The 144,179-nt window shown below is 40.7% G+C and overlaps 3 protein-coding genes across 3 annotated transcripts; 2 read left to right on the top strand and 1 right to left on the bottom strand.

Annotated features, from left to right (window-relative positions):
- Positions 1 to 31,072: 31,072 nt before the first annotated feature.
- On the bottom strand, positions 31,073 to 117,186 carry OXCT1 (3-oxoacid CoA-transferase 1). The gene is made up of 17 exons (XM_056324654.1): positions 116,766 to 117,186; positions 113,809 to 113,917; positions 112,330 to 112,420; positions 100,070 to 100,205; positions 97,411 to 97,560; positions 95,384 to 95,490; positions 90,971 to 91,031; positions 71,498 to 71,605; positions 68,734 to 68,845; positions 68,158 to 68,252; positions 67,433 to 67,481; positions 65,816 to 65,888; positions 64,968 to 65,043; positions 47,583 to 47,672; positions 43,564 to 43,644; positions 41,534 to 41,635; positions 31,073 to 34,773 (listed from the first exon to the last, which is right to left on the bottom strand). The coding sequence occupies exons 1-17, from the start codon at positions 116,847 to 116,849 to the stop codon at positions 34,738 to 34,740; spliced, it is 1,560 nt and encodes a 519-aa protein (XP_056180629.1). The 5' UTR covers positions 116,850 to 117,186; the 3' UTR covers positions 31,073 to 34,737.
- Positions 117,187 to 130,529: 13,343 nt separating this feature from the next.
- RIMOC1 (RAB7A interacting MON1-CCZ1 complex subunit 1) lies at positions 130,530 to 134,441 on the top strand. The gene is made up of 6 exons (XM_056325408.1): positions 130,530 to 130,707; positions 131,238 to 131,338; positions 131,740 to 131,886; positions 132,272 to 132,403; positions 132,598 to 132,712; positions 134,012 to 134,441. The coding sequence occupies exons 1-6, from the start codon at positions 130,569 to 130,571 to the stop codon at positions 134,299 to 134,301; spliced, it is 924 nt and encodes a 307-aa protein (XP_056181383.1). The 5' UTR covers positions 130,530 to 130,568; the 3' UTR covers positions 134,302 to 134,441.
- Positions 134,442 to 134,555: 114 nt separating this feature from the next.
- Positions 134,556 to 142,524, top strand: FBXO4 (F-box protein 4). Its single transcript, XM_056325407.1, has 7 exons — positions 134,556 to 134,744; positions 134,869 to 135,104; positions 136,767 to 136,987; positions 137,934 to 138,006; positions 138,509 to 138,687; positions 139,588 to 139,763; positions 140,822 to 142,524. Exons 1-7 carry the CDS (start codon positions 134,568 to 134,570, stop codon positions 140,909 to 140,911), a joined length of 1,152 nt encoding a protein of 383 aa, XP_056181382.1. The 5' UTR covers positions 134,556 to 134,567; the 3' UTR covers positions 140,912 to 142,524.
- Positions 142,525 to 144,179: the final 1,655 nt, after the last annotated feature.

The raw sequence follows: 144,179 nt of genomic DNA, 5'->3' as shown, positions 1-144,179 counted from the left end.
GCATCAAACATGCTTTCTCAAGAAAGCAAGGCTGAGTGAAAAAAATGGGAAAGCTGCTACTCTTTAGTCCAGTGTAGAAATACTATAATGAACAATTTTATGGTGACTTTCATCCAAGCTGATCCAAGGGCTTTAATTAAACATATCTCAAATTCTTTATTTGTCCATCATTTGTAATTTTAGAAAACAGTCTTTGATATTTTTCTATTAAGATTTCATCCAAGCAGGACCTTAGATTTAAAAGCAAATGGTATTTTTCCCATCATCATGTTATCCCAGTCCCTTGCAATCATTCATTAACATAGTCTCATTTTATCTGGATAAAAGACAAAAGCAGTATTTCAAATGACCATTTAACAGATGAGAGAGCAAGGTCCAGAAAGGTTTAAAACCTGGGCAAGAGGTAAAGCCTGGGTGTAACACCTTAATCACAGGTCATGCCATCTTCCTACTTGCCTGGCCCATTCCCTTGCCCTACTGCAGGGTGTGAGTATATAGATACACGCATATATTGGAGTAGGTCAGAAGTCTTGTTGGTTTTTTTTTAGCATGCATTAGAATCACAGAATGATTTGGGTTGGAAGGAACCTCAAAGATCATCTAGCTCCAGCCCCCGTGCCATGGTTTTGGCTTTAGTACCAATCCCTGGTCTTAAAGAAGAATGTGTTATACACCTCACCATCAGACTCATGCTTAGCCCACTCTCCCCTCTTTCTGCAGGGATACTCAACTGAAGATGCTCTATGTTTCTCAAGCAACCAAGAACCTATAACAGAATTATTAACTTCCCTGAGGCATGGAGCTTTCCAGAAGATGGAGAAGTCCCTAAAGCACAGGGTTCATCATTATTCTAGCAATGACTTTGTAGATGATGATGATGATTCCGAAATTGAGGAGGATGAAACACGTGTAGCAAAGCACAGATGTGAATTGCTGGCATTGGCCATCATTGTTTATGAGGCATGTGGCTGCGTGCTGCATAATCTCAGGCTTCCTGTAGCATTCATATCAAGACAGAGGAAAAAAGGAGTTGTGTGAATCTATACTAGACGTGACAGGAATGTGGATCAGTAGAGGTATTTCCTTGCTGGGAAAAAAAGAGAAAGTTACTGGACTACCTGAAAGCTTCCCGACCAAAACACAAAACATGAGCACAATGTAGTGCTCTACTTTAGTAGCCTGCTTTGAGATTCTCAAAATAGTGGTGAGACTAAAAGATAAAATTTCCTAATACTAGTACAAAACTATTACTGCTCATGTACGTCTTGGCTGGGTAAAACTTCATCAGCTGCTCTTTCCTCATCAGTTTAAATTTTCCAAGCTCTGCAATTCCTGCAAAAAGAAGGAAAGGAAGGAAAACTACTGCTGTCTCTACAGAAGTGTGGCATAAATGTCTTGTCTCACAAGCTTCCTGAGGATTAACAGTGGAAGGGAGGGATCAAAGGAAAGGAAATAAAGCCTGGGAGACTTGCTAATATGCAGACCTACACAGCAAAGAAGTACCAACCTAACCAGTATCACAAAAGTTATACCTCTGTGCATGGAGGTTCACAAGTCCTCATATAAGGTCCTTAACACTCCTCAATATCAAAGTCCTGCCAGAAGCCTCTCACAGCATCTGCTCATGGTGCCTCCAGCTCAAGGCCAGCAGCAAAGTGCCCATGACACGAGCAAACCCTCATCCAAAGGCAAGGGCTGGGACCCTGAAGATGAGCATTCCTTTGCATCAAGCTGTCACCATGCCAGGGATGACAGCCTGGCTCTGGGCACTGGCAGGAGGTCATCAGCACCAGCTGTCCACAGTGACAATCACAGGTTTGCACATGGCTGGTCAGTCACGGCTTTCCATGGAGGTGCTGGTACTACTGGTCACCCAGGCCATGTGGCCTCCATGTTATGGACAAACTGAGATTTAGTAGACCATGAACAGCCTTCTGGGTTTCCGTTTGAGAGGCCAGGTTGATATTTCAATAAGGCCATTTCTTGGGTTTTGTTACCTCTAAGCAAAAATTTCTAATTTTGCCTTAGAAACAAGAAGAGAATGCTGAAAGAGTAACTGACAGCCAGGACTAACTGCCCATGTATCACACAGAGCTGTTACAGCAGTTAGAATTCATCTGATACAGGTGTGCTGGGTGAGAGATTATTTATGTACCTGTTGTAATGGCAACACAGGAGGACAAAGATCTTTCAACTGTGCTTAGTTTGAGCCTGAATGACTTTTCAGCAGGGATGCTGGTCTCTGATCTCTTTTTCTTTTTCTGTACTTTTAAGATATTACTCAAAAAACAATGAAGAATTGTGGGGCCATTGAAGAAGTGCAGCTGGGTTTGATCTGACATGATCAGAATTTGTAGTGTTTCATCAGTGTATCCATGTGCTAATCTCTGTGGTAGTGGGTTTGCTTCTGTGTTGTTTGGAAATGCTCAGATGATGTTTTTCTAGCAAGCTACTGTCTCAAGGCTTTCAAAGACAAGGTCAGTTATCTGAACTATCCTTTGTTAGATGATAGTTCTCCTGTTTCTGAGGTTAATCCTCAGCCAAAGGTAAGGGACAAACTTCTGATTGTGGCTAGATAGTCTTAGCAGAATATATTATAATTACATAACTTAAAAATTACTATATATTTTTTGGTTGGATAAAAAAATGTAAAGCTTCCTAGAACTGTGGATCTCACAAGGTAAATAAAGGCTCCTTTTGCCTCGTGCTGAAATACAACCATCAGTAGAGACAAGCCATCTCTGTCACAGATTAAGGATAACAAGAATGGTTGGTAGACGTCTCCACCTTAGAGAGACACGGACACAAAATCTGGCAGGCGAGGATGCTGGCAGCTGGAACAAAGCACCAAAAGACATCAGCGTTCAGCTGTTACTTGGTCTCTCCAAATCAAGACTGGGTATCTTTCTGGAAAATAAATCATGGATCAGTGGGCCAGGGTGAATCTTTATAGCCTACGGCATATTGGTCAGACTAAATAACTAGAGCTATCTTCCAGCCTTAATATCCATTAGTCAGCCGTCAGAGCAAGGAATAAAGATTGTGCATTCAGTAAGAACCGCAGGCAGGAACAGAGATAGGCAGGGAATATAATCTGACCTTCCAGTGGGCAAATCACTGTTCCTTAAGTAAGCAAAGCCACAATTTGTATTCTATAGGAAGGTGCACAGGGTCTGCAAAGCACCTGCACCTGCAAAGCACCCCTACATGGTGGGGCTTTTTTCCCTAGGAAACTTTCTGGGTTCTTCCATGCCTCTTTTGTTTCTTTGTTTTATTATGAGGCAAAGGATAGGAACAGTACACAACTTTCTTTTGTAGCTCATGATTTTATATCCTGCATCTAAAAATGAAATGTAGCATGAAATTTACTTTTTGTCCTAATGTGAAATTGGATCAAGTAAAAGCAATTTCTGTACTCTTAGATAGGAGAGTTCCTCAAAAATGGCTGGAAAGGCCTCCATTCAGTTTTAAAAAAACCAAACAATAGATTTGTACCTCAGCTCACAATGATTTTATTACCATTTAATATGAGTGATGATATTGAATTATAGATGGATCACCATATCAAGCAGCAAAATTATGAGATTTTCCTTTTGCACTAATGTATTGTTCAAATCCTGGCTCTCTTTGACTCAGTAAAAAGGACCAAGCTCTATGCAACTGCAGCTAAAAGAACTTCTGCTGTAAAACATTGGTCCTGTAGCAACTAGGACAATAGTTTTTATTTTAATAACAGTGGTCAGTGACTCATGATAATAAAAAATCCTCTAAGAAATACAGGCATGGAATGCTTGGAATTTTAATATTTTTTTAATTAATTATTCTCCCATTTAAATGTAAAAAAACCCCTAAATACTACAGTTCAGAAATTTCTGGGAAAAATCATTACTGTTAGTATTATTCATTTTCAGGCTAGCATGACAGATCAGCTGCCTGGGAGTTTGCTGCAAAGTAGGGAGGAAGCACGAGGGCTCATAGCCTCATCCCCAGTGGCTTCCCTATGTGCTTGGTCCTGCTGTGGGAGCTGGGTGACAGACACAGGAGCTGCCGCAGCATTGCCCAGCTCACCTCACACAGCCACCCTGCAGTACCACACAGCAGCATATGCTCTGCCACAGCCCCTGAGGTACAAAAGAGCACTAGGGTGGCAGAGCACAGCCCCTTCAGTGCGATAAGAGGTGCTCTTGTGAGAGCTCCTGAGAAGATGCTCTTTTGCAAACTGCATCAAACAAAAAAGACCTCATCAAATAAAACAGCCCTGAGACCAAACTGGTTCTTAGAAGTCCTCCAAAGTACTCTCCTCACAATCAATATTCAATAGCATTAACACACATAAGTTGTCAGAATAAGAAAAATGTGGGTGTCTCCATGCATCTGTAACGCTGCCAGCCCTGTGTATGGGGAAAACAATCTCCCTCAGAGAGCAACTTTCTTCTCTGCATTTTGCATTGCCTTGCAAAGTACCTAGAAATACTGTTGAACAACTGTGGTTTGAGTAAATAAACGAACAGCCCGTTTGTAATTAGTATAAAGCAGAATGATAAAATATAATGAAAAATTAAACCTTCCCCAGACCATAAATATTTTTTTCTGACACAGAGTTGAAGAGTGATTTGTCCATGTACAAGAACAATGCAGGATGAACAGCAAACTGCAAGAACATTTCTACAGCAATAAATTAAAATGATCTATGTGGAAAGCATACACAGAGACGAACACTCAAATGCACACACAGAGATTTTAGTGAGAAAATTACTGTCGGGCTTTTTCTCTGAAGCCACAATGGTCAAACGAGCAAACTCTCAACTAGTCAGGTGCTTGGCTCCACCTGCTCAGGAAACCCTAGCACAGGAAAGGGATTAGCCACAAGCTTAAGCAGGTGTAGGATGAGCTCCCAGATGGCAAAACTGCTATTATTTTGAGGAGGACTGTTACCATGGTTTCTTCAAGAATATTCCAGGTAACACCAAACCATTTGCTAATCATATTTCAGCAATATTTCCCCTGCTGATGGCGACGGTACAAAAAAAACCCTTGCCCTGGCAATGCATGTCTTTCAACTGGAGAGTTTCCAGCCTGTGGCAGCAGCCATGGGTTGAGGTCCCCACATTCCACCACTTTGCAGAAGAGAAGAAGGTGCTTAGGTCACCATGGCTGGACTGGTGCCTGTGAGCCATGGGAATGCTCACAGTACAGCACGTCACTGGAGCCCCAAAATTACTGACTTGCCACTCCAGGATGCAGTGTCACTGGTTTAAATCCCGTGACTCCCTCTTCACCTGCCACATTGGTTTATCAACACCCTGTGTCTCTGCTGTCACTTGGAAAGACCCTGTGGACCCCAAGAGCCTGCCCAGATCCCTGTAGCAAGGGTTTCCACAAGGAAACTTCACTGGGGAGGATGTGAGTTCACAGCATCTGCCCAAGTGCCCAAACCACCAGCTATGGGCTCTCCTGGAGCAGAATTCTGTAAGTACCAATTTGCAAGGGATAACAAAATACTCCTGAGGATGGAAAGGGGGTGAATGTGACCACACACAGAAGTATAGTCAGACTTCCCATCTACCAGGCTGCGGGCTTACCTCATCCAGTGACTAACATTAAATGATACTGTTACAAAAGAAAGAAAATTAATTGCTAACATAATCTGATTTGTAAATGCAATGTCATACAATGAAAGCCATTTGCCTGCAGTATGAATGAATGCAGACTAAAGCAGGCACACACAGAGATGGGTGAAAGCAGCTGGCCAGTGCCTGCAAGGGCATGAAACATCCTGGAGCAGTTAGGTGTGGAAACCATTGTCAAGGACTGGTGGCATTTTTCTCTTGAAATACAGAATGGCTAAACTAAACAGCAGAAAAGATTTATTAAGGCCAAGAGGTGTGTTTGTCACTACAGCAAAAGGTACAAATTGCCACTAATAGTATCAGGCTGGAAGCCAGAGGAAAGTTCCCAGCCAGCAGGCTCTGGAGCAGCCTCTCAGCCTGGACAACAGGCAAGATGACATGCTGAAGTGGGGCTTGGCAGACATGTGAATAGAAAAACATGACACGCTGGACCAGAATAGTGGGAGACTAGACTTGATGACTCAGGAAGGCTTGGCTCCTATTTGCATATTGGCAGGCAGAAAAAGTTCAGTCTGAAATTCTCCATTTTTCATGGTGCTGATGCCAGGTAGCACTTCTGCAGCCGTATCATTTTGAGATCCCAAAGGGCTCTCACAGCCTGCTTTGGCCCAGCACTGGGTGCTATGTGGTTTTTGCCAAGTGAATATTCACAAAGAATCAAGGTGTTTAGTGGGACCTGCAAAACCTGGGTATTTATGAGCAAGAAAGCTGCTGTTCAGCCACTGTTTCTAGGACTTACAGGCATACGCATCAGAAAACATGTGCCTTCATCCATGACTTGTGTATGCATGAAACTGTGCATGCAGGGACTAAACAGCCATGAACAGTAGGTGATTTTGAGGATAAACAAGTAACATAGGGTTGCACAAACTGCCTGGGTACCTAGAGACACTTTCATTTTCCACTAGTGACTCCAAAGGCTTTGAGTGATGGCATTGCTGTTCTTCACAGTGTGACTGCTGCATGTTCTGAGCAGAAAGGGAATTACATTTTTACATTTTAAGGGTTACAAGCTATACATCTTATCTCCTACATAATGAAAGGCTATCCTCAAAGGACAAGACAGTTATTCCTCTTCCAGGGGGTGACTGTGCAGGATTCCTGTAAACTGGGAAGAGTGACAAAATTATTCCTAACAATTCAGACTGATTTGACTTTGTTTATTGACAAAGCTGTCCAAAAAAGCCCTCACCTGGCACAGCAAGTTCTGCTGTTTTAAGACACAAGAGCCACACACACACATGGAAATGACTGCATGCCCCAGCATAGGACACTGATGTTACAGACCCACACACTTCTCATTTAGACAGGTGGCAGACTGTGAAATGGTGGCTTTTAAAAATCCTTGATCATAATTTCTATGCAGACTGTACTTGTAAAGCATCTAAATGATGTTCCAGGTTCCTGTGGGTACCATTAGAGATGGTCCTATGTACATCTATGATTGTAGATAATTATTAGCTATGGTTATGAACAATTTATTGCCCTGTTGGATTTCTTTATTAAGGTAACCAAGATTAATTCATTAGCTTGCCTGTGGTAAAGTGCTTAAAATTAGAAGTGTAATGTGAACTAAGGCTGAGTATTTCCAAGCTGTGTTTTGCAAACGAAAACTTTTTTCTTACTGAATATCAGTAGGAAATGCTGTTCTGAAAAAAGGACAGCTACTGCCATTGACACACCACATCTACCTGCATGCACATACACAGACACATCTATATGGCTCCAGGCTTTGGAATAGTGGAGTTGCCTGAAGATTGTCTTTCTCAGACTTGTCTCCGGGCTGGACCAGTCACTCTCTTTCCCTCTGACACTGCTGGCATTTTCAAAAGAAATCTCCGTGACAGACGAGCTAGTTTGGTCTTTTGTCTTCTGTTCACCAAAACTGTTCACTAGAGTTTAATGCTCCTGCTGTAACCTGCTCCAACAGAGGAGGAAAGAGCTAGACAGTGAGGAACTGAAGAGCTATTGACTGACCAATACTTTTGATCACAGCCAAGCTTTTTCTCATCCTCCTACCATGCACAAGAAAAAAAAAAAAAAAAAAAAAAGATTGATTGGGAGTGTGGAGGGGCTAGGTGGAGTTGCATGCTGGTCGTGCCATGTGGGAAGCTTCACAGCTTTCCTGCATGCAGAGAAGTCTTCCACGCAGAGTGGGCAAAACATATGCTGCAGCAGCACAAGCAGTAGCAAAATGGACATACTGCCTGATTTACATTTCTCTATCCTAGGCTGCATCCTAGGCCAGATTTGGCTCTCTGTCTATGGTGGTTTATATGTGAAATTTTCGGAAGAGAAATTCAAACAGTGAGTGCAGGATACAAAAAGAAAGAACCTGCTTCTTTAGGACTGGCCACCCTCTCAGATAATGTCACATCGCATTCTCACAGAAAACCTAAGTTCTCTGAAAATTCAATATTGTTTCAGTCCGTATACCATACTGTCAGAATGAGAGAATTTTTTTCTCAAAACTGCCGGATTTGTCCATTCAATGGCATTTGCCTCCATTTTAAGAATGTAACAGAAAAAGATAGCCAAAACCTGGCTTTTTCTGTCCTCAAGAACCGAGCTTCAGCAGTTAGTGCTACAAGTGCTGCTCCCAGCACTTCCTATGACTTGCCCTGGGAGAAGGCTCAACTCCACAGTCATGTCTCAGGCAAAGCCAATGCACCGCTAATGGTTAGACCAGAGGTCCTCAAACTACGGCCCGCGGGCTGGATACGGCCCCCCAGGGTCCTCAATCTCGCCCCAGTATTTACAGACCCCCCCTGCCCCCCTCCCGTCGGGGGTTCGGGGGAACCAAGCAGCCGCAGATGGCTGCCTGCCACTGCATCCGCACGCCGGCCCCCTGGTTAAACAGTTTGAGGACCCCTGGGTTAGACATGCTGCACAGTTAAACAGCTCTTTTGCAAACAATTCCCACTCTGTGAATGTTATATTTTGAGCTGCCATAGGCCCAGCTGATATAAGTTAATATTTTTAAAGAGAAAGTTAATTCTATGCAAAAAAAAAATCTTCATTTAAATAGAACTTCACGACTTCATGTATGAACACTGGAAAAAAGTGCACAGCAGATAGATAGATACTGGAGGGTAATTTTAGTCACAAAAATACATGTTTTGTGAACTCACCCTGGACTAAAAACCTTACAAAGCAGCATCTCTTGCTTTTCAGAACTATTTGCAGGGCAGTGGACAGTGCCGCTCATTACATAAAGGAATGCCAAGCTAGGGGGATTGTCATGATCACAAGATGCCAGGCAGTAAGTGTCAAGTGTAGAGAGACCCCAGGACATCCACCCATCTGCCAGGACATGCTGCAGGTCACAGTGCATCCCCCTCTGCAACAACTCCAAATCTACGATAACAAACTGAGATCCACCCAGAGAAAGAGGAGAAATCAGGGATATTACTCACACTCTACTGGCTCTCTAGTAATTGCAAATTGATGTGCTATTCCAAAAAACTTAAACCAAAAAAATCGTAGATGGACCAACAAAGCAAACCAGGATCAAGCTACCAGAGCAGACATGAGAAGCCCTCAGTTGTCCCTTCTGTCTAGACCAAGATTTGGTGATGGTTTTAAGCAGAGGAGGAACAAGCACGTGCACTGAGACTCCTTTAAAGTGAAACTCCAGCAGCAATGGGGTATGTGGCAGGGTGTGTGAACCAGGCTGGTGGCAACATGCATCTGGCTCACCAGTCACCACTACGGGGGGGAGGCCAAGGAGACATGTCCTTCACAGCACGTCAGAGAGCTGAAACACAAGGTGATGACAGTAAAAGCACGGTGTGAACAGAGGAGTCCAGTATCTCTTCAAAAACCTTTTGGATTTAAGTTGTTGCACCCAAGGTCTCACAGCAGAAAACTCATCCCTTTTCTCCAGTAAGTCCTCCTTTCATTTGTTCTGCTCCTCGCATGGGGCCGTGAGGCTCCATCTTAAAAAAAAGCCCATGTCCCCCATTTCCCTGACCAAATGAGCTCTTCAGAACTTGCCTTTTCAGATACCCAGAAATTGTCTTCTAATTTACAGCATAAATTTATTCATGAAAAATATGTAGCTATTTGATCCTGAGCTAATATTATCCTTCAACTCAGAGAGCTCTTTCCTTAGCATTTATCACCCAACATATTTACTAAGAGATATTATATCCCCCCTAACCTTTGTTTGACCTGGCTAAATGAGCTAAGCTCATCAGAAGAAATGTTATAATTATTTTAAAACACCATTACCAGTTCTGCTAACAAAAGACAACAGGGAAACTACAAAGCAAGGGAGACTTCAGTAGTAACAAAACATGAAGGTACCTGCCTTAGAGACTTTAGCTGGAGACAGTCATTGATTTCCCAAAAAAATATTTCTGCATGAGGCACAGCAACACACAAGTTTCCTCCTACAGATCAGGATAACTCACTTTACAATGCCAAACCCACTCAGCAGCCAGCCAGCCTCCAGCTGGAGCAGCTCTTTAAACATCTTCTGGTCTTCACCAGTGCAGGTCTCAGGAGGACCCTCCAGGCACAGCACAGCTGGCAGGTGCATTAGCTGCTGTGGGAGCCAGAAGACTGGCTGTGCTGAGGAGTGGTCATTCCACAGGTTATTTACTGAATTTGTTTTCTACTGACATAGACTGTCAGACCTACTTGGTTCCATTTCCACTCAAGTCTTTTTTCAATCTTTTGTAAAGAAAAAACCCCTTCTCTTCTTTAACCAAGTTGTGAATTTAAGACATTTATGGTTTTACTTTGACATGTCAGAGGGTGAATGCCAGGTAAATTTGGCCCCATGTTGGGGAAGAGCCCTGTCACTAAACCAGAAGTGTTTAAGATGCCAAACACTCAGTCTCCAAGAAGCAATAGCAGAAAAAAAGGTCTCTGATTTCAATGACAGTCTTCTCCCAGGAAGTCAGTGGCTGAACAGACACAAAGCTGTGACTGGGACATGGCACCACTCAGCCATGCCTGGAGAGGCCCTGGGAGGCCCCTTGAGAAGCTTGTCTCCTTGTCTGAATTAGAGTTTGCAGGGGTGAGGGGCACTTCATTAATACAAACCTACTCCAGCAAGAAGAATTAAGCAGCTGTTGAACCCTTTACCCACTCTGGCTCACTGTGCTTAAATCATGATGACTCTTACAGCATCTCTAAATGTCCAGGAATAGACTTGGAGATAGATATATGTTTATATATAAAAGATGATTCCATAAATGCTAGAGGAAACTGCTTCCATTTGTATAGAGGAAGAAAAGTGTTCTTCCCTTGCAGTGTAATAAAACTTCTAAAAGCTGTAGGAGATGATTTATCTTCATCTGAGGTTCATTTTCCCCAAATCATTACATTTTCATCCATGAGCAAAAACTTGCAAATAAGATACTACAGCTGATGGTTGTAAACCATATGGTTTACATCCTGCATGTGGCCTTATAGGTATTTGGTCCAGTCCTGGTGCATCTCAGGGAAGTTAGACAAGAGGACACAACTTGCAGCATCTGGCAGAAGCTGGAGCTGAGCAAATGGCACCAGATGACACCTGGGCTGTTGTGCAGGAGGTGCTGAGACACTTGAAACATGCAAGAGCCTGGGACATCTCTAGAGCTGCCTCATTTATTACCTGCCCCAGTGCCCACCCAAGCTGCATACCAGGAAAGGCAGATGGGGGGCAAGGAAAAAAAGTCTTGTGCACCGATGGATACGGGCTGCACTCATCTGCATGGCAAGTACTTTTCCCCATTGATCAGGCTGATTTAAGCCTGGTCTCTTCTAGCTTTCCAGAAAGTTGGCATTCCAAAATACCATATAAACACAATTCTTCTGGGTTTTAGTAACTGTAAAAGAGATGCAGAGGTGCTTAGGAATAACGCCCCTTCCAATGCTGCTGCAGCTGCTGGACACATCCTTGGTGCCAGCCACAGCTGAGGACACACAGCTGCTCTGAACACACAATGGAGAGCTTTACTGCATGGCATGGCACTGAGCAGTGTTCAAGGCAGGCTGTGGGGATGTGGCACCTGTCATCCTGGCATCAACTGCCTCCTTTGTTACAACTTCAAGGGACTCAGAAATTAAAACCACCTCATAGTTACTTTGTTACATGGCTGAAGCAGGTAGGGACAGCCTTAATGAGGGTAGATAATGCCACAAGAACAAAATCCTGACATAACATAATGTCTTCTGGTGGTACATAAATGTCAAGACACTCATGGAAGACAAGTGTTTCAGCGAAACAAATGCCTGTATTTTCATCATACTAAGTGATAGATGAAGATGCAAATGTCACCATATGGCTGAAGGGTGCTGTGCAGATGAGTGGAGGTGGCTCGCTTGCAGCATGCTGCCCGAGTTGCTGCGCACTGCCACTCCTGGGGAGCGGCCACCCCAGGCCTTTTGTGCTAGAGCTGCCCAGGAAGGCATGCCAGGAGCAGGCTTTGGTCACAGGTGTCATAAATCCTTATAAATAAATGGCAGTTCATTCCTCACTGGATTAATCCTGGCTCCATTTGATGTGGTGTCTGCCTTGCACAGAAAGCATCCTTAAGCAAGAGAATAACACAGCTCCTGGGAGAAAGAGATGGAGAAAAAGAGGCAGAAAGGACCCTTTTTCATAAGCCCTTCTCACACTGAGGATGTGGGCTGCAGGACACATTGACAGTACAAGCAATATGTAATAACAGCGTGTAAGCTGGACATAGGACTTCAGTTTGAAGATAGTATGACTTTAGATAAAATTAGCCTTTATGCTCCATTCAAATCAAATACTCTAATTTTACAGCCATTCTCAGAGGTCTCCAATACTACACACCACAGATGTAATACATTAAAAATGCAAACGGCAGGTGAACAATGTGCTAATACGTGCAGAACATAAATCGCTTTCTAAAATGGAATAACTCCTTTATTCTTTTGCCTAATTTTTACTGTGGGCTTTGATACTTTGCATTTCAGAGTTTTTAAACGCGGACTCAGGTTTCATCAGAATGCAAAGCTCCAACCACCGAACACTGCCAGCCCCCCAGTGCCCAGCATGGCCCCACGCAGCCTCCCAGCACCCTGCCACAAGGAAAGCAGCACAGAGCCCAGGCCTGAGCCCGCAGGACACAGCACATGAATGCCACTGTGTGTGAAGTGGTTCACACACACCATTTACCATCTAGCTGCGGCTCGTTTTGCCTCCCCTTCCCCTCCTGCTAAACAGCAGCCCAACAGGAGTATGAAGGGCCAACCAAGATCTTGCAGTTGGAAGGTGTTGCAATTTTATACAGCTGCTGAATCTCTGAGGAAATATTTCCTACCCAGAGTGGGAAAAAAGGTATCTGCCTTTTCTTCAGCCGCCAAGGGATTTATCTGAGAGGTGCTGCAACAGAGGAATACCTTCCTGATGATGCCAAGAAAAATGTTGAGATAAAACCTGAAAACAGACTACGACCCCACATTATTCAAAAACAGTTCCTATGAAAAGCAGAGTTTTCATGAGCAGCCAGCTTAGGCAATAAATGAATGATTACAAACTTCAGTTGATGGTTTTCATCTAAGAAATGTCAGATTAGACTGGAAAACACAGACTCTAGAAGAAATAAATCAAACCTTTCCTTACACATTAACGACATCCCTTCCTTCAGCAAAGGATTTTTCCCGCAGTGCCTCACACTGTGGAGAAACTGCAATATTTGAGTCTATTTTCAAAGTAGGTGATTTAAAAGCAGTATTACAGCAAGACAGAGCCAAATAGTTACATTTTTCTCCTCTAAAGGACCAGAGGTCAATCTTCCTTACTGTCAGCATTTTAGTCTTTAATGCCTTACTTTCTGAAGATTTTTTTTCTTTTTAAAGCAGACCTTTTAGACAGGATAGTCTGATTTTCCCTGTCTCAGTAGGTCTTCTGCAGCAAGCTCCCTCCTGCAGCACCTGCACATGAGCATGCCTGTGAGACGCAGAGAGAGAAGTGGTTATGAAAAGTTTCAAGCAGTCTGTGTGCAAAGGCACACACCCAGCTGGACAGGAATACCGCTCCAGTTTTGCCCACTTCCAAGAACCTGAGCTTATCTGCAGACAAACCCATCCCATCCGCAGCAGAAATGGGTTTGCCAGGCTGATTGTGTCCCAAAAAGAAGGGCAGGCCACATTCTGGGGATATGGCCATCACTCACTCAAGAGCACAGGAGGTTGTGGGAAACCAGTAAAGTCACTACAGAGTAAGCAAAGCCTGAAAGAACTGACCAACATGCTGGGTACAGAAGGGAGCAAAGGGGTTTGGTGGGGGTTTTGTTGGCTTGTTTTTGGTTGTGTTTTTTTTTTTAACTCTTATTTCTATTCTGTCTCACTTTGAGATTTTCTTCAGTTTTCAGAGTTTTTTACTTGAAATCTGGTGTCCAAAGCCTTTTGGTGCCCTTGGCAGCCGCGGCAAGGGAGAGGTGTTGCAGCTGCCCTCAGAGCTGCTGCTGGCTGGAAGCCCATCACAGCCACTCACCAGAGGGCAAGTGGGACCGGTCCATAGACCATTTCATTTTCACTCAAAGGAATATGAAGGAACTTAAGAAATGGGAAGAGTGCCAAAGCTCATAAAAGCTCATAATTTGTAATATCACCGGCTGGGTGAGGTGGGAAGGCACCTCTGGACAATGTCTTGTCCAGCCTTTCTGCTCTAGCATGCCACCCAGAGCAGGTTGCTCAGAGTCAGGTTTTGAACCTCCCCAGGGATGGAGACTACACACCCTCTCTGAGCTGCCCAAGGCGTCAGGCATGTCATCACTATCACAAGTGTTTCAGTTTCACCTTTTCTAATACGTGGCAACATAAAAAGTAGTTTCTCTTTCTATGCTTATGCTTAGCACCGTATATATGTAATATATAGATTTTGCATACAAAATATAGCATATAAAAGTCAATTTCCACCAACCTTAGATGTGTCAAATCAAATATATTTCCCACTAAAGGAAGGCAACAGTCATAAAAACATTTAGTTTGGAAAAGACCTTTAAGATCTTAGTGTCCAACTGTAAAAGATATGGATGAAAGAATACAGAGAACTGGAAAGTGCCTGCTGCAGTGTGCAATCCATGATTATTCCTCTTGCATGAAAGTACCTCCAGCAGCAGTCAGCCCCTGCGCCAGGCCCTGTGGCAAGCAGGACAGGCTCTGCAGTGCCCAAGCACATCACCGTGACCTGTTGAGATCCTACATGTAGATCTATCAGCACAAGCAGACTACACACAGCACATCTTGTCTTCTTAGGCTTGTCTCTTCCAAATATGAACCCCTCTGTTACTCAGTGAATTAGCTTACAATGAGACCTGAATGCCAGCAGACACTCCACATGGTACCAGCCAGTGAGGATCAGCTATTCCCTGCTGCATAGTGCCCTTCCACGCTGGGGATGAGCAGGACCAACCAAGCACTGTCCCACCCTGTTGCTCTTGCTGGCAGCATGCCTAGCTGCTGCAGCCTTGCTGGCATCCCCAGTAAAACTGCACCTGCAGTGGACCAAAGCCTGTCAGTCTCCCTGCAGCACCCAGCCATCCCTACCACACAGATCACCCGTAGGGAGAGCAACCAGCTGAGATTTCACAAGTTGTTGCAGCAGGGCTCCCCCAAACACTGGGAAAGGCATTTAACACTGCTCCTGGCAGGTGCCTGCTGCTGCGCAGCATCCTCACCAGTTCAGCCCAGTCCTCAGGAGCAGCTGCTCCCACAGAGCCATCTGGGAAGCCTGCAACTTACATGTCAAGTGCGGAGCCTGGGTATGGCCCTCACAGTGGGCTAACACCTGGGAAAGGCAAGGTCCTTGCTCCATGAGTTTAGGACAATCTTTGCTTCTCTTTTCCTTGACTGTTTCACCTGCAGAAGAAGGCGTGCTTGGAGGAAGAACTGCAGGGACCAGCTACTTTCTGCTGCCCTCCCTGGGGCCATTCCAACCCCACAGCCCTGCAGCACCCCATCAGTGTCATCACTACCCTTATATTATCTAATGCAGCTCATCTGCTTAGAATCCCCTTTGGTATTCAATTAACTCACTAATAGCACTGCCTAAACACCTGGAGCCCTCCTGTGAGCACTTTTAGGGTAATATCAGGGGAGAGCACAACCTTCCCAGTGTTTCACTGCTCACCAGCACATCCGTGCCACACCTGAGGTGTGTACAGGAGTGTGTGACTTCTGATGTAGAGAATTGAAGTTGCTGAGTTTTAGGTCTAAGTTAAAAGAAGGCTCTTTCATGTCTGACGTGGAGGACAGATGTCTTCTGCAAGGTCTGTGTATTAATAAATATCAGCTTCCCTGGGGCAGCTCCTGCTGTTTTGGCTTGCAAAACAGCCCCTTCCAGGGACTGAGGTGCAGAAGTTGGTGGGAAGCAGTAACATTTGGAATGGTTTGCTTCCGTCTTCACAGGACACTGAGGCTGGAGAGGCACAGGGCCTCCACACCAGATCCCAGCACACTTCAACCTCCAGGTGATGCCTTAACCCCTGCTGTGGTTTTATTTGCCCCCCCCCCCCCCGATCTTTCAGAGATCTTTTGATTTATTATTTTTACAAGGCAGGGAGGGACACAAAGAAGCAAAGTACATAGAAAGGAGTTATGCCCTGCCTTCAAATTCAGACAAGGCACAACCTAAACCTCAAATTATTCATGTACCTGCCCTGACGCCTGCTTCCCCGAGACACTCTATAGCATTCCTTTGCAGAAGGCTATTTGGATTTATTAAAGTAGCAGGAGCACCGGCCCAGTCTCTCCCACTCTAACACATCCAGCAACTACTGGCTGGCATCCAGAGCAGAGGTTGAGCTCCCCTAGGAACCAAAAATCACAGTTTCAGTTTCCACATTTGTACACTCAGTGCCACAACATTCTCTCTTTGTACAGACCTTGTGGATGAAATAGCCCATATTTCTGTGAAGAAAAACAGTATTTTTGTTCATACTGTATGCAGATACGCAACACACAGCCTTAGCTTGCTTCTCCTAGAAACATTTTTGAGTACACGAAGGGAGTGAAATTACAGGTAACCCTTCTGACTGCTGGCTTTTGTAAGCCAAAAACCGAGTAGCAGGAATCACTGATTACCCCAAAGGGAAACTAAATGGCAGGATGTAAAGAAGAGGGACTATAAATACATTACTTGGCCTTGTTCTTCACTGCATAGTGCACGGCTGGAGTAAATAAAGGGAAACTTTTTCTTGGAGCAAAAGGCAGTGAGAGGCAGCAGGTAAGTGCATCAGGGCTGTGCAGTAGGGGTGAGTCTCCCTTAGCAAATATTCTGCAAGTAGTCAGTTACCTTTACTAGGTGTCTGAGAGGTTGTATCCCTGGGGGCAGGATTAGTGCCTAGCTCATCCTGTGCCTCAGAGCATCCTTACAACATCTCAGAGTCAAGCCTGGCATCTGGCATAATTTTCAGAAGTCCAGGGCTCCCGTAGCTATTAATGTGTTATATTTTAAAACAGTTCTGAGCATTCATTAGTGTTATGTTAACCTTTGTAGGCCAGGCAATAACATATATATGAAAGCTCCACCTATAATTGAGTTTCAGTAAGGTTTTTTATCCTTTTTTATCACACCACTTTTTTTCTTATTATATTGTGGCCACAGTAACACTGTTCAGAGGAGATTTATATTCCATAAAGCCTGTCATTAATTTCTCTACAGATTTGCGTGGTTTCTGGGAAGATTCTTGACACAGCCTTTTTTTTTAAAAAAAAAAAACACAAAAAACCCCCCCAAAAAAAAACCAAATCACAAAACAAAAGGCAAACACTTGGTCAGCCAGGCAAAACCAGCAAATCTTAGTAACCCGGCAAAATTTTTTGTCATGCTGTTTCTCACTGCTATTTCCTATATTCTCTTAAACTACCTAAATCTGGATCACTGTACATTTGGATATCACCAGCTTTGGATACACAGAAAATACACCTTAAAGTCTAACAGAAAACAACTCTCCCAATTACTCAGACTAAATGGATCTCCCTCAGAAAATGAGAAAGAGCTGTTGTGGAGCCAGAAGGAAGAACAGGTGAAATTCAATGGCAAAAACTGGAAAGGAGTGAAGCCGACACAGCAAAATTAGCCCAGTATGTCAGGGGATCACTTTGTAGTAGGAAGGGACTAGTTAAAAAAAGTTATGAATATTACTTAGAAATTCAATTTGCTTCCATCAGTCATTGTTACAGCAGATACCATCCCACACATTACTGGTACCTGAGCTGAGATGGCAATTCTTTTGCTCGGGCTGTAGCATGTACCACTGCAGGACAGTGCCTGCCACTACAAGGTGCTGATAAGTGGTGCTGTACCCTGTTTACCTTCACATGAGAAACCAGGAGAGCAGGCACCCACTGTGTTTTGCAGAGCTTTACCCCAGGCACTACAGCCCTCTCCATGCTGCCCATCAGTGGGCACATCCCTCCCAAATTTCAGGTCTCTGTGAGTCCTAAGTCATGCTAACCTGATCTTCTGAAATTGCACCAAGCTTCCCCAGGCAATCATGGCTCTGCTCAAGGTAGTCACTGGTCCTGTGATAAAAAATTTCACTTTTCTCCAAACATCACCCACAAATGAGGTATTGACAGGCACCAGTGTCTGCTTGGCTGTGGACACGTCTACCCTCCATCCTGGTGAGGGTTTCCAACAAAACAAATCAGTCTGTTGCTGTAAGCAGGGAGGTTGGCTCATGCCAACCTTATCACTGATTAATGCGTGAAGAGATGGACAAACATGAGTTCAGTGATGAAATGGCTTATCTGGTGGATTCCAATAGTTTCCTCATGCCAGCCAGCAAAACGGTTGGCAGCATATCCCCTAGTCCTTTTCCATCAGTGTCAGGTGATGACATTGCTCCCAGGAAGGAAAAACTTAAGAGGGAAAGTCAGGTGTGGAAGAAAAAGGGAAAAAAGCTGCCTGTGGGGTGTTTCCTGGTGAGTGGGGAGCTGATGCTTAGTGCAGTTAAGAAAAGCCCTGAGAAAGAGTTGAACAGGGAAGTGACATTTGCAGTAATGCCTGACAGCCACGTCCGAGGAGGTCATGGGTCCTGAGGCCACCAAGGGGCCAGCGGAGCTCTGCAGGCCATGGGGACACTGAGCCCAGGGCCCAGCCCTGCAGCGGCGGTGGGGGAGGGAGGTGTTCTGGGCTGCCGGGAGGTGCGCTGCAAAACCTTCATGGTGTGCGCAGGAGAGAAAACATCTCCTTAAACAAAGTTTGTGTAGGAACTGTCCTGCTCTAGGGGGTACATCAGGCAGTGACTGCGGGAGGGTTAGGGAGTCTCTGGGCGGGCTATCACACATTTCTAGCCATGGAAGTTCTGTGTGTGTGTGAGCTGGCATTCTTTTAACAAGGATTGGTTTCAAAAAGCCAAACCCCAGCCGAGGTGCTGTGAGAGCACATTAATCCGGGTATATCAAATTAGCTGAAATGGACTCCTCATCAAACTAAGCAAGGGGTGTTGTGGGTTTGGTGCAGAAGTTACAGAAGAAACTGGAGTTTGGGCAATGGGATGATGTTGACTCCTTCAAGTCTCCAAAAACTATCCTTGGTGTTTAAACCTGATTTTAGAGCGCTCAGCCAGGACCTCAACACTCTGAACACATCACTTTTGAAAACATTGTGCTGATTGGGATGCACATTTGTAGGGAGGCCAGGCAAAGCACCGGTACCTCAGGACACGAGGGGCCAGGAACAGCGGGAAGCCTGAGCCGTGTGTCTGTGCCCTGCCTCAGCACACGGTCCAGAAAGCCCCTCTGCCCAAAACTAAGCTGTGCTTTTCAGCTTCAAAGCCTCAGCTAATGAATCATTATTTTAAAAAAGCATTTGTTCCCCTGCCTTTTGGGAGTTGATCAAAATCTCTCCAGCGCTGGGGAGGAAGAACTTCAGCATTTTCTGCTCCAGTGTCTGCAACTCTTTGTTACCCATCTTTACCCTCTGGTTTGCCCATGGAGAAAGCCTGCAAAAAGGTGACAGGAATTTGGCTGGGGAGAGGGCAGCTCAAAAACTGCTACCCAGCAGCACGGATCAAGTCATGGACTTCGTTCACTGGAAAGAAGCAACAACATACTTATTGCTATGAAACAGTGATTTAGCAAAATTCAGTGGTAAATGCAACCGTGCTTTAACAAGATTCAAAGACAGGGTAGACTTGATTATTTACTACACAGAGGACAAGGTCAGACAAAACTCTCAGGGAGACCCTCCTGTTGAGTCACAAGGTTCAAGAAAGGACCCCTTTGCATCCTGAACTCCTCCTCAGAGAGGAGTTTTGATGTGACTGGATCCAGCCGTAACCCCAGACTTGGTCAATGGTTTATGGCTAAAGGTTTATACGTGCACGATCAATCCTTTTTATCACTTAGCTTTCAAAGTTTAGTATCCTATTAATCACTTACTGAGAATCTGTTGTGATGAGGAATCTCTCAACTGTAGGAAGTACCTTGAGAGGCGTCCCTGCTCGAGGGGAGATCTCAGCATACAGCCCAGGACACTGGGGCTGTCCCCTTGGGGGACTAGGGGGCAATGGGCCCTGGGCTGTCCACCATCTATAAAGTAAGGTGTCTTATTTGCATACCAACAAGACATCTGGGTCACCATTCCAGACAGCCCGTGGGCACCATGTTGCCATCCGTCCCTCCCAAAGTCCAGAGCAAGCTGGACACAGCCATCACAGCCCCACTGGTGCTTATGGCTTGGGGGGTGGGGGGGTGGGAGGGGTGGCACCACCACATCCTGTCAGCCTGTGAAAACAAAAATTTCCAGAGAATACCTAGAAACTGCTTATTTTATTTCACAAATACATTGATAATAAATGTTTCGGTTTCAATGAAGAGGAACATTTTGATACTTTTTATTCTTAAGCAGCTTTTCATTTTGAAGTGTTTTAATTTTTATTGCACCTTATCAAAAATAGAAAATCTATTTCATTGAAACAAAAAAAATGTTCTGAATGGTTGATTGGAAATTAATTGCTTTTTATCTCATTTTGTAAAGGAAACTTTGATGCTTTGGGCTTTCTTTTCATTTTACTGTGAAAACAAATAGCAACATATTGGACCTTTCCCAGGAAAAGGAATATTAAATTTTAACCAGATCTCGTTAAAAATCTCAATTGTTATATTCACAAGTAGATGAATTGCAGAGTTTTGTCTGTATCTGTATCTTTACAAACAATGATATTTTTACTCATTTTTTCTGGAGTTAACAAAGATTTGTGAGCCAAGGGAAGAGGCTGGGGAAGAGTCTAATTTGTTGCTTTTTAATGGTACAGATGTAAAACATTATCTACATCCCTATTTACAGCTAATAGCAAGATAACATACCCGAGAGACAAATCATAGGCTCTTTGAAGTGCTTGTTAGCTCAGAAACACAGCACCCCACAGCATTCAGCAAATAACAAAGGCTTGCAAGCTTGCAAAGGCATTGTTAAGTTTATTGCTAAAGAGTAAAGATGATGTGAATGGACACAGGACTATAAATAATATAATCTCATGAAAGGCCAGTGAGAGGAAAAATTGAAACTGGCACCCTTGTGGCACAGCCACAAAAGCAGACTGGGGTGAAGCCCCTGGGGAGGGTGATGGAGGAGGGTCCTGGACCAGCTGCTCTGAAAGGTGGTGGAAAGGTGCTCAGCCGCTCCAGTGACCCTCACGAAAAGGAAAAAAACCCAGCCTGAAATCCCATTTGTTTGCCTTCAGTACCCGTTCTCAGCCTTTTACCAGGGCTGCCGTTTCCCTAGTGAGTATGTCTTTGCGGCTGAAGCATGTGCTGGAGAGGCAGGAGATTCCAGGGTAGAGGAGTTCCAGGCATGGCTGGGGTGGGTCACTGCCCAAAATTAGGTGGTACAGCTTCAGCAGAGCTGAAGGCTTTTGGTTTTGATAAGGGGGGGGGGGGGGCGCAGGGGGGCAGAGGGGAAATCAGGAATTTTTTACATTTCCTGTTGAGAGGTGTCTCGGTCTGCCAGACCAGAGCACTTCCCTCTTGTGTTATCTTGTGGTGGAGGAGGTCCCTTCTCTGCATGAAATCCCCCTTTTCATGCTGGTCTTCCCTCTGGCCCTGCAATGGTCTATTGCAGCATGGTAAGGCCCAAGAATTAGTCACATAATATCCTCATCCTCTTCCAGGGTTACTTGAGGACTTCCATCAGGAGCAGCCTGGGAAATTGTCTTGAACAACACTATCCTCTAAGTCCCTTTTGCCATAAGCATCAGATAAATGAGCCTGTTGTAGGGACATGGGTGAAAGCTGCACCATCCCTCATGGCTGCTCTCTTGGAGCAAGTTTACTCTTACCAAAAGAATGGCTGCATTGGAATAAACTGTTACTATGTCAGATTTACTGTCCCTGGGAGAGTTATTGTATAATTTATTATGAAAAGAGCATTTAATAGGGAGAATATACAGATGGTCAAACCTACTTTACACTCATTAACAGCTGAAGCTGCTCCAGAGAAGGGCAATGAAGCTGGTGAAGGGTCCAGAGCACAAGTCTTCTGAGGGCTGGTGGAGGGAACTGGGGGTGTTTAGCCTGGAGGCTGAAGGGAGACCTTATGTCTTGGTTTCAGCTGGGATAGTCAGTTTTCTTCTTGGTGCAGTGCTGTATTTTGGATTTGGTGGGAGAACGATAACACACTGATGTCTTTAGCTGTTGCTGGGTGATGTTTGCACTAAATCAAGGACTTTTCAGTTCCCTGGGTCCTGCCAGCCAGAGGGCTGGAGGGGCACGGGAAATTGGGAGGGGATGCAGCCAGGACAGGTGACCCGAAGTAGCCAAAGAGGTATTCCATACCATATGACGTCAAGCTTGGTATATTAACCGGGGGAAGGAGGAAGGTGGGAACATCTGGCATTATGGCATTTGTCTTCCCAAGTAACTGTTACATGTGACATAAAACTGTTACGGCTTCTCTGGGGATGGCCAAACACCTGCCTGCCCATGGAAGCTGTGAATGAATTCCTTGTTTTGCTTTGCTTGTGGGCGCAGCTTTTGCTTTACCTATTAAATTGTTCTTATCCCAACCCTCAAATTTTACACTCCTTTCCAATTTTCCTCCCCATCCCTCTGGGTGAGGGGCAGTGAGCGAGCGGCTGCATGGTGCCGGGTTGCCGGCTGGGGTTAAACCATGACACCTAATCACTCTCTATAACTACCTGACAGGAGGTTGTAGCGAGGTGGGGATCGGTCTCTTCTCCCAAGTAACAAGAGACAGGACAAGAAGAAATGGCCTCAAGCTGCACCAGGGGAGGTTTAGACTGGGTATTAGGAAAAATTTCTTCAAAGGGTTGTCAAGCACTGGAACTGGCTGCCCAGGGAAATGGCTGAGTCACCATCCCTGGTGGTATTTTAAAAACATGCAGATGTAGGGCTTAGGGACATGGCTTAGTGGTGGACTTGGTAGCATTAGGTTAACAGTCGGGCTCGATGATCTTAAGTGTCTTTTCCAGCCCAAATGATTTATGATTCTAGGATTGTATGAAGCAAAGGTCAAGTGACAGGATGAACTTTCAATGATGCTGTCAGATGGGAGGTAAAAAAATTAGGTTTTCTGGTAACAGGAGAACTATTACTACCGGCCAAAATTTCCTTTAAAACAAGTTTCACAAGACTTTTTCCAGCCACAAGTCTGGGCAATGAACAAACTGTTCTCCTGGCCTTGCACATATGTGAACCACTCCTCTCCAAAACTTTACCTGAATTTTAAAATGAGCTGGTTCTCCTGGATATTCTCACACATTCATTTGTTTTTTAATGTATCAAGATTCTCTGGGGACAATTCCAGAGTCTGATTAAAAGCCAGAGCCCCGACCAAGTGTATACAGAGCATCTTCAGCACAAGCCTGGGGCCCCAGCAGGTCCCTGCCTGAAGGCTCAGCTACCCTAAGGGCAGCAGTGGCCTCAGGCTCACATCAGTGCCTCTGGCCCTGGCATCACACACATTCCCCATTTTGTAATCAGAAATAACTACTTCCACCTGTCCAAAAATAATCCGTGGGAAGTAATCCGCATCTCCACTACTGAAACCAGATCTTGCCCTGCCAGCACTTCACATGCTCCACTAGTGCTAGAATTGGCCAAAATCCTAATTGGCATTCTTTATACTCTTTGGTTATCTAAAAAGCTCTGAGACTCTGAAAGTTGAGCATTTGCCTGCTGCCTCACTGTTCCATCATTTTAAGTGGCTTCAGCAGCAAACTACAGCATTTTCAGGAACTATGGCTCATAATATGATGTGCAGTCCCTTTTCCAGGACTGGTAACAAGACATTGACCTGGCCAAAGAGATTTAAAATTATCTTTAAACTGCATCATTTCTAGCCCCATGCCACTTAATATCACTGTAACATGTTTGACCATCATCTTCTCCCTCTTTATCTTGCACTTACACAGATGCATGCATGCCAAGGATCCCGAGACTGTCTTGTTAGCATCTGTGAAAGAAAAGGTAAAAATATAATATCTCTCATTCCAACAAAAAAAATTTGAATTTCTCTTTTTTCCCCACACAGGAAAACGGTGAAAAACAAATACTGTGTTTTTACATGACTGAGAGGGAAGGAAAACTGGGGGAGGGGGGGAAATGGCATGGGAGAGCAACTCTGCCTGTGCTTTCTGGAGATGGTTCTCAGCTGCAGGGATTTTTTTTATTTTTTTTTTTTTTATGTACCAGGGTTAGCAAATAACTCTGCAATCTTACTTTGAACCACTCAAATAGAAGTAAAAGCCCTCTGCTTTGAATAATACTTCTGCCACAGCTCCGTTTCATGCTCAAAGACATCCATTATTTTGTGATGCCATAAAAATAGCAATGGCAGCAAAAAGGCTGGTTCCCTGCCACCAAGACCCAGCCAGCGGCAGCGACAAAAACCCTGGGGCCCACACCACCCCAGCAAACCAGGCTTTGGAGAGGAATTAATGCTCATTTTAGACCACCAATTTAATTCATCTAAGAGGACATAGCAGATTTCGTTCTCTGTGGTCCTGGGCTTTTGTGGCAGAAACCAGCTAAGAACTGATTTTTTCTTATGTCATTTCAGCCCATTTGGATATTACCCCTCTGTGGGTGAGGATATGCTGAGTGCACCATTTCCAGCCGTCTTTGCAGCCCCCCCATTGCTCACCGGGGTGATTGCACAGTGCCTGGGCACAGGGCACCAACCTCCTATTGCTGCCATAATACAGGTAACCACATTCCCCAGCAGAGATGATGATGCTGACCTATTCAGCAAACCCAGTTACCTTTTTTCATTTTCAACATTAAAGGTTCAATATAACTAGCGAGACTGAAGCTGTATCCAGTTTTATTGTTGAAAGCTTCACTGCAAATAGGGGTGGTGCAATTAGAGCTTGTTTCCTTCATCTGGCCCCCAGTTATTATGCAGATGAATGGCTGTTGCTGGCTTTGATTTGCCCAAGTCCTCTTAAACTGCAAAGCACTGTGTGAATATGTATGAAGTTTTGAATGCTAAGTGGCAAGAAAGTTATGGGAAAGCCCTTCTTCTGCACTCTTTCTTTACTAGATTTTTACAGAACTTCTCAAATTAAATATAGTTGTTAGATTGCATTATTATTAGATTATTTCTAGCTTTTAGTACAACCTGTCCCAGTACTTGAAAGCCACAGGCTTAAAACATTTACTGTGACTCAATGGTGAGATACAACACCTGGGAGCAGCAGTACTGGGATCCTTAGGCCACAGTCTCACTGAATTGATACATATTTAGTAGTTAATGCTCAACTAGCTAAAACTGCACTGTGTAGTTTGTGGTAGTGGTAGTAAAACCACTGCCGCACATGACTGCCCCAGCTGGAGCATCACGCTGTGCATAGGGTTCTCTTGTACTAAGAACTGGTCTCCCTTTGGGGTACAACTGTCAACTACTGCCAAAACTTGTCATGCTATAAGAACTGTACTGCATATGACAGCTTTCAGATGTGCCCCATCCAAGCCAGGGTTCAGTACTCAGCATCTCATGGAAAAGAGGAAAAATCTCTGCAAAATAGGCTGAAGCACCTTTTCACACAGCTGTGCACAGCACTGATCAGACTTTGAGATGGGTGTTAACAGCATGGGGCAACTGTGACACCAGTAGTGGCATTGCACAGCATGTCCCAGCTCTCCCATCCCACTGTCAATTGCTCCGCCTTAAGGACCACTGTATGTCCTGCACACACTGCAAACAAATGCCCCTGCTGCTGGCAGGTCCTGTCTGGCCACACTCTGCTGGAGCCAAAAAGCCCTCTCAGGTCAGGACATCTGTCGCCTGCCTTCCTCTGGCCTTTGCCTCGACACCCATGCTCCCAGAGGTCCACAAGCATGCACTTAAAACTGATCGGATTTGAAGGTATGCTTGAAGTAAACATGTGCTTGCAGACATCACCCAAAAGAGGATCCCACCCAAACCGACAGCCAGGAGCAGTGACCTGTGGTGGGTGGGTCACTGCCCCAGGGCCAGCAGTGCCGCGGTGCAACATCTGGGCCTGTTTGCCCGCGTGCTCCCCATCTGCTGCACCCAGCTTATGTTTGCTGCTCCCTGGTCTCTCTGCCCCTTTCAGCTCCACCATGAAAATAACCTGCCACACAATTAAAATCCCCATAGAAACCAGCTCTCAGGCTGATGCATTCTCAGCGGGATTGTTTTGCAAAGGGTCAGAGCTGGTTTGGTAGAGACATGCAGCAGCGGTGATTTGGATAATTACCAACTATGGCCTCTCCCACTTCTGAAGTGAAGCTATCAGTGACTGTTACACTTTCTTGGTTTACTCTGTGATGAGATATATATATATATATATAGAGATATATATATATAAAAAATACCTCTAGGTTTTTGTCCTTGCTAACATGCAGAGTTTTTTTTTCACATTGGATGAGTTTTGCAGCTCCACACCCAAACTCATCTGTGATGTTTTCTTTTTAACTATTGCCCCGGACAATGACTTTCCTGCATGACTGAAGGAAAGTACTTTGGAAATTAAAAATGGGACTTTGCGAGGTGCTAGTTTATTTTATATTGGTCTGCAGCCTCTTCTCACTGCAGCAGTTAACGTGTCCTAAAAATGCTGAATTGCTCTTAATGAGAACATAGATATGCTGTTGCAGACTAATTTCACCATCCTTCAGTTTTATAGCTAGCAGATTTATGCCATTGACGTTTTTTTTCTTTTCTTGCCTTTTTTTTCCCCAGACAGTAGGTTGCCTGAAGAAAAGAAGAACCTGAAAATGTCAGTATTAATTGATACAGAGGAGAGAATCAGCAAATACCAGCCTGTAAGCCTGAAGAAGAAAGAATTATCAGCAACAGGATGAGAAGCATATCTTCGTGGAACCAAGAGCTTCAGTAGCGGTTCTGCCACACAGGACAGTGACGTGTTTTTGTGCCGAGCCCTGCCATTTGGTCCGAAGAACTCCCGAGCTATCCTCAGCCAGGGCAGACAGGTGTGTTGGTACAGACCTGCCCCGCACTGCTCTGCAAGCACTGCCCATATGACAAGCATCTAACACCTGAGAAGAGCCACATAGCCACATCCAAGCTTGATGTCTTCCTCCTTGCCCCAGAAGCATGCTCAGGGCTTAGGCTAGCCACCCCCTGGACCTTCAGTAAGGTGTGGCCACTCCACAGGAGGGCATAAATTTCATTTATCAAACACAGGCATCCACATGATCTCCAAGTTGAGATGAAATGAAAAACAAAGAGAAGAACACACCACACCAAGTATCTTTTTTTTTTTTTTTTTTTTTCTGGCGGGAGGTGCACGAGTAGCGGTGCATTAGAAACAGGCCGGCACACCCAATGTGCTGATGCTCAGCGGTAGCTCTCTTAACGCCGCTCCCCAGCACCATCTCTGCCTGTGCCCTCAGTCACAGCCACATTTTGGCTGAGAGCAGCCAGAGCAAGCAATGCCCTCCAGCAGCCATCCAGCCGAGCACAGAACACCAGCTCTGCTCTTCTGGTCTCAGTTCTCCCACTGTCACGGCTTGGCAGACACACGGGGACACACTGCTACACTTCTGCCTGCTTCCCTTCACCCCAGAATGTGCCCAGACAAGCAGGAAAACCGAAATTTGAGCAGTCTTCCTTGGGCAAAGGGAGCTGCTCTTGGGTGCTAGAAGGAGGAAAGCACAAGTGAAGGGTTTTATTGGAGCAAATGCAAGATGGAACTAGACAGAAATGAATGGCAAGCCAGAGTGCCTGATTATAGCTTTAAAGATTGTATTTTTAGGGATATGCATTGGACAAGACAGCTTTGCCTATTTAGCCATACACAGCTCTCTTTATTCTCAAACAGATCTAAGATAAAAATGTTAATTGCTCATAGAGCCAGATTTTCCAAAGGGGAAGCACTGTTTCGCAGGATATAGGCATCAGATCCAGTTTATAGTCTTTACTCACTCACCGCCTAAACAGATGAGACTGAATTTGTCCTAGAATTAATGTATACTTTCTGTAGGTGATACCAATGTGCTTCTTCTGTGGCTTGGCTTTTTTTTTTTTTTTTTTTTTTTTGGTAGGGTGACATGTAAGTTTGCTTTTCACATTGCTTTTGGTCAGTTTATGCAGACTAATTCTTCTCTTGGCTGCAGGTTTTGTGCTTCTTGTAACACGTTTCCCTGCATTTACAAAACATTGCAATTCCCTTTCCTACCTACGTATTACGTACTTTCCAGCTGAGAGAACAAAAAGCTACATTCAGGAACTTACCCAAAAAATAAAAGCAATTCACATAGTGCCGTAAAATCAATGGTTTAGGATAGGTCGCTTTAGAGGTCTCCTGGACCACAGCAGGATGCACTTCCAAGAGAACTTGATTAATTTGGGCAATCTAATCTTAAAAGGGAAAATCCCCCTCTGTACCCTTCTAAGGTGGCAGAGCACCACACTGCTTGACCTACCAGTTCCACAGGTGCCTTCACGTTTTTGTTCTGCACTTGCCCTGAAAAACACTGGGCTTAATGCAGGTAAGTGCCTACATGCAGGGAAAGAGAAAGGAGAGGAAGAGAGTTGCTTACAGTTTAAAGCCTGTATTAATAACATAAAAACCATTCTTCAAAAGAGAATTCAGGCCTTGCCGCTGCTGGGTGAATGGCTCACATGCTAGGTGTTTCCTGCTCCTTCGTCTCTATTCATAGCCTCAAAGCCCTCGCAGTCCTTTCTGCAAAGTAAGCCAGTTTCCCCCCGATCCGTGCTCTTACCCAGCTCACCCTGCAGCGTGGCAGGTTAGGAGCTTTCCTGGGATAAGCAACATGTGCTTTGAATCTTGCTGGACAGAGTCAGGAACGGAACCTTCACTAACACTCGCTGAATTAATACAGGGAAAGAAGTATCACCACCATTTTTTTCAAATGAGCTGGGGCTGTGCCAGTCCTTCGTTGAAAAGTGCACAAACCTACGCACTTGGTGAGACCCCGCAGCAGGTCAGGTGGATGGACACAAGCTTGAGAATCTCACACAGGCACGGGTTTTTGAGACAAATGTGATGATTCCCACAGCACCAAAGGCAGCACTGCCAGTGCCTGAAAGCATCGCAGCAGCTCACTCTAAGCATCTGTCACAGCTTTATACAAACTTAACAGTTTTCTGCTGGATTGCAAGCTCAGGGGACAGCTTTAAGACCGTGGAAATAGACGTTCTAGTTTTAGACTCTACTGGTCCCACAAATAATTAAGTAATGTTCTACTTGTTTTTGCAAGCCATTACATTAAAAAATATGACAAATAAAATCTAAGTACCATAGGAGGCAGATGGAGAACTCATTTTCCATGCTTTTTCTAAACAAATAAGTACATAAATATGTGAACCAGGCACAGCAAGTTTTCACAACACAAACACAATAAGCTACTTCCACCCTTGCTGGAGCCTCAAAATCTGACGTTACATAAATACATTCAGTAAAGGAATTTCCCCCCACCCCCAAGGTGTCCCCTGAAGCTGTTCCATTAAAAACTGCACACGTGCTGCGGTGTCGATACATCCAGAGCTAAGACACCTGGTCTATAGCAGCAGATGGATATGGGCAGAAGAGGGGCTCAGAATACTGCAGTGCATCAAAGAAACAACGGGACATTGTAAAATCAGTGTCGTGGTATAACCCCAGCCAGCAGCTAAGCCCCACACAGCCACTTGTTTGCTCCCCCTGCATTGGGACGGGGGAGAAAATCAGAAGCATAAAAGTGAGAGAACTCGTGGGTTGAAATAAAAAACAGGTTAATGGGTAAAGCAAAAACTGCTCACACGAGCAAAGCAAAACAAGGAATTCATTCACTGCTTCCCATCGGCAGGCCGGTGTTCAGCCGTCCCCGGGAAAGCGGGGCTCTGTCATGCCTAACGGTTACTTGGGAGGACGAGCGCCATTGCTCTGAATGTCCCCCTTTTCCTTCTTCTCCCCCCAGCTTTATATGCTGACCCTGACATCGTGCGGTCTGGAATACCCCCGTGGTCAGCTGGGGGCAGCTGTCCGGGCTGTGCCCCCTCCCAACCCCCTGTGCCCCCCCAGCCCCTCGCTGGTGGGGTGGGGTGAGAGGCAGAACAGGCCTTGGCTCGGGGTGAGCGCTGCGCAGCTGTAATGCAGACAGCCCCGCGTTACCAGCGCTGTTTCCAGCACAAATCCGTAACACAGCCCCACACCAGCTTCTGTGAAGGAAATCAACTCTGTCCCAGCCAAAACCAGCACAATAGCCAACAACAGAAGATATGCAAGATATGACAAAACTGTTGATATGCCTGTAACCAACTTTCTCCTGTTGTCAGAGGGAATCTTTACCTTCTACCATTGTATAAGTAAATTTTAGAGTCGCAAGACTGGTGTGATTTTGGCACTTACCTTGTACTCCCCTTCACAGGGGTGACAGAATGTTGGATTTTGACCAGGCATATAATTTACTGAAGTTTCATTTCAGAGAAAATCATCAAGGTTTTTTTCTGAGCCTAAACATTTTTCTGCACATTTATCAACCTGCTCTCCAAGGACACTGAAGATAAAATGATACTGTGACATATTTACGCATGACCTTATGGCATGGATGGAAGGATGACCCCAGTATCTACAGACAAGCATTTTCATCACTTTGCAATCATCTACTTTATCATTCACCAGGTGGTTAATGCAATTTGTTTTCATGTGTCATCTAGTACTATTTTCAGAATGCAGCCACACACTAACATGAATGATTAACATCTTAAATGCTGTAATTTCAAAAACAGTCTTAATCAAAAGGTAAAAAACAAGTAATTATGAAAATGAATGTGATAATTATGTTTGTGATTGACCCAACAGAGACATCAGTAAGAGAACATGGAGAATCCAGCTGTTAGCTGAGTTTTGAGCTTCATTATTTCCGTTTATCAAACCCCTCCACCTTCAGCCAAGACCTTGAGGGTTTTGCTTGTGCTGAGGTCTGACATGCTGGTGCAGACACAAGCTAATCTTTTACTGCTCCTAATGGCAGGACAGAACACCATGAAAAATGACAACAATAGAGGAAGCTCAAGATTTTTAATCTTTACTTTATTGATTCTTTTGCCAATACATAGAAGAACTTTGATGTTTAGTTTGCAGAGTTTACAGTACAACTACATATTCTATAATATTTCATATTTTTTTTTGCTTTTTTTTCAGGGAAAAAAATCAATAAAATTGAAGTGCAGTAAGTCCAATGTGGTAATATAGTAGAATCATCACCTTCTTCAGGACAAAGGGTATCAACTGTCCTTGTCTTGTGAAGTGCTGTCAGCAGGCGGTGTCTCAATAAACCTTCATGCATACCATCACCCACCACAGAGGAACGAGAAGCTCTCACCCCTGTAACACGATCCTAGCAAATACTGCTTAGAGTAAACTTTATCTATGAAAATACTTACGAGTGCTTTAATTTCTAATCTTACTTTACAAATCAATTAGAAAATGGAGCCACTGCTTTTAGCAATTAGCTTGTGCGGATACATGATGTTTTCATAACAATACCAGTATTCTACTGCAATATATTGTTCTCAAGATAGAAAAATTCAAGTGTGACATACAGATATTTGCACCACTGTTTTTTTATGGAGAGAGCTTGTTCTCCTTTCATCCCCAGTTTTCATCCCCAGTTTTCAGCACCATATTGGCTTTTGCTCTCTTGCATTAACACTGATACAAATAAGAGAAGACACAGAACTCAAATACCCAGCATATATGGCAGTCTTCAAGTACTCTTCCACACTCTTGATCAAGTCTGATCTCCAAGCTGAAGATAAAAGACAACCTGTTGCATGGACCTTAGCTAATTATTCCTCACAACATCCCCATGAGGTACGAAGGAAAACATCCTCATTTTCCAGCAACAGGAGACAAGGCAGAAAGCACAGATGAATTTTTTCAAGGCAGGAAGTGGAGAAATGGAAAAGCTGAAACTCAGGAGTTCGTGGCTCCTAATTCTTTGCTTCAGAAACCAAGGCGCGGAACTCCTAGACATCAGGTCATTAGTCTTTTCATAGCCATACATTAATAACAATGATGGTTTCTGTGCGTATGCCAGCAAAGCATAGTTCTATGGCAGAAGCAGCACACACCTGATCGCATGCACCCTCAGACACTCCTCCAGTACTTTATATATGCCAATAAATGTTTGCTGTAATTAACTAATCAGTCCTACAATTAATGTACTATAGGTAATTGCAACAGGTCAACATTTCATTTATAGATTTCTTTAAGACTTCCACAGCTATTTAAAGATTGTTTTTTTTCTCTGGATAAATTAATAGCAACTCCCTTTCTCTACTAAATAATAGTACTTATACTTCTTTAGAACCAGCATCCATTTTGAGTACTGTTTACAGGAGCTCTGAGTAGTGATGAGCAAGATACCTTCAGGGATCACATCCGTGCTCTCAAACATGCTCCAAAACAAAAAGTTTCATACTGAGTGAAAATAGAGTCAGTTTTTGCTATACAGAGACTTTTAATCTGCAAAACCTCTGTGAGCAGAACTTCAGTCCACCTCTACAGCAGTAGAAATAGCCAAACTTTAAGTAACTTGTTTGGAATGAGTGAATAACATAGGGAATACACCTAAACAGAGACAATAGGTTAAAACTAAAGCTTGATAAAATCTAACTTGTGCTAAACCTGTGCTAATATTCTGGACCACTCTGAGCAATGTTGTTTCAAGCCTTGCATGCAAATTACCTACCAGCCACTCACGTCTATATGTTTAATCAGGAAATTAGCACTGGTCTTTGTACAACACACTTTCTTCCCATGGGCTCAGCTTCAGGTCTTGCCTACACATTCAGGCTATACAACACCTTACCACCCATTAGCACCCATAACTTCAAGTCATAAAACTTAGTATTGTGGCAGTACTTTTGTACCTACATAAAGGTGCTTACAAAGGCATTTTGTTTATTCCTTTGTGGGAATAAGGATAACCTACTTGGTATTGAAAAGAGATTATCAAAGAATTGTTTAGAGTAAGGGCAACTAAACAAAATAATCTCTCTAATAAAAACAGCTTTACTGCTATCAAGTCCATGGGTGGATCAAGACCGATTTTATAACTGTCCCATGAAAGAGAAGCATTTCTTACTTTAGCATGGAAAAATGCAGTACAAAGGCTAGTACAGGAGCTAAATATTGTGGGATTTTCCTATCTGTTTCCCTAGAAATGTGTTACAGTGCTTCCACAACACACACTGACAATGACAGTGAATACCTCATCCACCTAGTACTAGAATGCCCTTCTACACCATATCCCAACACTGCTTATCACACACATGATAGGCATATAATTATAAATTTATTTGTGCGTATACAGTTTACATGTTTTTCAGTCACTTAATCTGCTCCTGTCCTGATATCAAACATTATGTCAGGAACTATTTTAACTGAAGTGTTTTACATGTTACTATTTATATGAATGACAGAAACCATTACACTTTAAATGCAGATTTCCAGTCAGTTCATGCTCTGTATAATAAAGACCTGCTGTGCTGATTTGGTATGTGAGATCCAATGCTGTCATATTACCCCCTTGCAAAAGTAACAGTCATTTTGTAATTAATAACAGGGAAAGGAAGATCTTTCTCAAACAGCAGAACCAGTATGAAAGAATAAATTTTCATTTTGATTGTCTCATGGCATTCATTCTAGTTATCATGAGTTTGGCTTAGTTTTTGCCAATGCCTTGATTGGCAAGTCATGCAAACTTACTGCTTCCAGCTTTAATGAGCTGCATTCCATTCAGAAGAAACTTCAAAGTGCCCACAACATTCTCTTCCCCTGTTTTCCTGTGTAACACTGGAAGGACAGACCTGACTCCAGGAACAATCTTAATTTGCCTTTGAATGAGGGCTGGGGAGAAGGATTCTACCTGGAGAATAAGAGTGGTTCACATGGGACAACGTGTAGCCACCAGTTGTCTGCATGGGGATGGAGACTTTTCGATTTCCCTCCTTCATACTAGTCCCATTCTAGTTTGTAGGATTTAAATATAAGGGGTCAGAGTTGGACATTGGGAGGTGTAGGCTTCTTAATGCCAGCTGACACACACCATGGAAATAGTAGATAGATACATTCAGGGCTAAGGACCCAGTTATTTCCACTGGTATATACAGTTCTGTCACAGACTCATTAAAAAGTTCAGGAAAAGGCAAGTAAGTCCATATTCCTGATGTCTCTCTACAACTCCAGAAAAAAACAACCTCCACACCTTTACAGAAGAATGGACATGATAAGTGCTATAGTTCCAGAGCAATGGAGTGACTGGTAAGTTTAATGACATCACAAAAAGCAGAGGAAATCATAAGTTTTGCATGATCATTTTCTGATTCTCTGTGAAAAATGTAGTATTTGGCAGAGACAATACAAGGCATTTTTTTTACAATATTCATTAACATCTTAGTACAACATTATTCAAAATTTAGGGAATAAATTCACCTTTTCAATTTCAATTGGTAATGTAATGAAGTTAAAATACAACTTAGGCTGATACTTAAACTCAGGCTGTAACTATCTGGAAACTACTTAAAGAGCCCTTACAAAAAAAAAAAAAAAAAAAAAAGAAAAAAAAGAAACAAGTAGTAAAATTGCAAACCAGACATTGATTTCTCTTCACTGAGCTCCCATTTGGAAACAAGCCTTCTGGCAAATTAAGCCCAGTCTGTATTTCACGTTTAAATCTGCCTCATTGGTATTAGTTTTGGCGAAACCTAGCAAAAAGGAGGGAAAAAGCACAACAGTTAGCATAGAGATATGGCAGTACAACCCACCTTTCATTTCCACCTCTACCAGCTATGTGCCACTGAAGACTAGAGACACTGTCTTTATTTAAATTGACATATTTGAAGTATTTCAGAGATAAATTCTCCCGTAACTACATTTTCTGATGCAGGAATACAAAATATCCATGGCGCCAGTATCCAGCCTCTAAACTTCATTTATTTTGAACTGGGTTACTGATTTAGGAATGCAGATTAAACTTGGACAGCCGAACCTGTATTTGCCCCTGCTAACTGCATAGTCTTCTCAGATGGCTTCCAATGCCAGCAGAAACAAGAGCTGAACTCATGTGAAGCAGTTCCTCAATTATACAGCATACAGTAAGGCACATGAACATAGCTCAAAAATTGGCCATGGCTTAGTTAATGCACTGGCCCGTAGATGGTCACAGCTTGTGTACAGCGGGCCTGCACTTGCTGTGAACAGCAACAGGAGAGAGAGCTGCACATGGGCAACAGCCTCAGCCACCACCTTCTAATCCACTTGCATACATGCATCAATACACCGAATGATGCTGAGGCAACAAAACAAGTTTATATTCAATACATGATTGAATGGCCACTGCAGCATCAAAACAACCATGCCAAGGAATCTTAGATTGATTATTCCCCTTATTTGCTCAACAGCCAAGTTCATTCTGCATTTCCTCCCCACCCACCAGGAAATAGGATGCTGTCCGTCAATGCTAGGTCTGTGGAGAAGTAATCAATTGAGTTTTAGAACACACACATTAGTAGAAGATAAACAATCAAATGTATACACATACAATACACACACTGTACCTATAGTATATGTATACATTGGTTTGTTTGATGATGATATAATGCAATACTTCTGATTTTACCTATTTTTTTAGAATTTGCCTTCTTCCATTCACATTCATTTGATTTGTTTCATGATGATAGTTTAATACTTATAATTTTATCTTCTTTAAAAAAACAAACCTACTTTTTTCCATTCACATTCATGTTTGTGTGAGGATAAACTTATATATTCTATTGTTTTAATACCATAGTCATAAAAATCAATTAGTGATATTATAAAATATCCAGCAGACCAAAAGTAAAACACAGTAAGCCTAAATAGGAAACCAGATGAGGGAAGAAGGCATAAATGGGAACAATACAGAGAAGACTTTGAAGAGTAGCAATGGTTAACATTTGATTAAACCCCGGCTGCAGGTCTACACAAATACCTGGAGGAAAAGCTCTCCACAGAAGATCCAAGCCTCTTTAAATGTCTCCTGTTCCTAGCCCTATATAAATAGGTGCCCCAGGATGAAGATCAAAAGTAACTCATGTGATCTCACTTGTTCAGGCAGTTCCACAGATAATCTGGCTCCTAATTAATGTGTCCAACTGAAACCTGACGTACTGCATTGAAACACCACTTACTGCATTCCTTCTGCCTCCTTATCCCTTCTTTTTCACTTAACAGTACTGAACAAGCTAACTTATGAAAAAGTGATAGAAAAGGGTCTTTCCAAGCGTTAAAGCCTCTTTCTCCAGAAATACAGGGCTGTATTTCCTGGACCAGTTAGATTTCCACATTACCCTTCCTCCAGCCACCATATATCACACAACCTTATGAGAACAGCCAACAAGGAAAGCTTAGCTCATGAAGAATGTGTTTACTGTATCAAATGCTAATGAAAGGTTTTCAGTGGATGGAAACTGTTCATTGATTTTTCAAAGTTGTGTGTGAAGTAGGATAATAAATAGATGTAATAGGTACAAGTGTAGAGGAGCTGGAGAAACTCCTTTAGTGCACCAGCATTCCTGGGCTAGCTCCAGAAATGTTTCAACATTTCTGACTCCAACTGCCTGTGTGCCTCACTTAATTTGGGCCCATATCTGCCTCACCCAGAGATGGTTCCATTGAATTAAGGGAAAAAGCTGGAGGATGAAGATAGCACCATTAAAATCTGTATGCTGCTAATGCCAAAGCGATTATTGTTTTTCTGCTGACGCAGATTTTGATGCCATCAAAACTTCATTTTGCATCTGAATGAGCATATTACATTAAATGTAATGTCTGAACATCTGATGCTAACAGCTGTCATTTGTGTGTACCACTATCTGCTTCTGAAAGGGTCTGGCCCCCATGAGTGCTAAGTGCCATAATGCCTACTGAAGATAAAAGAGGTGGTAAGAGCCCAGCACCGCTCAGAACTGGACCCAAGTACAACTCTTTGCTCTAAATAAAATGTGATTAAATAAGCAGAAAAATGCTAATATAACAAAAGGGTTAGTTTGTGCGTGGAAAACAAGGAGTAATCAAGTTTGAAATGCAGAAAGCTCCCTGAGTCCAGTGCTTTAAATCCCAGTAGAGTCAGTCAATTTAGTAACACCCCGTGCTAAAAGCACAGCATTTGGTAAGGGCTGAATGTGATTAATGAGGACTATTCTACACTACACAGCTGCAGAGTTGCTACTTTCTTAAATACTGCCTAAGCAATACATTCTTAATATTGTTACACTTAACAGGAAGAACAGCGTATCTTGGAACCTTCAAAATACTTTGCTAATGTTGAACAGGTAGGTGTACTGGGAGTTTGCCTGGGCAGTCATGTACGCAGCCTCTGAACTGGTAAGAGGACACATGGCCTCAGAGACCTCCTGCAATTCAAGCTTATTGAGCCTTTGATTTCCAACCCCAAACTAGTCTTTTCAGCTACACAAACAGCTCTATGCTTATTTCACTATGTCTTTTTTCATAGCAAGCAGTTCTTTTAAGGCCTGATTCTGAATGATAATGAGTTGTAGTAACTTCTAATGACCTTATCAGGTGTGTAAAAGCAAGTCACTGTTCAGAAATGTAAAAAAAGTCCCTCAAACAAACAATAACAACAACAAAAAGATGGACCAGTGTTAGCATATTTGTTAAAATAATAAAAGTTGCTTATCCCTTGTTAAGTCCTAATTATCTGAAAATGCAGATAAAAGCAAACCACAATTCCAACATCAGCTTTTGTACAAAATTGTTCCTGATGGGCCTTTTGCAGTGGGGTGAATGATCTGGAAAAACACAACATCCATCTAAGAATGGACTCGAACCTGCAAAAGCCTGTTTCCTCAAAGCAAAATGTAGTTCCAGAAAAGAAAACCATATCCTCTGTTATTTTGTACTCACTGGCTTGAACTTGGATAGTAAATTTCTTTTTAAACATACACTAGTCAATTGCTATTCAGCTACCTAACTTTTCCTTGGCAGATGCTTTTCTTAAACTCCAAGTTATCTTTTAAGATCATTTTGTAAGACAGCTTTTACATTAAGAAAAAAAAAACAACCAGGGACGATGGTGAATTTTTACCTAGACAAACTCACCCTGATTATTTTTATAATGGAATACATCTGTAAAAGTATGGTTCTCAGTTTGTTCTCTCATGGTCTCATCAATGGTATATGCCAGTACAAACCCAAGCAGATTACCTTCCAAGGTGATCTATATGCTAGCTACAGCAATCTGATTTCAGCATGCAAGATAAGCCAACACTTTGTCTTCACAGCACAGTAAAATCAAGCATGAATTGTTTATTTCTTATATGATGCCAGTCTATAATGAAGATAGTTGACTCTAAATCATATTTTCTTTAATATTTTGTGGTTGCAAATGTCCTTCAGATGTTTTTCCAAATAATTAAAAATGCTGTGAAAATGGGACTGTACAGCCAGATGTGTCTCAAAGAAAGCTGTATCGGCTATAAAGTTCTCCTCTACAGAAAGGAGTTGCCTGCATGGGCAGAGACAGTTATCTATAAAGGAACAACCATCCTTTAAAATCTCACTTGTAATGAACCTAGAGAGATGTTTTATTTCAGAACATTCCATGCATCCACTGAAAAAAGCTGCTAGAGAAGGGTCAGTTTCTCAATTTCCATCAGTTCTGTTTCAAACTAGCGAAACATGATCCAAAAAACCTGCTTTTACTGTAGCAAAACAATATCGCTAAAGTTCCTGTCACCAATATAAACAGGAACAAGATGTCTCATTCAGTGAACATAAATAATCACAAGCACAACTGTTACATTTTCAAATAAGCCTGAGGCAGAGTCTTCAAATGTAGAAAAAAGGACCAAGGATGCTGCTTTCTGAACAAATGCCTATGGCAAGGCTCAAACCTCTATTTCCCAGACCACAAAACTAAGTGAAGGAGCTGTAGGTGTTTGCTGTATATGAAAATCGGGACATCAGGGGTCTAATATTACACAGCAGTGATCCAGTCTTGCTGTCACAGATGTCAACAGAAGCTTTGGTAAGGATTTCAATGAGGGGAGGACTGGGTCACTGTGGCCTGAAAACATTCTTTAGAAGAGTTAAAAAAAAAAAAGAGAAGGGAATAGCTAGTGCTCTTCCATGCCACAGCTTTAACAAATCATTGTGGTTCATGCTTTCCATCTGCAGAGCCCTAGAGATTTCAGGCACTTTTATAACTACCAATCAGTAGGTCAGACTGACCCTCTCACATACCTTGGCTGAGGTACATGCTTTGCAAGCAACCATTGCTTTGCAAGTATTTGCGCAAGCCACATGCTTTCAAGATAAGTATATGAAAGTGCATAAACAAAGCAGCATCTACATATTTCATGCCCACAGCTCCTTCAGTGCAGCTCATCATTTCATGCGTGGCCAAGCACCCATACAAGGCAGACTGCGTGAGAGTTTGCCTTCAGGAGAACTAGGAAATGGTGCCTGTGAAGTGTCCCTTCCTGATCCCAGTCAGACAGATCCCAAGGACCTAGATGGTGGATTGTTGCAATACCTCTCACCAATTGCTGACTTCAGGCTATCCTAAAGATTCAAAATCTATACCACTGTAACATTGACAGGAACGCACTAAGGGATGGTGGGTGTTGGTAATCCCTCCTTTGGCCCTAACAGACTTCCCCTGTGATATCCACCATGCTGCTGTGAAGTTTAACACCATAGCCCATAATTTTAAGCTTATCACTTCTTTCTCTGCATTCTTTCGTTGCTTCTGCTTTCATTGCCTTGAGCATAGGCTGCTGAATATTACTTTGGGTAACACACTCAGTTAAATACATATATATTAGTCACCTGAAGCAAAAAGAAACTGACTCTTTCCAAACAAGCAGATTTTGAACACCTAAGGACTGGTGTCTTCTCACAGCAAAAGTCCTTTACTGTAGTTTCAGTCTATTTAAATGCTATTTAAATATTGCACCTTCAAATTAATCATTAAGTTAATCCCCCAAATAAATATGCAAGAACAGACCAAAGTGACTGACTGCAATAGATACAAACCAACAATGTCATGTTTATGCTTTAATTTGGGATGCTAGCTGTTTGACAGGCTGATCAGCCAAAGATAAATTAGTCCTAACATTACCAAAGTTTTAAAAAATTGATTTTTTCAAAAATCATGGTCAGAAACTGAATGAATAATTTCTTTTGCACACAGAATTGCTGAAAATGGAAGGTTGCTTTCACTATGAATTAAAAAATAATAATGACTTCCATAAAATGTTACATGGAAAATTAGTAAGAGAGCAAAGTGATTTTGTAGCAGTTTGCTGCACATTGCAGCTGCTGGTCAGGCATCTTTAACCAAACAATTTTTCTCAGATAAAAAAAAAAAGTATTTTTAAAAGTGAACAGCACTTTATTTGAAATATTTAAAATTCCACAAGAAAAAGATATATTATCATATTTAGTTACCAGAAACGCTCTCTGATGGACACAGGAAATTAATGAAATTCCACAGACTTATTGCTCAGAAAGTTTTATTTATTGCCAATAGTATACTCAAAGCCTTAATAACAAACTCTTTCACATAACAACTGCTCTGCAGTCTTTCAGTTATGTGTCCTAGCCCTGCCATGAAACTCTGCAAGGAGAAAGAGTATTGCACCTCATTACCAAATATTCCCCAACTACTTTTACAGCACAACGTGTAAACCGTCATACTCACTGCCCTCACCAAAGGAGAGCTGACCTACCCCAGAAGACTTCACAATACAAAAGAAAAAAATTTGTAATATGCATGTAGGAGAAGGCCATGAAGAAACTATATGTTATTAACCACACAGATCCAATCAGTTACAAGTGTGCTACCGCTTTCTATTAATATGCCAGTTTCATGTTAGCGTTAAGTGAGACTTAAGAATGAATGAATGTGAAGGTCAAAAGGCAGCGTTTTTCTGGATTAATGCACAGCGTAAGTTTCATTTGTACAAGGCAAAGGGAGAGAAAAAGCAAAGATATCTACAGTAGAACATTTAGTTGATTGGCACTACTAACACAGAGTGGACACATACAGTCACCCCTTTTGAGAAGACTTACAACCCCACCTAAAGACAGCATGAAAATTTAGCAACAGAGAGTTAGCTAAACTAACTTATACAGTGGAGAAATACATATTCATCCACCCCTCAGATATGAATCTGCTCCCCTCTTCAACGCATCATAAAAGTTCCCTTTCCACATTGTCCTTTTAGTCATTTCTCCATCTCTTCTGTTTTTCCTAGCTTCAAATATTTCCAATGTAATCATACTGGATTAGCCCTCAATTATCTTCCTATTTTCACTGTAAATGCCATAGGTAATCTACTGAACCCTTACCTACACGGAGGAAACTTACCCTGTTTGCAAGTCTTCGTGTGATGAGTATTTGTGGAGAATATTTGTTCTGACACCAGACTAACTATATTTGTTTGTAAAATGACTTACTGTGAAGTCACAGCCAGTGCTTTTCTTGATATCATCCACTGTTAGTCCTTCCCAGATTTCCACAAGGGTCAAACCCTTCTTCTTGTCCACATCAAACACAGCCTGCCAGGTTCAAAGAGCACACAATTAATTATTTATTATTGAAGCAGAAAACAAGGACCTAAGTAATAATATTGTAGAAAATGCAGTGCTGAGATAGGTAGAATTCCCTCAGTAACAAAAGATGCCATTACCAATTGGTTTCACTTTCCTAACTGACCAGTAAAAATTTCTGCCACATTTATTTGTACCTGAAAGAACCTAAAATATGAGATGTGTTAGTTTTGTAGGGAAAACATGCAACTGTTTTGAAATGCATGAAATGAGGACCATGCCTCCTGCCCCAATCTGGTGAGAACTGCGAGGCCCAAAGGAAAGGGCTCTAGACATTCTTTGCTGCAAGACAATGCACACCAAGATATCATGAAGGAAAATAGGAAAAGACAACATCTCCATCATTCTTCTATTATTTTTTTTTTATGGCAAAGAGCGGTTGATCACTTTCAACAGATTATAAGCTTCTCCAACAGCTATTGCACACCCAGTGTAAATTTTAGTCTTTTCAGGCGCTGAAAACGAAAGACAAGATTTCTTGTACTTTTAATAGAAAGCCTGAGAGGAAGTGGCTGAAGGAGCAAAAGCTGTTCTTTCTGATGTATTCGTAAGATGTGCTTTCCACTTCCAAGGCCCACAAGCTTACCAAATAGAAACGTCTGTAAAACATTGTGCACTTTAATGATGCACAGGTTGCATGCTAGTTGCCAGTGAAACAAAAGGCCTATAGTAATTTTCCTTAAAAAAACCAAATAAGGTCAGCAGCAAAAGACCAGCGAAGGTTGAACTTGAAAGGTAAGTGCAATTTTAAGCTCATTACAGAACCGTACTAAAATTCAGCTGTCCTCTGGGCATGTGAGACTGATTTAAGGGACTGAAAAATGATAGCTCATCTTGCTGGGCATAAGGAACATACACATTAGGAAGCTAGTGTAGAAACAGAATTTGCAACACTATCAAACTACTGTTGTACATTTGTGTCATCTCCTAATAAAGCAACCAGATCTAACAAGTGGTGGCACTTAAGAGAAATTTCTGTTTGTTGTTTATTTTCTATCAGTCCTTGTTGACTCTCATTTTTTTGTTCCTTATGTTTTGTATGTGGTCAGTTAATAAAAACCTGGAAAACCTTCCACGCTTTCATTTATTTTCACTTACTTTGTGGAGAAAAACCCCTTTAGATTCCAGTAGCAACAGATTACCACGAAAAAGCAAATTCTACATCAGCACCTTTGATGCATTCTTGGTACGATAGGTGGCTCAAAGAGGTACTACTCTAAGCTCTTACAAATGTAAACACTGATAACAGAAGGAGTATGGTTACAGCAAAAATCTCAGATCACTTCTCCCTTGTTGAAAAGATCCACTAATGTATTTTGAGCAGCAGTGGTATTAGATATTCACATGGACTTGCACTGGAGAATAAATTGCTTCACAAATGGAATCAAGTAATGACAAAAAAATTAAAGCCCTGCCACAGCTACAGGTTGTGTTTCTCTGAAAGGCTGTGTAGTACACATCAAGGAAGATGCCAATTGTCTGACATACACGTGGCTACACAAGCTGTTGCTCTGCTGGAAAAAACTATCTGTGATTACAGCTGCATTTGAGGATTTGCATTGCACATGGCAAATTTTCAGGAATACTATGGGAAAAATAAGGAGACACACACTTTGCATATTTCTCATGCATGGCACCTTTGTTCTGAATGTTTGAACTGTACGGTCCAGTATGCTAGATGTCAATGGTGAAAGCTTCAAAAGGAAAAATATGAGTGCCTAGACTGCTGGAACAACTCCAGGGGAATCCTTGCCTTCATTAGTAACAGATACTAAATATATTCTTCATTTTTACTAGACTTTTCTACTTTTACTGAGTGTCCCTTCTTAGGGGTAGAAGAGAAAAATACTGACAAGGATTCAAGGAAAGTACTTTACCTTCTCTGTAATGATGCGGTTTACACATTGTTTCCCAGTAAGTGGTAAATTGCACTTTTCCAAGATTTTATGGACATTGCCCTGTGTTTAACAATATACAGAAAAACATTAATTTTAAAAAATGACACAACTTATTCCAAATTCAAATATGTACATGAGAATCACAGCCGCAGCCATTCAGTGTTATTGAAATATTCACTGTACTCAGACCACTCTTTGAAATCACTTCTTTCACAGATTACATCTCTGGCAATTTGGGACTTAACTCCCACATATAAGGAGATGACTAATAAGAATTTCACTGTACCACTGAGTGCGCTCCTGAGTTTAGAAGCTCTGCATACTTCTGCTTAATAGTTTGTCTTTCCTGCTGCAATGTGGGGATAAGAGATACATGGGACCTCAATAATGACACATAAAGGACAAAAATTAGGAAAACACAATGCAGGCATGACATTTCTCTGTCTGATACTTCATCACAAACAGTAATGTGCAGGATCAGCCATACACACGGGCATCTCAAATCCCCAGGGCTTAAGCACATAGTCATGCTCTGAAAATAGTAAATCCAGTTTCTTTACCCACACTGAATTCCCATTCCCTCCACTGCTCCAGGAAAGCCCAAAAGCAGACTAGAGATGAGTGCAATATGCTCATCTTCAAGTGCTACACATCGTGCTCCATGTTTCAGTCATGTCTGAATCAAGTGCTTAAAACTAGTTTCCATTCTATTTTTCTGAATGGTGTAAACAACCTATTTCACAATATGGAACGATTACCAGCCATTAATTTACTATGTTTTGCAAAACATGTCAATGATGGTACGGTGTTAAGAACTTGACATTTATTTCTCTTAGGCAGTATTTAGCAGATTAGGCACGCATACACAGTGACTGTTCAGAGATTACATAACAACCTTACAGGCTATTGGTTTTCTTTATGGTTATAAAGAAAAAAGTAATTTAGCAAAAAATACATTAAGAAATACCATAATGAATTAGACCTAAGGTCAATTCGCCAAGTGTCTTACAGTGGCCCAAGCACATGGAGCAAAAATTGAGCCAATCTTCCACAGCTATGCCCTCCTGGTTCCTGACATGCTGTGATGTATAGATTTTCTGAGCTGCAGACTGCTTCTGGGCAATGCTGTTTAATTTTCACTGCTGAATTTAACCTCATAAAACAGTTTAGTCCCTTTCATATAGACTTAATTTTTTGAGCTCCTGCATCATCCTGCTGATCATGCACAACTTCATTACCTGGCTGTGAAAATTGTTTCGCATTGTTTTAAACATGCTAGTTGCTAATTTCAGTTGGCTACCCCTACTTCTTCTATAATGCCATTTTGCATCCACTTTCTGCATGCCCTTATTATTTAATGTATTTCTACGTTACTCTTCCTCAACAGCATTTCTTAAGCTGAAGAGTATTCCACAGAACTCACTTCATGTTTTGTCATATTTCTTCTGTACCTTTTGGTTTGCATTACATGTAAAAATTTAAGTAATTAAAAAGTAAATAATGTAAGGCAGAGTGTATTTGGTTTTATTTGTACTATACTGCATAACAGAGTTTAAAAAGAGGAAAATTCTTCGAGTATTTATTTAAGTGCCAAGACAGGTACTGGTTTCACCCTCGTAACTAAATGTAAAGTGTATTTTGCCCACACTGCAAGGACTCAGCCTACTGCTATGTTTAAAAACTCTAATGTGTACTGGAAGGGAAATGCACTTCTAAACTCTTAAAAAACTTATTTTCATGTTTAACAGGCTATTACTGTAATACAAAAAAAAAATTGAAAAGGATTAAAAGATCCTTCACAAGCATGACTCGGACAAAACTGACTGCAAGAACTACCTATTGCAGCAACTCTTGAACATCTGCGTTGAACGTACTGCATATATCCCATGCCTTCCACCGCATTTCCATCCCTCAAATCTTGACTGCTGTTGACTTACAGAATACTTTGGCATCTAATGATAGATTTCTTATTATTTATTTGGAGAATAAGATGACAAAAACGTCCCTATACTAAAAAGCCAGCAGACACAACAAACTGCCACTGTACATGCAGACGTTTTTTTCACTCAGTAACGCAATGGGCTTTGAGCCAGACAAAAGATTGCTCTTCTGATACATAGATACAGCTGCAGTAATTTTGTGAGAAAAACTTTGATGTAAAGAATTATAAAGCTGTGAATATAAAATAGGCTCTGTAAAAAGCAGTCACCCCAATAAAAGACTTCTGATTTTCAGAACTGGTCTCATGGGTGCTATATTTGCTTGTATATTTAGGAAAAAAAAAGAAAATAAACAAAGGGAAAACAAAAAAAAGACAGAATCTGAAAACTGTAACAGCAGCTTTTGATTTGCAAACATTGTATTTCCATATTTCATCATCTTCACTGTTGAGCAAACAAGAAGCAGCAGTATGAAGACCCCAGAAAGAGCCTAGGTAAGAGCAAGGAGTGCCAAGAATCCACTTCATTTTAAAATAAGAATAAAGTGAAAAAGCATGCACATGGTTTAGTTTTGCAGTGCCTTTTCACAAAAGCAGAAGAAATAATTTATGAAAGCCTGCAATTGGCTCTCTAGAAGTGCACATCAGGCATTCCACGTACGTAGGAGCCCAAGTTATGTACACATATGCCAAAATAAGTAACTCTAAGCCTGGACTGTTTGTAACAGTGAACCTATCTGTGTTTCTGTCTTTTTCAGGTTTCAGTACTCCTACCAACAAAAAACCAACATGCAAATAACTTCCAAAGACTGTAGTGAAAAAAGATTTTGGTAATTGTACTTTTAAGAGAAAAACTGGCGTGAATAATTACAATGTGTGTGGACTCTGAGCCTTAATCAAATTCCACAGTAACTAGAAATTTAGCATAAATATTTATACAGATCACATTAATACCAGTACATGTCTGAGCAAATAGAGAATTACATATCCAGTTTTTGGGAGGCTGTGATAGGGATACAAGTCATATAGATGAATTTGCTTTTTACTTTCGTGTACTTATTTACATATATCTGAAAACTATTTGGTCAGACTCAGTGCTGTTACTGAAAATGTGCCCCTTGAGATCACAGTTTAGTATAAATTGTAAAACTACTATACCTTTTAACAATTCTTTTTTTGTGAAAATTAATTCTTGGAATCACATTTTAAAAATACACAACTGTCATATTTAGCTTTCATATTTATGTCTTTACTAGTTTACTATGCAAACTCCTTATGCTTGTTCTTATACATTCTGACAGTGATATTATCTTGAACAATATACATTAATTCTTATTGCAGACACACAACAAATTTGGACTAACAGAAATACAGAAATTAAACAAAAAGTTCGTTTTCAAACATTCAGTACAGTTCCCTGAAAACAGAGATTTTCATCCTTCAGTACATTTTTCTCATAGTTTGGACAGTCCCACTTTAGTAGTTTCAAATGACAAGTTTCCTATGACCTTCTGGGGGAGCCTTTATATCTACAAAGCTTCCATCACAAAGAAGTCTCTAGATTAACCTCTATCACATAATGATGGAAGGCAGCTTGCATCTCATTATGCCAAAAAGATGTGTCCTATCAACCTGTCAGTACCAATTTGACTGGCAACTTCAAAGGTAAATACCTTTCCATCATAACAAGTATTTAACCGTGGGGAACTTAATTTTTCAAATTATTCTTAGGTGAAGAATAAAACCTCTGGGGTAGCACCTACTGTAGCTCTGGCAATTGCCACTCTCATTAAATTTGCATGAAGTAACTAAAAAATGTGTGCTGCTTTTAAATATTGAGTTAATATTTCATTTTTTTTCCATGGTGACTGATTCACTTACTAGAGAAAAGGGACCATAGTAACCTAGCCCCCTTCTGGATCTCCATAATAACTAACAGCAAAACTGTCAAGTCCTCAAAGCAGCAGAATGAATGTAAGATGTCTTTTTTTTCTTTTTTTTTTTCTCTCTTTTGGTACAGCCCAAAGCACTTATTTAGAAAAAAGCGGCAGAGCCTTACCTTAGCTGAGTGCTCCATGGTAACAACCACTTTGGTCTGTGCACTGGATACCAGGTCCATGGCACCCCCCATTCCTTTCACCATCTTACCCTAAAATCAAATTTTTAATCAAAATTTTACATTTTTACTATTTGAAAAAATAAAAGAGAAAGATGCAGTATATTGGCTGCAATAACAGCACATGATATTCACTTTTTCCTGCATGTAAAGCGCATCTATTTCACTGCCACCATATCCAAACACTAACAGAGCTTTACCACAGCAAAAACAGCTGTCTCATTCTAGGCTTTATATGACGCAAATAGGAGAAAAAACGATGAGTAGAACAAAGATCCACTGCTGTGGCTGGTGTCCTGGGATGTAACTTAAATCTCAGTAATATCATTGGCTCAATGGAAGGCCCGACACGGAGGAGTGATGAATTTACTTCCAATGGTCCTGACATTAATAAAGCAGTGTTCATTCTCCTGTGGTAGAAATGTCGTTATTTCCTCAAAAGAAATCTTTGCGTATGAAGTGTAGCAACAAGAGCATTCAAGAACTCTCCACCTGCCAGTTTGGAAAACCATGGCTCATTATCAATGTATCAGCACAGATTTTTTTGTTCTATTCCTGATGTCTGTCGATTTCATTTCAGAACATGGGTAAATAAATGAATGGGGATCAGTATTCACTTCTGTTTGTCCCTCCAACCAAGCAATGCTTTCTGCCTCTGTGCCTCATTCTTATCTTAAAGAGTGTCAGAATTGCACCTGTTATCACAGCACCTGTATTATGGCTTGGTGTTCAGCTACCTCTGTTTGTACTTTCCATAATGCTACAGCATTCAACCCCTGCCTGCTTCCACCGTCTTAAACTGAATGCATCTGATCTTGGAAGGTAAGAGGTCCAGACCTGACACACTTCTGATAGAACTTTGTACTTACAGTGATTTCTATCAGTATAAGCAAAGCAGTCATTTTTGGAAAACAAGCACTAGACCCAAGAAAACAAACAAGGCAATAACCTCGTATACCACTCCAGAGATGTTGAGGAAGGCAGAAAGGAGAATGGAACATCAAGACACCTGCATGATAGGAGACTTTAGTAGGAAACATGAGGCAAGGAATTTCACAGACTGAAAAAAATTAATTTCTATGTCAACTGTTTTCTATTTGCTCTCTTTTGACTGGTTATAATCTGTAATTACAATAAATTACCAACAGTAATACAGTGTAAGCTGTTTTATATATAAAATCTAAAAGTGTATGGTTAAATGACCAGAAAACTTCCTAGTATAAAGCTTTTCTCTTATGCTTCCTTTTAGTAGCTATGTGATTCACTACCTTGCTAGTATCAGCATCTAGGGTCCAGAATATAAAACATACGGAAGAGACTTGTCTCATTAAGCTGCCAGACCAGCAACTCATTGGTCTCTTGATAGTTATGGTCTCTTGATCATAATGAAGGTATATACACACACACCCCAAAACTAATTGAGTTTTCTTACTGTTTGCACAGCAACGAACAAATCACGTGTTCCTGTATCTATTATGAACAACCACTTTGGAATTTGTCTAGTCAGATCAGCATTGAATATTAATCACATTAATTAACAATACTACTAAATATTTATTTGCAAATACAAATCTGAAAGGGATGAGAAGGTTTTCCTCTGTCCTTAACTTTCTGGCACTGCTCAGATCATTCTCCATCCTATTTGGAAATACAGAGCTCTTACAGAGACTGCAGTGACTTCGCACCTGCCTGCCAGAGGCTCACTGACAAGATAATGCATAGTAGCTGAAGATGATGGATTATCTCCCCAGCAACTCCAAATTCATTTGCAGTGAGGATTATGCTATCAACACACCTGCCCTGACAATGCCATTAGTTCATTTTCCAGGCCTTTTAGTTATATTAACTAGTAAAGACCTATAACAACTAGGAAATATTTGAAGAAATAAGTGCCAATGAAGGACAATGACAACTCTACTGCTGGAGAAGCTGTCATGCAGGATTGAGAGAAAAGACTTCATCCCTTTGTGTATGCAGAAGCAGGGAAATGAAAGTTCAGTTGAAGAGGACTTAGAGACATTTAAATTGCTCTATCTGCTTCTTCTTTTTAGGCAAACATACTCATCATTGTCAGGTGCCTGGTAAAGCAAGTCAATCAAGCATTAACTCTAACTAGCCAAGTAATTACATGCTCTTATTCTGAGGAATAGCCAAAGCATAAGAGCCTTACATCACTCTCAGTGCATCTACCAAACTCCCACAACTTACACTTTCCCCAACACCATCCTGTTCGAGGGGACACCTGCATCCTAAATTAGAATTAAAATGCTTGAGACTAAAAGGTGATTCCCAAAAGACATTTTGTTCCTTTTTGTTTAGGACAAGTATGTTCTGATATTTATAAACACTGTACATTTACAAGCAATTTATATTTCTTTAAAATTTTAATAGCATATTTAATTGTATCTGACATAAGTCAGAGTGGTTTATTTAAATATTTTCCATGTAATATCTACTCTGTCATTAAAATAAACATTTTCTCCACCTGAAGACCACTTGCAATGGCCAACTCTGTTGTAAAATCTCAAAAAAACACTAGATTTGGTTTATAGTGCCAGATACTAGCTGAAGTGGGAACTATTCAATTCACCTCAATAAAACGTTAACTTGTATTTATTTTGATTTTGATTAAACAAGGCAAATTGCAGACAGTAAAACTGTCTGCATTTGGTTACTTGATAAGGTATTTAAGTGTAATGACCTGTAAAAAGCTCAACTGTTTTAAAAAAATCATTAAAAAATAAAAAGTAGGTGCTTCAAACAACCAGCTGCTAAATTACATGTACAGATTTCCTGGTCCTTCTTATCATGTTGGTAAGGTCCAGTGTTTGCGTGCCCTCCCCCTCATTTATTTATTTAAGATTATTTTGGTTAGTTTCCAATTACATTGGTGCTGCTAGCTTAAGAAAACAGAAGGAAAGACAGTTCAGTGGTAGAGAGCACTGGTAATTTGAAGCACTATTTTAAAGCACATTTCATCAGCAAGAGCTTGAAGTGAGAAGAAAAGTTTTTTGAACTGGCCATGCGCTCCCTGGGTGGTCCAATGTTGGCAATACTTATACAGAGGGTTAGGTAGAGGACAGAAACTAGCTCAGTTTCTTCATAGCTTCTCAGTTGCCATAAAAGGTCCACATTGCAGGGAAGAATTCTGCTTTTCCCATAATTCTTCATCAGCAGTTCTTTCTAACTCAGTCCAAATAATCTTGGGATGCAAGAGGTGGAAATTAATGGATGTGATGGATTTGGGTTTTTTTTTTTTTGTTAAGATACTCAGCCCTTCTGCTTCATCACAGCCATAAAGCCACACAAAATTAGCAAAATTTCTTATAATGCCTACTTATTGCAAAATGCATTATTTTGTTATTATGATGATGGGGCATCTTTAAGAAAGTATGAGGGAAGGGTACATATTTTCTCATCTGATGTCTTCATATCTGAACATCATTTGAGTGATCAAAATATAATATTAAAGAGACTGAGAAAGCAGTTTAGCCTAACAGTAATTCCTAAACAGGATCCTAAACCTTCCTGTTGGTTTGGTCACTTGTGGCATCCAAGACAGCCTGTGGTATTCCAGCAGAAGCTTATGAGTACTCCAAGATGAGTGAGACAGTCAAGATGTTTTTCAAGAGAAGGTGAAGTCTTTCCACAATGGTATTGCAAGTTAGAAAGATGCTATGGCAAGCAGGAAGCAATTCAGAAGAAAATCCAAACAGACTAAAAAGAGATGGCTGTGAGAAAAGAGAACTCGGCAGCCTTCAAACACTGTTAAGGTCTTGCACCCATGCTGGCATTTTACACCTTTCCTCTTCATTTCCAGGAGGAAGGACTTTCCTTCCGTAACTGAATTTTATAGCTACTCCCAACATCACAGGACAAAATGCATCTGATCTGGTTATGTTAAAAGAACATAATTTTTTTTGAGATAAATAGATATCACATCAACAGTACAGCAAAGCAGATGCTAAAAAAAGCAGAAAGAGTGAAAACTTCTAAGTGGTAAATGCAGAATGTGAAGGATTAGAATGCAGATGGAAATAAAAACTTGAATAATCCCATTTCAAATTGAATATCAAAGGACAGCCCAGGTGAAAATGTGTACCTGTTTGAAAAGGAACTGAGCTACTTCCCTGTTGACAGTCCTTGCCCATATTGCCAACTGCCCTAATATGGTATTAAATCAAGAGAAATTTCAGATTAAATACTTTTTCCTTCTATTAAATAAAAGAAAAAATACATATGCCTAACATTATGCTCAAAGTTAGTAAAACTACTATTTCAAAAACTCTTACAGAAAATAATGAATGCTTCTAGTTTAAACTACAGTCTTTACGCAGGCTCCCCATTCAATCAGAATTTTCAGGCATCCCCTTGGAAGACCTTGAACAAGCTAGCTAGGATGACAAGAGTAGAGGTTTTAAGAATGTCAGTATTGTCTCTGATGGCCACAGAAACAGATTAGGTGGCAGGTACAGAATCCATCACCAGTCTCAGCTTTCTTAGGAAAGGAAACTATTATATCAGGCCAGGGACAGCTACTAAAATTTAGAGTAACCAGAACAGTATGAACTCCACAGAGAAAAGCAGAAATGAAGGTAATGCAGTGGATGGATACAAGATACTTCTTTCACCACCATCAATATTGCTAACACTGCAGTTAAAAGAATGAACTTGGGACCACTGCAAAGCTTTCTGCTCTGTCCCTCTCTGCAGTGGTGCATATTCACTACTAACATACATCAGTCACACAGGTCTTCCTCTCTATATAGGTACTGTCTGTCTTCACAGACATTCAGCTTCAGGAGCACATTCAGCTTCAAATGACATGCACAGCACAAGTAGGAGGTCATCAAGAGCCACATATAGCTATTTAACAAAAATATCCCATCACTTGTTGTGGGATTAAATGTCGTTGGTTCACAGTTTTGGGGGAGTGCATATTAGCACAGACCTTAGCTTTGTACAAAAAGGATACTGACCAGAAGGTAGTATTAAAAAAATATGTACGCATAAATCTACTCTAAGTACATAAAATGTAGATGACAGTCCTTTGGCCATTGCTAAATCCTGCCCAATGTTTAAGGTACATTTACAGTTGTTTCTAAAATGAAAGCCACAACTCTTCCAGATTTCATTCTCAGTTTCTTCAGTGAGAAAGACTGAAGACTGTACCAAAAAAGATGGATAAAGCTGAAGATTACAGTGTTCTGAAACACACTTCCTTGTGCTATTTTCCACTGATTTTATGTCCTTATATGGCACAATTACAGAATTATTGTAATTACACTGTCAACTATGACAGCTAGATTAGATTCTACTCTGAGAATATGACTGAATAAACATTACCATGAAATGCTGGGAAATCATTAATGGGATTTTTATCTCAGAGTTGATAATGCAACAACACAACAAAGAGTTAATACTGGCTAAATGCAACAAAGCTGAGCACGCCCTACATGCACAAAAGGGTGAAGATATGTTCAAAATAAAGATTTAGTTGTATGGTTAAGCCATACAGAAAATGACCTGATTTTCAAGAACACTAACAGATATCTCCTAACACACATGCACACATAATAAAAAGCAAAATTAAGAAGTATATTTGAAAAAATGGAATGCAAGTTCTTGAGTGACTGATACTTCTTGGCAAAATCTATTAATAACTCTTTCCTAAAATGTAGCATACACAAATATGTGCACTAACTATATTTCTAACGATATTTATATTTTCACTTTCTATAACCAGAAAATTAAGGCAGCATAAAATTGGTCAGATTTCATTCCTTAATTTTCTCATATAAAACTGATTTGAAGTAACTGTTGGCAATAGATTTGAGCGAATGAGTGAAATTGAAATGAATACATTGAGAAACTGCATCTCAGGAGCAACTCAAAACAGTCTGTAACATGCTTGCTTCACTGAAATGGATTTGCTTTACAGTGATGAATGCCATTTCATTGTAATGGGACAGTTTGGGACAGCCTTCCATTTACCTTTGCACACTATTTCCAAAACACAAAGGTTAGCATGTAATAATTAAATATTACTGCCAACATAATACTAGTCTCACTTGAAAGTGATGGTTCCATATAATAGTCACAATTATTACCACTAACCTACAGATCAGGAGACTTTTGACATATGCTTGTATTTTCGAGACAGGCAGAACTTCTTCAGCTGCTGTCATTATATAGATGCCTAAAGCAGAGCTGCCATCTCCCACATTGAAAATTTAGGAGAGTATCAATAAAATACAAACAGTGAGCTCTTACATCCCTTCCATGCAGCCTGAAGAGAAATAAACACAAACAAAACTGATAGAAAAAGCCCTCAAAAAGGTGGAAGAAATACAGCTAACACAATACAGTCCCTTTCTCCTTTGAGGCTTCAAGACTTTTCCAATGGTGGTGATAACATGCTGCGAGGGCTCTGCAGGCTTCCAGGCATGTGTTTGTTGGGAAAGAAGCAGTAAGCTGATATACTACTGTGGGCTTCATTCCAAGACACATGATGTCTGCAAAAACCTAGCATCTCATCATATTAAAATAATATCCCATTGAAATGTAGATCTTCAAAGAGGCTTTAGGTAACTGCAGGTCCTGTCCTTCTCCTTTGTTCAGCTATTGCTGTATAAGCCCCACATGTCAGGCTTGAGAGATGGGCCCATGCAAACCTCATGAAGTTCAACAAGGCCAAGTGCAAGACCCTGCACCTGGGTCAGGGCAATCCCAAGCACAAATACAGGCTGGGCAGAGAATGGATTGGGAGCAGCCCTGAGCAGAAAGGCCTGAAGGTGTTGGTTAGTAAGAAGCTCAACATGACACAGCAATGTGCATTTGCAGCACAGAAAGCCAACTGTATCCTGGGCTGCATCAAAAAAACCATGGCCAGCAGGTCAAGGGAGGTGATTCTCCCCCTCTACTTGACTCTCATGAGACCTCACCTGGAGCACTGCATCCAGCTCTGGGGCCCCCAACACAAGGACACAGACCTGTTGGAGCAAGTCCAGAGGAGGACCATGAAAGATGGTCAGAGTCTGCCTGGAGCACCTGCCCCATGAAGACAGGCTGAGAGATTTGGGGTTGTTCAGCCTGGAGAAGAGAAGGCTCCAGGGACACTTTATAGCAGCCTTCCATACCTAACAGGGATCTACAGGAAAGCTGGAGAGCGGCTTTTTAGTAGGGCCTACAGTGACAGGACAAGGAGAAATGGCTTTAAACTGAAAGGAGGTAGATTTAAATTAGACATTAGGAAGGAATTCTTTACTGTGAGGGTGGTGAGGCCCAGAGAAGATGTGGATACCCCATCCCTGGCAGTGTTCAAGGCCAGGTTGGATGGGGCTTTGAGCAACCTGGTCTAGTGGAAGGTGGTTGGAAGCAAGTCTGGTGGAAGCAGGGAGGTTGGAACTAGATGACCTTTACAGGTCCCTTTGAACACAAACCATTCTATGATTCTGTGATTCTGTGTCCTAGACATCAGACAACTTGCCGTTACTATTAAGAGAAACACAGTCACTGAGCATATTAACCTGTGTGTTTTCTGTTCATACACAATTTAGCTAACTTGTAGTGCTTAATTTCACAGGTAATAGTTAAAATGTTTCTCAAAATTTCTGGCATTGTTCTACAACTTGAAACAAAACAGTGACAGTTTGATGCACTCAGTGCAACAGAAATATTAGAAGAAAGTTAGTAGACAGTGTGTTTGGATTCAAAATGAAAATAAGCCTTGTGCAAAGACACTACTACTCAAGCAAAGTGGCAAATAGCCTGCAACAGGGCTCCTTGGAGAAGACCTACAGTGTTCTCAGGCATTCAGGGATATGTGTCCTTTCTCTCATCATTAAAAATGGTAACTTCAAGTCAGAAAAGCTCTTGCTGTGGAGCTCTCTGCTCTCAGGTTTAGCACTACAAACAGTAATTAAAAACAAGAACAAAAAACCCTCCCACAGTCACACACTCAGCTGGCCTCTGACAGTTTACTTTCATTTATATGTTTCTACCAACGGCCATGCAGTTCACCTCATAGTGAAAGCGTTAAAAACCATGCAAAAGATGTACGTTGAAGCTCGGCAGAGAAACCACCAGTAATGTATAAAATTATACTCCTAGTGCTTTAGGTTATACTGACCTCTACAGATCATAAATTAAAATATTATTTTAAAAATTTGCATTGGGTTTCCTCATGTCTTCAGGTAATGCTTTTTGATAAGGCTTAGAATTTTTGTATAATTTTCTTTCAATTTATTTAATTATTAACACTTAAATCCTTTAGCTTTGGCTACTCCAGCTCAGAGCATTAAAAATTAAGGCTGCTGCTTCTAAAATTCAGTGATAATATATTTACATTTTCCAAAAACAATCCAGATCTATCTATGCAAACTGCATTACCCTGGACAATTTACATCACCCTCGTTCCCAGTCCCTTAACTGCATTACCTTAGCTACCAAAACATGAATTTTATACTCCAGCAGAAGAATATACAAGCTAATATTCTTGCTCAAAATTGTATTTTTTATATTATTTGTAGGGAATAGAGATGTTAATAATATCAGTCCCAGTATCATCCCTGAGGCTGCTGCTTCTTAAAAGAACTGCTAAGCATGAGGCTCTGAGCCTGGTGGTTTAGGAAATTGCCAGTTTCCTTGGCACCTTTGCATATAACTTGTCTGCCCTCGTGGACTTACACGTGACCAATTTACTTACGAGTCCTCAGTTGCCTTCTACGATGGGCACTATCCACCCTTCCTCAAGTTCTACCACTAGCCATATAGACTATGCCACTGAAGTCTAAGGCAAAGATGTTGAGTACCTCAGCAGAATCATAGATTCGTTTAGGTTGGGAAAGACCTTTAAGATCACCAAGTCCAACCATAAACCTAACATTGCCAAGTCCATGACTAAACCGTGTCCTTAAGTGCCACATCTACACATCTTTTTAATACCCTCAAGGATGGTGACTCAACCACTTCCTTGGGCAGCTTGCTCCAATGTTTCACAACCCCTTCCATGAAGAGATTTTTCCTAATGTCCAGTCTCAACCTCCCCTGGCACAGCTTGAGGACATTTCTTCTTGTCCTACTTCTTGCTGCTTGGGAGAAGAGACTGACACACATGTTGCTGCAACCTCCTTTCAAGGTAGACAGCAGTAAGATCCCCTTTAAGCCTCCTCCTCTCCAGGCTGACCCCCCCAGTTCCCCCAGCTGCTCCCCACCAGCCTTGTGCCCCAGCCCCGGCACCAGCCCCCTGCCCGTCTCTGGACACGCTGCAGCCCCTCTGCGTCCCCCTGGCAGTGAGGGGCCCAACCTGAACACAGGAGTCGAGGGGCGGCCTCGCCAGTGCCCAGTGCAGGGGGACAGCACTGCCCTGGCCCTGCTGGCCACGCTGTTCCCGGCACCAGCCAGGGTGCTGCTGGCCTCCTTGGCCACCTGGGCACACGGGGGGCTCATGCCCAGCCGGCTGCCGACCAGCCCCCCCAGGCCCTTTCCCCCCAGGCAGTTCCCAGCCCCCTGCCCCCAGCCCGCAGCGCTGCGGGGGCTGGTGTGACCCACGGGCAGGACCCGGCACTCAGCCTGGTTGAACCTCACACAACTGGCCTGGGCCCATCGCTCCAGCCTGCCCAGACGCCCCTGCAGAGCCTTCTGCCCTCCCGCAGATCAACGCTCCCCCCAGCTGGGGGTCACCTGTGAACTCACTGAGGGGACACTCCATCCCCTCGTACAGGCTGTCGATAAAGCTATTAAACAGAACCGGCCCCAGCACGGAGCCCTGCGGAACACCACTGGTGACCCCTCGCCAGCTGGATGTAACTCCATCCCCCACCACGCTCGGGGCCCGGCCAGCCAGCCAGCTTTATACCCGGCGCAGAGTGCACCTGTCCAGGCCACGAGCAGCCAGTGTCTCCAGGAGAATGCTGTGGGAGATGGCGTCAGAGGCTCTGCTAAGGCCCAGGTAGGCAACATCCACAGCCTTTCCCTCATCCACTAGGTGGGTCATTTTCTTGTAGGAGACCAGGTTTGTCCAGCAGGACCTGCCTTTCACAAACCTGTGCTGGCTGGGCCTGATCCCCCAGTTGTCCTGCACGTGCTGTGTGATGGCACCCAGGATGATCTGCTCCATAACCATCCCTGGCACCGAGGTCAGGCTGGAGGCCTGTAATTCCCCGGATCCTCCTTCCTGCCCTTCCTGTAGATGGGCATTACACTGGCTGACCTCCTGTCTTCTGGGACCTCCCCAGTTTGTCAGGAGTGCTGAGATATGATGGAGAGTGGCTTGGTGATCTCTTCTGTCAGATCTCTCAGTACCCTTAGGTGGATCCCATCCTGCCCCATAGACTGGTGCAGGTGTAAGCAGGGTAGAGATCAATAACTGTTCCCTCTTGGACTGTGGAGACGTCATTCTGCTCTTCCTCACCCCTGTCTTCCAGCTCAGGGGGCTGGTCTTACTGTTAAAGACTGAGGCAAAGAAGGCACTCAGTACCTCAACCTTTTCCTCATCCTTTGTCACCTTGTCTCCCCCAACATCCAACAGAGGATGGTAGATTCTCCTTAGGCCTCCTCTTGTTGTTAATGGATTTATAGAAACATTTTTTATCACCTTTTACAGCAGTAGCCAGACTAAATTCTAGCTGGGCTTTGGCCCATCTAATTTGCTCCCTGCATAACATCGTGACATCCCTGTAGTCCTCCTGAGTATGTTACCCTCTCATTAATGATATGCTTCATAGTTATACTATTCACCTTTAGTAAGTTTCCACCTACTGAAAAGTGATATCACAGACATTTCATCCGTTTTGCTCTTTCAGATTTACCAACTGCCAGCTGTAGGGCTTCTCCATTACTGGTTCAATGGTTCTTCAGTCATATCAGTTGTCACATTATTGGCTAGGGAATGTACAGAAATGCACAGTAAGAAGGCAGAGTCCCTGGTGTCACCAGGAGACATTTCAGAAGTTCTAGTGTTTTGTTTTGACCTATGCCCAGCCTCTGATCCATGTCACAATGGCAACAAGAGTCATGTAGCTTCTATTAGGAAGGCTGTAGAAAATAAACCAATACTTCATAGTAAGATGTAGCCACCAGAAGAGCAGCAGAAACTGTTCCATGAAGTGCTTCTATTCTGAGGGTCTCAAAAAGTCACTGGTAGAAGAACTACAAACAAATCACATACAGGCAGGGAGATGTGCAGTCAATCCCACAACCTCTAAAATCCCAAGTGAGACAATCTAAACTGCCACTGCAACCAGGACTGCTACGACAGTGCATGCTCATGCTGCTGCTCTGTAGATGCAGTGAAGCTGCTGGCTGGCAGAAATTTCTGACAGTAACTTGCGAAACACAGATAGGTCAGCTACTGTGTCCCTCGCTCATGAAGCAAAATGCGTCTCCATCCAGTAGCTCCCAGCAGCCGTGGGCTCCCATCTGCTCTGGCCTCTCTGCCCTACTGCATGGCTGTCTCCTCAGCGTTTCCATCTCTCTTAGCTACCTTAGCTCTCTGTTCCCAGGGGTTACTCAGAAGTTTCCCACCTCCTCCTCCTCTCCCTTCACAGAAACCCTTTTGTTAGTTAGAGAAATACCAAAGGAAGGAAGACAAAAAGTCATTAAGTATTAGTGCTTAATGGAATAAAATTACCAGTAAACACCAGTGTTGAGGAAATAACTTCTGCCTAAATGAACAGCACCGTTTATTGCATGTGCTTAAAATAGTCTTATCCTCTTCTTTCTTTACCCACAGGATTTTCCTCTCCATTAGAAAATAGCAGATAAGAGCAAAGGGCTGTAACTATTGCAATGAGCCTTCCTTAGCTCAGTTCCTAACAAGTGCAAGTAAATACACATATGCATGATCTAGACCTCAAGTGTTATCGAGCTCTTATGGAACAGAACGGACAGCTTCAAAATGGTGCTTAGCCAAAACACAAAACTTAGGAGTTATTACTTGCCTCTGAAATAATGGTGAATACCATAATTCCAAGAACCCAAAAGCTACAGTGTATAAGAAATACTTAAATCAATCCCAAACACACAGCTACATTTAAAACATTACAATGAAATACAGCTTAAAGTTTCCTTACACTAGTTTTCAGCAAAATCGATCTTTGTATCACCCTACACAAATCCTGTAACTAAAAAAAATGTATCTTGCTCATAATTCAACTTAACTGACAATAACATATCATCTTACAACAAATCAACTGCAACAAATAAGATATTTGACAACAAATATCTTAAGGGTGGGTGTCAAGAGAACACGGCCAGGCTCTTTTCAGTGGTGCCCAGTGACAGGACAAGGGCAACAGGCACAAACTGAGAACCAGGAAGTTCCACCTGAATATGAGGAGGAACTTCTCTACCTTGAGGATGACAGCACTGGACCAGGAGGTTGTGGAGTCTCTTCCTCTGGAGACATTCAAAACCCACCTGTATGTGATTCTGTGCAACCTACTGTAGGTGAACCTGCTTTAGCAGGTGATTGGACTAGATGATCTCCAGAGGTCCCTTCCAACCCCAACCATTCTGTGAGTCTGTGATCTTATTTACAAGAAAAATAGGAATTATACAGGAATTATTTACTTTTTAAAAAAAGAAAAAGCAAAAAAAAATGACATATCTATAGCCAAAACCAAGAAATAATTCGAAAAACAGAGTATGGTAGTTAATCCTTACAAAAAGTTCACAAAACATGGCCTTGGAGAAGGAGCAGACACCATAAATACTTCAAGCTAAGAAGTAACAACTTAAGCTCAAGAAGAACCAAATAGCTAATGACAGCAAACAGAAAATTACTTGAACTATGTGTGAACTATCCTAATTAGCATACTAAAAGATCCACCCTTGAGCCAAGAAAGCCCCCTACTAACAAAGTCCCCGCCCCCGCAGAACAGTGCTGTGAGAAAAAAAATAATGCTGTACTTTTAAAAGGAGATGAGGCCTGTAAGAACCAATCAAAATTGTTTACAATTAGTCATATTTAATTGTTCGAAGTCTATGTATACAATGTTTTGCTATGTGATGAGAGGTGGGCTAGCTTCATGGGTTTACTGCCTAGCACCCATCTCTGAGCAGACATGCAATAAACCGTTCTGTGAGTGGATAGGCTCTTGCACACTGGGTGAAGAACCCAGATTTGGGGTAACAGGAAAATCTGAATGCCACATGCTGGTTAATCCTATTTTAAAAGTCTGTACTATAGAATAAAATAACACATCAGTAAAGCAGATTAAGAATCACCTGATCACCTGACAAACATCTCAAAACAAAGTAACCAAAGGGAAATGACTGCTGAAATCAAGTATATTTACTCAGAAATACAAACTCACTGTAAAAGAAGTTTGCAGACAGCCAAAGGTTAATAAGCGTGGCAAATGACAATAGCAAAAAGACCCCTCATAGTGTAAGCTAGTAAAAAGGTACACCTCAAAGGTAACAAGACAAATAAAAGCTACCCAAAGTTGTATTTTGCACTTTCCTGTTTTGAAAACATACTTGTTATTCATGAATTTGGGGCCGAACAGAATGGAGAGACATCTTCATAAGCAAAATAAGCAATTTCAGATATGGAAAATAATGCCCTCGATTTGGATACAAAACAAACATCATCATCTTTTGAAGAAGATAAAGCACTGAAGGAAGGAATATAAAAGTCTGCACAGTTTTGAGAAAAATTTAGAATACAAGCTAAAGTTCAATGTTTCAAGAAACACATTTGTAAATGAATCTGCCTTATTAATGCAAAATACTGACTTTGTGTTTTGATAGTTCAGATCTTGAAAGACAAGCCACAAAACCCATCAGTAAATGAATTTCAACATCGTGATTGGAAAAATGAGTTTAAATTCTATATGGTAAATAGTATGATGAAAGAAAGTAAAAAGTGCACAAAGCTACTGGAAAAGCAACTATTACTTAGTTTACCCTGAAAGCACTGTGAATGCTGTACTTTTTGATCAGTCTAAATCTAGGACAAAAGCTAAAGTGGAGTTTTCAGAAGAAGTTTAGACTGCTAAATGTTTTGCTTCAACACAGGTGTTACTAGCAAGTTGAAAATATCACAAAAGTAATACTGATAGTCTCCACTTGTGACATATCTTTGGAAACTGGTGCTAACAGGAATCAAACAAGCTCTGGATAGTCAACTAAATACATTGGGAAAATATCCGTGGAAAATACCCTGATTTTGAAGTTTACCTGAATACAGCAAAAGTTGAATATTCACCATTTTCTCTAAAGATAACAGTGCGTGTACTCTGAACACATACTTAATTTCTGATTTAATACTTGAACATCAAAACATACTTTGTTGTATGAAATATAAATACATGTAGTTTATAAGTTCAGAAAATGCTTGTTAACCATGACCAAGTTTGTTAAACAGAAAAGACAAGCTATGAAAACCAACAAAAGTTGGCATGAGAAAATGGCAATACGTGTTGATTTTAACTGCAAGATTTAATTTAAAATGTCCTGCAACTCTATTTACAAATATTAGAATGAATAAACCCCCAAATACTGCTTGCTAAAAAGCTTTGGAACATAGCAGGCAAGTCTTAGGAAAAGCCAAAGGGAACAGAGCTCAAAACAAAAACAGAACTGGAAATACAGCACAATGGGCTTTTTTTTAAAAAAACAAATAAAAAAGTCACCCCATGTAAAATAAAACCAAGCAAGAAAAGAAGTGGTACATTGTTCCAGCTCATGATACTGCTTTTCAAGAATGAACGAACGCTCTAGTGAATAAATTTTAGATTCAGCACAGATGGAACTGCATGAAATTTTATATGCTGCGTTACCAATATGGTCAGTTGAAATTACTGGGATTTTTTTGGCATTAAAATCTACCCACTGATGATTCAGCAGTGCCTTTTTTCAAACATTTCAGCTTAATAAGCTATCACTAGACCTGCTTTTTTGCTGGTTTACCAGGAATACTTTAGAGCAGGAGTCTTTATCTATTATTTGTTTGCTTAGGTATTTTGAAGTATACACCTCTTACCACTTCAATTTACAAAAGCAATGACAAAGCAAACAAAGCAATTATTCCTACCTAAAATTCAGCCCACAGCCTTATATAGTGGCCACTTATATAAGCCACACTTACATAGTGACTTTCATTTTGCAAAAGTATAAAGAAAATGTCAGTCTAAGACAACCGAGATAAACAAAACCAGGATTTATCTGACAATCAAAATAAACATGTATAGATTAAAATAATCTTGCACTGAGCCTATAAGAAAATCTCTAAATACTATTTACAAAAAAAATATTTGAGCTTATACTAACAATTTACCTTTAAATATTTTTCTAATCTATCTTCAAAATTTTTACAGAAAATGTAATAATTCAGAATAATTTTTAAAAACCACTATGTAAGCAAGTAATTTCTACTTATATAAGACAACACAGCCACCACAAGTTAATGTGAAGAAAGTGCTTTCACAAAACCAGAGCTACTTCATCCAGTAAGAGTAGTTCTTAGACTGATATGAAGGAAAAAATACCCCACTCAGCTTCTCAGTGTCATATATCTGCAGTACTGGACTGAAAATGTAGACTACCTACCATTTATTTACATGAAACATGTGGCAAAAATAGTTTACTAAAAAGTTTGATTTAGCTATTTAAAATACATAATTTGAGTGACTTATCATACCTTTGACATACAGAGCAACAGATAAATCAGTGAACATCCATTTCAGTTACCCAAGGTTGCATGTCCTTGAAAATTTACACTATCATATTATTGCCTGGGCTCAAAGAGCAAACCTAGGGTTAAAAATGTAATTTGAATTATCCCTTGTATTTCAAAGTGTGTGGGGGTTCCTCTGCGGAGGCTGGTTTAATTATTTTGTGTTCTAGTGACAAGTTCTTTTAACTCAAGACAAAAAAAAGAAATTGGAATCGGACAATGCAAAGCTAACCAGTATCACCTAATGTACATCATATTGGACTCCTATGGTATGTCTGACCATCGGATCACGTTTAAAACAGAGTTCCATCAAAAGAAAAAACAGCAATAGGAAAGCACACATAGAATCCTAGAGAGATGTACTAACATCAGCCATTAATCTTCAGACTGTATTTTTCAGGATATTAATTGGATGACACTGCAAGCAGGAAAGAGTCTTGAAAAAGCTAGTACTTGTATCAGTGGGGTCTGAAAAGATCTAGCCAGCAGTGGCCTGTCCCAGTTCTGTGATGGTAAAACTGGGTTGTGCTGTGAGAACACCTAAGGAAGACTCTTCTTACGGATTTATCTCCTATGTGCCATACTCCAACCTAGCCATAACTCCTTCACATCCACCACAATCACACAGACACCTGGATTAGCCCTTGAGATAAATCCTTTCTCCCACATCTGCCTGTACAGACCCCGTCTTCGTCCCCTCTCACTGAAAGCAGCTTGTGCTCCAGCCACTGCTCCACGACTTGAGCACTCACAGGCCTGCTGGAGAAGTCACACAGACTTCTGGGCTCAACTAATGCTTCTCCAAGAGACAGGACATTCATTTTGGTTTCTTTCCTCCTCCACTCAGCTTTCAGTTTTCAAAGACTCTCCTGAGACCTTTAGCACTGCTCAGACAGAAATACGCCTCAATACCTTAAACGAGGATAAAAATAATTTCTAGAAATCTCTTATACAAACTGTATCAGAAAGTACCATATTGAAAGCTGTTGAAAATATCAACCTTGTAAACCATGTGAAAGATATGTACATTGTTCAATGTTAAAACATAAACTGTGTTCACAGAATGGCTTAATGTCATCAGCTGCTTAAATTACTTATATTTAAATTACTTATACTTTGCTTATTTTTCTACTGTTGAAACCCGTAGGACTATTCAAGTAAAGACAACAGTATGCTGCCTCCTAGATGTATGCAAAATGGCAATGCTGTGATTCTTTGACAGGACCACTGAGAAAAACAATACAGACTGTTTTCTAAGGTTTTATGATGAGCTACATGCTATTTCGAAGCTTTCTTCAAGTTCTTGCTCTAGGTACAACTACACAAGACTTGTCATCCTCAAGAAAAAGCATCAGCCCTCAGCAAAAAACCTGTGACATTTCCTTCCAAGAGGAACGAAAAAGGCTTATATAAATCATGTTTAGCTTTTCACAGTGTTTAGCACAAGCATAATTTTAAGGGGTGACTCCTGATTGCTTGGTGCAAGTGGTACGCAAGGAAGCCTGTTAACCTTAAATACTCTATTTAATGCTTTAAGCTTCACAATCCCTCTGCTTCATCCAATTTCTCCTTTGCCTGACCCCCAGCTACATTTACATTATGCTAAATATAGTGTACTGACAGTAGCACAAATGCCTACTTACGGGAATCATCCAGTTGGCCAGGTCACCGTACTTGGACACCTGCATAGCTCCAAGCATTGTCAAATCAACATGACCTCTGGCAGCAGAAAGTGTGTAATTAGTATATCATGTTCAAGTAACAGCCCACAAATCTTAACAAGCTTTTTTTCACATTCTTATTTCATCAATATAAAAACCGTGGCATAACACAGAGGTAGCAATCATTTTGTCACACATTTAGTTGGTTTTTTTTCCCCTCTAGATGTAGCACTGATGCAAATTTTTCTGCCTGACCACCAAGCCTCTAAAAATATTATTACTTTTGTCTGGTTTTGGTTAATTGCATGCACAGTCAATCAGCTCTGAACTCATACTTTTAAGTGCACTCTTTCACATATTTACATGCACTCATCATCTTTTCAGAGCCATTAGGATTTAGTGTTTGTTTGCATCCAACCTCCTTCCCGAAAAAACAAACAAGAAACAGGTGCAGACAGTGAATTTCCATTAGGGAGGTGGAATGAGGATCACAGTTGCAAGCTGAGCAAAAAGAATATACAGAGTGCAAGTACAGATTAGATACTTGGAAATGACCAAAAAGTAGTTTGTTAAAATATAGTTGTAAATGTGTTTATATATGGCCAGGTGATGGTTGACAGGAACATAACTACAGTACCTATTAGTTACACTGTTTTTCTATTTCCAATAGCTAGACCTAATCCTCTCTAAACCACCATAGATTAAATCCATGATCATTTTGCAGGTAGTTAAACGCTAACCACATTTCAAATAATTACTGATGACTTCAGTCACTGACTCAGTTTATTCTTTTCATGTTTCAAAAGATCACGGTTTGTGTTGTTACGTACCCTCTTATCATTGCAAATGATTCATCACTAGAGAAATAGGAAGAACCTGGAAGAACAGTGACTGTCTCCTTACCTGGAAAAAAGAAATAAGCTATAGTATGTATGTACTTTGTCTCTTTGACAAATGAAGTCACAGCTACTAACCAAGAAGTAATTTCTTTTTTAAAAAATTCCTCTGGATTATGTAGAACTATGGATCTGATTACACTTAGTATGTCACCTGTAAACCTAATCAATCATAATGAATTGTGAAGCACATCGGTACAGTTTTTAATAAGAGGATTGCCCACTCTTTGACCACCAGACAAGACATCAGTGACACTAAAGACGAAGAAATCTCTGTGGACTTCAGCTCTCTATTCACAGAGAAAGTGAGAGATAATTCTCTTTTGAAACAAAGACCGACCATCTTCAGGAGACAGGGAGGTTGCAAACAAGAGCAAGCAGACCAGACTGAATGGTCTAAAGTGATAGCCGTGTAGAATACAGAAAAATAAATGACAGATCTAATTTACTTCTGTTTTGTTGGAGTGCAGAAGAAAATGTACTTCTGTGTGTTGTACTGTTCTCTGCACAGTGGAATGCACAGGGAAGTGTCTTATTTTGACTCTGTCCAGAGCCCTCTCTTTCCTTTCCTTTCCTGCCAGCACTTTGAATCAGTCTAAGCAGCAACCTTGTGTACAGAGAGACTCTGGAAAGGTTTTTATTATAAGAAATAAGTCAAAGGTGAAATTCTAAACCAAGCATGGGAAACTTGAGAGAAAAAAAAAACCCAAAGACTTTAGCACCAGGATTGTGAAGAAAAAGTTAGTGTAACAACAAAGGGGAAGAAGAATGAGACAACATTATACAGATTCTAGAAAACAAGGAAAAAGACAATGAGATGAACTACAAGGGTGGGAAAAGGGAAGGAAACACTAGAAAAGTTAAAATAGAGACCCAAGTTACCTGCTTTAATTTACTGAGTTCACTTGGTGTCTATTATATGCCAAGACACTGTATGGAAATTAAATTTTGACACACAAAACAGTACAGGATTAAGGTCATACAAACGGTCTTGCAGTCAGATAACAAGAATTCACCATGCTAACATCCAGACTGGCTGAAACTACCTGAATTGTCTTACCCTATCAGGCACCCACCCAAGGCAGTGGGAGAGAGAACACAGCCTGCAAGCAGCAACAAGGAGCAAGAACCCTTGGATAAAGTGAAAGCTAAGTAGAAAGATGCAGGCTGAGGACCATAAACCTAAATTGTCAAACACCATTTTCTAGAAGACACAAGGTGAAAAGTAGCAGGAAAACAAATTCATGTTTGCATACAGGCTTCACAAAACAACCTCATTTCTGAAAAGGAAGATTTGACTCTTTATTGCCTGACCTGCAAGAGAGTTGCCTTCAGTAGCTACTAAAATGCATCAAAGCATAAGCTCTCAAACCAGAATTCTAAACATCTCCATTGGTCAAAAACAACCTTCACTTAAAAGAAGACAAACACATTAATATTTGTAAGTAAATGAAACAAAAGTCTGGGATCAAATACTGAATCGAAAGAAAATTTTTAAATTAACAATGAATAATCATTTTCAGTAAGTTAAATTTATTTAAAAGATTTTACCTGCATTAATCAGGTCTGGATCTACTTCATTTTCAAGTGGATAAGGACCCTGACAACAACATAGACATATGTCAGTTTTATATTAAAATATCTTTTGAGATACAATTAATAACTGCTATATTATTTCTAATGCTTTTTAGTGAAAACTGATCATCACAGACATGCATTTTTTTATCTGTAGCAGAGCAACATCCCTGATGATACAAGCCACAATCTAAATCAACTAACATCAGGACAGATGAGCATACTCTTAGAGGTTGTTAGAATTACTAAGCAATCACAAAGGGGGGGTTAGTCTGGTTTGGGGGTTGGGTTGGGTTTGGGTTTTCATTTTTTTGTTTTTAACCAAAGTGAAAGACATTTTTCAGAAAAAAGTATGTTGGTGCAACTTCATAAAGCCATACAACAATGAAAATACTATCCACTTTAAGATGTATTTAAAATTGTGTTTGTGAAGATTTAGAAGGTTTGGTCTTGCGAACTACTGAAGTTTCTGACTCCTTCCAGCAAAACATGTACTTAAGAACATACTTGAGAAAGTAGCTCTGTAATTCTGAAATAAGCATTTCCTTAAAAACTTCCTTGTGCTACAAGGGGAATTTTATGATCATGCAATGCGGCATACATTTCAATATGATTATAACCAAACTGGGGGTGGGAAGGGAATAAAACCTAGTCACTGCAAGGTAAGTACACTTCAATAAGTGACCACAATATATTCTTACCAAACCCAGGACTCCATTTTCACTCTGTAAGTGAACAGTTATGTCTGGACTGATGAAGTTACTGGCCAGCAGTGGAATTCCAATACCCAGATTAGCTGAAAAGAACCGATTAAGGCACAAACCAGTACATAGCTACTGCAAATTAGTAAATTTAAAAAGTTATCAATGTACTATGGTTAGAACTGTTCTCTTCACAAACACTTTCATCTTTAGTTAGATGGCTCATAATTGTGATGACTTATTTTGCCATTTGGACTGTCTAATTGCATTCTGTCTAATGCCTTACACGATAAAAAATCCACAGTGTAAGTAGGTTTCATTTCCAGCCTACATAACTTTTTCAAGAAATTCTTCCAAAACATTCAACAGCTAACAAACTCTCCAGATATGTCTAAATAAAAATTCCAGGTACCCTATGTCCTAACATCCCATCTATATCAATAGTGTGTTAATAAAATGAGAGAACCCCAGGCTCCAGGAAAGACAATGAGTAATTGGTAATTGTCTTAAACAAACCAGCTGTGGTTGTTATTCTAGTAAGTCATCACTTTAATCTACAGCACAGCTGAAGGATACCATACATGCCATCCTCAAACTCTAAAGCAGCCCGTCTGATGATCCTCTCCCTCACGTTGTCTCCTTGTTTTTGTTTGGCTTTTGAGTCTTCAGGCTTTCTAATTGATAAGCGCTGCAAAAGAAGAAGTAATCTTAAGTAAAGATTAGAATCCAGATTCTTGCTTCTCAAGACGCAAGAGCCTGATTTATGATTGCACTGATGTACTTGGTCTAAGAGTAACGTTATTTACCCATCTTCTAAAAAGACACGACCTTTTATTGTATCAGTTCAAGCTTATCTAAGCCAATGGAGTCATCAAATAACTCCAATATTAGCCATAGAGCACAATGTTATTTCTTCGTATTACTAAGGCTGAGAGAGAGCACATAATACGTAGACAACTGGTTAAGGCGGCATCAAGCATTACTGAGATTCATTACCCCAGAGATACCTAAGATTTGTAAAATGTCAGCCTAAAATACAAATACTGCTCTCTTTCTGCATTCACTTAATTCAGCTGTGCTGTTCTAGATCTACATGCATGAGACAGACAAATGCCAGTCATCTAAAGACATCTGGAGTTAAGCAATTAAGTTTTCAAATATAAATCTGTATATACTTGCACAAATCTGCCTGGAATTGTTTCCTGATATTTCTGGCTTTACATTGATGCTTTCTAAATCACATCTAGGTGAAAATGGTATGACACTCAAGAAGTTTATAAGACTTTTTCTGTAAATTACTGTTTACATAGATTATGCCCTTTGCACATCTCTCCCAAGTATGTAAGACTGCTCTGGGCAACACCATGTCCTGCACCACTACACATCTTCACATCCTCTCCTACTTCAGGCCATAATGGACGCATCAGGCAAAACTACCCTCTGTTCCTCTTCATCACCACAGAAGAATTTTGGCAGTGTCTTTTTTCCCCCATGTTGGGAATCACTATCCTTTTAGGCAGTCAGAAAGTCAGTAACAATCCTCTTGAGTTTTCCAGCAACTATCTTTTTATACCTTGGCTATTTTCCTTAGAATTGTTTCACTTGCTAGTTATGGAAAAGTAAGAACAATCACAGACAGTTTTTCTGCAGCAAAGAGAAGGCTGGATAGAAAATAGGGCTTGCACTAGAGGGACCACATTTGAGCCAAATTAGGCAGGAACTGCCATTTAGGGCCAGTAAGAATTATGACAGGCTACCTTCTCTTTATTCCTCATCTCTCCTCTTGCCACTTATCATACTCGAGGCTTTCATACGTATAGCCACTTTTCATACATAATCTTTTTACGGAAGAGTAAATAAATCTGCCATTTCCTTCCTATACCTCCATTTCCTTCCTATACCTCTATTAATGAGAGGCGCCACAGAGAATTACAAAATTACACAAACAAAATCAATCTGTTACAACTTTTCTGTGCAGTTTATACTATCTTTCCTCACCACCCCACCCCTCACCCCCGGCTTCTCACTTCCTTTTTTTCTTAAGCATATAAGGGGACAGTTGACTAGGTAGGTGTATTCACTTATGCAGTCAAGACAATCAGGTCGACAGTCATCTCTTCACCCACTGACAAACTGCAATAAGAACAGTAGTTTAATAAATGCAAACCAGATTTCTCTCATGCAAGGTAAAAAGCCTTTCTGTGAGATATTGCATCCATTCAGAAGAAGGAAACAGGCCATTAACTGCAGTCTAACACAACATGCCCAGAGAAAAGAAAAAAAAAAAAAAAGTCTGACACATCTGTTTCCAGTCAAATACTCAACAACATGCAATATGCTTTTGCAGAATGAACAGATGGAGGGGCGAGAAAAAAAAGCTTTTTAATGTTAACATTCATGAAAGAGTTTATGTAGAGAAAAGGCCTTGTATGACTTCCTAGGACTTTCTGACTTGATTTTAGTACTAAAAGTTTAATTATTACAATTTCTTTCTGCACTTCTTTTTTTCAAGACTCTTTTTTCCCTGTGCAATGTATCTCCCCCTTCACCAGCTCTTCTGATGACATTTCGAATAATTCCCACCTCCAGAGTATGGAGACACAGAATAAATACAGAATTTTCAATTGCACTTTAAGAGCATTGTCATATCACCAAAATGAATACAGGGACATAGCTTGAGTGAGGCAAAGCCACAGAAGCAAAGAAGAGCAATTACATACTCACAATTTTCTTGAATGTTTTCAGTGATGGAGTATTATTGCTGCAATTTTTAATAGCTATTGCCATTTTTTATTCAGACCAGAAATACCACTGGGTAAAAACATTCCAGATTAAAGAAAAGGAAAGAAAGGTTCCAGGACCTTTGCAGTGTAATCTAATTCAATACATGACAGAAAAGGGGCTGAGATTGGCCCTATGTGCCCGTGTCAAAAGCTTTCCAGTAGAAAAGAAAGCATCTATTTGTCAAAGTCAGCTCTTAGTCTGACTGTTCCCCTTATTGTGTCTACAGAAGGTGAACTGAGAAGGAAGGAGAATGAAATAACATTTTCCATCAAATTTTCAACTGTGTTAAAACCATCCAGGACTTCAGGACGTTGCTCTAAATCATTCAAGGACCCATACCAGAAAGGCTGAGCTATAACAATGCCCAATCCGCACGCCTCATCCTAACTACTATCTACCTAAGCTGGTCTAAGCTCCAGCATTTAGCAAAACGCTGACAGGTCTTTCTCACACTATTTTCTCAGTGCTAAGACTTGGTGGCTAGAACAAAAAATCCTGTAAATTCTAAAATACACCCCAAGCTGAAATACTTGTGACCAAGAGCTCAGCTACTTACTTCAATTCTCTTCTCAAACTTCTCTCCTTGTATCAGACGATCAACATAGATTTTGGGAACATGAATGTCTTCTGGGGCAAATGCTCCTATATCAACAATTTCTTCTACCTACAGAGAGAAAAGGCAAAGTGAAAATATTTAGGAAGAAATATTCAGTGAGATATTTTATTAACAACAAAGTCTCAAATATTAAATACACAATGGATCAAGTCCAGAAAACTAAGGAATGGAACAAAACAGACACACTCTTTAAACCAGGCTATTTTAGATGCTTCCTCTTCTTCCATACATACATACAAGTTGGAAGTAGTTAACATTTTAAGAGCCCGATTTGTACAACTACCTTGAAGAAATCTATCACGTACAGTTACATCACAGTTGTTTGTACCTATAAATAATTGCCATCCAAACAGAAGGAAACAATGTGCTGGTAATGAAATGTCAGAGTACAAAGCATAAGCGTGAATTTTAAGGAAACTAACCCAGAAGCTGGCTTGAATTTTCTCCATAGTGTGCTCAAAAATAAATCAAAACATTTGAACCATAATAATTGACTGCAAGAAAGATGTGAAGATCTAGAATTCTCTACAGCTCGTGAAACAGATTCAGCACAAAATGGCACTGATCCACACACAGAACATTTGAAACATCACCTATTTGGAGCACCACAGACAACAGGGTTTTCCTTCCTTTTATGTCCGAGTTCAGGGTGGTCTAGCTGAAGACCCTGCTGTGGCCAGATGCCTGCAGCACAGACCCTCAGACATGTCCAGTGACTTCCCTGACAAGTCTCTGGTGCAGAGAGCACATCTTACTCTGCCACAAAACAGACACTACTGGTTAGGGCTGTACTTGCATCTGACCACAGAGAAAATGTATAATGTTAAAGCAACAGGTCAAAGAAAACATCTGAAACAACCTACTCAAAAAGAAATTAAGTAAATTTCCAAACTGCTTTATCACCAGAAACTAGTTAAACTTTCAGGAATGTCCAAAGTCTAAGAACCCCAAAAGAAGACCCAAGGTATGACATATCAGTAGGGGCACAGCATGTAGCAGCCACCACCAATGAAGCAAGATTAAAGAGATTAAAATTCAATTTGACATCCTACTGTTACTGCACAATGTGATCAATAATAAAGTCTAGAGTACATCCGCTAGACAATTACCTTCCTACTGTGCCTTGCAGTGTGACAATAAACAAACAAACAAATCCACCCTAAAAGCAGCAAAGAGAAAGGAAAGATTAACAAACCAAAGACCACGGGATCAGGTTCAGATAATCCCTAAAAAAAGCCCTGGGGTAAACAGACAGGAAGAGAGAAGTTGTGAAATATCTAAGTCCAAGGTGGTAAGGAAGAGGCAGTAACAGCCACAGTGACACCAGCCTCAGTGTTCACGGACAGCAGAATCACACATCCAGAAAATCCTTATCCACAAGATAAGGAGAGACAGTCAAATCAGTATTTTAAAAGTTCAGACTACTGTATTCATGAAACAAGTGGTGCAATCACATCCATGCCCTGTCTCACTTCAGTTTATTATTTAATACATCCGTTTTAGAATTCATAAAGAGACCACAGTCAAACACAGGGCAAAATGAAAAAAAATCCTGAAGCACACAGACGAATCACACTGCACTCAGTGCTGTAACTACTATCACAACATACTCAAAAGGGAAGAGGACGAGACAAAACTTTTCAATGAAGCCCAAGCAGAAATGATCGGCTACCAGCACAATTCCCAAATTCACCTTTTCTAATTAAATTAGTCTTCACTTTATGGGGTGGAAAATTAGGCCTAGGGAATACTAATTGCTACTGATTTGAACTTTCTCATTAAAGAACTACATTTACTTGCTGCAGGTATTATAGAATAAAAATCTTTGCTGGCACAATTCAACCAACTTCAACAGAATTATGCTGTCAGAAAACCCGACACACTATGCCTCCACACATAGTATACACAGAATAAATAATTTAACCAACAATAAACGGTTGGGGTTTGTTATTAGTCACCCCATTCCCTTAATTGGTTAGTATTTTGTGTCTTTGTAAACAGCAGTCAGCATGATTGCTTTTTTCTACAAGAACCACCAAAATAATTATTTATTATTTCAATGTACTATCCTAAATTAACATAACACAGATAAACTGTATTTTGTCCTACAGATTTCAAATGAGCCTAAGGGTCCCTGCAGACTGGAACTGTGGGTAGTCTGATGCTGGCTGAACACCAGGTGCCCACCAAAGCTGCTTTATCACTCCCCCCTCCTCAGCAGGGCAGGGGAGAGAAAACATAACAAAAAGCCTATGGGTCGAGAATAGGACAGGGAGAGATCACTCATCAACTACTGTCACGGACTCGATGTGGGGAAATTAGTTTCATTTATTACCATTCAAATTAGAGTAGGATAATGAGAACAAAACCCAAAACTTAAAAAAATGCCTTCCCCCCCATGGCTCCCTTCTTCCCAGGCTCAACTTCACACTACATTTCTCTACCTCCTCCCCCTGAGAAGCACAGGAGGATGGGGAACAGGGGTTGCGGTCAGTTCATCACATGTTGTCTCTGCTGCGCCTTCCTCCTCACACTCTGCCCCTGCTCCAGCCTGGGGCCCCTCCCATGGGAGACAGATCTCCATGAGCTTCTCCAGCGTGAGTCCTTCCCACAGGCTGCAGCAGCTGTTCATAAACTGCTCCAGCATGGGTCCCTTCCACGGTGTGCAGTCCTTCAGGAGCAGCCTGGGCTCCTCTCCCCACAAGTCCTGCCAGAAGCCTTTCCCAGCACAGGCTGCCCATGTGGTCACAGCCTCCTTCACACACCTCCCTGCTTCGGTGTGGGCTCCTCCACGGGCTGCAGGTAGATATGTGCTCCCCCTTAACCTCCACGGGCTGCTGGGGGACAGCCTGCCTCACCACGGGCTGCAGGAGAATCTGTGCTCTGGCACCCAGAGCAGCTCCTCCTACGCCTTCTGCATTGATCTTGGTGCCTGCAGAGTTGTTATTCTCCTATACTGTCACTCCTCTCTTTTGCTGCAATTTGTTGCACTTTTCCTGTGTATCCCCCTTCTTAAATACGCTATCCCAGACGCACTACCATCACCACTGATGGGCCCTGGCCTGTGGTGGGTCCATCCTGGAGCCAGTTGGCATGGGCTCTATCAGGCATAGGGGAAACTTCTAGCAGCTTCTCACAGAAGCTGCCCCTGCAGTCCCTTCCTACCAAAACCTTGCCACACAAACAGAATACAAGCTTTGTGTTCACAGGCAGCCCCCCGCTATTCTTACTTATGTTCCGCAATTTCCATGTTCTACCATTATGTTAATAAGCATCAAGTGTAATTAAAATGAAATATTAAAATATCTGTGTAGCAATAAAATGGATTTTTGAGAAGGGATGAAAAATTTGCATGTAATGTCTGCACGAATACATACAATCTAATTCTGCAAGTGAAATTAATCAGCACGTTTATAAGAAAAAGAAAGAATTCACACAGGGGAAGTACAAATGTCATCCAATTGCTCCAACTCTCTCTCCCAACTCTGCTACAGGGAACTAGATGATACTCCAGCTGAGATACTGTAGATGGGCTGCCAGCAGCCTCCATCAGTATTGCCAGCACTGATACCGCAGATGAAGGTGGGCCGGCAAGCGTGAAACTAGGAAATCTGATGACTAATCATCAACTTAACTTTCTGTGATCACTGCAAGACATAACCCAAGGATCTTTGTAGATAAGAACGATAATGCAAAAATAAATAGTTCCATAGCGGGGCATATTCACTTCCCTTTCAGGTTTCATATTCTTTTATCAGTCTTTTCTGTAACACATTCACAGCCTAAGCCTCAATGAGACATACAGGACAGCATTCATATTAATAATTAAAAGGATCTGTGCGAGTTTTCTTCCTGTTCTGCTGTCCATCTTCTCTATCCTTATGTTCTTTCTTCTCTCTACTTAACTTGCCTCAGGCTTATTTTGTCATGTACAGAAGAATCTCGCTAAACATAAAAAATCATTGTATGACATCCCACCCAAGAGACTTAAAGTCTGGCAAAGCGTAAAGAGGGAACTAATCAGGGCAGACCACCTCCTGCACTTTTCTAAATCAGCAAATCAAAATATTCTGGTACCATTTAGATTGCCTCGATCACCTGTTCATTTTAAATCTTAACTTCATCAATGTGCTAGAAGATAGAAAATGTTTACATCTTTGCTACACAGGTAAAGCTAAAGAGTAACTTCAAGAGACCATATGGGCCGAGTTCCCTCTTCTAGGAAGGGTCTGATGCATGATTCAAGAAATTCTTTCATTGTTTCAAGAGTTTCACAGTATTGGTTTTCCTCCTGGGTATAAAAGTTCTTGCAAATCTTGTCTGCTGACAATGGGAGCAGAATGAATAAATTCAATCATTTCTGAATACTGCTTTATCTGCAAGATAAACCCAGAACACGAAAGCTGTTCCCTGCTATGATTCACAAGAGCCTTCTGCTGTTCCTTTTGGTATCAGCACTCATAGAATCAATGGTCATTTGTTTCATTTCCTTCTGTAATTTACATCTACTTTTCCCTTCTTAAGTTTGATTTATTTTTGCTATTTTTGAAATTCAGCTACTCTTCTAGAGTTTTATCTCAGAATTTCTGAAGGCTTCCAGAGAGAGAAAGGGAACCTGGAAGGTTATAGACTTCCAGTAAGAAAAATAAAGTACTCTGGGTTTTGATCAAAAATTGGCAAGAACATTACAATGACAAAACTATTCCTGCCAAAACACTTGAAAATAAAAAGGCCTTTCCTTTGAGTATGCACCTTGTAACCTTTTTCTGCAGCTTAATTAGGTCCCTTATGATATGTGTTTTCAGCTGTTTTAGTTTTAAATCTCAGTTTTCATAAAACTGCGCTATAACCAGAAATGACAATATAATTCCTTATTATGGGGAAAAAAAATCCAAAATTTGCATGGGTGGGTGGGTGAAAGAGAAAAAAGGAGACTGGGGGGGAGAGAGAGAGCTTAACAAAACCTATGCATTTTTAAGTAGTTTTACACTGGCTTTATTAAATCTCTCTATCACTATCTTAATTATTCTAGTATACTTCAGTTCTTCAAACTGAAATGATAAAAATATCCAGCAGAACATAAGTAGAATAAAATATTAAAAATGGTCAACTGACCAAAACAACAGAAAAATGAAATAAAATCTAGCCCTTTAGATGCTCAAGACAAACTCATTAGTGTACTTCTACAGTTTACTACTGGAATATTCAGGATATCACTGTAAAATTCATTGTAACATTTATAAAAACATAAAAAAATCTAAAAAATTAAAAACCACAGTAAAGGTTATGAATAAAAATTGTGTCTTCACTCAAGATCACAGAAACTGTTATCAACCATTCCCCATCGTTAATGACAGACAAGAAAAAGAAGTCAGTCTTAATTTTAATTGTTTAGACCAAATTTTACAAAGAGCTTTGATACTGTAAAACAGTGGAATACACTCTGAAAACAGGTCATTGAAAATTAAGAAGACACTACTCAAACTTACTGGGCTATGGAAAAGAACAAAGTAAGTTAATATTTACTTAGTTCTGCCTGCATTCAGGGAGATGATACAGAGGGTTTTTTTACTCTAAAATCAGCCAGACTATGAAATTTCTACTCCTGCCAAACTCCTATTGTAATGAAAGGACAGTCAGTTGATAGTCACCCTGAAAAAGGGACATTTACAACTTTTAGAAGCTAACAGCTACCAAGTAGTCTCATAAAGGCACATCTTGGTCAGTAATTGTCACGTTATGCTCACATCAGACTTAGAATTAATGTCTTCATAAGCATACTGAGGGGCAGGGGAACAGTAAACGTCTGTAAAGTTCAGATTTATTAGAGTACCTTTAGTCTAATGAGATTAACCTGGGTCACATTAAAGGTCCATTTAGTCCAGTAACCCTTCTTCATGGCAAAGAACAAGAGCTTAAAAGAGCGTGGTGCTCCTGCTTCTATTCTCCCAGCTTCTAGCAATGTGCAGTTTAAGGATGTCCTCAGTCAGAGGCTGGACATAGGCAACTTTGCTTCATAGCTTCTGATGGACCATGGACTTGTCTAATAGTTTTCTTGGGACCTAAAGACTATCATTGTATTTCTACAATTCAACTCATATGAAAAACATTTCTCTTTATCTCTTGTAATTTCACTGTGTGCTTCCTTCTCTTTACAACATAGGAACAGGACACAGCTGTTCTTTATTTGCCAGTTCCATAAGAATGAAAATCCTATGGACAGTGAGGTGTGTTGCCAGTACGTCATATCTGATCCTTAGGGAAGCAAAGCTGACATAAATCTCCTAGGTTTGTCTCCAGGTTTTCTGTCACGTGGCTACAGATCCTCATAAATTAGGAGCCCCTGCTAGATTACACTCATTTCACCTTTGTTTTCTCTGTTCTAAATCTCCTCAATTACCTCCATTTCTGGTTGCCTCAGGCTTTATCTCTGCTCTCACATTTCTATGCACTTGCTGCCTGTTTCCTCCAACTGAGGCTTTCCATTCCTTGCATTCAACATCTCCCTCCACGCTGTGCTGCTGACAGCAAAGAAAAGACTGCACTAAATCACCTGCTTCAGGTACTCATGCATAGCAGTTCTGAGATAACTGCAAAAAAAGAGGAAGCACACTTAACTACAAAAGCTATCTATATGTAAAGCTGTGTGCATACATGAAAGAATATGAAAAATTTAACCAGCCTCTGAAAAAGTTCTAGCATATACATAGATCTACACTTCAGAAATTTTGAAGCTAGTCTCATTTTAACACAGCCAGGATAGATGATATGCTTAAGTTCCAGGAACATGCTCAAAGTCAGAAGATATTGAAATTTATCAAAAGAATAAACCTAAAAAAATAACACTCTCAAACCAATGTATTTTCCTTTATTTTTTCTTCTTGTAACTGGTCAGTTCTACCCAAAATAAAAATTCACTTATGCAGACTCACTTAAATTACAATAGAAGGATTTTATAAAAAAGTAGCTACTTCAACAATAAATGCCTGCTATCAACTGTGCCTATAAATATCTACTGTAAAAATGTTTTCTGCAATTATTAACTGAAGCATGCAGGGTCTTCCTCAAGATGTTTGCAAAGTAGATAATGAAGAAAAAAGCAAAGTCTGCTAACTATTACTGGTTACTGAAGTTACTCCATTAAATTGATGGAACTGCTTGTTCGATGATTTGCACAAGTAGATCTATATAATTCTGTATGCGTCAAGAAGCAGAAATGATAACATGATAGCTATTTCCTTGCATCCTTAATTAATTTCCATTTTACACTATTTTTCTACTGTAAAATTGCCTGAATTAAAAGCATGAGAGATTAAGATCCAGCAATCTACCAGTTCCAGTATTACCAACCAACCCAGCCTCCTGCTGCAGGCAAACCTAAGGAGTGATTCCTTCCTAAAGCCTTCTTAAAACTGGTTGTTTTGATATAAGTCATCAACGAAGTCATGCTGGTTGTGATCATGTTTTGTGACTTGTGCTTTCTTCATAAAATGAGTGATTACATAGTCCTCAGTGCTTATTTTTTACACTCAACTGGACGATAGTAGTGACAACAAAAATGGAAACATAATTATGCTCTTACCTTTTAATTATAAAGTATCCAATTTGTATTCAGTACCTAAGTTCTTAAAAAATGAAACTTAACCATCCACATGCAATACACATAAAATTGCCTTCTCAGATCTGGAAAAGGCAATTTTGGAAAATGTTTTTTATTAAATTATGAAATTATATTTCAATCAAATAATTAAAATAATAGGAAAGTAGTCAGAAGAAAACAAACAAAACCCTCACAATCTGGGAACATAATCTTCATTTGTTAAGAGGTGCTAGTGGCAGAAGAACCTGCTTAACCTGTAAAGCGTAGCTCTGCTGAATAAGGTAACTAGCCACATCCCAAATCCTTCCACTTCAGAACAGAACAGCTGCTACCAATATTAACTCTACTGAAATTATATATTTAACATTTTTGCCATCAAAACATTGCTTCAAATACATTATTCCTGTACTTCATTGCTTTTTTTCAAAATACATTCGATTGAAAGATTTTTAACTGATTAGAAGGTGTAAATAAATAACTGACATTTTTTATTAAAATTACTCACACATTACCAGGAATTATTGAAACCTAAAAAAAAAAAAATCAGCTTTATTCTCAAAAAAAATATTTTATTTTCTTACTCATATCAGAGAAATGACAAATAAAAAGACATTGGAAGAGATCTCATCTCCTACACATTCAAAGAAATGTAACTTAAAGGTCAGGAGATAAATTTAAGCTTTACTTTCAAAAATGAGCAAAGAGGAATTTTAAGTACTGAAGGGAGAGGTAGAAAAGTAAAGAAAAATAATTAATTTAAAAAACAAAAACAATCAGCAATTTAATTGCACCATTCTTTGTATTTTCCAGACTATGTAAATCCAATTAATCCACCCTCAAATTCAAGGAATACCTCTAAGGATCAGGCCAGAGAATGGTAAGCAGGAGACATACAGGAAGGTCATTAGGATAAAACAATACATTAGCAGCTATTTTGTAACAAATTATGTTGCTGGTTCTCTCTGGTAAGAAAAAGAAACCCTGCATGTATGTCAATGAAGGCAACAAAAAGACACATCATCTCAAAATGACACTTTATATGCACACATGTACTAGTTACCCTCCTTATTCAGATGTTCATTATAGACAGTAGTAGTTCACAAACATTTCTGAAGACTACTTTAGGTGCTACCAGTTTATTTCTCAATGAGGGATCAGTGTGGTCCATTTCACTTTCAAAACCATAGGTGATATCCCAAAACTCCCAAATATTCAAGATTAATAAAACTTTTTCAAAGTATTAAGGAAGAAGGCAGTCAGAGTATTTTTCAAGGGAAGGACTGGAAGAAAGAACAACTGATGGTAGTATGTCATTCAGCTTAGACACTTTCAAAAGATTAATCAGAAACCACAAGAATGTCGGTATCAAAATACTGTAAGTTACAAACTTTAAGAAAATACAAAACTTTATTACATTTAATCATTATCTTCCTCAAAGCTACTTGCAAAGGAGAGCACTAGACATATACGGAAATAAAAAGCAAGAATGAAGTGCTTCACAGAACCAAAAATATTATTTGATATTGAAGCTGTCAGAAACATGTTCAATCAGTCCTTCACGCCATAAAAATAAGTTTTTGCTTACCATAGCCTAGCGAGAAAATTCTAATTTCTTTCCCTCTAGACCTCTAATCTCCTGATCATACCAAGTTTTCTATTCTGTCTCTGTATTTATTATCAGGAGGAATGAACACTGAAGTACATCAAGCCAATATCAATTGGCTTAAAATTCCCAAGAGAACACTTACACAACTTATTTGAACAGTTGTTTTATAAACTGTTTGGGGTTTTAACCATTTCCTCCCCACTCCCCTCAAAATAGAGATCATGAATGATATGTTTCTTTGCCATCTCTGATTCTTCTGAATTGCTGAAAGAAAAATTCAGCATTCTCAGAAACCTTCACATTCATTTAGCAATTTTTGTTCTTATGTCTCAAAGTCTAGATGATGTCTTGAGATGGGTGGTTGGGTTGCCAACATCATATAACTAATCTGGTTCTCTGCTTTCCCATAAGCCTCCTGGTAGATGTCTAGATTGGGTACATTTGGTTAGCATATGTTTAACCGTGCTGGAATCCATCACAAACAGCAATTCATTTCTACTTGCATGACGGCTCAATTTAGTGCCTTAAATCTAGAGTTTCTTAAAATCCCAAATTAGTTCTAATTTTGAAGGAATGAAACACATCTACCACCGCATTTCTGTAAAATCTAAGACTTTGTAAAAATATGTAAATGTAAAATGTAAAAAAAATTTAAAAATAACTTTTCTCAATGTATGAACACCAGGAGAAACTGAGTACACACATACCTCATGAAAATGAAGGGATAGTCTTCTTCAGTGTGCATGGTGGGGTCAGGAGTCTTTTCTAATTGCTGCTGGCAAAGGCAAACACAAAGCGCCTGCCTTACAGGAGGTAACTAAACACCACTGGATCAAGAATGTGCTGCTGTCCAAGCCAGAAAGCCTGCTTCTCAGCTGGTCTCATCCCAAGACATTACAAAAGCTACGAGGCTTTCCAAAATGAACAATTAAAAAAAGAAAAACCCAAACAGAAATACTGAACAGCATAAAGCAACAGAAATGAAGGTGCATAAGAACTCACCTAATTCACTCAAAAGAACAAGGTAGAACTGTGAGACATCAGTATAACTTCCATCAGCCTGGAACTCAAATAGGCAAAAATTCTGGCATAAAAATGCAAGTGTCTATTTTGAAGGTACTGTGGGAAAAAAAATTGAACCTAAAACTGATTTTATTGAGAAGTTTAGTTTACTCAAACTAATTGCTAGGTGTGTTTGCACCTTCCTTTGCAGCTCTTGATGCTCAGTGTTTGAGAAATTCAGCATTTTCAGAGCTTGGGGGGCACAAATCTCCTTACCACACTGCTTACACTGCCAGCTGGCTACATACCTCCCCCGTTTTGATCAGGAATACAGCCCAGCTCCCCTCTTTGCTTTTCCCTGCTTACTTTAACATAAAACGCCAAAAATAATACAATACATTTGACCTATTCCAAAGGTTAACAACAAAAAGAGACATGTGCCTGCTTTTCTAGAATAAAAAAACCCCAACTGTTTAAAATCACATCACTTATTTTAAGATCTGTTTAGCTATTGCTTTCTCCAGCTTAATCACAAGTGGCAAACAAAGGCACTTATTATTTAAGTCATGGGCATATCAATGGGAGTGCATTTCCGCACACTGGACTTTATGACTGCAAATTTTCTATAAAGCAATTTAACACAGTTTTGGAAAAAAACTGAATACCAAGTGACTTTCAAATGTACACCAGGGCGCTATTTGGGACACAGAAAAATAAAATTCATCTGCAGTCCTCATCCATTCTTCTACTGTCTTCTGCAGCCTGAAAAATCAGCATGATTTGAAGTCAAGACAGTCTTGGTATCTCAGTCCTTCTCCTTAAATCCTCACATTCTTCACTGAATAATTATGTTCTATAGCATTTGCAGGGAAGAATGTTGCAGGAGAAGACTAAAACCTGAGTTACTCATTCACACAATTACTCCAAAATTCTCACTGTAGCAAGTTACAAGGCTGCAGCTTTCCAAATCTCAATATTTTGACCACCTGAAAAAATGCATCTGCTCACATCAGTAGGCAATTACTCACATTGTAAACTATTTGTAAGATTTTCAATTTGAATGTCAAATCTTTCTTCTTTTGTACTGGAAATCTCCATCACAGATGTTAATAGCACAGAAAACAAATTATTGCTTTCAGATACATAAATAAAAGTATGTATGTATATAAATTCCTTGACTCATGTCTAAAACTCTCTGCACAATCCTTTCAGTTCTATAATCATGTATGATTTAAAAAGCAAAGACTGATAAATCACTGACTGATTAATGCATCTTACATACAAAGCAGGGCATAAGAATTGTCATTAATTTATCATACATGCAAAGAAAAGTTAAATATGTAGTATTTTAAATCCTATTAATTTTCAATTTCTCATGATATAGGACACGAGTACTGTTAATTAAATATACTTCAAATGCACACTACATCTGGCTTTCTACAAATTATTATGAAAAAAAAAAATATCTTCAGGAGCAAAAAGAGGCTTTCCATCGGTTTCCCCAGCACACTGACTTCCTGGCAATCTGCAGTATCTACTGATCAGCCATGGACTTGCTTTAGTTTGTTCTTTTTGAATGTCATATTTATTCTTAATTTATGTGAAAAGAATAAAAGGATTTTTTTTCATTAAAGATTGTGTTTACATCTGCAATGAACTTCCAAAGCTGAAAGCTGAGAAAGCTTATGATACTCATTCAATAAAGTATCAATTTAGAAAGGAATAAAACATAGAAGACATAAAAAAAAAAGTTCAAATCTTGTAGCACAATGTTGTGTGTAGATAAAACCATCTGAACAGCAGTCAGCAAAAATTTGATCTGCTATGAATTGTAACCACTTAATGTTCACTAATCCAGCTAATTCTGAAGTGCTAAGTCCAAATCCACATAATTAGGTTATATATAAAATAAAAGCAACTGTAGGAAAAAACAAAACAAAACACCACCCCTGGTAGATAAATTAACTATTAAAGAAGTTTATTCCCATGAAAATCAGAAGCATGTTAAGTAAATGTAAGAACTACTACTTTATGAACTCCCTTCTAGCTCTGCCTATTCCAGGGCTTCTCAAATCATAAGGTGGTTTGCATAACAGCTGTAAAAATGCTTTGGTTTTCTGTTCTTTTAACAAACACATGCACACACAGAGCAAGGAACCAAATACAAGGAAGGGAAATAAAAACCACAAAACAGCGTTCAGGCACCTGAGGGTAGGCTTCATTTTGGCAAACTAAAATTACTGTGGCAATGGCATGCAAACATGTCTAGGAGCTGGTTTTCCAAATCGGTAGTAGCAGCCCCTGGATTTCAATTCCAATCTTTCTCTCACTTGTTCCTCAGCCTTCTATGACTGGCATCATAACAGCCACCAAACTGCCTTTTATCATTGCTGGATTCTGAAGCAGAAAAGGCATTAAACACTTTAGCCTTTTTTGTACTCTGCATTGGTAGTTTTACTTTCCTCATTGAGCAGTGAAGTATCAACGTTCTTTGTCTCCTGGCCCACTATGTATGTACTCTTAGAAAGATTTCTTGCTACTTCCAAGCTTTCTTTATTTTATACTGGGCTGCAGATTTCTGAGTTTGCTCCTACGTGCTTAAGCTTTTCTTGTTTGTTTGGGGTTTGTAATGCTTAGCGTCAGACATCTGATCTTGGTATCACTTTCTGTCGTTTTTATTTTCTGTGTTTGACATGGCAATGGTTGTGATCATGGTCAAGCTCCTACTGTTTTTCCAATGCTTTCTCCATGCCAGAGAAGCTCTCAACATAGTATTTCCCTAACTTCATTTCTTCCTAGCTATACCTCCCAGAAACCTTCATATACCAAGTCTTGAAGCTCACAAAATCAGTCTTCCTAAGAAGAATTCCTAATAATTTGATATTTTCCCTTCTATGCTTTCTAAGGACCACAAGCTTGCATTTCATAGTTACTCTCCCACAAGCATTCACTCAAATGTTCCAGCTAATGTTCCTTTGTGAAAGGATACTGTAATGTCTATACACTATAAATGAGTTATCTAAATTCTAATCCACAAGCATCTCTGATTGAGGATTTAGCCAAAACCTAGACATGCAAATCCAGTCATGCAGTCAAAAGCCCTGACTAGCCACCTAGATGTTTTAGATGCAAAGACCTCCATACTTACACTAATTATATATATTTTTGTATCTCAGGTATATATTTCTTATGTATTATATTAATATATTATGGCAACTTGAATTCTACTGTCACTTGTGCCAGAAGCTGCTGGTAAGGTGACAGGACTAAGCAGCTTAAATGTCCACCCTGTGCCAAATGGGATTTTCAAACAAAACACTCCCCAGCTGCAGATGCCTGGGACACCCCCTCAGCAATCATCCCCTTAAGTGCACACAGAATCATCACTGAGCAATTAAACAATATTGAAAAAGGCTATAGCAACAGAACAACTCAGTGGTTACAGCACTTGCACATTGGACCTCAATTCTGTATCCTTTCTGGCCTCAAATCCTGATCTGTGGTTTCCCAAAAACACAGACTTTGGTCTGCGCTCACCCCAAATCCAGAACTCCTTCCTGTAGCAGGGTTCAGTTTCGAGTTCCATGGCTGAGGGATCCAGGTAAGGGAAAAGGTTCTTTAAGATTCTTCTCCTACTTTAAAATAGTACTTACAGGCTTTATTAGCGTAAACTGTCACTGTGCAAAAACCTTGAAGAATTCATCAGAACAAAGCTAAGCATCTGAGGAAGGTTTTGGTGTCATTAAAGCACTTGCGGGAATACACAGCAAGAAAAAGGTGCATTTTCCAGTTTCGTCAATAAAACACAATGCCATGATTTAGCACACATAACGGGATACAAACAGCTTATTTCAGTCTGCTTCTGTCCCTTAGTGCAGCGCAGTTCATTGTACCTGAGATAATGGCACTCACTGACGTGGCTGTGTTGTTACCAGGCAACCAGAGATAAAATGCAGGGTTTAATGATTTTTATTTAATGCATTTTTATGAGGAAGTACACTTTTTTTTTCCTCCTCTGATATTATTTGAGGTGGAAATGCTGTTTACACAGGGAGATATATTTAGCCATCCTCTGCAGTCTGGGACAAGAAAATTATTCAAACTGGATATTCAAACCACCAGTCAATAAATATTTCTAAACATATTACTATTACCAATACCAAACACTTATATGATGGCTGAGATCTCAAACCACTTCACCAGGGCCAAGTATTCAGTAGGTTTCACAGCAAAGAATAACTATGGCAAGAAAACAGACAACAGCTTAGGGATGTTTGCAGCTGTTGTGGATGTTTATGTATTCCTCTGTGGCAGAGAGCAAGAACCCAAGCCTGTATCACCCTTCATCTCTCCCGTGCTGTGATGACACCCACACCCACCGAGGTTACAGCATGTTTTTTTCCTTTGGCTTTGGGTTGCCTCGAAAAAGAGGCTTCATCACCAAAAGCTGGGCCTCCTGGTGGGGCTCACAGGAACCTCTGCAGGAAGATGCACATCTTAGGAAGCATTCTAACACCACAGCCCTCGCCGTAGCAGTCTGGGCACACATCCAGGTGGCCTCCTGGCCGTAACTCTGAGCTGCTACACATTTCATTTCCCACCACGCAATTTGAAGGGTCTGTCGAGCAGCCTGCCAGCAGTGCCACCTGCTGAATTCAGCAAACATGTCCCTCATTCAACAGTGCTGGAAACGTTACCATGTATGTAAAACCACACAACCCCTCAAGTTCCTTCACGTGCCAAGCCATTCCCCTGCACCTTTATAAGGGCTAGTGCTCGTATATAACTTGTGACCACCGAGCTCCTCTTAGATCAGCTGATTTCCTGATTTTCCCATCTCTGCAACAGGAGCAGAAGAGTGTTTATAGATCTGAAAATCAACTGAAAGCCTCAGGCTCAGGTCCAAACAAAGCTACAGCTCTGACTACGTACTTAACTCCTCACTTCATCTTGCAGAAGCAGATGAACAGAGAACTTTAAAATGCTACACTGTAGAAAAACTAAAAAACAATTAAACTCCTGTATCATTTTGCTTTCTTGTATCAATAAAGCCAAACTAACTAATGCTGCCGATACTGGATTATTTAACATTTTTCTCTGCAAATGTTACCTTACAAGTAACAGGAATCATGATTCAGTTGAAAATTTCTTTTTGACACTTAATACTGATCATCTTTACATTAAAGTAGAAATTCCACTGGACTAAGCACAGTTGGATCTTTACAGACCATTTTTACATCTTTACAGATTTGTGCATCATCACACATCCTTATTATCAAGAATGTTAACAGGTTCTACTACCTATCTCTTACATAAACAGAAGAAATGCATGTAACAGTTCAAAATAGTTGTGCAGGTCAGCAAACACCACTTGCATTTCATTAGGAGTTTACAATCAATGTATTTCTGATCCCAAAGAGGGTACTGAATGCTACCTCTGACCATTTGCCTCATCAAAATAAACATGGCTGAGGGTCAGGTACTTCAATCTGAAGTTTGTTCTAGGGGAATTTTAAAAACCAATGTAACTCCACTGTGTGCCAGAGCTAACTGGTAACGGTACAGCCTGACTTCTACTTCCTCCTTCAGAAGCCTAATGCACAGCCAGCCTTGCTCCTCACAACACAGGAGAGTTTTTAAGCAAGCAGTAGCTATCAGTTTGCTAGGTGTCGGGGGGGGGGCGCGGGGGGGGGTGTCTCTACGTTTATCCTCCACATCCAGAATTCTGCCAAGTTCTTCCACCTCGTGAGTTGTTACAAAAATTGCCTGTCCATACTTCAGCTAAGAATGTAAAATGTCACACTGATGTAAACTAGAGAACAGCAGCTTTAATACATTAAAGAGAGAAAAAAAAAAAAAAGTGTCCTTTACTGTGTATGCATGTCAGGAGATTTCACAGCACCCCAGGTTAACTTAGAAGGACAGGTTAACAAATGCAGCTGATTACCAGTGCACTTCCCACTTTCACCAAATTCACAGACACCTTGAGATTGGATTTCCAGCAGTTTATATTTCCCTTGTTATGGATCTTACTATGCCAAGTGCCATTACGTATTTTTATCAACAACCAAAAACTAAAATAAATCTGAGGAAAGAATGGTGAAATAATAACATCCTAAGAAAAAAGCGGCAGTTACCAGATACAACAGATAAACCAGGTCTATTCAAACATAACAAGTTTCCTAACAAAACACAGGGTTAGATATCTGTGATCAAGATATACCTGCCATACTTACAGAATGCATGTTGGAAAACACTGAATACACTTTCCTTGAAGTATGCCAGAAACGGATCAACAAGATTTAAGCAGTTAATGCTGTATGACCGCCCATATAATGGTCAGCAAAGAGTACAAGTATGCAAACAAGGAAGCAGGAGGACCAAAGACTAACTCTAACTCTTCATGTGACACTAGTGGTGGCAGTGTTAGTGTTGAACAACACTCCAGTTAGTCACATTTTTAAAGTGTCAGTAAAAAGAGAGAGGAGATGGACATAAAAAGGAGAGGAGAGCTGAAGAAAACTGTTTACAGCTAGAATCACTAAGACTTCAATCTGTTCATCATATCAATAGCACTGAAGAGTCACTCATTGGGAAGGAAATACCAGCTTCAGAAAGGTTTTAATCTAGCAGAAGAGAGTAAAAGCACTGGATAGAACCTAAAGCCAAACTAATTACAGTAAAAAAACATATTTATACCAGTAAGGGTGATTAACCACCAGAACAAGAGAAAACTGAAGGATGGGGTTTCCATCTCTTGTTTGCACCAAGGCAGGATAACTTTCTGATTAAATCTATCTATCCAAATTCAAGTTATTCTGTTATTGAATGTACTTACTGAGCTTAACAGTGACATAAGTGAGCAGCCTAGTACCCATTCTTCTAACATAAAGTTTAATAAATGAAGCTCTGTTCCTAAAAAAAGATTGCTTCTAAAAGACTGGATAAAACTAGATGCACACAAATAAGAAAAAAAAGGAAATAAAAACCTCATCAGAGTAGCTACAAGGAAAACCAGTTCTTTTTCTCTGTATTTATAGCATTCATTTTAAAGGAAAAATTTCAGCAACTCAAAAATCAGAAACAGAGGAATATGCGTCTGATTTTTCCTAGTTACCTGCCTCAGCTTGGTGCTTTGTGCTAGACAAGCAAATGGCAGCAGCCTAAGTCTGGCTGCATAACAGGTACAAAGCTACACATTCAAAATCAGGATGGGAACACCAGACTGAGAAACTACAGTCCTTCAAATCCTAATTAATCAATGCATGACCCTGAAGGCAGGTCTGACCTGTAGCTAGTTTGATGGAAAGGAACAGAGATGGCTTCAAATCTCTGCTTCTAGGACTGTCTGCTTAAGCTGAATGGTCAGTGGGTGAAAAACTGAAACAGAGCTGGGAACAGATACCAGAATTCAGAAATCCCTGCTGCCAGGACAAACGTTTTTCTTCTCCCTGTAAGTGGGTTTGAGAATTTCACCCTTCAACCTTGAACAGTGCTAAGGAGTCAGGCAAAACTTTTCAGTTGCCTCAGGTTCCCTAGTGATTAGCTCTAGACAGCTGCAGTCTGATAATGGTCAGTACTGAGGATGTACTAGATGCCATATTGAGATATCTCCTTCCGATTCCCTGAGTTTGAACTCTTTAAATCCAAACACAACATTCTGAATTCCACTTTGGAAGAAAGACACTTAAAAGTTAAGCCAATCAGGCATTGCATTTGGCTCAAAATATTTATCTGTCCTAGATCTCTGGTTGTGCCTCTTCACCCATTAATTCGTTCATAAAAAATAGATTTTCAAAGTAATATTAATGTGACATCTAGCAAAAAAGCTTGTCAGCTTTTAAATGGTATTGAAAATGCAACAAGACTCATGGTGGACACAGTTCTAAGCAGAGCTACTGAAGACTGTTAAGTGGAATTATAGCAAGAAGGATGTCACATAATTGCTGCTCACTGACAAGAAAATTCTACCCTATCACATGTGGATAGAAGAGCAGAAAGAGAGAAAGAGATGGAATGTAGGTGGAAGGCTTTGATCTACTTAAATACCCTAAATGCCAGACTGAATAAAGTATGAAGGGCAATAACTAGAAGGAAAGAGAATGATGAAGGATTCCTTATTTCATTTTTAAAGAGAAAAATATTTAAAACTTTTCTTGAAAAGCAACTCTGAAAATTTATGTACTAGTGCTGAATTGTCACTGTAAGTCATATGACAAATTCTAAGGTATTTTTTGCCATAGTTCTGTAAAACAAAAAGAAATAACTCAAGTTCCCAAATGTATTATCCAGGGATGTTTATAGAACAAGTAAATTTTCCAGCTAAGATTTTACAAAAAAAACCCCAAACAACCACCAAACAAAATAAAACAAAAACCCTGAAGAAATATAAGCCTCTACCATTTAGAATTTACTAGAAATAGTATAGAAGGGTTTGTCTTGATATTACTGTCAAACTTTATTTAGCTTTTATCAGGCATATTAAAAAAAAAAACAACTTACCAGATAGTGATGAAAAAAAATCTAACAGAGCAGCCTGTCTTTTAGATATTGCTATGCCTTAGCAACTCTCCAGTCACCAATACATTTCCAGAGTAGGCTGCTCCACACTTTAAACATTACCGTTTTAGACAACAAGGAAAAAGGACAAAAACAGTGGAAGAAACTTCTAGATCATCTAGTCCTCCTCTTTCTCAAGGCATAACTAAATGTCTGTATCCATTCTGGACTGGCATTTACATAATTAATTAGATTTTAGAGACTGCAACTATGATGGCTCCATGATTTGCCCAATCTGTGTTACTATGTACTTATCATTATTTTCAGGAAGTTTTGCATAAGGTCTTAGGTGAACCTTCTCAAGCACAGCCTAAGCCTACTATTTCTTCTTTCATAAACATATTGTTTTAATTAACAAATTTGAAGGCTGTTGTCATGTTTCCCTTCAAAGGCTGATCACGGCAAATATGAAGTCCTGGCCAGGATCAGATGAACAGTAATCAACTGAGGAACCATGGCGAACTAATCACTAAAACACAGTATAGTGTTAGGAGTAGGTAATCCAAGGAGACAGGCTAGATCACAGCCTCTAGTATGAAATCCCCTAGTGAGTCAAGGAATGGAGAACCCTGTCCCTGGAATACCATGTAAAACGAAGGGGTATGTTGACCACGGGTACAGGGCTTGTTATGTTTCAATTCCATACCTCTACCACAGTTGTCCTGGCAGCTTTGCACATAGGTTGGTTGAAGTTTCTTGCAGTTTTCCTGCAAAAGAAAATCAGTAAGTATTAAAAGCTGTAATAGTACGAAGAAAGACTTTTCAGAGATAAGCTACTGTATACACTGTACCTCTGTAATACAAACATCACAAATCTTTTCACCAAATAGCTATAGCACTAATAAAAAAGTAGGAGGGAGGAGAAAGTATTATGGAATTGTGTAAGATGCATATGAAATCAAATCATTTTGCGCTACATTAGAAAATATTTACAACAGCTCTTTTGACTTTTAATCAGCACATTCTTTAACTGAAAGTGGATATGCTACTGATACCTTCATTTATTAGAACAAAGAGCAGCAGCAAGCTGGGCTTTGTCCAATGCACCTTCCCATTATTTCACTGCACGAATGAAATTAATCTCCACAGGGAGCAAGCACAGGGCCTAACAACCTCTCAAGTCCCACACAGACCTTCATAATTCAGACTAAGATTTGGGATAGCACTTTGCACAGTAGTAAATTTAATCCAATTCACTTGATTTAAAAAAACGATGCCAGTTTTGGCACTCACTGCAAGACTCTGGCATTGATTCTAAGTATTCCCATGCAGTATTTCTGTAACAAGGAAGAAGAACCTTCAGGGAATAAAAGTAACATATAACATTTTCAACTGTGCTGGAACCTGCAGCAAGGTCCCAATAGGCACACACGGGAAAACAAGTGACCTGAGTGAGCCCCTTTCTGTGTTTTTCAGAAAGCAAACAAAACTGTGTGGCACAACATTTAAGAAAAAATATGTATATTTTATTGGGGTTCCACTAATAGCTTCTCAGCATTTTTCTCTTTTTAAAAGTAGAATTCTTGATTTTTTATCATCAAAATGCATGAAACTAGAGTTTAAAACAAGTCAAAACCCCCTTTCGCCTTCTGCAAAAGCATTTTTTTTTCTGACCGTCCTTATTTCCCGACACCTAACCCTTTCTCTCTCCTGTGATTACCTTACCCAGCACAATAGCCATGCTGAACTTCGGGATGCTGCTGCCACCTCATGGCTTTGGGGAGGTAGGGACTTGAAATGACCAAATCCTGGCACTACCGTGCAGTTTTAACAGGATTTCTAATGCAGAGACCTACAGAATCAAAGCTATACCCTAAGACACGTATCTTGGGGAAATCGTGTTTTATTGGTAATACACAGCAGCTTTGAAGCCTCTAATGGAGGCTACAGAAGGGACAATATCTTTCGTCTGTGTGTACCCTCTGTGGCTGTGTATACACAAAAGGGTGTAAGAAGAGGAAACCATCTGGGGAAAAAAAAAAAAAAAAGATACTTGAATTTATATTCTTCTCTTAGTGCATGAATACAATAGTAGCTAGCACTGATTTAGGCAGGACTATCTTAAACCAGGTGGAGTAGAAAATGAGAAGAAAAAGAGCACTACAAAAGCTGAATCAAAACAGCAAGGGAATGGACCCAAATGGGAGAAGGCAGATGTGGAAACAAAGAATTCAGTATTCCATCCCAAGCCATTATTTTCTGAGCCAAAGACTTGCTCAAGATCATAGTGGCTGGTCTGCCAGTAAATGAAACTGATACAAAGTTATTTTTACATAGAAGAAAAAGCTACAAGAAAACATTTCAATGTCAAATTGAGAAGAGTTAAGGGGATTGATTCTGACCCTATTTACAAAAGCTTGTGCAATTCAGAATGTTAGTAAAGTTGTTTCAGAAGCAGCAGCCTTTTACAAGATCAAAGGTCTTTTCTAAAGAATCACCTGGAAAAAGAAAAAACAGAAACACTGTTTTCTAACACAGAAAAATGCTGAAGTTTTTGGGGTATAAAATCCAGAAACTAACTAGCCAAGTTGGCCTTTTCATTTTAAGATAGCTTTCTGGACATCCAGACTCAGCAACATCTAAAAAATCCATTGTTTCAGTGATGGATTCCTAAGCTGACCCAAAGGCATGAAAATGGCTTTTCTCCTAAAGGCAAAAAATAGCAAACTAGCTCATAGTAGACTAAACCAAAGAATGACATCCACTGCATACCTAATGGTGCAGATATGAGGGGACATCTCAAATATTAACTGAATTTACGTACTGCAGAACCACTTGAAGCATGAAGAAATAACCTGATGACTGTGACAGCAGGGGCCCTGACTCAGGTTATTCCTTCAACATCTCTGTTCCTTTGTCAAGGGCGTACTTTCAACAGCACCAAACTACACCTCTGCTTGTAAAGTGGAACTATATGTTTGTAAAGTGGAAGTATTTAGTGGGCTAGAAGAACTCCAAAGCAGAATGGTACCACATGGAAAGGGAGGGGACCCAAAGGAGGGAGAACATCCACAAAAGCAATAGCACTGCCTGCTGTTGTCCCTAATGAGCAAAGCTCCAAGGGACATTAAGACCTGGAGACCCACCGTTCTGCTATGTAGAACTTGTACCTGCACCAGACTAACAAAGCAAAATACCCATATACACATCCTTTCAGCTAGCACAGGAACAAGGTGGGATTATTTCATTGTTTGAGGGGGTCTTGGATTATTTGTCTTTGTAATGGCACACTGTACCTAACAATTATTATCTGCTGGGCCAGACACAGCAGAATAGTCCACTCAGCATAAAGATGCCTAGAAGGAAAGCAGCCACAGCATACTGTATAGAACAAAAGAGCTAGGGGACATGAGGTATCACGTAGAAAACCCTGTTTAAAAAATTACTTTCTAAAGGAGCTTATGCCATTCCAAATCCCCAAGAAAACAGCATAATGTCATGTATGAGACTAGACAAGAAAACTCACATTGCCCTATGGTCCAAATAAGTCTACCTGAAGTACATTAGATTTTAAAAAGACTCTTAAGCTTGACGGTGATTAATAGTTTGCAGACACTTAGTCCATTCCTATTGGCTCCAGAGATACCAGCGAAAGCAGTGGCAGATGTGAGCAAACGGCACCTATGTCTATCTAGGTATAACTCAGCAAACACAAATAGAAGTCACATAATAAAGTATGGATGGGTCCCACTGGCAGTGAATACACACTCAGTATGTAGCACAATGTCAAAAATACATTTTCCTTTTCATCCTGTAGATCACAAACATTGCTGTAATACTCTAATCTATTACCATTTCCTCCTCTTTTGACTCCCACAGGCTACGAGATGCACCTATGTTCCTCTGTTCTAGGCCATCAGGTAATCTGTGTCTCATCCGAGAGCAGAATGGGTCACTGCTTATTATGAGCAAATTCTTTTAAGCTAGCAATAGTCTACATGGAATAAGATACTGGATGATGATGATTCCATCTTTGATCAGTTACACTTGAAAGGAGCCAAGATTTTTAGGTCTCCACTCCACATGGCAGTAGTATCCGCTATCAATTGTATTGTGTGAAAGTGGGAGACTTGAAGACTAAGGATGAGGAGGGAGAGGGAAGGTCATAGAGACCAACAGGACATAAACGGGGGTGGAAAAGGGAGAACGCAACTAGTGTGTTCCTGTGGAGAATGAAAGAATTTTTCAGAGATGAGTGTATATATCACTAGATAGATATGGGGTAAAAGCACAGACAGTAGGGGCTCAAGATCAAACAAAGAGAAGCCCAAAGGGGAAGACTGTTTCCTGTATTCCATGTCCCAGAGCCTAAGGAAAGCAGATCAGCAGCCATAAAATTCATGTACATGCACACAAGGAAGTTCAATTTTTAATTAGGAACCACCTTGTCTTGCCAGTGGCAAAACCAGGCTATCAAGAGTTCGGTAAAATAAAAAAGTCTTTCTTAATTTTCATGCAATTTGATTTAATATTACACCTTAAACATACTCAAACCTCTCCTAATTCAGTTCAGGACAAACCAGAGCACAAATACAGCAACACCCAGACTTTTCACTACTTAAATTGCTATGATGCCTTTCCTCACACCACTGAGATCAAAGTGACTTTAAACACACTTTTCTGGGGACAGAATCAAGTTTTTCCATTACTGACTGGCCAGGAGACTGACTCAGCTCCCTTCTCTTCCAACATACATGAGACTGCACTTTTTGGTTCAGCCTTCAATTGCACAAAGAAAAGGACGCAAACTAACATGAAAATTGAAACGAACAGAATGTCACTACATTTCTTCACAGTCACCACACTGCCTTTGGTCTGCTATGTCTCATTTTTGACTATTTATGTTTTACTTCACAGTTACGTTTGAATTCTCAAAAGTCATTAGAAAAAGTAATTATATTTTGTTTTTTATAGCAGTATAATTTGACAGTAGGGAAAGGCAATATGAAAGAAAGTGAAATCAGTCAAACACTTTTTTGACATCACAAGGAGACAGGATTCTCCTCTTTCATTATCTAAATAATTAAAGAATCTTTTCCCACTGGTAAACAAGTCATACCTGAAAATTATGTTTCCTGCACGATCAGCCTTCCAGGCCTTCACAAGAGCAAAATCTCCTGTAATTGACTTCTCCAGAATAAAGTGACGACCATCAAACTCTCGCACCTAGAGAGAATAGTTTAGTCTTCTTTTTGTACTGCAAAAAAGTTTTACCTGAAAAACCACAGCCCAGCCATATAATAACAGAGAAACACGGAAAGGCTGTAAACCCCAGTTTTACTGTAGTGTCTCTGTTCAGTGACACAGAACAAGAATCAGATCCATATACCTGCTGCTCCATCTACTGGAATTAGACATGCCTCTTCCTGCATATCTACCACCTAACCAAAAGCAGAACTGTTGTAAAAACTTATAATCACTGCCCACCACCAGAAACCCCAAATCTAAAATGAAGTGGATTTGAGACGGAGTACTCAAATCACATCTTCTGCCAGGCTGAATTTAATTTGATTTTACCTGCATTTATAATCAATATTTAAAATGGTACTGTGCCTGAAGCCAAACAGCTTCTGACAAACAGCTAGGATTTTAATTCTACATAGAAACATTAAACAGCATTTCTCTTAACAATGTAGAAGATTAGAATATACACAAATACTACTTGAGAACTATTTAAACTTTCTGAGAGGATTAGAAAGTATGACAAGTGTGTCAGAAGTCACTTTCTTGGTACTATAAAGATCTGAGCTTTTATAAAATTACACTTGCATTCAAAAAGGGTTTGGAGAATGGATTTGATCAAAATATGCTAGTCGTGTTCTTAGCCCCCCAGAAGACTGAGGAAACTAAGAGCAACTTTTCCACAAATGTTAAAAGTAGAATAAAAATTTTAACAGTATTATAAGCTATTTAATAAAGAAAACATTCCTTCAAACAGTAACACATCATGGAGACATATTCAGTAAGAAAATCAAGGAAAAAAGGGATTAGGTTAATGATTACATACTGAAAATAGCCATGTATAAAATACATGAAAATGGCGGGGGGGGGGGGGGGTGCGGCAGGAAATTACCTTTACCCCAGAGGTGTTCTTGAAGAATTTAAAGCAGTTTGCAGCTTAACTGAAACATACAGCATTAGCCCCATCCATTTCTTCCAAATTATGGCACTGAGGAATCTCTTTCCTTCTCCAAATTCTACATCCAATTTCAGTATGAAACCCTTCTTTCTCTCTTGGAAGCCACACTCTTTATTTCTTTGCAATTTCAAATACTCAGACTAAATTGCATTTCAACTGTTGGTAAATGCATTTCCTGAGAGTCTGTCAACTGAGCTCTTCCCTATTTAATAGGAAAACGTTCCATCTCTTCTAATGCTAAAACTTCACATACAGCTGCAGGGCTGCTTCCTCCATACCACAGTATTTAAAGAGCACCTGCCTCACTAATAGGAGGTTGTTCTCAATCCATACTGTGCACTACATTGGCCTGGTACAAGACTTTTTTGAATACACAGCACACCTCGTCAAAGAACTGTCAAGCAAAGAGTAACTCAGGAAGGCAATTTTTCACTTGGACCAGTTCTTGATGCTAAGTCACCCTAAAGCTGTAAAAACTTTTCTAACACATCAGAGAGGAGAGAAGTAAGCAGTGGGAGCAAAACTAACATGTCTGGTACCACAGACATCCTATTAATTCAATATACTGTCGCAGCACTCTCCAAACTAGCCGGCTGCAATAAGGTCTTTTACCATGACATACCAGCATACTCTTCATGCCAGTCCCTCTGCTGCATTCTCCTTGCCTCTCCTCATCCAGGGCATGTGTTCTCTCTCTTGTCTCTTCCTTGGCTGCCCAACCCCTTAACAGAACCAGCCACAGCTGCACCTTATCTACATCGGCCAACTCGCAGCCCCTGAAGCCAGCCCACAGCTGTATATTATCAATGCTAATTAACCCAGCTTTATTCTTCTACAATATACAAAGGTTAAACTTGGCCAGGAGGTGCTTAAACTACTGTTTATGTTGAAATATGTAAGAAATTCAGTTTTCAAAGCAGAAGGCTTCCTAATAACAGATAACTTACCTCTCTTGGCTGGCTGGCAATGGCAATGGTGCCATCAGTGTTGTATTTGATAGGCGCTCCCCCTTCCTGCACCAGTGTCCCATAGCCAGTACTGGTGTAAAATGCTGGGATTCCTGCTCCTCCGGCTCTAATACGTTCAGCAAGTGTACCCTATGGGAAAACATATTTAAGAACTAGTCATTTGGGAGTATCAAATTAAACTTTGATGAATAGCTTGCATGAACTCATTTTTATATCCTGTCATTTGGAGCTTTTCCTTCTGAACTCAGCAGACCATCATATCTATTTCTTCCTCCCATTCTAGCTCTCCTTTGTGGGACTGGTACTCAGTATAGCAAGAATGCTTCACACATGGCCATAAATTGCTCAAGAACACACCATCACATAACTCCCAAGCCCCAGCACATTGTTGTGCCGCCTCTCCTTCAGCTTGTTTCCCAATTCATTACTCTGGGAAGAGTAGAGCTCTTTTTCTGTCTTCCACCTGGCTACATATGCTAGAAGCTTTTATATATATATATATATATATAAGCTTTTATAACGGTCCTACGTATTCATGTTTCATTCTCCAACATCTTAAGAAAAACTTCATACCGTACTCCCAAGTTGAAACAGCCATGCATAGCATATCAAGAAAGGAGGAGGGAGTCCAGTGATCTGGGTTGCCCATGCCAAGAATACCAAGAAGCTGACATTACAGCTTTTCTACTCTACTGACCACCCCATCTGCAGTCTGCTCTGTGTCCAGCTGTACAAAGGATATTAACAGTCCAAATTCCCCACCAGCCTTAATTATGGACTTACGGCCAAAGACACATCTGCCTGCTTTTCATTAGTGTCCTTCCCAAATCTGTTTTGTATTTTTCTGGATTCAAAGCAAGACAAGATTTTCAAAATCAATTATTTAGCTTGACAGCCTTCAAAACATAGGTTGCATTCTTCCCAGTTACCCTGAAACAGTTACTTCTGGTAGGTTCGCAAAATGGTGGCAAAAGGCAGATGGAAACCATGCAATGATACAAAGTCCTGTGTTCCAATGAGCCCTAGCATTTCAAGATCTCATCACCATGACCTCTCCCTGACACAACAGTCCCCCATTTTGCCTAAACTTATGCCAAACTTGAAGTGCATTATCCAAAAGGCTATATTATGTTGACACAAATATTTCAAATCCCTGCATCTCCTAGCAAGTCATTAATTCACCTTACTGTTTACCGTTTCACACTGTAGACCCAGTATTTTCATGGTGGATCTATACAGCTAGTCTGTGTAGTCTACATAGCCAACTACTTGTTTAAGGAGTTCCAGGTCTTCTAGACGAAAGCACTGAACATTAAGTACAAAGAAGGAAAAAACAAATTTAAGATGTGCAGCTTTTGAAACATGAGGTGTCATAAGCGCCTGGTTATTTCCATGTTGGCCGGCTGGGTTTAAAAGGAGCTTTTCTGCCCATCTCTGGGCTTCTAAGAGACATTCCCATGACATGGAGCCCAGGACTCTTTTCTCCATAAAATCTTAAGACTCGTGCTTTTGCTAGAAACTTAAATGAATAGGTGTTTAAAGCACAAAGGTCATGTGTCACCTTTGGAAATGCCACACACTAACATGCTGTAGGTTTTAAAGCTGGAGCAGTAATTTCACAAAACTATATCTCAATAGAATGTCATCGATCTCACGATTTCAGGATCTCATTGCATTCAGGCTGTATTATTGACAGTGATAAAATAATTAAAAGTATGGTGTGAAAAAGTTAAGTTGTATATACTGGCTCATAACACTATGCAGAGACTAGTTTAATTAGGATTTAATGAGCAAGCCCAAAAGAGTTGTCCTGTTGTAAGTGGCAATCTTCTAATGTGATTCCCACCCACTAGATGGCACACTGCACATGCACAGCCCTAACAGCACATGCCAATAATTCCGCAAGTCCCTGACTTTTTTTCCCCTTACATGGGCCACAGTACTGAGCATACTTCATGTGTCTTTCCACAATCTACCAAAAATTAAACACTGTAGAATAAAATATACATATCTGTGTGCATATACGTATGTCTATACAGATATATAGATGTACACTTGATATTAATACTTCATCTGGAGCAGGGGAAGTGTGATGAGGAAGGAGCAGCAGACATAACAGCAGAGACAATGGCAGAGACAAGGCGTGACGAACTGACCACAATCCCCACTCCCCGTCCCGCTGTGGTGCTGAGGCAAAGAAAATGGGGAGTAAAGTTAAACCTGGGAAGAAGGGAGGGGTGTGGGGAGGTGGTTTTTTTAAGATTTAGTTTTATTGCTCATTATTCCACTCTGATTTGATTGGTAATAAACTAAACTCATTTTCCAAGTCGAGTCTGTTTTGCCCATGACGGTAGTCGGTGAGTGATCTGTCCCTGTCCTTACCTTGACCCAGAAGCCTTTGGTTACATCCCCCATCCTGCCCTGCTGAGGATGGGAGTGAGAGAGCAGCTTGGTGGGCACCTGGTGTCCAGACAGGGTCAACCCACCACAGATTACAAGTGCCATCTCTCTTTACTGCACATCTGCACACAGGCAAAACATCGGGATTGCAAAATCATTTTTGAAGAGCACTTACACATTATTCTGCTCAGTATTTTCGATGAAAAGAAATAACCAGCCTCCCAGAGACGCTCCTTACCTGAGGTGTAAGCTCAACTTCAAGCTCACCAGATAAATACTGGCGTTCAAATTCAGCATTCTCTCCAACATACGATGACACCATGCGTTTTATCTGCTTAGTCTGAAGCAGAAGACCAAGTCCAAAATTGTCAACACTGTGTAGAAAAAGCCAGACAATACTCAGCATTTATAACAGTTTTGTTGTATTCAAAGCATTTGATTAACCTTAATGACTTAACAAGATAGAACAAAGTTATATTTCCCCACTTTAGACATAAGGAATTGGGAGACAAAAATCAAATTCCAGCTTTAAAGTGTGAAAACATCAAAGCTACAAGTAAAATTTACAAGTCCAGTGCTCAGACTCACCTCCTCCAAGGCACTGAATACATCCCAAATTCCCTTTGAAAAACATTTCACATGTAACAGATACAAATACCAGCTTAAAAAGTAATTACTTTTTTTTATCATATTTGCTCTTTAAAAAGCCTTACTAATTAATAAAAAGTCTCACATGGCACAACCTGGCTTTGCATGAACACAGACTTATTTTTTATTTAAACTCTTGCTCCCCAGGAAAAAAGTAAGGGATTGTTTAGCAGCTCAAGGAGAAAGGCATACTCATATTTATGGAGTTAGTTTGCATATAAGGTAAGAGAATATTTGGATTTAACTTTTCTTATTACAGTAAAAAATTCAGTTCTTAGTAATTATCTACTCCAGCAAAAGATTTACTGCAGTCAAGATTTTCTTGTCTGTGTCATAATATCAGCTTAAACTGAATGCCAAAGCTAACATACATTTCTCTTGTGCCAGTGCTTCCACATTCTGATATCCTAAAGACATTACTGTCTATTAGTCTTTAGCATTTTTGCAATGTTTTTCACCCTGTATTGTCTACTGATAAGAATATATTTCAAGAGTTCCTGTGACCAAAGGGCTGTGTTAAAAAAAAGCTATTTCAATTTGAAAAAAACATAAGGCTAAAAAATAAAAATGGCAATAAATATAGATGTTATTACAAAGGCATGTTTCTTTCACATTTCCAACACATTATGGAGGATGTTGGCAGACTGGTACATGTACACGAAGCTTCTCCACATGTATGTTGGTGTCTGCAACATATCAGTGGAGAACTCAGATCTTCCACTCCCAGTACAGGAAAGATGCCATGATACAGAAGCACCTCACAAAAAGTGACGTGTATCTGCCACTAGTCGCCTCAATTCAGTACGACTTAATCTACACAATGGCTTGAGACTTCAGGATAAGGAATACTGAAAAATAGTAAAGGAATACTTTAAGAAATTACACCCAGTATTCAGCACGCTGTAATTAACATACCCATGTGCTTACAATATATGCATCCTATTGAAAACACCACCCCTGAAGAAGAGCTCCAAAAAGGTTGTTTGTAGTTTCAAATTCTATTAATTGCTTTAATGAAATACATCTCCTTCTTATACAAACCTCACCCTTCTGGTATTTTTACACCACCATGACTACAACATTGCTTCCTTCTCCAGGTACTGTCAGAAATTAACTATCTTTCCACTAGTGACCAGATGGAGAAAGGAATGCATCAGACTGCTTTCCCTCTATTCTCCCTCCTTATACCTTTCCCAAATTACCAGTAAGTATATCCCCTAATCCTGGCTTTATAAGCTACAGTGATGCGGGAAAAAATTAATGTAAAGGGGACCTGTATAAGTACTGTAATACAAATCTATACTCCTCATACAAAAAAAAATAATCTCAAAACCTATCTTTCTCAAAAAAGGCAAAAAAACCACCCCAACTTAAAAATCAAGATACAATGCTGAGTGAGCTGAGAGGTATTTGTTTTGCGCAATAAATCAGTGTAGATCAGAAGAAAGAATTCACTGAGCTACAACTAAACCTCAATTAATGTATGTTAGTACTCCACGACTTCAGGATCCATGTCAGACATCTCAGCTGTGACCTCGTAGCATCCTTTCAAAATGCCAGATTCAAAAATTTCACTATTATATAGTATTAATTTTCAAATATAAAAGTGGTAATGATGAACCCATTTTTACAACAGTATCCTCTTGCCTGCCCGCACCAACACCCCAGAGCATGTGCTGCAGTGCTGCGTGTGAAGGGAAAGGGGCTGAGCAGAGCAGTACCAGCACCAGCTCTTTACCTTCTACCACAACACTCACAACAGCTGCAAGGACAGATGTGCAGTCACAAATACTTCTCAACCGCATGCATAATGAGGACTATTTTAAGGTTAGGACTATTCTAAGAAGATACACACTTCTATGCATACTCAGGCGTTCTGCAAACTGCATGACAGGAAGTGAAACAAGCTTCTCTGACCTGGTTCTCTGAATTTGTTCTATGTTCTCTAGCTGTAAAGAACTTGGTGTATTATAAAAGCTTGCTCCACTCTCCAACTCTGACCTATTAAAAAAAAATAAAATCTAACTGATGCAATGTTAGAAGTGTTGCAGTGCCAAAGCCTTGAAAATGAGTGCTGCATGAAAACAACCCATATTCCTAACTCCCCACAGAAAAAAAATCCAGCAGTGTAAAACTAAAAGAAATGGGAATAGAGTAGAAAGAAGAGTCTTGTGGGCAAAGAAATGGATTTTAAAAAAATGAATAAAAATATATATGCCTGAATTTCCTGTATAGGATTACTCAAAGCAGGATAATCCCTCTCACAAGAAAGCCATCGAACTGCAACCTCTCGTCATAAATGGTAGCAAGGAAATGTAACAGACCAGCCAATATCTGAAGGCAGTTTACTGGGTTTGTAACTAGAGTACTGTGTACCAAAAGTACAGAAGTTGAAAAAACATGTATGGTGCCTTGTAGTGCAAGGGGCAGTTTGAACTGCATTCAGATTTCCAGCTAAAGTAACCCTTTTTCTGTCCACACACATCAGTTTTCATCTCCCACCAAAAACTCATTTTGGGCACTTCAGCCTATTTTACATTTCCTATGTTTTTTCTTATATTTGAATGTCCTAAGCAACATTTCACACAGCTGTGAAAACGCTGCTTTCACTCCTGTTCTCCCCACCCTTTGCAGGTTTAGGGAAATTACTTTCAATATAACATTCTTCATGGTTATTGTTAGTTATTTGTTCTCCCTTTCCAATTTTGTAGCTTTCTTGGTTGTGTTGTTTTAGTGCAAAAGTTTCCTTGAACTTTTCAGCTTAAATTATGTTTATGCTGAAAATGTTACCCCTAAAATATCTGTCTTGTGGGCAATGCCCTTCCTATCAAATAGTAACGATAAAAAGATACTTTACTGGGTTCATGGAAAGAATATATCTTGTATATCTATTTTAAAAGCTGGATTCCATCCTTTAAATATTTAAACAAGGTAAGTGCAATAAAAATGTGTTGTCCTAGATAGGAAGGAAAAAGGCGTGGTGGAAGTCAATGTAGTTGTTGTGTGTTGTCAGAAGAGTGAAAGTACACCTTAGTGCTAGACACAGAATTTGTTCTTTTGCCCTCAAAATTGTTAAAAGACTTCTACAAGTTTCATCATTCTGTATTAGCATGAAATCTGAATTAACAGATACAGGAAAAGAGATCTAACTTGGTACTCATCAAGAACATAAGATGACCCAAATTCCCCATTCTACGGATGCAGACAAGAAAAATTAAGGAGGTCTGCTTGTTTAGCAATACATTCCTTCCTGTTGTTTTGTCCCTCTCAGACTTACAAAACCTTTCTGTGAAAAGTTTGTGTCTGCCCTTTTTAATTAAAAAAAAAATAGTATCAGCCAAAGATGACTCCCAGGCAGATCTAGTCAACATATCTCAAGTATACTGGAAGTAGTCAAAGGCAATAGGTTGATGTTGCGCTCCAGATAAACGGTAATTTGCAGCTCTGGGAGCTTCCTCTTTGGTGGCTCAAGCAAAACATTCTACAGCACACAGGGATGAAGAGATTACCAAAGTCTCCAAGCTGATAAAAGCTTCAAACACCAACAAGCCCTGCACAGCCTGATGAAGTAAGGAACAGAAATTTGCATTCTTATGCAGAAAAAAAGGAGACTTGGAACGTCACACTACTCCGGCAAGACACATAATATGGCTTTTGAGAGTTTTTTGAGTAAAAGGAGATAATTACACTCTGCTCTATCTCTGCCTTGTCAAGATGTTTATAGGTATTTAAGAAAAGTGAGGGTGGTCAGGATAGACTGGCTGCCCTTACTGGGAACACTGGAAGCTGATGGTGAGCTGCATTGACTAGCATGAGAGATTCATTCAACATCTCTTAAAAAGAAGTCTTCCTCTATACTTGTTGTTCAAAGATTCTCCAGGACCTGCACTGCATATTTCTGGGACATCCCACCAAGACCAGAAGTCACTGGTTATGAAAGATTAATATTTGAGTTTTGGAGAATTAAAACACATTGGCCAAAGAAGAGCTAACATGACGTCCTAGCCAATCTTTCTCCCCTTGTAATTTGGGGATTGGAAGGATGGGAGGCTAACTACATCACCCCTGAAGGCTATGGACTGAGAAAGAAAAGCATGTAGTAAGAACTCTGGAGTAAGACTCCACCTCAAGCAGAAGGCAGAGTCTTCTGCAACTTGCTGTTGCTGCAAAGAAGCACATTTATAGTTGGTGCTACTGCTAGATAATGTGTCTTGTAAAGACACTTGCCAGTTTCTGCAGATACATGAGCAGTCTCCCTAGGCATTCAGCAGGTCTGAGTGTTGCACAACTACGCATGAAACTTGTAACAGATGGACCTGTTCCAGAGCTAGAAGTCTTCCCGGCAAGAGGTTAGGAGTGGAGAGGGAAACAATTTCCTCTATCCTTCTCCACTTAAAAGAGGCTTCATCTCATCAACTTTTCAGTCCCCAAAAGGATCTGCCCCAAGTTACATGTAGTTATGTCTCCTGATAGGCCCACACTTTGTAGGGATGTCCAGATATGCTCCCCCACTAAAAGGAATGCATCAATCACTACCTTTTTGGAATGTCTTAGTAACACAGCCTTAAGCTTCTGGGGTCACAAGGATGCCTGACTATGGCACGAAAATTTACCAACATGAAAGAAGGTATGTGGCTGAAGACACCATCTGAGTCCTTAGTGATGTACATTCGTAAGTCCGCAAACATAATCATAGAGTATAATTCTAGCAGCACCAAAAAATGATCCTTTATAGCCTTTGTGCAGAAAATAAGTAGATGCCTAATAGATGGTGTTTGCCAGAAGACACCAAACAAAAGTGCAGGCACAAACAAGGGTAAAATAAATGTGGATAATCACCCATATAACAGTTCTTGATGACTCATCTTCCCCAGTCTTCTAGCTGGCTCTTAACAGTGAGACTATGTCCCACAATAATGCCCCATGTGTTACACTGGAAGATTACTAAGGAGCAAGCTCAGATGAAATTCTGTCTTTCCTCCTTTTCTGTCCTCCACTTCCAGCAGGATACATGGAATGAGGGCAACATGAGGAATGGGAGTCAACCAATGAAGAGAAAAACAGATTCAGCTCATAGGAAGGTAAATAAGACAGAGGTATAATGTTTATTTGACCTATTAATACTTGAGACACTGTCTTCGGCCACCTTTTCTCTTTCCTTTTTCCTAGGGTATTTTCTTATCTGTCCTAATGGTAACTGCTTAATGGAAAGCAGAAAAGAGACAGAAGCTCTATGAGGGAAGGTGACTGAGAAAAGAGGAGGAAAAGTATGGGGTGCTCACATATGTTAAGGCAGTCCTGGTCAGGAGAAGGAAGAGGTAGGACAGAAAACAGGGCAGTGGGTCACAGCCCCCAGAAACCACAGAAAGGTGCTGTCTCACCACCTTTTCACCCCACGGCAAAGGACGAAAGAAACTGCACTGAGTCTCCCCGAGCTCAGCAGCCTGAGACTTCTTCCACTTTGAGAGGAGAAAGAAAGAATACAAGGAAGCCCACAGCTGCCAGGAATCACAAAGCCCTACGTGCAGGTTGGCATGACTGAGCCTTAAACTGCCTCTGCTCCTTCTCTGCAGTGTTTGCACTGCACTCTTCTCCCTCTGCTGCTAAAGCTTTCTTGGGCAACCCTGTCCTCCCTGCTCCAATAACTTCATCTCAACAAACTTCAGCCTCACAGCAAAATGGCAGTATTCTATCGCTGTCATTCTCCTCCAGAAACGATGCTCCACTCCTGTAAGAATGAAGGTGCAATCATATAGGCCAAGCCCATCAAAAAGTTGCAAAGGCAGATAGTTTTTGAAAAGGACAAGTGCTGTACATTGCATGGTTACATCAGTAGCAAGGTCTCCTCTTTCCACGTTCCTATTTGCTATGAAATGGCATATTGTGGGGTTTTTAGAACAAATAAAACAATCCTATTCAGAACTTTTATAATTTACCATATTTTTCCTTCACAGTGAAGTTATATGGTATAGACTTCATCTGATAAATCATGAAATTGTCATACTTCAAAAGCCTCCTGGCTGAAAGCTAGGTTTAGCTTTTACTGTCACTTTTCTAAAACCAAGTTGACACAGTTCCTCGACCATGCAGAGTTCTATACCTATTTTGTCTTTCTTTGTAATTACAACCAGGAAGTTGTCACTACAGCTGATTTCTCAGTAGTTCCATGTAGTGCATAGTTTAGTACAATTTGCCCTGCCAAAATCCCAAATAACCTCCAACTAAAATTAGCAAGATGATCTGGTCAGATTTTCAGGGATTTGCAGTTCACACAGTGTCACCAATTTAACAGCTGTAATAAGGCATGTGATTTTTTACTAAGATTTTTTTACTAAGAATGGAGATGAGTAAACTGCTTCAATTAATCAACTTAACACTGAAAATATCTTATATACCTTGCCTCATTATTTTGGCAGCTTGCCACGCATGAGATTTTACCTAATTCCGCTCTTCTCTCTTCCCCAAGAGAAATGAGTCATTGGTGACCTTGTATTTTACTTCTGAAAGTACATTTCGTTTGGGATGTTTAAACAATTCCTTATGCATATACAAAAACGACACACAATGTAAGATATTCTGAGCATTACCCTGATCACAACTCTGTGTAATACATGCTTTCTTCCCAGTCCCTTGTGAACTTCTTCAGTTACATTTTAGCTCTCAATCAAGGGATTGTCAAATTCATGCCATTAAAACCACTTGGCACCTTATAATACGTGAATAAACTTCTCACTTTTCCGCAAATTTGGCATGCAACTTCCACCTGACAGTAGCTTTTATATAAGAAATATAAAAATATAAAGCACATAACATATATGTATATATGAAAGTAATAAGGGCGGAATTAAGCCATAGGAGTTACATATGCAAGAAAAACAGGGAGTCTGTGGCAAAAATGGCAGACCCATTCTGGTTTTAACCGAAACATACAATTCAGAGCAGTAACTGAAAAATGAGATAACCTTAAACTTTATCGTATATAACATTTATCAATCCTGCCTTAAATTCAAAGTATTTAGTTGTTAAGAACACAAGAATATCTTTTGTGCTTTAAAACATGGGGTGCAGTAAGTTTACCATTGCATCTGATGCCATAGAGTAGCACCTTACGTGCAGACTTGGCAAATGCAAATAGCCCATTAGGAAAACCAGGATATTACTTTCAACAGAGCTAAGTAACAGTGCACTCATGCATCATGGCCAACAGTTCAAATGTTTATCTCAAAGCTATTTTCTCCTTACTAATGTGTAGCATTCTAACATCAAAGAACTTCAAAAAGAGCACAGAGACTAAAAGTTCAAAAAGCTGGTAATGCCTTTTAAGCAGTCGGTCTGAATCTATGATAATCTGACAGTATGCTGTCAATCTCCATTCAGATGACCACTCAGGTGATTAGTAATTAAGGTATTAACTGTCACTGCTCAGTTTTTACTGTAAGCAAAACCCTACTGTTCAAGACTATCGCATTCAAAAAAATTGCATATTTAAGTCTCAAAAGCAGACAAAGCCCAGATGGAAGTAGCTTATTTGATACAAGTCAAACCACATGCACAGCTACCACAAGTAATGGACTTCATTTTTAGCAAGCATAAATTCAGCCTATTGAGGTGGCAAAAGATAGAATGAAAATGTTGATCTCAGGTGTTATTATAGCCAAAATCAGTTATCCATTTCATTACCCAAAATTAATTAAAAATAGTAAGTTGGTGCCCATTTCTTAACCTTTCATTTTAAATATTTGGCTATGCTGACAACAACATAGTTTTTGTTGCAACACAGATCTTGAAACCATAGGTCTGACAGCCTGCGTTAGGGAAGTCTTACCATAAGCTAACCTGAAACATCCAAGTCTACTGTAATTTGAAATCAGTAAGCAACAAGATACCACAAAGTCACAAGCAGATGAAAAAACAGCTATGCAGAGATACTGTATACTAATCACAACTATTTGAGAATTTACTGAATCAAGGTTTAAAATAAGGACCTCCTGATGTATATGGAACAAACCAAATATAAACAATAAGGCAGCAAAAATTTAATAAAATGGATTTTAGTAGCTTAATGAGATAGAATCCTCTAAATATAAAGGGCTTATAATAACATAGCCTAAAGGACGCATTTGAAATACAAACAACACAAATATAAGTTACAAGGGAAGGTGTCAGAGGTTGTATTTTAGCAGCACATCCTCCCACCATGATATCTTTCACTTATCTCCCTGGTTCACAAGCTCCAGTTACCCCTGCAGCAAATAGTGCAAATACCAGAGATACTGGATATTTGTACTGCTTCCCTTTCAAACACTTTGCCTTGTTTGGCTTGGCAAAAGAGTAACTACTCTTAAAGGTGCCATTTCACTAGCTAGGACATAGTACGTGCAGTAGCATAATGCACAGTGACAGTAAATTTAGCAGGATGATGTTTCTAACCAGGGTGCCTAAGAGCACCCCAGACACTACTGTACAACCTGTCCTTGGCAAGCCCTTCAAAGGTCAAAACAAGGACTTAACCTGCCAGCAACTACATGATTTGAACAAGGATTTGCAGAAGGAATCTCCTCCGTATTACACTGCAGAACAGAAAAGTGCTGTGTGAACTTGTGAACATCCTACTCCTTTAAAGCTGTTCCTTGACACTGCCAAGCATTTCTAGGCTTTGCTGAACCTTCTTGCCAGCTAAAAGAGAGTTGGGAAGAGGGCTTCAGGACTTCCTAATTACTGCTTCCTCCTAGATATAAGTGAAGCACTGTCTCCACTGCTGCTATTTTAGTTATAAACAGATAGCTCTGTAACACATTTTGTGGTTCACGTGTACTGAAAGACATGTGACTTAATCCATGTGGCTGCACTGTTCTCCCGAGTAGGCTGGCTGCCTAAGTACTTGGCTCCTTCCCTGCACCAATTTTACAGGTTGCCTGCTAACCCACTGCAGGATGAGAAAACCTAACCACAACCAATTACCTCCTGTTCGCTGGAAGAGCTGGAGAAAACAGCTGCAGTCAGGAAGATGAAACACAGCAGGTCATTGATTGCAACACAAACACTGCAGCAGCACCAAAGCAAAACACCCTGAATCCTGAGGCATCTTGGAAAGCGGCAAATTATTCATCCCACAAAGCACCTGACATGTCAAGATTACAGAAACAATTCACCTTTTTGCTGCAGGGTATAGGATTGCTGTGCTACTTTAGTTTTAAAATCCATTTCTTAGTATTGCAATACTTGATAGTATCACAATACTTTTTGCATGGTATTAGAAGATGCTTAAATGGTAACAATCACTGTAATGAGTTTGTTAATGACAACATCTGTACTTCAACCTAGCTCCTTACACCCTACCAAACTATAGCAGCTACATTCCATGTAATAGTAATACAATAAATAAAATCAAAATATGAGATTATATTATTAATTTCATTTCAAAATAATTATACTGTTCAACATGAGAGCAAAAGCAGGATTTTGCAAACCAGATTTTATGAAAAGCCTAGATGCCCTTGGGCATTTTCAAATCATCACACTGTTCTGTGAGAAGCTTACTGGACTTCCATGAATGTTCATGGAAAATTAGTTTCAATAAAAAAGAATTAAATTTTGCTTTCCTGCCAGAAACCAAATGTTTCATATCCAAAGAATTTTCAGGGAAGTTGGCAATATTTCAAGCAAAATTAACTCTTAACCTGTAACACCACCAACTACATGTAGAATACAATACAAAATGTTATCTCCTCCATTCTGTTCCACAACGCTGCTCTCTTCACTCTTCCTCACATTCAAACCCTCACCTCCCTCCCAGGAACATTTGTACAATCTCTCTACATATATGTGTGTCATTCAGAAATAAGAGTATGAGGAAAGTAAATGATCTCTAAGTGATTGGTCTCTCCACTCAAAATTATTTCTGTCTTTTTCTCTCTCCTTTTTATTATCCAGCAGAAATTGTTTCCCACAAGAGTCTAAGGAGCTTGCATTTGACTGCGTATGTCAAATACAAATAAAAATCATATCTGTTATCCAATGAATGGGCAATGGCAAGCATGAAGCACTGGAAAAAAATGAAGGTCAACATACTGTGAACTTCAGTCTCAGAAGCCTTATATATATATATATATATATATACATACACATATGTAAACTAAACCTGTGTGGTTTTAGTAGCATTTTGGTTTTAACTTACACTAAATACAGCCGGGTTAAAAACAAAACAGACTGGGAGCTGTAATGATGCAGCTGAAAACAGCACAAAGCATTATTAGGTAAATCCCATTTAATTCACTTCTTTGGCAAGGCTGAAGGAATTGAAGCAGCAAGGTTTGACATCTATTTTCATTTTGTATGAAGAACAAAGTTCTTTATACACAATCAACCTTCCTGACTCACATAAACTTCTCTTTTATTCTAATGTAGGTACAGAAGAAAAGTCTGCTAGTGACTGTCCCCTCTGCCCCGCACAGCTCTCGTTCTGAAATTGGATAAAGGTTGAGCTTCTGCAGGACAGATGGGAGACTTCCAACCCATGGAAAGGGCTCATAATTGTAAATGTTAATGATGTTCTGTGAAAACAATACAAAATTCTCATTATTATTTCACGACAAATACAGCATTCAAAAGTAAAAATTCACAGAAAATGTGATAACACAGATACTATCATGTGCTGAAAGTAAGCAACATTATCTAAAAAAACCCACAAACAAACAAAAAAGAACAAACTGGAAAGAATGCTCACACTATCTTCCTGAAAAACTGGGCTGTATAACCTCAGTACATCTAGCTATGAGAAGACTCCTCTTTCACATGACAGTAGAGTTGAGAATAAGCTCCCTAATCAAAGAAGATTTGCTAAAGTAAAATGCCACAAGGAGACATCAGTCTTCCAATATTCTTTAAATCTACATGAACTAGATTACACTGGAATTATTATGTTGCTGAAGGTGACATTTAATAGGATAAGTCACAAGGTTAGGGCCACCTGTAGATGCTAGTCATCCAACAACACTACAAGGAACAGAACACCAGTCTTATTGACCAGGCTACCTTCAAATACAAGTTATTATATCCTGCATGTAAGTATTTTTATTTAATGTCATTTCTATTTTATCAATGCACTTCTATTTTATCAATTCAATTTTTATCAATGCACAACAGAAATGGCTGTGGTTATTCCTCTATATGATGATCGTTAGGTATTGTGGAGTCTACTGCAATTAATAGCTTGTGTAAAAATTAGCCCTAATGAGAAGTTGAGAAATTATATAATATTATAATACTAATTATAATAATTATAATAATGAAAGAATTATCCTCACTGCCAACCCCACATGAATTTCTTAACGGGTAAACACTTTAAAAAGTAAATAAAAAATTTCAAGACCCATTAAAAAGGCTCTCCATTCTTTCATCATAAAAATTCTCCACTGTTGTGTGGTCTGGGGTTTGGGGTTTTTTTTCCAAGTAACAGAATTACAGCAAGATGGTCAGAAAGCACCAAACTGCAGTTTAAAAAAAAATAATCCCTATTTTAAACTTCACACACACGCAATAAAACCACTGATACTACATTTAAAGCATCTAACTCAGAATTTTCAGTTACAGTCAACCAGTTAAATATATATAAATATGCATAACTGCAACTGTTTACACCAGTGACAACTACTCCCGGACAAAGCTGAGTATACGTAGAGTACCATACTTTCTGGGCTTATTCCAAAAATTAGACTTTCAAACAAAGCTGTGTGGTTAATATGAAAACTCTTACTATGAAAAGTAAGACTTTTTCATATATATCAGCCTTTTCACATGAACAGAGTATTTAGTCCGTACTTATTAAACCACCAACATATAAATACCTACCCTGCATTATTACTGACTGCCGTTATTTCCTTCACTCCAGTCTTCAGTAAACCCCCGATGAGGTTTTCAGGAATCCCACACAATCCAAAACCTACATAAAATAAAAGAAAATTTAATATGTAACAAGTGTTTGAAAGAACATAGATTAATCAGAAGTCTGAGAACATGCACTGTTTAATCAAAAATCTTTTCTGAGTAGAACAAGTTCCTTAGTTGGCTAAATAAACCAACACTTCTGGAAGGAGATGTACCCTAGTACTGGAATCTCCCAGTCACTAGATGCTTCCCAGTTTGAATGAAAGCCACTTAGCCATCAGGGGTCTGTTCACACACAAATGGCCTTTGGAGAAGAGCTCCAGGACCTTGGCTCTACTGATGTGTGTCCTAATCACTGTGCTCCTTATTCCTCCTTCTACCACACTAACCTTCAGTTTCTTGCTGCTCACAACAATGTCAAACAGGAGAAGCAAGTTCTCCCATACAGCCTAGCCCATAGTAAGATGATAAAAATCTGGGAATCTTAATGCTCTCGGGAAGATGTGTAACTAGAAGCCCGGTAACCCAGATCTCCACCGAGGCTGAGGTGCCTCACACTCCTACATATTATGCAAGAACTCAGTATGCCTAAGATGAAATACCATGCCACATTCAAGGCAGCTAAGTCTCAGGCCAGGCTCAAACTGTACAACTACTACTGTTTCCTTCCCAGCCACTTAGCTTCAGACATTTTGTTCCACCAAAAAAAAAAAAAAAATACAATCATTCTTCCTAGAAGGTATTTTACCTCATTATACATATCCAGTGAGGTTTCCCATGCTTTACATTACATTCCTTACTTCTTCATTACAAAAATCACTCACAACATACTAAATAGAGGCATAACTTTTCTTTCAGTAGATTCAATGACATGAAATTGTGAAAATCATCTAGAATATTCAAAAGCTTGAGTCACAGTGAAAGCCAGTATGACACAACTTCTTAACTTCTGGAAACACCACTATAACTCTTTAGTGTAACGTAGATAAGTATTACCTACACTTCCTACAGCCAGAAACAGATTAGGCGATTTGTTCAAGGTCACAGAGACCCAGTGACTAGGCAGGTAACAGAATACAAAGAATGCTGCAATCAGAATAATCCATCACATTTTACTTCTTCACCATCTGAAATATCAGTGCTAACTTGAAAAAGACCAAGTGGATTTTCTGCATTCAAACTGTCACAAGTAAGCCTAACACTTCACTAGTGGGGAAAAAATACTCATTATTTTTCTGAGGCTTTTTTCCTGCCCTAGAAACAAACCGGGATTTTCTCCCTGAAGGAGTCTGCCCCTCATTAGCAGGGTAGGAAATCACTTATTTAATATACCCACACAAGCATATGGATTCACTAATTAATATTAAAAGCAACACAGTAAAATGATAAGAAGTATCTCATTAATAGAATGTGATTGCATCCATAAAGAAATTAAATATTTACCGCCAACAAGTATAGTTGCCCCATTGGGTATATCTTTTACAGCTTCAACAGGATCAGTGTAAAATTTGCTGTTGTGATGAGAGCTGGTAGAAAAATAGCATCCAGAAATCTGGAACAACATTAAAAGAAACAAATGAATGAATAAAAAGCATTACACAGTAACTTTATAATGAAGACCAACCCTCTGGCTAGATAAGGGCAGAAATATATATACAAAAAAATAATCACTAATGTAAGCACTAAACATTGCTGGTGAGGGAATGGTTCAAATCTCCAAAACAAAGACTCTGTTGTCTGTCTATCCCCCACATCACCCATATTTTATGACATTCATATGTATTAAGAAGGCTCTAGGCTTTATATGAGTTGCATCAATTTGACAATATCCAAACAGTTTTTAAATTTCCGAATTCTATCCTAAACTGTTGACAAATTGTGACTTACTGTGAACAGATTCAGAAATGCAATTCCTCAGCATGAGTTAGAGCAACCCAAAGGCTGCTCTAACCTATATATTGCTACTTGTAGCTTCAAAGATATCCAGACAGTAAACATAACCAGAAATTACTGAAGCAGAGAGCCAAAACCACCACAGAATTTGACTGGAGGCCAAGGAACAACATGAAGTACAGCACTACACTGGCAGTACAGTAAGCACGGGCTCCCTTGAATGGAGTGAACATTCCCCCAGATTCCTAACACAGTCTTAGAGTCCTTCGTGTTGTTGAAGAACAGCCCAGAATCAGGGAGCCTCCAACAAACAGATGAAATAGGGAGGGCAAGAGGGTAATCAATACAGTTCCCACACTCAAAATGAAATATCACAGTGCAAAGCCATTGCACAGTCACCATCATAACTCATCTATTATATTCTTAGGTCACAGTTACCTTTTTTTTGTTTATTTTTTCCCCTTCTTGAAGTATTTCCCACTAATACTACCATGCAATAATAGTAATCAAGTACTGTCAATGCACCAGGAGCAACTGACATTTAAGTCACGACATGGACACAGTCTCCATAAATTGACAGGATTTGGAAGTCAAAATACTACCTATGGTGTTTCCATTTCTAATTTGGTAACAGAAGTGAGAAATTTTAAAGTGGGAAAGAGGGAGAAGAATGAATAAATAAATAATAAATAAGTTAATCTACACATGTTTTAAAGACAATAGCCTAATTCTTCCCTAAAAAAAGTTGCCTTTTTTTTTTTTTTTGGCCTTTATTGCCTTTTACTACCAGGGCAATAATTTTTAGCTCACTCTCAAGATAACACAAACTGCCTTCTTTATATAATTAAGGCTGCAAGAGTTTATACTGAATATTAAGAAAAACTTTCTGAATGAAGGCTTATCTCCTCCCCAATGGGAACACTGATGTTCCCCTGCTTTGATGGGCTCAAAAAAAAGAAAAAAAAAAATCAGTACCTGGGTCATAAGGAACAGTGAGTGCCAGGTGAGAACAGGTAAAAGACCCTTCCCCATGCTCAATTATACCACGACCGTTTCTTCCAGAAACATTTTTTCATCATTATAGTAAGACTGCCAAGAGTGTCCCTTCTGGGCACACTTGGTAGGCAAGCAACAAAATGACTACAGAGTGCTGGCAGGCTTGGGAGCCCTCGTACAACAGGGCTGCAAGCAGGCATGAGGGCCAGGGCCAGAGAGAAGCCAGGCCACTGCCATGTCCCTGTACCCACACACAGGGAAATAAATATTTTAGAGACCACACAGTGCCTTTTCTTTAATCTCCCCGACTACCTGCAACAGTGGGGAACAACAGAGCAGCAGGTACATACACACGCATTCCCAGGTTGGATGCCTCTGATGGGGGGTATCTGCCCTTCTACACCAAATACATTCTCCTCAGTCCCTTTCCCACCCACTCTGCCTTTTAAGCCATGGGCTTTCAGGGAGCAGAGGTGCCAGGGATCACCCACACTCCTCTGCACACCGGGGCAGCAAGCTAAGACCTCAGGAGCTGGCAGCCCAGGCTTAAGAGAGAAGGAACAGGAGGACAGCTAGCTCCTAGGATAATCATCAAAATTGAAGTAAATCTTACAGAAGAGCAAAATGCAACTTAACATAACAAAGACTAAAAGAGCTATGATTATTTGGCCATAAGGACACCAGAAAGAGTAAACGTGGGCATGAACAGGAGAGCAGATGAGCTGTTTCAACTAAAACAAGAAAAGCCACAGAAGCAATTCTGGCTGAAGAGATGAAAAATTAAGTTAGCTCTGGTTACACGTGGGCTGGAAACCCACTGGAACAGCCACGTTTGGCAGAAGCTTCGCCCCACGAAGAGCAAAGCAAGCGAGCCAGCTGCACAGCCAACACACGTCGGCCGACAGCCCTACAGGGAGCTGTGCTCACCACCCCGGCCCTCCCTGCGACACCTTGCAGCCCACCCCCCGGGCAGGCCGACGCGGTGACACCAAGATGGAAATACACCGTAACACACCGCAATCGCGCTGCGACTTCAAACGCGGGGGAAATAAAACAGCCCACCACATTACAACCCACAGCCAAACCTCCAGGCCGGTCCCCCAAGCTCACGGCATCCCGACCCGCCGTCGGGGCCGGGCCTACCCCGGGGCCACGCTCTGCCTTCCCCCCGCCGCCCGCCTTCCGCAGCGCCCGCGGGCCTCCGGCGGGCCGAAGCCCTCCCGTTCGCAGAAGACAAAGCCCATCACTTGCCGTGGGGCCACAACACCCTCCCGGGGCTGCGGGCCCCGCGCGCCTCGCCCCCCCGCCGGAGGCGTCCACCCCCAGCGGCGGCGGCCCCTCCGCGGCCGGTACCCAGCCAAGGTCACCGCCGCAGGGGCGGGCGGCGGCGAAGGCCCGGCGGGCAGGGGGCCGCGGAGGGGGCGCGGCCCGCCGGCGGGGCCCGGCCGCTACAGGGGCAGCGCGGGCGAGCGGCGGCCCGGCGCTCCGGCTGCCCCCGCCCCTCGCCCTACCTGAGCCCCGGCGCCCCGCGCCCGCGCGGCGGGACGGAGGATCCGGAGGCTGAGCGGCGGCAGGAGGAATTTGTACGCCGCCATCTTCGCGCTGCGCGGCTCCCGAGGAGGGCGGCGGCGGGGCGGCGGGCCGGGCCGAGGCGGTGGCTGCCGCTGTCCAACGCCGGGCGCGGGAAGCGGGAGCGGGCGGGACGGCGGGGCGCGCGGGCGGGGGCGGGCGAGGGGCTCGGCCCCGACGGCCACTGACGTCGGTCGCGGCCGAGGCGGGGCCGCCGGAGGGACGAGGGGCCGCCCACTGAGGGGAGCCGGCCCGCTCCCCGCCACCGGCGGCGCCCCCCGGGCGGCGGCCCAGGCCGGGCGGCGGGAGAGCTGTCCAGCCGCCCCGCGGCTGCCGAGCGCAGGGAGACAGGCCCGGGCGCTGTCCCACGGCGGCAGGGCCGGGCCGGGGGAAGCTGCCCGCGCTCCCGGAGGCTCGAGGGGGCCGAAGCAGCCCGTGCTCCAGCCCTCTGACAGCCCTTTTGCTCTTAGGAACCCTCAGGCCCACGGGCAACAGGCGTGGGCAAACCCACCGCTGCTGCGGTCACTTCAGCTGTAAAGGGCGGGGGGTCCCTGCGTTCCTCCTGACGCTCCACTGCTTCCACAGACGGACAACTCCGATGCACCATCACAGACAGGCATCTCCCCGTGAAGTCAAGGTGGCTTGAATACAATCCTGTCCTATCCTTACAATCCTGTCCTTTGTGACCAAGGACTAACAGCACAGGAGCTACAGGAAGGACAGGGGCTTTGAGTGGGGAAGTTTCCAGTGTGCAGCCCTCGGGGTGAGCCCGCTCTGGTAAGCACATGTTCCCTGCAGGGTGCTTGGATGCCATGTTTGGGTGGGAAAATGTTACTAGAATAGATGTATACTTGTTTAAGCAGCCACGTGATGTGAACTGCTGGCATTGCTGCTGCTGCTGCTACAAGGAAAATTCAAAACATGCCTCTGCTGTTACTTACACTTTCTAAAAATACCCCAAATGATCAGTGCATGCCCTAACGATGCCCAATGGAACAGAAGGATTCACAGAAAAATGTGATAAGCTGTTTACATGCAGGAAATGAGAAATTCCCCTCATGCACATGACAGAAGGTCACACTTGCAAGTCCTGCTGCTCCTCATCTTGCTTCCAGGCTGTCTCCAGGGCAGCTACTGGCCTCACTGTATGTAGCCATTGTGGTATGAATACACAGCAGGATAATTTACAACGAGGAAGCTACGGTTTTAAGAGCATGCTGCCAGTCTCCAAAGCATTTGTGCACACTCAATTTTATTCAGAGCGCTGGTCCGTGGCCCCTGCCATGCTGGCCTTTTTTGCACTTTAAAAGCTGGTGGGACCTGCTGTTACAGTTCACATAACAGACAAACCTTGCAGACGCCAGTGAAGCATGGTGGAGACACCGCTGGTGTCAGGAAGGTTTCAGGTTTGGTTTTTTTTTACCCCCCTAGGTATTCACCCGTATTTGGCTAGAGAGTTAAGTGTGGGGCATTTCCAGGTGTAAGAAGCTACAAATGACAGGGGCTTAGTGAGGTGAAAAAGTAACAGCACAGCTTGTAGTCTTCCAGGGCTAGGCATCAGCAGAGAAGTTTAACCTTTCTTTCAGTTCCATTTGAATTTGGCATGAAAATTCAGTTATTGAGGCATGAAAATCACATATGGAGCCAGAATAAAAGGGAAAGCTCATTAAACTTTGCAGCAGCTGTAACACACACAGAACACCTAAACTTACCTCCAACATGTTAATAGGCCCCAGTTTTGAAATGAGCGGTTGGTGCTTAAAATACTGAAGTATTTTTCATCTTAATCATTTAAGACCACTTGAAACTCATCTTTGGATAAAGTAGAATTAACCTGATTCCCTTGATACGGGATGGAAAGCCAAAGAAAATTGAAAGATTATTGTATAGCATCTACATCTTCCTGCAAGAATGGAGTACTACAGGGAACACAGATGAAGGAAGGATATAAAACTTAGAAAGCAGACCTAAAGGCATTAGATAACTAGAAATATACTCCAGCTGAGAACATAAAGATAAGGACAAGCTCCTGTGGTATACATTCAATGATTTTAAGATCAACTCAAAGTGTTTACAGGAAATGTGTTTACCTAGGGAAAGGCAAAAGGGCTGCCATCTGCATCACCAGTGGTTACACTAGTAAGCTATGTGAACGTCAATATTCAACTTATTAACAAGGTTCCTGTGAAAGGAAGGTCATTACAAAGAAAAACAGGTATTTACAGGTCTAGTGAAAACTATATATCTTAGAAATCAGCAGGGATTTGGCAAACAAAAGTTCATACATAAGTAAATATAAATACCAAAGGCAAAATTAAATTGGAAAACAACAACCAAAAAAGCCAACAGAAAGTCATCTTCTAGATAGTTATGGAAATGTAAAGCAGATGAGAGAACAACAGAGCCAAGATTTTTAAAGGAAACAACCTGTGGAGCTGTTGAGGAATCCCTTTGCTGACTAGCCCTGGCAACATATTCTCTTCGCAGTCCTAAGCTTAAAATCAAAGGGGATATCAAAATATGAAAGCAACCTGAAGCTACATAATAAGGAAGAATCAACAACCCTTTGACAAGAATGGTTCTTTATCCTTAAAGGACCTCTTCAGCAGGCAATAGAAAGTCCACAAATATTTTTGTTACAATGAGTATCATAGCAGAACACAGGAGCTCACCTAATTAAGAAAATAAAAAAAAAACAACTCAATTGGTTAAGGAGGTTGATATCATGGGAAAAAAAATCTCAGGGGATTTTGTTTGTCTCATGCTAGTCCAGTAACGTCTCATTTTTGAGGCAGAATGCCCTGCTTTCATAAAAGCAATACAGAAGTTTCTTTATCATGTCAGACTATCGTATCATTATTACAAGCAACCTTGAAGAACTTAGTAGAAGTCACTGAATATTTTATACTTGGTCAAAAATGGAAAATTCAAGTTACCACAGTAAGTTACTCACTTACTAACCTTGACAGCACTGAGAAACAGCCACTGAAATACCAGCAGTTAAGTCAATTGTTGAGTGGTTGCTTCAGTTCGGTACTACTAAAAATAGAAAACTATAAACTTTCTGACCACTGTAACTGCTGCACCTCAATTCAAAACCACAGTACTTACAAGGTATAATTATACAATACTTAAAACTAAGGTGTCATTTTTGTTTAAATAGAACCACAAAGTCTGTTACTCACATGATCCTTGGCACTTCTATTCACGTTCATATATTGCATGTATAGTAACTGTTATCAACACTGTCTAAATTAGTTTAGTGTAATAACCTTCAACAGTGACAGTCTGTACATCTACTAGTTCTGGAGAAAGGATAAGTGAGTTACCATTCCTTTACAGCAGGACAGAGGGAAAACCAAAATACCTATTCAGCAAGTATTTGCAGATACCAGCTACACAAGTTCCTTATGTTTGTGTCTTGCTATTTATAGAGGCTGGTTTAAATTCTTATTCAGAAAAACCTACTAATCTCCTGCTCCTCCTTTTTGCCAGGATTCTTTTGCTGCCAGGTGACAGAACAGGGAAGTCTTCTACCCTCCACCGCCCACCCCCATCCAAGCTGAAAGAACTGGGTTATTTTACACTCCACACTGATAGTGTTGTAAAAGAGTAAAAGTAAACATAACAAAAGGGGCTATAGAAACAATAAACAGGAATCCTGAGCAGCTGTCACACATTGCAAGTCAGTTCATGTTTGGTAGCACTACTGTAACAGGTTTTTCCAGGTTCTGTAATGCAACGTTACATTAATAAGCTGCACAGGGTACTTTCAAACAAACCTCACAGCAACAGAATGTACTTTACACTCAGAACCTAGGAGGACTTTGCAAAACTACTAGCAAATAAATCTTTTTTTCTTGTATTTGATACACAACTTACAAAAACAAATATAGAGCCTTAAGATGATAATGCAGAACTTTGTTTGCAGACATTGTACACAGTAAATGGATCACACCCACCCACCCCTACCTCACTGCAGCTAGTGCACAGCAGGACTACCAGGCAGCCACCAGAGCTGGAAATGAAGAAAAGCAACACCCACCTGGTGCACAAGTTTTGCCTGTAACTGGTTTCCTCTTTGAAACTTGGACTTTGCCATCCATTTCAGGGGTGTGGAGCTTTATTGGCAAGCACCACTTCTTGGCTACAAGAGTCTAACATGCAAACTCACGCATGCAATTCAAGTCCTTTTAATTATTTTATCATCCACAGCAGCCAGTTCCCTGTGTGCACTACAAAACCAAGTGCAAATCTATTCTCATCTGAATTGTTTTGCCAAATTCTTCTAGTCCATCCAGCTGCTGGAGGAACAGCTGTCTGGAGTTCAGAACAGCTTCCCTCCTACAGTGGGCAGCTCATCAGTGGCTTGGTTAATATTCTCAATGGTCCAAAACTTACATATCTAATAGGAAAAGCAGACAGTCATTTCCTGTGACATTTCATTTCTCAGTCACAATGAAACGAACAGAATTAGTAAGGAAGGTAACTTGACTTTCACATGGGATATATAGCAAAATCTGACTCTGTTAGAGTTAAATTTTTTATAAAATTTTTTATAAGGTGATTTAAAATGAATGCCTACCATTCATTCCATCTTTTTAAAAGGCCTCTTAGAATCAGTTAGTCTTAGAATACTGGGTTTCCTTCAGCTGTCTCCTGGGTTTTGTAAGGTATATTTTTCTGATTTTAAACCCAGTTCTACAAATGCACACTCAAATGGAGCTTGGAAGCCTGCTAAGCCTAAGCAGCAGGTTCCCTGCATTTACAAGCGCACAGCTGCTTGTTGCAAAGCTCTTGGCCTCTTGCTCTCAATTTCACCAGCTCCAAACATCTAATCAAAGATCCAGATGGTTTGTTTCAGGGGCCAGTTTGAAGCCATACCCTAACAGTTCACTGAAGACTTCCATACTCTGCTTTTGGGGTTCTGCAGAATTTCAGGAAACACAGTAATTTCAGATTGCCATCACTACCATGAAACATCCCAGGTATAAACTGGACTACACCGAGCGCACTGGTGACACCCTCCTGAACTCTCAAACAGAAAGGACTTCAAGGTGTTTTAACACTTGTCCTCTCCCAGCGTCAGTGCCTGTCCTCACTTTAAGACTAGCAGGCCCCAATGAGGCGTTATTTCTGCAGGAAGTTTGGCATAGCATAAATACCCATAGTAATCAGACAGGCTGGGTTGAAAGTAATTACTATAGGAACGACAGAAAGATTCTCAGACTCCCATATAATTTTAAACCACCTTTAGAATGTATAATTCACATGGCTAGATTATTTATCAGAGTGATAAACACGATGAAGGTTGTAATTCATTTAAACTGTTAATAAATTCAAGCAAGCACTTCCAGAATTTTACTTAGCTTTCAAGTTATCCACAACAGGAAGCATAAAATCTGTCAACAATCTTGGATTTGCTGTTTACCTCACAGGGTAAAACCTTGATTATCACCACCATGATTTGCTTCTCCAGCAGTTGTGCACCATAGGAGAGGAACTGCCTGTGACAAGAATAGTTCTTCAAAATCAGTATACTACATTTATTTTCTTATGTCTTTGAAAGATAGGGTATTTGGTTGAACATATATGTTCAAGAGGGTACTCTTGGCAGTCACACTCCCAGGTAGCAGACTTCCAGCAAGCCAACCAGAACACTGCAGACACCTCACATCCTACTCCACACAATATACAAGAAATGTGAACTTCTTGCCCTAGCAAGGACAGCACATGCACTTGCATGGTTGAACATTCAGCTGTAGTACAGGAAAAGCGGTGGGAAGTCTTTTAACACAGATGAGCTTCCCAGTCATGTTCATCTGAAAGATAAAATTACATGAGCACAACTTGAAAGGCATCATCATAAAGAGTAGGAAGAATCATAGAATCATAGAAGAAGGGGCAAGAGAGCAGAGCAGCTGTTTAAACTAGTACTCTTCCAAATGAAACACTTGCCAAACTAAGGCATGACACCTCTGTCTTGCATTCTCAAGTACTTGTTGCTTCTTATCCATCCCATGATCCCTTCAGTAATGTGCGGTTTATTTCTTGAGCAAAACCCCAGAAGAACTGGAAAAGCTTTAATGCTAAGTGCTACATAGATTACTACAATATCCCGATTAGTAGAATTAATTTTGCTATGATCTAAGGGAATTACCTGCATAAAACCTCTTATAGTGGCACAAAACCTCACTAAAAGCTAGGTGAAAGTTCTCTGAGGGTTTGTTACACACTGCAGTTTCAGAAGCTAGTTACAGTCTCAGCTCACAGCCATCCAGATCAGCTTGATGATCTAACTGCAGACTAGGTCTGTGGAAAAAATGGGCAGCATTCAGTCAGGTAAGTGAGCTGATGTCTCACACCAAACCATCACATGACTCTAGGATTAATACAATTAAAAATGGGAACATGCAGTTAAGGTCATGAGTCTGGTAACTTGTTTGACCAAATGACATTACTTCTGCATTGGCCACAAGTCAACTGTAATAGTTGTACCCTAATAGTACATACCTAATAGTAATACCCTAAATTACATACACATCTATAACAGTTGGAGGCTAGGGTGAAGATGGCTGTAACTAAGTTATCCCAGACAGACACATACAGCAGCCCAAAAATTAGATGTTGCAGGCACAAGCATTCTTCTGGATGAAGGTGTCCACAGGTTTCCTTGCCTGTTGCAAGCAAACTGTTTCATGGTTTTTTTTAAAAGAAACTAGTTCAGCTCTCCCTTAAGCTGCAAGAAGCAGTTTCTATTTGTCAGTCTCTAATGCTCCCTTATTCTAGGGAGGTCACTTTTCAAGAGAGAAGTTCCAACAGAAAGATCAGTGCATGCCACTTCTACTACTCAAAAATCAAACTGCTAAATCATTTCGTATATTCAGAACCTATTTAAATGCAAAACTAGTACCATGTTGTCCCAATTGCAGGTTACCACATTATAAGAAAGCAGCTGGTTTATATTTTCTTAGGGCACCACCTGAACTATACACAGAGTAGAAAGCAGGTAGAACAAACAACAGTCATGCAAGGTTAGGCAAACAAAAATGTGACACATCTACAATGTCTGCTAATACTTGGCACTCACATGTCTCTCCAGAATCAATGTATTTTGCATCTATTGAAACAAAGATAAAATCACATTACAGTTCATCCTTATACTCTGATTTCACCTCTGGCATCAACAGTAGAAATATCAAATGCTCTGACTAGGTGTCGTAGTTTAACCCTAGCTGGTAATGAAGTGCCACGCAGCTCACATAATGCTGGTAATTAAGTGCTCACTCACTGCCCCGTCACCCAGAAGCATGGAGGAGGAGAATCAGAGAGGAATGTAAAGTCTGAGGATCGGGATAAAAAGTTTAACAACTGAGACAAAATAAAACCAAAAGCAAAATAAAAATAATAAGAACAGTTGTCATGAAAAGGAGGGAGAAGGGGAGAGGAATGAAATCCAGAGGAAGGGAGGACAGAAAACAAGGGATGCACAACACAGCTGCTCACCACCCGCTGACCGATACCCAGCCAGCCCCTGAGCAATGATCAGCTGGCCTCAGAACCCAACGCCACCCCCTCAGTTTATATACCAAGCATGATGCCCCATGGTATGGAATACCTCTTTGGCTAGTTCAGGTCAGCTCTGCTAGCTGTATACACTCCCAGTTTCTGGTGCCCCTCCAGCCTTGTCACTGGCAGAGCCTGAGAAACTGAAAACTCCTTGACTTAGTGTAAACATTACTAAAATTACTAACATTATTAAAAACATTGGTGTGCTATCTACGTTGTTCTCACATCAGACCCAAAACACAGCATTGCACCAGCTACTAAGAAGAAAGCTAACTCTTTCCCATCTGAAACCGGGACACCAGGTGGGCCACAAAACAGACTGGGAAGCTGGCCCATCCATTCAGTTCACCTCTTCGCTCACTAAATCTCATCAGCTGATGCAAAATGAAACAAGATGGACCTGAGGCAAACGTCAAACATTTTGAGCAAACTTCTATTAGTCAAACCCACAGAAGACAGATATGACTAAATGTCATTAATACAAATAAGTAAAAAGAGCAAGTACAGCAAGTATCTTGGATTAATTTTTATTAAGTGCTCCTTAGTTACTAGAGGTACCCCATAACAACGAATCCTCATCTCTTAAGACATTTAAATCACCATAATGCCCACCACACACACAGAAATTCTGATCAAATCCTGAATTCACGCTAACACTTCATAAAATGGAATCTGTCCCTAATTTCTGTAGTTTTGCTTTCATACACTATCAGTTTGTAATTTTCTCAAACAAAAAAACAACAAAGAGAAGTTGCTTCTCATCCTTACTAGCAAAAATGTACCATTACTACTTAATATTTTGCAAATATATCCCTAATTTAAGTAATTTACGAGAGAAAAATACATTTGTGAAATCTATTGTACAGCTGAATAAGCCTATCTTATCTTTCCTAAGTCGACTCACATCTGTTCAGTTATAATTACTGCATTAAATTCAAAGACAGCTGCCTAACACTTAAAGTACCTATAAAAATTTATGAGGATCACACATTATTCATGCTTGCAAAATAAGGGCATAAATTTATTCCTGAAATCGTAGTAATTCAGTGTTGTTCTAAGATGCTGTACAAACAGTACTATAATTTCTTGCAGATTCTGCAGGCCTTGAAGCATGCTGCTATAAACTCAAATTAGCCATGTACATCTGTATTAATATCCATTATGTCTTCCCTGTTCGTTTCAAAGACAAATTTTGACCACAGACTCTACCTGTTAGGAATCTGCTAGATAAGGAATAATGTCTGACATCTTTTGAGTCTTGTTTGAGCAGGTCTAATTTAGTCTTTCCATCTTTCTCTTTCCGTTCAATTTTTCCATTACTAACTACTTCCACCTCCACACATACTCTTTTTTTCCTGTTTTTTTTTTTTTTTTAAACTTCTTTTTTAAACATTAAGATCCAGTTCAAACCAAAGCAAGCTGTAAGTAACCCAGTAATCATCACTAGGCTTAGTGACCTCTGGTCAGAGGACCAATTTGCTGAAAGGAAAGCCTCTTTTCTTCCTTCTTTCTTTCTAGAGATCAAAACAGCACACAGTTGGAATGCTGAGGGGTGCCTTCATCGCAGCCTACACCTTCCTCACCAGGGACAGCAGAAAGAAAGCTGCTGATCTCCCCTCTCTGGTGACCAGCAACAGGACATGAGGAAATGGAATGAAGCTGTCAGGGGAAGTTCAGGTTGGACATTAGGGAAAGGTTCTTCACTCAGAGGGTGATCAGTCACTGGAACCAGCTCCCAGGGAAATGGTCAGGACACCAAGGCCATCAGAGTTCAAGGAGCACCCAGAAAAGGGTCTTAGTCATATGGTTCATTTTCAGGTAGCCCTGTGAGGAGGGAGTTGGACTCAATGATCCTGATCGGTCCCTTCCAACTTGAGATATTCTGTGATTCTATGAACATACAGAGTTCACTTGAACCCAACAAAATTTCTCTCTTGGCTGTTTTCTCCAAGAATTAGTAGGAGTTCACTATCACCCCACTTAGGTGCCATAGTTCAAGAAAATTTGCAGGACCTGCACAACTTAAAAGCTCTCGAAGCTGCTAATAATGATAGAAGCATATCAATCATTGCTGTGCAAAGCTCCTTTCTCTAGACAATTCTATATTTTCAATTAAAGCTAAAAATATTTTCCTAGTTTGAATAATACTAAATATACAGAGGAACAACACCCTTGTGTTTCAGTATTGTTTCTTTAACTTTCAGAAATATAAGATATCACAGAACTTCTCAAGAAAGGTAGATTATTTATATCCAAGACATGAGTTGTTCTAATATGTTCAATGTTTTCAGGTATTCAGAGATGTCAGGCTAGCCCAGTTTCAGTTATGGACATCAGGATGATTATTAAGTGGATACCACATAGGTACAACTAGTCTGTCCTCTAGCAGCATGCATATTTACCCACACAGATCTCAGGACGAAAAGAGTATGTAGTCTGGAAGAAAAGAAGCAGCAGAATTTACTGTACATCTTTTACATTCACACCATATACACATACATGCACATACACACAGAGACATATTTATTTATAAACCCAAAATAACAGGAGAACAGTTGTGGCAATGCCATATTCTTGGCTCTGAAGGAGAAAATCATAACAGCTTTCCATCTTCCATCAAATGCAACTGTTTACACACCACACTTTTCCTGTTGTGCTTCCACCAATTTAGGAACACAGCCTGTCTCTAAACAGCCAACACCTTATGACTTCCCTTATTAGCAACAGTAGCCTTAAAAAGACAAAATGCTAGGTACTGAAAGCTCAGAAATCCCACACAAATCCCTTTACCTGAGATCATTTTACCATACTATAACTATTCCCTAAAGTAACTCTATGGAGTGAAGTGGGGTTTTGTTTCAACAAAATTTATGTTAAGTGTCACCCAGCAAAAGTGTTTCTTGTTTAACATGGAAAATTTTCAGAAAAATACTGAATGCAACTATATCTTTGTATAAAAAAAATAAATCTGACAATTGAAATTTTAAGGTTTCCTAGCCCTGTAAAGAAGTGAGAGGTAGCAAACCCCAAACCAGGCCATTCTCTTTCAAATATCTGGCAGGGATTTTATCTAAATAGGTTGTATTGGGTCTGGCTGAGCCCCACAGCAGACCCCCCAGTGCCGTGCTTGCACTGGTAGCCAGAAAGGCGGTGATAACACACCGCTGTTTTGGCTGCTGCTGAGCAGCGCTGGCACAGCACCCAGCTGCCTGCCCGACCTCCCCCTGCCCCTCTCACCAGTAGGCTGGGGATGGGCAAGGTCTTGGGAGGGGACACAGCCAGGACAGCTGCCCCAAAGTGACCAAAGGGATATTCCGTCCCATATGGCATCTGCTCAGATATAAAAGCCAAGAGAAAGAAGGAGGAGGTGGGTGTATTTGTTATTTACAACATTTGTTTTCCAAAGCAAACTGCTACAGGTACCGAAGCCCTGCTTCTCATGAAGTGGACAAACGTTGCCTGCTTGATGGGAAGTAGAAAATGACATATTCTGCTGTTGCTTCGTTGAACTGCTTTTATCTTGATGCACAAGTGTTTTTTCCATCATACTTTCTCCCTGCCCTGCTCTGCTGAAGAGGGGAGCAATAGAACAGCTTGGTGGGCACCTGGCATCCAGCCAAGGTCAATCCACCACACCGGTTCTAAGCAAAAAGAAAGTATAAGGCAGACTGAGGTCACCGTTCTCTCAAATAATGAGGACAGCCAGCCTTTCAGCAGTCTTCAGGCAAAAGCACTTTGCATGGTGCAGGAAGAAGATGAACACAGTAGCTCCATAAACTACAAAATGCAGCTTTGGGGGTTTAGTGCCTCAGGGAATACACCTTGAGGAAGGGATGGACACAGGGCTGTTCAGAGGCCACTCCAGCCAGGAGCGAGGCAGAGCCCATGGGCAGGCAAGCCCTTGCCCGCTGCAGCAAGGAGGCAGCACCGCACCCTGGTGCAGCCCAGCTTCTGTGCCAGGTTCTGCAGTCCCTCAGGTGTTTGCCCAGAAGTCCTGTCAACCCTGTTCCTTGCAGGCCAGTTCCCAACAGGGAGTATGTAGGGTGTAAGATAAGAAAAACACTTGAAAGCCACAAGATATGTCTTCTGCTCCCTCACACATTCCATGGTAAAATCAGGTTGTGGTGGGGGGAAATAAATAAATAAACAAACTCACTAAAATCTTCCAGGTCCTCTTTTCCTCACAGAAGTGGTCATCATCCCTTTTTAAAACTTTTGTAGCAGCTTCTATTTTACCAGCTTGGTATTAACAGAAACACACCTCTTCCATCTCAGCCACTGATGAGAAAGGTCAAAACCAGATTTCACAGTATATATGAAGACAGTGTGGATAATAATTTCTGGGAAAAAGTCATTGCATACACATCTAGCTTTTCAAAACAGATACAACTAAAGCAAGCTACAGCAGTGCCTGAAGCACAAGAAGAATAAAAGATACCACTGCCTTTATCAAATGAGTCAGCACACAACCATTTTGTGTTTTGTTTTGTTTTGGGTTTTCTTTTTCTTTTTTTATTATTCTTTTACAAGAGTTCCTGAAAACTGAATGACATCTCCTTCACTATTAAGGGCTGACCCACCTGCCCACTTTACTAGTTATGAAGAAAGCAACTAAGAAAGCAACACAGAATCATAGCTGTGTATCGAAGCAGAGAAGTAAAGGCAGGACAAAACAAGCAAAGGAACTTATCAACAGGCAGGCATTCTTCAGTCCCAAAACTGACAATATGAGAAGTGTTGTATTTAGCTTAAAACATGAAGCACCACCTCCTCTCTCTCTCCCAGGTATGATATGGTTAACTACCATAATACATTTGGTATTGTTAACACAGCTGTTCCTTAGATGAAAAATTGTATCTGGCTATGGACTATGCAGGAAAAAAGAACAATATATATACAACCAAAACCCTAGGAGATTTCTTCTAGAAATAAAACCACTTCTGTAAGCAAACACAATTTTGCCTTTTAGGTTTTACTTTTTTATTTAATCTGTTTGGCAACCCTTTCACAAGACAACACAGGCAGCAGCAAAAACATCTATGTCTGTAAGCAGACAGCTTTTCTCTTCCTGAAGTACCTTAGTAAATGGCAACTTTTTTTTTTTTTTTTTAAAAAAAAGTACTTCGGTGGAATACAGACACTAACAGAATGAACACTTGAAAAGGGGAAAATGTCTTTAGTCATTTATTCCTTTAAAATATTCAAGCTAACGAAGTCCAGATGTGTGAACTCATGACACGTTACTTCAATGGACACTGAGATATTAGCTTTTTCCAGGCAGGTAAAGAGATGGAGAAAGCTAAAGAAGCGATATAGAGGAATACAGAATTCTTGTAACTACACAACATAAAATATTTGACGATTTACTGTGGGGTAGTAGCAAGACTGTTAAAAATAAAACTTACTGCTTTCTCTTCATCACATGGAAGCTATTTAGTGATTCTGAAGGTCATGAAGGGTGCTATTTAAAGCTGGACAAAAACTTGGAGCAAAAGTCTCACACCTCTTAACCACGCGTATGCAGTTTCAAGGTTTTAACTGCACTTTCACAGTTGTGCCTCTACGTGTTAAGTGATCTGATACTAAATCTAACTAAAAGACCACCAATAAATATGTATTTATTGATATAAAATATGGGGTTCATCTTGAAAAGCCTTGCTGCCTTCCAGTATTGGTTTCCATTCACTTATGGGCAAGACCTGTACAGCAGAGAGGCTGCAGGGCATCGTATGATGGGGGCAACACAGGGACACGCCAAGGACTCTCGCTGGGGACCCTGGCAGACCTGCGGAAGCCATAGACGCCTGCTACACAACAGCTTTAATCCCTCATAAAAATTAAACCGAAGTTTCACCGCCTGTCCGCTCTGCCTGGGGCAGCACCGGGGGGGCTGAGGTACCGGGGGGGGGCTGAGGTGCCGCGGGCCCCTCGCTGCCTCGGCCCGCAGGCACAGCCCGGCCGGCAGGTGGCGGCAGCGGCGCCACCAGGGACCCGCCCCGCCCCGCGCGCCCCGCCCCGCGCGCCCCGCCGGCAGCCGGCCGCCCCCCGGCCCGCCCCGGCCAGGCGCGGTCCCCCAGCGCCCGCCGCCCTGTCGCTGCTGCGCCTGCGCGCCGCTCGGCCCAGCGCCCTGCGCCGGGGGCCGGCCCGCCCTCACGGCTGCCCCGTCGCTGGCGGCGATGGCGGCGGCGGGGCGCGCTGAGGCGGGGGATGGTGGGGCGGGGGACGCGGTGCCCGGGGGCCCGGTGCCCGCGCTGCGGCTGCGGATGGCGGCGCTGGGCCGGCGGCTGGCGGCGCGCGGCCGAGCGGGCGGCGACGGTGAGAGGCCGTGGGAGGGAGGGGACGGGGCTGGGCTCAGCCCGGCGTTGCGGCGGGCCCGCTCCGCCCTCTGCCGCCGCCGGGCTGAGCCGCGTCCCGCCGCGCTGCGGGGCGGGCCCGGGGCCGCGGGGTCGCTGCCGAGGGCCGAGCTTCGCCTTGCCCCGGAGGGAGCCCCGCCTCGGAGCGGCGCCGCCGCCGGCCCGGGCCTCCCGCGGGCGCCTTGCGGGGCCGGGCGGCCGGGGCCCGCAGCCCGAGCCCGCGCGTTAGCGGGTGGTGCCGCTGCCGGGGGTGTCTGCCAGGGGCGTGTGCGGGGCGGGCTTTGGAACAGCAGCCCGTGGCCGTGGGTGCCCCCGGTTCGCCGTGAGAGGTGCGGTGTAAGGACGGTGGGCCTGGGTAAATGCCGCGATATTCAGCTCCTGTTGTAGGTGCCGACAGGTGGATAAAACGATACGGAGTGGGGAGGGAGAGCGCGCCAGGCTCGGGTGGATGGTGCTTTTCCATGCTAAGGAAGCCTTGTGTTTTCCCGTCAGATACCTTCTTAGCAAAGGGCTCTGCGACTCTGGGCAAGCTGGAGGACCTCTGTAACGAAGGGAGAGAACGTCCTTCCATGCTTTTGCAGCTCTATACACAGGTAGTACATTTAAAGTGTTGAAGAACTCGCTTCCAAGAATCTGTGCCAGACTGAGGGTACGGGAGAGGGTTGGCTGTAGGAAGGAGGATGTAACGGAAAGGTATCTGTTACCTGATGTGTGCAGTGAGCATCTGCAGGCAGCTGGGGCTTGTCTGGATTAGAAGATGACTTGGGATGGACAATGATTATTCTGGTGCTGTAAAGACAGAAACGGTTTTGAGTTCACATTCAGTGTCAACAATCTTACAATACTTCGGCTTGCAGCTTTTGTAAACCAAATGTTAAAAATGATTGTAAAATTGTTCAGTTTTATAAACCGTAACAAGTTTGTGTGTTACTGCACACCACCATCTGATTGTTTTGCTGGTAGCATTTTTACATTGTGTATCTTGTTTTTGTAGGCTGTCTTAGATATTACGTATTTTGAGGAAAACCAGCTTGTGGATGAAGATTTTCCAGAGGAATCTTCCTTGCAAAAAGTTAAAGAACTTACTTGTATTCTCTCAGAACCAGAAGACCTAGTGTGGGAATGCAACATAAATGAAGAAGTGAGTGCTAATATTATTCAGCCAGAGAATTAATTATTCACTATTTTAAAATAAAAAAAAATCTGTGATAGTACTAGTTGTATTTTTGATGGGCAGGATTTAAGATCTGAAAAAAATTCAAGTCTTATTTGTATTTAAGTAGTGATTCTTGAAAATACTTTTTCAAAGAACTTGTGTGCTCAGAATTTTTCATGCTACCGTTTCATGATTCCATGTGCTTTTGGCAGTTTAAATCCAAACTATTAGGCTTGTGTCTGTGACCTGCTGTTAAGTACAGTCTCTAAAGTTAGAGACTTGCTATAACGCTGTTTGCATTTGTGTGTGTTTGAGTAGTTCCATTTTTCGTCTACATTTGGGTTAGCCCAGTTGTTGGCTTTTATTTCAGCCCATCAGCATCCTTGGTGCAGAGCTGTTAGAATGTCTTTACTGGAGAAAAGGAGCCCTGCTTTACATGTATTGTCATACAGCAAAAGAAAGGCATGAATGGCTACGAGAAAACATTGCCATATTTAAAAAGGTAAAAGAAATTTGAAAGTTCTGTGAGTGTGTGAATGCAGTTTTAAAGTTTGACTCCTTTTAATTTGAAAAATATGGCTTCCCCCCCACCTTTTTTAAATAGGGTTTTGGGAGATTCATATCAAGAAGTATTTCTGGCTATCATTGAAATTAATCAGAACTTATTTTTTTTTGTTGTTTTTTAACTGTACTCAGTGTCTTAATGATGGAGTTCATTACTTGGTGAAGATGCTTAGCTTTAGATGCCCTCTTCAGCTAAATGACGATGTCTCACTTCAAGATAAAGACACAGCTAGATTACTCGGTGAAGGTAAAAAAAAAAAGCCAAAACTCCAAAAAACCCACAACCCGCTCTTCCTAATAACTGCTGCACTTTATGAAATGCTTTATTGCGTATTTTTGTTGTTGGACTTCATTTGCGTTTAAAAACTGTCACTTTTTAGAACATCAACAACAAGGTGGGACAGATGAGTAGTCAGTGGTGTCTTCCTCTCCCCCCCCTCCCCCCCTTCTGTTTGGTTCATGGATTTCAAGAGATGGCAGTGCTCATTTCTTCTGGTTTTTTTGACTGCGCAGGAGGAAAGTGAGCTGTAGCAATGGGTATTTTGTGCATGTGTGTTTTACAACCATCCAGTTGTCGATTGACAAATGTTGAAAGCATAAATATGACTACAGAGAGTGCTTACCTGTTCCTGTGTTGGTATTCCTATTTAGGTCTAGGAGAACACAGATACGAACACAGAATTACTGACTTCACACAGGCAGAAGATACATGTAGAGTTGGTTAGATGTGGCAAACTTTTATTCTGTCTCCACTTCATGTAGCTTTATGTAAGTTGCATTACTATAGTATATTTACATGAGGATCTGAGGCTGCGTCAGTGTCGTGCAGGTAGGGTGATGCAGCAGAAGGAGATTTGTAAGATTAAACACCTGTGCTGTGGACAGGATGTCCACGTTGTACGCAAAACTAGCTGTACTCTGCCTGTGGGGCGATGGAGCACTTTGCTTAATTTCAGCTGACAGTGGCATTGCTCCAATTCAGCTCCACAATACAAAGCCAAGTTCAGTAACTGATTTGTAGATTTATTTGCAGGGATTTTTTTTTTTTTTTTTTTTGGTGACTGTGAACACGTCTGTGGCTTTCCATTCGAATACTGAAGCTGCTGCTGGTTAACCTGAGTTAATATGATGCTTAAACAGCGTCTTCTTATAGTCTTAAATTGTGGGAGACACAGAAGTAGCCTAAAATAAATGTGTGTAATTATGCCTGTGCTTAATGGATTGTAAAGAAATACTGAAATTTTCTAAGATAAACAGGCAAACACAGTTGTCAGAGTAATACTTATATGGCAGTCTTAAAGATTTTAGTGTTACGGAGGTACAAAATGGAGAGTCTAATGAGCATGGCCTTGATCCACATTCTCTTTGGGGCACTGTTAGTCCTCTGGTTAAAATTTTAGGTTTTTGGTGTACCTGTTTAATAGCTTTATACTGCCTGTTTGGATTTTTTTCCAGCGTTACTAAAAAAAAAAATACTTGAATTTAACAAGCTGTGTACTTGCTTATAACAGAGCAATAAAGCACTTGATGTAAATTATTTTTGCAGGTATATTTAGTGACACTCACTTACTGGCGATGATGTACAGTGGAGAAATGTGCTACTGGGGACTACAACACTGTGGAGAAGGGTTGCAGGAAGCCCTTGAGACAATAGATTCCGTCTCTAACAGGGACCTGGGCCGCACATCACAGAGCGAGTTGCTGTGTTTCCGAGAAACAGGCAGAAAGATGTTAACGAAGTATGTGGCTGTATGTGAGGGACCTTTAAAAGGCCAAGGCTGGAACACAACAATTGCAAAGCAAATGTTGCAGTACTTTGCCAAATCCCACAACTAAAATACACTCCTTTGGCTGTGCTGAAGGAAAGCGGGTGTCCGAGGAGAGCATGCTTAGAGGGAGGCAGTCTCTGCTGCAGTGTCTGACCGTTCTTATCCAAATGTATACTTCCGTGGCATTAAAAACGTGCATTGAAAGAACTCCTGGAACAGCGGTCCAAAGTCTCAGCCGGTATTTCCAATGAAGTGGCGCAGGCGGATCGCTGCCTGTCTCCGCCCCGGCGCCGGCGCACTAGGTCTGGGGGGGCGGTGGCAGGGCTCGGTGCCATGGCGGCTGGCGGAGCGGAGGAGCGGGGAGGTTTGGAAGCCGCTGTGCGGGGTGGTTTGCGTGTCCTCCGGGAGCGATGGATGCGGGGGACCCGCGAACGCGGCGGCACCGCCGCGTTCGCGGGTCCCCCGCATCCATCGCTCCCGGAGGAGGTGAGCGCCCTGCAGATGCTGCCGGTGAGTGGGGTGAGGGGGAGGGCGGGGGAGGGTCGGGGAAGGGTCGGGGAGCCTGGCATCCCGCCTCTGGCATCGCCACTGACCCAGCTCCTGGGTTCTTAAACCGCTGCTTGTCGGTTTTCAGATAAACGTGCAGCTGAACATCATGTCCTTCCTCTCGCCCCATGATTTGTGCCATTTGGGTAGCACGAGTCGTTACTGGAGGGCGGCTGTGCGAGATCCATTGTTGTGGAGGTATTTTCTTCTGAGGGATCTCCCCTTTTGGACATCTGTTGATTGGAAATCGCTCCCAGATGTGGAGATTTTTAATAAAGCTTTTTCAGAGGTCAGCGATAAAGCACTGTATGATTACATGGCAGTGTAAGTATCTCGGTATTCTTTTCCATAACTTCCAGTCTTTCTACAGCAGTATTATTCAGCCCACAGGCATGTCCTATATTACAGTGGTAAAGCTGTGCTGTAAGCCACCACTTAAATTTCGATGTGTCTGGAAACCGTTGTTTATTTTGGAGATACGTTTTCCTGGGTTTGGACAGTTTCGTCAGCTCTTTCAGTTTGGAATTCAACAAGAATGTAAAATGTAAAAAAAGTCAAAGCTAATGTTACAGAAATATTTAAGCTTTTTGTGTAACTGCATGTCTAATATGCCACAGAAATACAGCAATCTCAGAAGCTGTGCTTACTGTTACCTTGATAAAAATGTGTTTTTCATGCTCAGTGCAATGACAATGATTTCTTATTTTAATAAAAGTACTGTGTCTTCAGAGTACAGCAAATGGAATGAATCTGTTTTTTTCATCTTACCTGGAAGACCTGGGAAAAAAAGTTTCTGTTTTGCAAGTGCACAGACTAACAAGCAGTATTGCTTTAGCATGGGTTGTCAAAGACCATAAGACGGAGACTGTGGTTTCAGCTGGCGTGGTTGAAAAGCATGGCAACACACATAATGTGTTTTATGACTGAGAAAAAGTCTTAAGACAGGCAGATCATTTAAGACAGGCAGATAATTTTGTGTTGCTTTTTTTTTTAAAAAAACTTCATTCAATTCTCTTAAATTAATTTGCAGTATTTTTTTTTTTTTTAATTTGCAGTTAAATTTTCCAAAGGTGGTTTCATGAAACTTGTTTCATGATAGGTTTACTAACTTCTGCCATCTTTGTGACCTTCATCCCCACTTTACAGATGGGAAAGACACACCCAGAATTTGAGTATCTACTGATTTTGGACATTGGACTTAAGTCTCTTTAGGCCTGAATACTTCAGAACATCACCTGTTTTAAACCACTTGTCACTGGTCTCCATCATGTCTGTGAGCACTTACTGGTTTTGCTGATCTCTTGGTTTGGGTGTAGAGGAGCACATATTTAATGTTTCCTTGAAATGTTTTGTCCAGCAGTCACCTACCATGACAACAGAAGCAAAAACTGAAGTCGCTTTTCTAGGATGTCTTTCACTTCTATGACTTAATTCTTTCCCTTTATTACCAAAGTCTTTTCAAAGCCTTCCAGCTTTTGCATCAAATGAACACATAAGCTGGCAGGTAACACCTGCCTCCTTTTACAACATGCGTTCTCTGCGCCTGCAGTGGAAACTGTCCTTTTCAGGTGGTTACATGTTTCAATAAACACAAAAGTGATCTAATTAAAGTTTGAAATACACTTTTTTTTTATTTATTTTTTCTGTTGTATGTGACTCATCAGCTTTGACGTTATTTTACCAATACTGCATGTTTGGCGAGGGTGAGAAAATTTGTAATTTTATTTTACTTTATTTTTTAAAGTAAACTAAAAGATCCATAGGTAAGTGTACTAAGGTCTAAAAGGTCAGTATTTAGACTTTGAAAGGACTGATGCCTTTACCTGCTTTGTACTGGTGCTTGAAACCATCAATTTGGTTTGACCTGTGCTTGAGTTGTACTGGTAACAAAGTGTGACAACTGTGGGACCTAGATCAATTTATGTTGTTTGATTGATACCTCTTTTGTATTTTGTTTTAATTTCTAGTTGCGTCTATTTTACACAGATATAAAAAAAGCTGTCCTCAGAGTAGAAGAAGTCTGAAATCAAACCGTCCCCGGTATGGGGCTGTGACTTCCTTTTTGCAATCACTGGTCACCCAAGCAGAACCTCGCTTTGCTATGTTCGGGCCAGGTTTGGAAGAGCTGGACGACTCTTTAGTGCAAAACATGATGACGTGCCCAGAAATTCTGCTAGTAGCTGGACTTCCACAAAGACAAATTCATGGTATTCCTGGTTTTGTTTTTTTGCTTTTTTATTTCATAAACAGGTACAATGCAAAAGGCATCGGGGGAGAAGAGGGGTGCTTTTTTCTCCTCTTAAACTCAGTAGCATAACGGTTAAAAAAACCCCACACTTTCTCCTTTTCTATTCATCAGAAGGATAAATGCAGTGAACATTTGGAATAAAATAGCTGGAATGGTTTTATGATTAGATTTGCACAACATCAGATGGACCATTTTGCTCCTTGTGCTTACGTTTTGATAGGAAATTACATGTCATGCCTGCTGTTGTGATGGATAAGTGCAGGCAGAACTTTCTCTAGATAGTGCTTGCAGTAAATGGTTAAAAAACACACTTTTTTTATACAGAAAGTCAGGACTGACCCTATGTATGATTCAGTCTTGTGGTGTCAAGTGGTGTAAATTTAATTTAGGATAGTTATAGGAACAGATGAAGGATTTTTTTCAATGTTTAAAAACGTAGTTTGGGACATCTGTAATTTCACTTCAGTCCAAACCAGAGACAAAAATTTATTACTTCTTAACTGATGTTTATTTCAGCACAGCAGAACTACAATAATGGAATTGTATTTATAGAAAATACGATTTCTTAGTGTTACTTTTTTTCTCTTACGTTCTTTTTGATGCAGCTTGTCATAGAGACTAGAGCCTTTCTGTGCCAATTTATGCTAATAAATGGAAGTCTAGCTCCTCTCTGATACAGGTTATTCTAGGTTCAAGTCTACGTATCAGAAACATGGAAGCATGTCCTTGTTTTCTTTTAATACTGTTGAAATTATTTTAATTAAATTAATAGCTTGTTCAAGCAGAGCATGTATAAAACTTCTTTGTAAAACGGAAAATATGCTACCTCTAATAGCAATGGGGTACTTAGTTGTATTCAGTTACCAAATAGTTGTAATCTCATATATTCTTTTTTTTCTCCGTAGGAATTGGGTCAGGAGTCAGTTTTCAGTTCAATAATCAAAAATTCAATATTTTGACATTGTATTCAACCACTAGGTAAGATTTGTTCTCCACAAAAAAAAAAAAAAAGTACAGTTTCTTGGTTATTTCATGCTTTTCCTCATGTTTTTGTCATGTGATTTTTATGCGTGCATTCACATGCATGGATATCTTATAAACCGAAGCTTCAGGTGCATATCTTTTTCTTTCTTTCTCCAACTGCTAAATTTTCACGTGGAAGTAATAAACCTTTTCCAAACCTTATACATAGCAAATGTGTACGACAAATACGTAACAGGTGTTTCTGTTCCTCTTGATACCTTGTTTGATTCCCTTTTGAAACTCATCCTGGGGTGTATTTTCAGTATGCATCTTGCAGATTGCTAACCATCTGTATATGTACACTAGAAAAAGGGGGAGTTGGAGGCGTTGGGGAGAAATGGAAATGTTTTGCTGGCTCAAACCATTTTTCTGTCCCTTTCCTGTACTGCCTAGACTCAAAATTGCTTTTTTGCGTTCTCAATTAACCTGATTACTGAAACACTGAAATATCTTGCAGTGTGGAAAGGAGGAGAGCAAGGGCAGAGCAAGCTGTTGCTGTGAATAAGATGTTCTACCAAGAGAACAGCATAGTAGGGAATCAGCAAGCCGTGCACTACAGTGTAATAGCTCAAGTGAAAAAGGTGTGCGAAGTAGTTGATGGATTCATTTATGTTGCTAATGCAGAAGCCCATAAAAGTAAGGCATTTCTCTTGTTTCTCTTGATTTTATTTCTTCATATTCTGCGAATGATTGGAATGTCATAAAAGGTTGCAAAGAATATACAGTACATCAAAATTTATGTTCTTAGTCTTACAAAATCTGCTTCATTGGTGCTGTTTCTGTGTGGTTTATCCAGTTGAAGAGGTCCCCTATCCTAGACAGTCTCCCTCATCTCCCTGTGAGGGGTTATGGCCCTTTCTTTTGTTTATGGAGGATGCTGATGTGGTTGGTGTCTAAGCTACATGTGGAAAATTACCTGAATTAAGAACAAAGCTGAAAGAAAAAGCCCTGAGCATGGGTAGGAGAAGCGGCCTGAAATGCATTGGTAGTGGTGTGATAGCCTGGAAGCAGACCCTTCACCAGGAAAACTGCAGTAAAAGATGTGATTAGTCCAAATCAGGATAGTCCTGTAAGAGGATAATCCAAACACCTATTGTGGTAATTGTCTTTACGTTGATCAACTTTAAATGGAGGGAAAGGGCTAGCTCTGAAAAGAAGGAAATGTTAACAGGAATATTAAGGAATATACTAAAGAGAAAAGTCTCTGTTCAAGTAGAGGAGGGCTGCTGACCATACAGTGTGTATTTGTTAATGGCTTGTTGCAGTTTTGATGTCTGTGAGGTACTTGGAAAACATTCTCATGTTAAGGACTGGAGTAGGCTGCAATAGAATCTATGGAGATCTTTAAATGGTGTCTAAGTGTGACATGAATTAGGATGATCCAGCCTTGTGATAACTAGATAATTTGTCCTTATCCCTTCTAGCTCCCTGTTCCCTCACCTCTGAAATTGTAAATATTTGAAAAGTCGAAAAAAAACCAGTAACTCCTTGGGATTTGATATACTTGATACTCATATATTAAAAATTGTTTCTTAGAGAATGATCGTCAAGAGGAACTGGCTCGTATTCTGGCAATGATTGATCCCGCCCTTGGGCCTCCGAACAGACCTCTGCTAGTGTTGTCTTGTGTCTCTCACACTGGTGTGAAAAGAATTCCCTGTGTTTATATGGCACATCAGTTGCAACTAAATCTGCTATGTCAGCCCTGGATGGTACTTGGTTTTAAACCTTTTATTTTCTGTTTCTCTGTGGCTTAAATTTAAGTTAGGCTTATGGTAGTTCCTGAACTGTACCTAGCTAAGCAAGTGTGCAGCTTTCAATACTGGTATGTGAACTCTCCACTTAAGTGAAGAATTTAGTTTCTTTGGTCCACTTAAGATGAAGCATTAGCCTATCTGAACATAGGAGAGCTAAGTAGCTTGCCCAGAAACTTCAGATGGAGCCAGAATGTGAGAGAGGACAAAATGCTGGTCTTGAAGGAAGTAAGAAAGCCTCAGTTAATTTCAGTCTAAATTTCCTGAGTCACAGCCCAGGGCCTTGGACACAAGGTAGATTTTTCTGTCATTTTCAGGAGACCGTTAATTGTCTTGTTAATACTTCACTTGACGTGATGTATTGAGTTTTTGACAAATCATTTTTTTACCTAGCACATGAGGTCCAGAGCCTGTTCTTTTATGCTTGTCAAGCACAGTATACATCAGTATGGCTCAGCCACACATAACTAATTTTTGGTGACACTGTGTAGCCAAAGAATAGTACTTAATCAGAAAAACCAAAATCCTGATTTAATTCCTTTGTTTTCACAGGGAGGATGTTTACAGGCTTTTTAAAAATATACCATTATAGTAGCCACTTTATAATACCTCACAAAATCTAAGAATTAATAACATGCATTAAATTCTAAAGCTAGCAGTATTTTTGCTTTAAGAGTTATGAGAAGAATTGTCAAGTAGATTTTATCTGTAAAGTAAGTATACTGTTCCAGAATAGCTGATGAAATGATTGAGTTTAAATTCATCTTGATACCAAGAATGCAAGGCTTTCCTAATGGCTCTTGTAATTAATTTTGTAAAAGGTAGTTTTTTCTTTTTGTACCTTACTCTTAACAAACCTTTTTTTGTCTAAGGGACCTTTAAAATAGTGATTAAAATTTAGATTTCCTATGGGTGTTTCTGACTTTAAGGATAGACATGGAGTGATGTTAAAGTGCTCTTAGATGCTATTATCTGTTATCTCTAATACATCAGCTTTCTTTTTTTTATTTTTACAGGTGCAGGACACTGTAGCTGCAACTTTAGCTGGATTGCTAAATGGAATTGAGTGGCTCCTGGAAGAAGCAAGTTGTAAAAATGCACAGTAGTGGAACTGTGCATTATTTTACTGTATAGAGACTGGTGTTTTGCAGTTGAGATGAAGTGGGAATCTTTTCCTGACAGTGTTGTCAGAAAGGAGATGTAAAAGGCAGACCTGCACGTATTTCACTACATGTACTTCGATAATTAATCTTCTTCCAACTGTAGTCCTGAAATAGAAGTACAAGTAGGATTGCCTGGATTGCAGCAGCTGAAGAAGTTATTTTGGGGAGCAATCTGGGTGTTTTAATTTTTTTCTTTCTTTAAAGCTGGGGCCTTGAGGGTGCAATCTTTTCTAACTATATCTGATAATCTATTTTCTGTAAATACACCTAACACTAGGTTCATTCACCAGCGTGGCCGTATGGCACACATCACACATTTAGTAAACATATTCAGTGGAGATCTTGACAGCGATGGTTCCCAACCAAAGAAAATACACTGTATGTAGTATAGTAGCAAGTTGACAAGAAGACAGTATCTCTTTCAAAATAGTAAATTCCTCTGTATTTTTTCCAGAAGCAATGCTTGGACAAGAAATAGTACCTGTGGGAGAACTGTTGACCCAGACCAAAATTCTTAGAAGGCAACAAACTACCATGTATGAATTGGTTGTTTCTTGTTTGTGATCTTGTTTATTAACTGACCACAGAAGACTTCAGCATCTTCCTGCATTCTGTTGCAGTGAAATTATTCGCTTGAACTGGACATACCTCTGATGTCATGAATAAATATTAAATGGAATTGTTAGTACTTCAGGAAATTTATGGAATCCAGAAGACCTATCAGTTACTCAAATAGTTGTGGCCCTATGCAGATGTGAAGTATACTTGCCTTGAAATTTTCTACACAGTTGCACATGTTTTTATAAAAAGGGAAACTGCATTTTACAGCTGGAATTGCATTTTCCATATTGATGCCATTTGAGATAGTCCTTGTCTTCCACCTTTTTAATATTTTTTTAATTATGGATGAATGTTCAGAAACTACTTGGATTTCTTGCCTATGCATGTATTTGTTTTGTTCAGGTGGGTTTTTTTTTGTTTTTTCCTTTCTGTTTCTTCATGGAATTACAACTTTTTTTTGGTACCTAGATATATCGCTACATAGTGTACATTCGTCTGTAATTGCCCTCAAGTATGTGTGTGGTGCTCAACCCAGCTGTGTTGGGAATATTGAGAAGTTTTTTATTTTTTAAGGAGCCAGAACAGACACAGGAAGTGTTACGTGTTTTGTTTTTTAATCTCCATGCACAATTAACTCAGCTTTCTAGGTGTTTTTATACACCTTCTAATCAGGACATACAGATTTTCAAGGGAGAATCCATGGGAAGCTGTCCTATGAGAATTCTGTGTTTTATCCTTTTCTTAATAGGATATGTGTGCTTTGGCCTTCAAAATAGAGAAGACACTAAAGTTTTATGAGAATTTTGGGAAAATTCCACACTTTGTGACTGGATGTATGTGACTTTCCTGCATGTCATAATTCCGTGATGTTCTACCTGTAGAGGGCTGAATGCAGAAACCTGTTGCTATGTTAGCTACTACAAAGACTTTTTTTCAATGCAAGATCTTTGTTCTGCTTTCTTCTTAAGGAATAAATTATTTTTTACAGAACGATATTGACAGTCTTTCTGTGTGTGTTGAGCCTCCCTCGTGTGTGCGCACATGCATGCACACATACGTCTGCAGTCATGCTGTCATAACAGATAAACCATCATTGTCATTAGTCATTAACAATGTTATTGTATGTTATCTAATTAACAGATACTAATTCACTGTCATTTTAAAAGGTCAAGATAATGTAGGGAATATAATTTTTCTTAACCTGAAGAACATCACTTATATTAATTTAAAAATAGGATAACTTAGAGAATTAAGAATGACAAGCTTTAAGGATGCAGCCTAGGAAAAAAGCAGTGGGAATTACAAGTCTGTGCAGTTCCAGAGCTCTGGCATCATAGGAATTGCAGAGCTAGTGGTGGAGTAGCTTGAATGATTCAGTACTGCTTTGGAGCAGCAGGGAAGATGAGCATGTGTGCTGTGCAGAGGAACACCTTAGATGCACAGAGGTGTGCTGTGGAAGACATGACCAGCCTGTTGAGAATTCATAGGCCAAATAGCTGCAGAGGTGCACTGTGGATTTCATTTAGCATTAGCTTTTAAATTTCACCTAAAACACATCTTACTATTTATATTTCTGAGTCTGCTGAGTTTAGGTGGTAAGTCAGTTAAGCTCGGGACTGAAATTGTTACAAATCCAAAACTGGAATGTCACTAAAATATATTGTAAAGCTCCTTAATATAAACCCCCTCAAAACAAAATTACTTTGTTTTGTATTTATCACAGTAAATGCAACTGATGGGTTTGTGAGAAATAAAACCATGAGGGTCTGTATCCCAGAGATCTTGCTGTGCTTGGGATAAAGGGTTCTAACAGTGCTAGAAAGAAAATCACTTTCCTGCCCACTGGGGCAGGATGTTTATCTAAATAATGGTCACAAAAGAAAAGTAAAAGGTTAAAATGACAAAACGTGATTTATAAGAAAACTCAATTACTGCGGCTTTGCCTGAGCAGAAAATGTCTGTGGGGTTGCTAATTTTCAAGTCTTTGAAACTTCGAATAACAAAAATGCCTGCTGCCAGCCCCAGAGCAGTACGTGAGGGTACCTGGCAAGCTCGCAGGACAGAGGCAGCAGCTCACTGAGAGCCGCTGTAAGTTGCTCGGAGTCTCACAGGTCCTAGTGGAGTGCCCGTGGGTGGCCATGGAGGCTCCAAGCAGGAGGGCAGTGGGGACACTTTGCTTGCCTGCAGCTGCAGAGGGGAATTGTGGCTCGCTGTGTCCCACTGGATGGCACTGCTGAACCACATCAGCCGCTGATGCTGTCCAGGAAGCACACCTACAACGGCCAACATTGATTCAGGCAGTCAGTTTTACTCCCCACTCAGATATGGCAGCAAGCAGATAGAGAAAACCCCATGAGAAAATCAACATGTTTTTTAACGGCTTACGGACAGGCGATATGCTGCCTCTTCTTTTAATCTGGTGGGTATCAAATAGCAATTTGTGTGGTAGGATGCGTATAGCAGCTGAAGAGAATAGCTGGAGTTGCTGTCAGGAGGGTGTATGGAAGTAATCACTGGTATCATCGCAAGGTGGTTGATGCTTTAGTCTGTGATTTAGTTTGTCTTTTGTGCCATTTTAACACTAGTGGATTTGGATAAATTATTTTCCTTACGTACAGGAATAAATAAATAATATTCTTAGGCCAGTTAC

The sequence above is a fragment of the Falco biarmicus genome, chromosome Z (assembly GCF_023638135.1).
Source record: "Falco biarmicus isolate bFalBia1 chromosome Z, bFalBia1.pri, whole genome shotgun sequence".
Taxonomy (NCBI): domain Eukaryota; kingdom Metazoa; phylum Chordata; class Aves; order Falconiformes; family Falconidae; genus Falco; species Falco biarmicus.
This window is presented reverse-complemented; position numbering and strand designations above follow the sequence as displayed.

Excerpts from the sequence above, each read along its gene's own strand:
- OXCT1 (XM_056324654.1), bottom strand. The coding sequence starts at position 116,849 with ATGGCGGCGTACAAATTCCTCCTGCCGCCGCTCAGCCTCCGGATCCTC. Across the intron at positions 95,491-97,410 it reads TTGCCAGCCAGCCAAGAGAG|GTGCGAGAGTTTGATGGTCG; the intron begins GTAAGTTATCTG and ends TATTCTCTCTAG. Across the intron at positions 41,636-43,563 it reads ACCGCATCATTACAGAGAAG|GCTGTGTTTGATGTGGACAA; the intron begins GTAAAGTACTTT and ends TGAACCTGGCAG.
- RIMOC1 (XM_056325408.1), top strand. The coding sequence starts at position 130,569 with ATGGCGGCGGCGGGGCGCGCTGAGGCGGGGGATGGTGGGGCGGGGGAC. Across the intron at positions 130,708-131,237 it reads CGGCCGAGCGGGCGGCGACG|ATACCTTCTTAGCAAAGGGC; the intron begins GTGAGAGGCCGT and ends TTTTCCCGTCAG. Across the intron at positions 131,339-131,739 it reads TTTTGCAGCTCTATACACAG|GCTGTCTTAGATATTACGTA; the intron begins GTAGTACATTTA and ends TTGTTTTTGTAG.
- FBXO4 (XM_056325407.1), top strand. The coding sequence starts at position 134,568 with ATGGCGGCTGGCGGAGCGGAGGAGCGGGGAGGTTTGGAAGCCGCTGTG. Across the intron at positions 134,745-134,868 it reads GCGCCCTGCAGATGCTGCCG|ATAAACGTGCAGCTGAACAT; the intron begins GTGAGTGGGGTG and ends GTCGGTTTTCAG. Across the intron at positions 139,764-140,821 it reads TGCTATGTCAGCCCTGGATG|GTGCAGGACACTGTAGCTGC; the intron begins GTACTTGGTTTT and ends TTATTTTTACAG.